Genomic DNA, 104,365 nt, shown 5'->3' on the forward strand with positions numbered 1-104,365 from the left:
AACAAGAGAGAGAGAGAGCAAGAGAGAGATGGAAATAGCACAGATTGCCCTTAAGGCATATATAAAAAGGCTCACCAGTGTGACAAGAACAAAAGACCACTTTTACATCTTTGCTGCTGACAGGATAAAACGAAAGTCACACTTCTGCTACAAACAAGCTGGTTGAATGGCTCCTCTACCAAGGACCACCGGAAACTGCAGCAACTGAGAACTCACCCTATAAAGAAATATAACTCACTGAGGTCAGGGCTCAATCTTAGCCCAATAACTGTGGGCTTATCCACATCTACCTTTCCTCCACTCTTTCCAGACATCACCTGCTCCCTGTCTGATCGCCCCTTTTTGGTTTTGCTCTAGACCGGGTTAGGCAACCTAAGGCCTGGGGGCCGGATGCGGCCCAAACACCTTCTCAATCCGGCCCTGGGAATCAGCGTGTTTTTACATGAGCAGAAGGTGTGCTTTTATTTAAAATGTATCTCTGGGTTATTTGTGGGGCATAGGAATTCGTTCATTATTTTTTTCAAAATATAGTCCGGCCCACCGCATGGTCTGAAGGATGGTGGACCAGCTCACAGCTGAAAAAGGTTGCTGACCTCTGCTCTAGACCTTTTCCGCTGAAAACCTGCTCTTTAAAGCTCGATCAGAGCAAACAGCCATCCACAGAAAACCCCAATTGATGTTTGTGCCCCGCCCCCGGCAAATGTTTGGGCATGGAGCTTTTAAGTGCAGACCTGTGCCTGGAAGGAACAGGGAGAAAGGTAAGTGTAGATAAGCCCTCTTTTTCATTGCCAGGGCGCAAAGGGAAGAATGTGGGTTGGACTACTTTAGGAGGCCTGCCTTTGGGAAGGGAATCAATGGGCTGAATGCTCTCTGACAGAAGAAGCTCCCCACTCTCCTCAGGAAAACAGCATGCTAGGGAGATGGCCTGCAGTCTAGCCTTGTTTCTGGCATGCTGCTTTTCCAAATGCAAGGCACTATTTTGCGTCCCTAGGGTGAACCAATCAAACATGTGGTTCCCACAGGTGGGGTCTATAGCTCCATGCTTTCCAAATGGATGGTTCCAGGTTCAGTCCCCAGCCTCTCCAGCTTAAAAAAAAAAAGTAAGAGGAGGAGGATCAGATGATATAAAGGACTCTCCACCACCTAAATCTTTACAATAATGGGCCAGGAGGACAATCAGGGGCAGCTTCCTTCGCTCACAACATGAGGTGGAAAAGCTACTTTCTCAGTTCACTCTGCAGATTATATAAACTGGCCTGAGGTCCCGGAATAATTGAAAAATTAACAAAAAGCACCTGAGCCTTCACAAACCACAGGTCCAGCCATCTCCAAGCACCAAATGCTGGAAACTAAGCCCCGACACCCTTTCTTCCCTCTCCGCCATTGTTGTTGTTTTCAGAAATTAAGCACTGTTGGGGGCAGCCATCTTAGTTTCCGGTCTGCGTTAACTGTGAGCCTAACCCAGGGCTGCGTCACCAAAGGACATTTCAGACACTGTGGGATTCCCAGTGCTCATCAGCCTCAGAGAGCATGGCCAATATTTCTCTATTTTTATTTAAGACATTTATATACCGCTTAATTTTTCACGTTTCTGAGGGGTGCTAAGGGTGATATGAGTTGTAGCCCAGCAATATCCGGGCTTGGGGCCTACAGATTCCTCACCTCTGGCCGAACCTTTTTTACAGGTGGTACAGAAAAATGTCAACGAAATCTCTCCACTTTTTTTTTTTTTAAGGGTTTTAAAAATCTGACTACACTACAAATGTAAACTAGTCTTAAACTCCCCACGTTTCTGGACAAGGAACCCTGAAGACTGTAGATCCATGGAGTCAAGGAAATACCCACAAGTTATAATTCCCCACCCCCACCCCCCAGGTTGTTTGGTAGAAATCACACAATACTCGAACTTGGTTTTGGACTGGTTTTAGGTTACGGTGCACGAGTCTCCCCAGAAACTGATGGGAGAAGTTCTGCTCTCATTTCAGTCCCATTCTGTGCTCGCCACGGACTATGTGGGAGGAGAACTCGTATTTGTCATGGCTCCGGTGGCCACACAAATTACACTCAAAAGGGTCACGGAAGCCGTGGCATCCCATGTGGATGGTGAACATCACATAATCCAGGAAGAGGACGCGGCAGTGGTCACATCGGTAGACCCCAATGGGTTCGCCTTCCTTGTTGAAGACTTTCAAGACGTCACGAGGACAAACGACGGGTGGCCTGAAGATCTCGTAGGACCTAGGGTGCTCCTTGTAGACCAGAAGCCCATTACGGGACTGCAGAGGAGGAGGAGCCGCTTGGTTCTGGTGGTAGGCAAGGCTCTGGTGCTCCTCTTGGTTGCTGTCTGAGTCTGTGGAATCTTGGCCGCTGTTGTTTGGAGAAAGGCCTCTGTCGGAAGACATAGCCTTGTCTCTCAGCTGGGCATGGCTCTTTTCCACCTCCTGAGGGTTGCCGTTGGGCACTTCAGAGCGGGTGAGCGCCAGGGGGTACAGGCTGCTGATCACAGGCACCATCTCCGAGGTCGGGGGTGCCGGGTTCTGCACGAGTGGGCGCAGGGATTCTGCGCCAAGGTAGCCCATGGAATTGTTGATGGCTTGTTGGTCCAGCAGGCATCCTTGCAACATGGCCTCCCTCTCCTTCTCGTACACAAAGCTGGGGTTGTAATTCACTTCAAAGCTGGAGCGTTTCTCACCTGTGGGACAGAAGGATGCATGAGGATGTTACAGGGTAAAGTTCTAAAACCGCCTTACATTTATACCGTGGCAGCATGAAAATACTTTTATAAATAAATACATTTTGCGCACAAAAGCATCTCTGTGCCACCATGTTCTAAAATATCAGGGCAGTGCACAACATCGCAATATAATATACTATTAAAAACAATACAGTGGTGCTCCGCAAGACAAATGCCTCGCAAGACGAAAAACTCGCTAGACGAAAGGGTTTTGCGTTTTTTGAGCTGCTTCGCAAGACGAATTTCCCTATGGGCTTGCTTTGCAAGATGAAAAACGAAAACGTCTTGCAAGTTTGTTCCCTTTTTCTTAACACCATTAATACAGCTGCGACTTGACTTCGAGGAGCAACTCATAGAACGTGGTGTGGTAGCCTTTTTTGAGGTTTTTGAAGACTTTGGTGATTTTTGAATCTTTTCCAAAACTTCTTTTGCAGCCATTTAGTAAGTTAAACTTTTAAAACTTTTTTTGGGGGGGTTGGATTTTGGGTTGGGGTGTTTGGAATTCAAGGACTTGGTGTTGGGGAGGGGTTTGCAAGAATCTGGAAGCTTGTGTGGTTTTTTTCTGCATTTTTATGATTTTCTGTGACCATTGGGCCACTCTGCTGTTTTTTTAAAAAAAATTCTTGATTTGAATTTCTGTGTGGTGGGTGGCTGGGGGAACAGTTGAGGAGGGGGTTCTTCAGCAAGAAGCAAAGAGTGGAAGAGGAACCTTCTTCAAGTTGTCCCCCAGAGTCTTAGAAAATGTACTGTACACTTTGTTAATTTTTAAATGTTTTTCTGTCATGTTTAGAAACTTAATTTATTCTTCCTTCAATTTTTGAAATGCTCTTTACAGTATGTGTGACTTTAAAGAGCACTTAATAAACTCTTGTTGTACCAAATTTGGCTTTGTTTGGACTTTTTTTGACCATAGGAACGCATTAATTGAATTTCAATGCATTCCTATGGGATTTCGTGCTTCGCAAGACGAAAAATTCGCTAGACGAAAAAACTCGCGGAACGAATTAATTTCGTCTTGCGAGGCACCACTGTACATGGGGTATTGAGGCCCCACCCCTGTTAGGAATTCTACTCTGCCTCGGCCTCTCCTGTTCCTCTCGCTAGCATTCCCTGAACACTTTCAGGTCTAGCTTAAGGATTATTATATTATTTATTTATTGAATTTATATACCGCCCTATACCTGGAGGTCTCAGGGCGGTTCACGAAAAAGATCACAATATATAAAATCAAAATAAGAACAATATCCCAATAACACCCCACCCCAAAAAAGAGCCGCATTTTAAAATGGTCTAGGATGCCCATCAGGTCAACCAAAGGCCTGGTTAAAAAGGAATGTTTTTGCTTGGCACCTAAAGGCGTATAATGGAGGCACCAGGCGAACTTCTCTGGGAAGAGCATTCCACAGACGGGGAGCCACTGCAGAGAAGGCCCTGTTCTCGTGTTGCCACCCTCCGGACCTCTCAAGGAGGAGGCACATGAAGAAGGGCCTCAGATGATGATCACAGGGTCTGCGTAGGTTCATGTGGAAAGAGGCAGTCCTTGAGGTATTGCGGTCCTGAAACCTGTCTTTTTTAAATAGGACAAAACAGAAGCTGACATTCTCCAGCAGCTGAATTCTGCAGCCAGTACTGATTTCTGCACAGCTCTGCTGCAGTTATAGTATCATGGGATCCATCCAGCCTTGGCCATAAGGCAATGGAATTCTGCTGCCACAAGCAACATTTTCACACATAGCAGGCAATGGCGTTTTTCATATTAAAGTCCTCTGTGCTAGAAGGATAGAAACTAGAATGTCAAACCCTTGAGATATTTATCTCTGGCAGTACTATGACTCAAGGACCACGAAACTTGGCAGGCTGTTTCAGTGGATGGGTTTGAAACCAACCACTCACGTTTCTTTAGTAATGTGCTTGAGAACCCGCTGACAAGATTCTCTGTCAATCTTGTGATCCATCTGATAGATAAAAGGAATTTTAAAAAGAAAAAAGGAAAAATCCCCCACAGAATGACATTTGTCTATGACTCAGATGCCAGTTCTAGAAAAGATGAATCAAAGAAAATTAGCCCCGTTTCTCAAGGGATGCTGAAACTTTTCAGTTTCTTGTTTTGAACTCATGAATACGATTAACTAAGAAAATATCCAGCGTTAGGGCGGGCTCTGTGCAGGCAATGGGAAGGCTTATGAATATTTGGTATATTGTATTGCAAGCCCCGGGAAGTTACTGTGTGTCTCTGTACATTCTGCAGAGATAAACATTTGGGATTTTTGACTACATGCTATCTGATGCAGCTTCCCACAAAGCAATTAAGAAGTTGGCCAAAGGCCAAGAAGACTGAGCAGAGGGAGTTATTCTTCCTAGAGATATGGGACCTTGGATACAACTCTGCTATTGGTCAAGGTCTCCACATAGGCATGATGACTCAGGGCATTCCTTGCTGGATAGTTGGTTGGTCAGTGTGTGTTCTGAGAGTCGTGTGGAGTTTGTTCAGTGAGAGAGTTGAGATCCGTGTCTGTATCCTGTATATAGTAACTTGTAAAGTCTGCTGTAAATAAGAAACACCTCTAAGTAACCAAGTTACTGGTAGCAGCGTCTTGTTCCTGCCTCATCCTACCTGCCTGCAACTGATTGCTTCTGAAAGTCTGTGTATGCTCTGCTATATTCAACTGGGTCTGGCTAAGATCCTGCAACAGGTTAAGGTTGCGAAACATCCATATAAACTGCATTCCTATATGAGAACTGCTAGTGCAGTCCTTGCAACTCAGTTTCAGGGATGGCGAGAAGATGCTGCCGTTACTACAATAGTGTTCTCATGGCTGTGCTTTACCTTTGGCACTTACAGAAGGTGCCACTGGGGTGGGGAGCTATCCTTGGATCCCTGCCTTTGGTCATTCCAGCCATTAAGATCCAAGCCTTCTCCAATTCGCATGGCTCCCTCTCTTCACCTGCACAGTCCTGTCTTGGCTATTGCTTTTCTTGGTACCATTTGAGGACAAGAGAATGTTGGGAATGCTGACTTTTTCTGTAAGATTGGACCCACAGTTCAAAACATCTTGATGCTTTTTAGCATTCTCTCTTAGAGGAAGCTTAAAACGTTCTGTTCACCACACAACGAAGGCAGTTTGTCCTATCTGTATGAAACTTTCATGGTGAAATTACATGGTGAATAGCTATTTCTGGCCACAGTTCGGTGAAGAATGGCTAAGTTGCAACAGTTCAACTATTTGGCAGAGGGGTGTGAGCAGTATTTTTGCCTTGAAAAATATATATGCTATGTTTCTCCTTCTGGCTGTGGAAAAATGTATGTTTTGAATTTTAAAATGGACCTTACAACACATGTTTAGAATGGAGAAATATTAGGATTACCAACCATAATGTATTTTATTTACCTAACCAGTAAATTTGCATTCTACTAGATAACCACTATTGTGTTTGAGGGGGGAAAGGAAAGTCTAGATTCTGCCATGCTTTGCATATGACTCACTAGCCCTATCCTGGTTTGCTGTATTCCTCCAAGCACTGCACTGGCTTTGATACCGCTCAGCAGAATCAGTAATTCTGAATTACAACTTTGTAGTGCTAAGGTGCTCTTGGATTCCTGCTTGATCCAAAATGCAGGGGTAGCTCCCCTCCCCCTTACATTTAGCTTCGCTCTCTGGATATTCCAACTGAGTACTCCTCCTCTCGTGAGTTAACACTAGGCCGGAGCCAAAGGGGGGAGAAGCATTCAAAAGCTCAAAAACGCCTCCTGTTTGGGGGTTAGCACTGTGAGAGAGAAAAAAGTGTTTGTGGAGTAGGGGTAGTCAGAAAAGGTTCACCTTTGGTATATAAGCAGAAACCTGGTAGGGAAAGAGATAGCAGAGGGTGACATATTTCCACCCTGTGGCAAACCCCAAACCGGAAATGTTTGAGTCACTAAGTAAAAAATAGGACATATAGGAATTATGGTTTCCACCTGCTCATTTGTACCCAATCTGATCCACTTAATCGCACAGCAGCAGCTGCAGACATTCAAGGGTATTAATCACAGGTGGCAAACCACAAAGTGACCCAGAAAACACTGGCGCAATTTCAACTGTGATCAAGAACATGGAATTAAAAGAAACAACAACCCACAATGCACACGCTTATGACATTGTTTTGGGCGGGTGTAGAGTTGTGGGTGTCATTTCAGTGATTACACCCTCTCAATTAATGTTTTTATTTGACCTGGCCTTGTTCTATGAAGCTCATTGCCCTTCCTTGTTTCCCAACCAGGGACTGTGGGGCTTGAACAGAGAACTGTGGCCTACTCTCCACATCCAGCAGGGTGAGGGGCAGGAGTGAGAAAATCTGACAACCTCGGTTCCTCACATTTGCTTATTTTCCCAACCTTAAGTTCAATTCTCCACACTTCCACATCTGTTTGCAATTCCTTAAAAAAAAAAGAAGTCCTGAAAACCCAACAGCTTTTTAGTGCAATTTTCTCCTAATATCCACATTTCTGCAAAGCGATTTCCCTTCCTTTACATAATGTGTTTGCATCCTATTTTCACTAATACAGGCATTTCTATGTACGCTTTGCTCTGGTACATGCATTTTTGCACATATTACTTGGCCGCAGAACTGCATTGCAAAATTCAGCACAGTGTACATTTTTGAAGGGAAGGCTGTGTTTCAGTTTGCACGTTTGTTTCAGAAATTGCAACTTAGACAGGCTCCCTTTAAATGCAAATTGGATTGTATTTCTCTCCCATCCTAAGGTGGTAGCATGGCCTGTACCTCTTCAGAACTGCAGGTAGGAATGGCATTTTCCCCCCAATATGTAACTCCATTTCCGTAAAGTAACACATCAAAGAGAAAGTTGTGAGATCAGCCCAGCCTGCTTCTTCCAGTCCTTGTTTCTACTTGCAGAAAGTGGTCCCCCATTTGAAAATATGGTCCCTTGCCTGTCTGGTGCTGTCTAAGATGGTACAGTCTTAGTACCTCGGGGCTTTACTATTTCAAAGATGACAGTAACACCATCACGCCACTTGCTGCTCTGTCGTTCCCTGGCTGCAAGGCAGGACAACACACAGAGTAATGATGTCATCTCTCTCCTCTCAATGTCTAGTTAAGCTCCGAGTCGGCAGATGGTGAAATGGACTGTACTTCTTGGGAGAGGTGCAAGTTAGTGGATGTGACCAGTGCCAGATTTATGTATAAGCTAAACAAGCTATAGCTTAGCCCCCCCCCCCAAAAAAATATACTTCTTCTTAATTGTATTTCACTATTAATATACTTCTTCTTAATTGTATTTCAGTTGAACAATTACTTTGATAATATACATATGTTGTTATGTGCAAATGGCTTTAGATACCTATTAGGTCCATAAATTACCGTATAGCATATATTCAACACGAAAAACAGTAAGAATTTGTTGTTGACAAAGGACAGCTGGACATGTAAAGGGCCTCATTACCTTCAGTAGCTTAGGGCCTCATCAAACCTAAATCCGTCCCTGGGTGCGACATTTTTAAATGCTTTTGTAAGGGAGGCAGAATCCTCCTAAGCAGAGGACTAGCAGAGCAGGAAATGAGTACTGCTAAAATGGTTCTCCGTATTTTAGCACGAGAAGATACTCTGCCATCTGAAGATGCACAGCCTACCACCTTTTTCATATCGATTCAAGACTCTTGACCACCTTATTCCCACCATGCTTTGCTGTGAGTGTAGACCAGGCCCAAGTTCTACACCAGATAATCACCTCAGTTTCCCCCAGAGAAAAAGCACAGGACCCAGAAACAGTTATCCATTAATATTATTGTCCAGATCCTGGTATCTAACCATCTGCTACTTGAGTTAATGCCTATGTCTGTGTTCCCCAACCTCGTGCCTTCTAGAAATTTCGACTACAGCTCCCACCAGCCACAGCCAGAGCATCTGGAGGGCAGCAGGTGGGGAAAGGATTTCCTAGGTAGGAAGAGATCCAAACATCTTCCTCCAAGCAATTTTTCGCTCTAGTACTTAATGAAAAGTCAGCATAAGGTCAGACAAGAGGCTTATGGGAGTGCGCCTTGGAGGATAAAAGAGAGTGAGTCACTTTTTAAAAGTCACACTATATGAAACCCCAACGCATGGAGTAATTTATTTATTTCTTAATTGACAACAACATCATAGCGTCAGAAAACAGCACTGTAGTGACACCCATGTTTCCTTCTTTCTTAACCAACTCTTCAAGAAACTGTTTGCCAACCTGTACCTTGCAGAAGCTGTATCTTACCCCAATAAGGCAGGTGCCATCGCAGTTCAGTTCACATTGTTGAATCCCCCCCCCCCCACAATCTTCCATGTGGGTACACATGCATGTGAAGAAAGGCTAGGCCTCACACGTCTCCCCTGACAGCCTCTGCCTTAAGATCTATGGGAGACGCCCTACTTACATTCCCACCAATGACAACAGTTTTTGGACAGCGGCATGGAACAAGGCCTTCTCTGTTACGGAACTTGATGTTTGCTTTATATTGTTAGCTTTATGAGGGGAGGGAGTTATACGGACCCTTTGAATCAGAGGGCGGAATAAAAATTCAGTAAAGGTACCCCTGCCCGTACGGGCCAGTCTTGACAGACTCTAGGGTTGTGCACTCATCTCACTCTAGAGGCCGGGAGCCAGCGCTGTCCGCAGACACTTCCGGGTCACGTGGCCAGCGTGACGAAGCTGCTCTGGCGAACCGGCACCAGAGCAGCACACGGAAACGGCGTTTACCTTCCCGCTATAAAGCGGTACCTATTTATCTACTTGCACTTAAGGGTGCTTTCAAACTGCTAGGTGGGCAGGAGCTGGGACTGAACGACAGGAGCTCACCCTGCCGCGGGGATTTGAACCGCCGACCATGTGATCGGCAAGTCCTAGGCGCTGAGGTTTTACCCACAGCGCCACCCGCATCCCTTTAAAAATTCAGTACTAATACCAATAATGCGACCAGGATTTTGCACACCTTGGTCCACGATCATGGCTGCTGGCAAAAGTGTACAAAGTCACATGGGGAAATTCATCTGTGTCAATTACTCCTTAGAGGCTGCATTGCCTGATACCTAAAGGAGGTAATGTGTGTGACAAGCACCGTATTTTTTGCACCATAACACTCACTTTTTTCCTCCTAAAAAGTAAGGGGAAATGTCTTGTGCGTGTTATGGAGGGAATGCCTACGGGTGGCATGCCTACGGACTTTCCTCCTCTAAAAACTACGTGCGTGTTATGGTCATGTGCGTGTTATAGAGCGAAAAATACGGTACATGTTTGTAAACACTTATTTCATCATACAGGTACATTGCATTAGCCATTGGCTTCATCCCCCTACTGAGTGTGCACTCGTTGGCTCAGGTTTGCTGGTGTTTTAATTGGTGAAAAGGACTTTGTTTTCTTAGTTGAAAACCTGTATTTGTGCCTCTTCTTAAACATGCTGCACATGTTACACAACGGCAAACCTGAATTTGCTATTTGCTGTACTCTTATTGGGGAAGCAAGCTATGTTTAGTTCCAGCTCCTAGGTGATATACTCGTCTAATAAATATGTTTTGCAAACTTGTGTTTGTCTTTTTAAAAGTTGAGAGGGGTAACTGTTTTACGGTAATCTGTTTCAGAAAATGCCACAAAAATTCTTGAGGCAATTTAAGGACTATCAGATTTTAGCAGATCCATCTCTATGCAAAAAAAATGAAATGGACAGCAAAAGTGGCAACGTTCAGAGCCCACTGCGAGAGCATTTCAGTTACCCAGAAGGCTGTTGTGAAAGTCACAATCCTTTAACAAAAGAGAGCATCTAGAGTAGGTATTAGAATTTATCAGGGAATATTTAAGGGTTATATAAGATCATATTGTACCAATCACACCATATTAGCAGAACTTGAGTGATACTTGTAAACACAACAAATACCGTTTGTGGAGTAGACTGGAACAATATTAAAGAATATAAAACTGTGCGGGGAAAACAACAACAGTATAAACAGTAGAATGAGAATGATTGGAAGACTCATTTTGTCAGAAGTCTTGTTTATTTAAGCGTTTAATTAGGTATTAATTAGGAAGATTAAGGTTTTTTAAATACGTAAATTTGCTTTTTCTTCTTTTTTCTGTATTTTTTCTTTTCTTTTTTCTTAATTCTTTTTTCTTTAATTTTTTTTGTAGTATGAGATTGTAAATTCTTTGTAAATTTTTGTATAAGTGTGTAATTTAAACTGATAACGATTATTTTTTTTAAAAAAAAGAATTTATCAGGGAATTAGATTTCATTCAGACTGAGGAGTTCATCTCCTCTTCAAATTTTTAATTCGTTTTAGTATTGCCAGGAAGACTGTGTTGTCACAAATTACTACTATAGATTAAGGTCGGTGTTCCTATCTTATACGCATTTGATCTTTGCACAGAAATATGGAAGAACTTCTGTGTCGATTTCATGGCCTTTTTAGCCTCTTTAAGCAAGAAACCAAGTCTTTAATGTCATCAGTGCAGTCCTGTGAAAGACTTCGCCAACGAAGATTCAGGAGGTGCCTTTTGTGCTAACTCTTAAACACCTGTTGAAAACTGTTCTATTCCACTAGTCCAGGCATATCCAATTCCCAAGAGACTATGATCTACTCCCAGTATATAAAAAAAACTGGCAGTGATCTACCCATTGTCATTGGATGGAGGAGGAGCGTGCGTGAGGTGGGTGGGTGGGTGGGTGGATTGCCCAGAATTGTTTAGCTTTTTTTAGGAGTGAAGTACCTAGAGTTGTTGAGCTTTTTGGGGGAGGATTGCACAGAGTTTTTTAGCATTTCCCCCATAACTTTTTGTACACAATAAGGATCCCATGATCTACCAGGATCAGCCAGGGATCTACCGGTAGATCACTAGTCCTATGGAGGCAGTTAAGAATACGTCCTCTCACCATGGTTAATATATGTTTTTAACTTTTTAATGGTTTTACTGCTGTAAACCACGTTGATATATTTTTTTTATGAAACAGGGCTATACAAATTTATATATAAAGAAGTAAAATGACATGAGTACTAGTCCATAAAAGTTTGTGATGCTTGATGTGTCAATTGTCATGATTAAAATGCATTTGTTGTATTATTTAGTAAGTTGGCAAGCTTAATAAAGCAGAAGAATATTTGGCAACCTTGTAAGTCAATGGTTGTTTGAGGTATTTATGCTTATGATATATATGCATTCTTTATTGCATATAATGCTTTAAAAACATGTATCATTGCGTTACCCGTTTTTTCTTACTAGTCCTTCGATTTTAAGTCTTTGACCCAGATAGACTAAAAAATTAGCATAATAAATGAAAGCTTTGAAGTTTCAACTAGCAGCTTGTTTCAACTTGAAGATAAGGAGCCTTAGCAACTGCATCGCAACCACAGAGCAGAATGGATATATTTATTTGGGCTTGTGTGTATATGAACGGTTTTTGCTTACAGAGGCTGGAAGCAGCAAAACAAAGTTGGGGCTGGTGGATTTGAAGTGTGAAAATCAAGCCGAAACTGTGATGCAAGCAATTTGGACTTTGCTAGCTAATATGGGGGAGACTTGTGGCCTCTGTATTGGATTGTGTTCCCCAGCAAGTGAAGAGGACAATATTGAGACATTTTTTGATACCTAGAACCTGTATTTTGGCAGTGTTGCTTTTGCAACCTTGTGGCGTTCTGGATCCTGTGGAACAGGACTTTGCTTTCCACCCCATGTCTCTATAAAAGCAGTTTTCTCGCAGTTTGAATTCGGAGAAGACTATCCAGCCAAACCCCAAGAGGCAACAGGTGTCTGCAGCATCTTCTAAACTTCTATTTTGTCGGGTGGTTTAGCCTTACATCTTTGCATTCCCTTGAAAATAAAGATGCCAGGCTGTGTGTCTCAGGCCTGATCACTTTAGCTCACACAGCAAGGCTGTTGTTTGGCTCGTAACATGTTACATTTTTATGTGCCTTAACAAAGTGAAGCACGCCTCTGTTAACAGGTCACAGAAGCTCAAAGGGTGTATCTACAAAATTAACATACGTTGTTTTTATGTCAGCTGTCATGGCTTCTTCCAAAGAATTCTGGTTTGTTGAGGGGGTCTGTGTCTCCTCAGTTAGACTTCTGTTCCTCCTCTCAGAGAACTACAGTCCCCAGAATTCCTTTGGGTGAGAGAATGTCTTATGCTCGTTTAAAATTTGTGCCACAGACATGTTCTCACATTATACCTTGCCTTAGAAAAGGTAAAGGGACCCCTGACCATTAGGTCCAGGGTTGCGGCGCTCATCTCACTTTATTGGCCGCGGGAGCCGGCGTACAGCTTCCAGGTCATGTGGCCAGCATGACTAAGCCACTTCTGGCGAACCCGAGCAGCGCATGGAAACGCCGTTTACCTTCCCGCCGGAGCGGTACCTATTTATCTACTTGCACTTTGACGTGCTTTTGAACTGCTAGGTGGGCAGGAGCAGGAACTGAGCAACGGGAGCTCACCCCGTCATGGGGATTCGAACTGCTGACCTTCTGATACCTTGCCTTACTTCTCTGCAACTCTTGCCACCGCTCCACCTTTTACTCCATGTACTGAGAATATTTATACTCTGGCTCTTCTGGGAGGGAAACCCCTGCTGTGGATGAGTCAAGAAGTGAAAAGAGCCATTCATCCACAATCTTCCTTAAATGGTTGATTCCCACTTGCAGCCTGCCGCAGTAATGTGCATTCCGACATTTCATTTTGACACAGTGCATTTTTATTCTGCCCTTCCTCCAAGGAGCTTAGGTTGACAGGCAGGGCTTCACCAATTTTATCCTCGGCAAAAGACAGCAAGGTAGATCAGGCTCAAAGCAAATAACGTACCAAGCTTTTATAGCAGTGAGCAGTGGTTAGAACCTGTTTTTTCTCTGCTCTATCACATTGTTCACAATACACATTGGCACCACTGAGCAGTTATTGCGTATAAACAATCTCCCAGCTGAACTCTGCGAACAAGCATGGATTGGTGGGTGAGTGAAGGGGCCCAAACTCTGTGAAACCCACCAATCCCAGTGACAAGTGAGCATCACCTGCTGCCTTCATAATCACAACCTGAGCTCGGGTAGTGCTGCTGGTTCGTAATGTACAGAAAGGATCTTGTCCATCAAAGGTGTGCAGGCTGTAGGTGCAAACAAACACCACACACCCTTTTTGCACAGGTGACTACTGACTCTTGTTTGTAAATGTCAGAGAGAGCCCGCTGTGGTTAAGGTGAACAAATCTTTCCCCTCTGCCTTTGCAGAGTCAGGGGTAGGGTGGGGAATTAAGGTCAACTTTATTTTTATTCAAGACATTAAAAGAGAGAGGATGGCAGTTAGTCTCAGGGCGTTTGCAGCAAGATCAGATAAAAAATACAGTACCAGAGAGATCTCGGCTTATAAAATTTGATTTTGAAGGAAGGCTCAAAAATGGTATTACGCTAAATATACAAACTGGTACAGAGCCAGGAATTAGAATGAAATTTCTATCTGAACTGTTGGAATCAAGATCCTGGACAAGAAATTCAGACAGATCCATGGAAGTGGATATGGCCAAAAGTCCCCCAATAACCTGTGCTATCTCTTAAATGAAGTTTTTAAAAGTTTATGCTCCACTGGTATTTAAAATCATTATGTCCCAAACATATATAATACTGCTAGTGATCGACACTGGAGATTCAGAGTGGAGAATGCAGGAATGCTGCATATTTTCTGGGCTCGTCTCAAAGTTTAAAAATTCTGGGAGGATGTAGCAACTGAAATCAAGGTAATAATAGGATACGTAAAGAGACCCCTGACTATTAGGTCCAGTCGCAGACGACTCTCACGTTGCGGTGCTCATCTCGCTTTATTGGCCGAGGGAGCCGGCGTACAGCTTCTGGGTCATGTGGCCAGCATGACTAAGCCGCTTCTGGCGAACCAGAGCAGCGCATGGAAACGCCATTTACCATTTAGGGTGGTACCTATTTATCTACTTGCACTTTGACGTGCTTTTGAACTGCTAGGTTGGCAGGAGCAGGAACTGAGCAACGGAAGCTCACCCTGTCGCGGGGATTCGAACCTGCAACCTTCTGATCGGCAAGTCCTAGGCTCTGTGGTTTAGACCACAGCGCCACCCGCGTCCCAATAATAGGATACACGTGACCTAATAATTGTTGCCGTGAAGCTCACTGGGTGACCTTGGCCTGTCACTGCCTCTCAGCCTAATATACCTCGCAGGGTTGTTGTGAGGATGAAATGAGGAGGGGGAGAACCATGTACACCACTTTGAGCTTCTTGGAGAAAAAAGGTGGGATATAAATCCAGTAAATATTTGGCTACGTTGAAGACATAGCATTAAAGGAAGATTGAACTGGTTCAGCATTTACTGACTTCCAGAGGAATAGTTATCTGTTATAACTGGAAGAAATCAAAGGCACCATCCCTGTACAATTGGGTAATCAAAATTTGGGATATTGTTTACAAATACCTGTAATAATATAATTAAATAACAACAACGGACAAACTCACAAATATGGTAAGTGCCAGAGAAGGCGGACAGTCAGGTGATTATATTTTTTTGGGGGGTGAAGAATTGAGTGTCTTTATAATTTACTGGATTGATAAGGTCCAAAATATTGTAAAACTGTGTATACTGCTTGGACGTTTATAATTTGATATTATATTATTATAGCAGCACTATCATAACAAAATGTTACTTTAAATTGTATTATTTAGATTCTCCTCTATTAAGCATAGCAGAGTTTTCCCCCGTACATCTTTTTTTTTATATTAAATTTTCAATAAAAATTCTAGAAAAAAACAAAAATAAAATTATAGTAGGTTCATGTTTAACTTGAGCTTGAGGTAAAGAAGTAGAAGGGGGGTGTTTGGCCTTGGACATTTTTGTACCTGAAACGAAAACACCCTGCTCTATTCTGAAATTCATTTAGAGAGAGAGAGAGAATGAATGATACACAAAGACAGGTTGGAGACAAGAAAACTGGGCCTCTTGAGTTCCAAAGGTACTGTATCGCGTAGTGTTAGGTACAACTGTAGGGGAGGTTGCAGCTGCCCTAGAATCACAGACTCATAGAGATTGAAGGGGACCTTCCAAGGGTCATCTAGTCCAACCCCCTCCAATGCAGGAATCTCTACTAAATCACCCATGACACATGGCCTTCCAAGCTCTTACTGTGCTGTGTGAGCTAAGTGTTCTTGTTTTTTAATAGCATGGAAACATGCAAGGTAACTTGCTAGCATCAGACAGCTGCTTAAGGCAGAGCTACAAGTGAATGGTTGAAAAGTTGGGGAACCAAACTTTAATTCAGTAAATCAACTAAACGTTTAGTGAATTACTCCATGAATAACACTATTTTAAGCAGTGAGCACAGGAGTTAAGTGCATGCTTGTTTATTAATTTATTTTGCATCCAGTATGATAGAAATCCAACACATCCTAATTATTAACCATGCCCTTTCCCCCTGCCCAGTAATGTGGTAGTTTTTGTTGATAAACTGTTTTATCCATTTCTTTCAAAGGCTCATAAACTGAGATTTTGATAATATGTGAATAGATGTAAATGCTAATGGACAAAATGAATCTGTTATTTGAAGATTTCCAGTTTTTCCACTTGTCTTTCAAATGTGTTTTCTTTGGCTCTTACAAATTGCAAACTGCATAAGCTCACTCTGCAAATTTTTGATAAGCATATCAAAAATATGACATTATAAAATATCTAATAGAATTAAGTAGAATTAAAATATCAGTATTTTAAAAACAACAACAGTATAAAGACTAGCAATACCAACAGTAGTTCCAATATTAAGCGTACTAATATTTTATTATAAATAATGGATGGTATTCAACTATGTTTTACTCAGAGAAGAACTACAGAAATTGAAATTAATGTTCAATGGGATTGCTCTGGGTAAAACGTAGTTAAATACTACCCAATAGTACTAAGTAATATTAATCTTTCATGGGATAACTTGGCAAAGTAATTACTGGAAGAAGTTTATCAGAACCGTTCTCTGTATTTCATATTCAAAATATGTCAAAAACAGTAAAGCTAAAAGTAAAAGGAAACGGCATCTATAAAGCCACCAAACATGTGTATGTCCTTTTTGGTTTTGTGCACCTATGTGCAAGTACAGGCAGAGAGGCACAAACATATTGGGTCCTCAACTGAAACACAAATGCCCCAATTAATAGTATCTGTGCAATCAAAGACACAAAATGGGTTCAATCATAAACTGGTTTAATTAGCAGAGTAATCTAATCAGCAGGAGCCATCTTTAATTGGCAAGCATAAATTTTAATTAGAGGGGCTGTGAATTAAGGGCACAATTGTTTATTATGCTTAACCCTATTTGATCCTTAGGTGTGGTTTCGATATGGATGGAAAAGAAAATATTAAGACTGCAGTTCCCTTCTAGCAATTGTAAGCTGCTACCCTCTTATTGAAATTTTGGAAATATGCAACGCAGTTGAAGTCAATCAATTAATCAGTTCACAGGCCATCAGGCAGCTAAAATATCTTTCCGCAAAGAATATCTGCTGTAACAAAGGCTGCATCCTGCCTTAGGGTAAGAATTATGTCTATTGCTTCATAGGTACTCATAAACAAACCGGTAGCACAGCCCCAAGCTGTTTACGTGCCTTCTGAATCACAGCTCTCTGGGTTTGGGCTATATGTTGGACCAGTGCTGATCTCACTGGAAATCAATCCAATGCTCTCTTGAAGTCTCCAGAGTTCGAATCAGCAGCCTTAATAGCTTTCCTAGTCTTTTCAGGGAGAACCCTGCAAATGCACATAAAGCTGCCCACTTCATTGAAATGAAAGCGGAGAGAAGAGGAACAAACAGGCACCAACGAGCACTTCATCAGGGATCTGGTTGTGAACGCAACTTCCTGTACAAGGTACGCTACTAATTCCTGCACCAACATAAGCTTTCAAATCATCCCAGGCAGGACAAACATGTGAGTTCCTCACCAACACAATTCCAGTGCGATTTCATGATAAAAGCATGTTTTCTCTTACCAATGAATTTCTGAGGCATGGAACTTTTCCGTTTGGCCACGTTGCTTGCTAAGCGGTCCAGCACAAGGGCCCGTTCAGTCCCCATCTCGGATTTGATGTGCCTTCCCTCCACGCTTTCTAGATGAGGGAAAACGAAGAGAAAAATCAGGCTGAAAAGAGGGGAGAACGAAAAGAAAGGGAGGGAGAGAGGGAGAGAGAGAGAGATGTAGCAAAGAAGGGGAAAAGAGATAGTTGCCCTCAACACTTCAGCCAGGAAAGCTGAGTGGAACTTGTGGTAGAGTAGCTGTTTTCTTCTTGTTGTTCTCAAACCTCTGTTTCACCCCTGTGGTCAGCAGAGCTAAGGGGCAAAAACACCACACACACTGAAACCCTGCAATTTCTCAGACTCACAAAAGGGGAGCAAACAACCTAACGGAATTAACATCTTGATTGTACACTTCCTCTTGCTAATGAACAGTCTGGACCTTGTAGTTTGTGAAACGCAGAGGGAGACTTTGTCCCGCCCATCTTTCCATTTGATTTTGAGTAAGACTTGCAAGACACCTGCAGGCAGGCCCAGAACACATGAAAAGGCAAATGCGAAAGGGGAGCGTTCAGCCCTTTGATGGATGGGCTAAGAAAAAAAGCGCTTTGATGGAACCACAACATCTTCACCCTTTGAAACATGCTTGGTTTATCATTAATATTAGCACTGTTTGAAACAGAATGCTTTATTGTGGAATGCTACTGTTCAGTGCTCCAGCCACTCATAACCTCTCCGCAAGACAACATTCAATTCTCCCTCCCCATCACTTTTCACTCCCCAGCCCACCCAAACAGATACTTAGCATTCTGTGATCACTGAGCATGCTCACTGGGGGGGGGAGTTGGGGGGGGTTAGGGATGCTGGTGTTATTTTAGCCTTCAAAGTCCTCCCCCCCCCCCAATATTCTTTGTACTTCTGCAAACTCTGGGATTCCTCTAAGCATGCAAAGTCCTCTCTCTTATTTCTCAGTGGCCCTATTTTGGTTACTATCCTGTTCAGAAGCAACTCGCCAGCTGGGGCAGAACCATTATGTTAGCTTCCTAGCAGGCTGGTTGCTATTGCTTTCCAGGAGGCAGGGAGTAGAGGGAGGCCAGTGCGGTGAAAACTTTCTGGCAGGAGTGCCAGATTGGCTTTGCCAGTGCGTTTTTACTGCACCGACTTCCCTGCTGTTTCCACACTCCCTATCTCTCTCTGGGATGCAACAGCAACCCATTTGCTGGGAAACTGACATAGAAGCTCCACCCTACCCAGCTAACTGCCTCTGACCCTGTTGGCACTCAGCAACTGAGTTTGCTATTAGTGGGAGTGATCATTATTTATTAAATTATACAGAGCAACTGAGGTACATGACACATACTATTACATAAGGTGTGGGGGGGGGGGAGTCTCTGCCTTGAGGAGTTTATAATCTAAAGAGGTGACAGCAAAGCAGAAGGGAGGGATGACAAGGAAAGAGTTCGTATGCAAAACGGTCCATGCAGTGAGCCCCCTTTTCAATGTGGCTGCATCATTCGCACACAGCCTCCCACTTTGCCTGGGGCGTCACTATGGAAAAGAGGCTCCTATGCAGCTGCAACTGAAGAGCGGCCTAGGCTGTTTTCAGGATGATATAAGGTGCAAAGGGGGTGAAGAAAAGCTTCAGGACAAAAGGCTTAATGGAAGAATTGTGTTTTACAGAAGAAGGGCAAGACAGAGGCAGCACCTTCTGAGGGGAAGCAGGAGAGAATGGAGAGTCTGCAGAAATATCACACCTGCAGAAATATCACAACAACAATGAGTTCTGGTGGCCGAGGGCGGCAATGGTGGAAGAGTGAAAGTCATGGGCATCAATATATACAGTGGTACCTTGGGTGAAGTACTTAATTCGTTCCGGAGGTCTGTACTTAACCTGAAACTGTTCTTAACCTGAAGCACCACTTTAGCTAATGGGGCCTCCTGCTGCCGCCGCACCGCCGGAGCCCGATTTCTGTTCTCATCCTGAAGCAAAGTTCTTAACCTGAAGCACTATTTCTGGGTTAGCGGAGTGTGTAACCTGAAGCGTATGTAACCTGAAGTGTATGTAACCCGAGGTACCACTGTATAAGAAATAAAGAGAACAAAGCCAAGGAAGGCTTGGAAGACAAAGACTTAAACTGAAAGCAAGGAAGCAGTGATTCCAACGGATCTGTGATTTCTTTCTTTTAAAAAACAAAAGCACACAAAACAACGCTTACTGATTTACAAGGATCACAAACTCTGAAGAATGCTATAAAGAGAAAACAGCAAGGGAAGTTTCAATGCAGAAAAATCCCCTTTGTCACTATGTTAATAAAGCAAGGCAGAACAACAACAATGAGTTAAATCTCTCCATCCCAATGGGAAGTAAAGGGTCCAGTTAGAGGACTGCTAATATTCTTTACGTTCTGTCTATAGATCTGGCCTTGTATCCAACAGGAATAAGAGGCTCACCAGGTGGGGCCAAGCCGCTACGCGAACTTCCTGGCAGGCGGGTCACCGTTGCTTACCAGGAGAGAGACGAGGCGTTGGGGTGTCAGCACAGTGCAAACACACTGGCAGAGTCAATCTGGCACTCCTGCCAGAAGATTTGCACTGCGCCACCCTCCCCACCGCCCTTCGCCTCTCCCTCCCACCTGCTAGCTTTGTGGCTCCACCCCACGGCAGTCTGGAGCAGAGATTTTCCAACTGTGTACTCTTCAGTCTGGAGCCATGTCACTATTTCTTGGAAGCTTGTTGCTAGCTCTTTAATGAGATTGCTGGGATTAACAGGCAACTTTTTCTGAGAGGCGGCTTGTTCTCAACGCATTTCTCCGCACAATATGTAGAAAGGAGAAAGTGCTGGGTGTGTTCTAGGTCACACAGACTTCATAGGGTAACAGTGGGTGGCTCTGATAGTACTGGCCACAACCTCTCACAAACCTAGAAGATTTCTCAGAATTTTAATTTTTATTTTAAAAAGAGGAAGGACAAATTTGTGGCATCCTAAATACTCAAAAATACATTGTAGCTGTATAAACCCACTGCATCTGATATTTTGGTGGTCCCTGAAAGCTTATGTCACATTGAATGCAGGCCTTTTTTACAAGTGCATTTTTTAAAATTTATTTCCACTTAATTTTTTGCAAAACAAATGAAGTAATAATAAAAATTCACAGTACCAAAAAATAAAATGAAATAAAATTCAGGTAATCCCTAACAACATTTTAAATTGACCTGAAAGATGATTCACCTTCATGAATTCAGTGTCTCTATGAACCCATTTAGGGTGTTAAGGCTGAAAACATAAGGGTCCCAAGGTCTACAGGCCACCATCTTGCTGGAGCGCCACAGGTCTGTATCTGGGCAGGGCCTACATGGCTGATGGCCTGGGAACCACAAATACACTGCCTTGAATTCCATGATGCCAGGTGATTGACAGATGGGTGGCTCCCGCCCACCTGTTAAAGCCAGCCTGTGGAGTGGGGGGGGGGATAAAGATCTCGTCTGCCAAGCTGGAAAGGTTCCCCACCCCCGGGGATAATGTATGAAAATAAATACAGTGGTAACTTGGGTTAAGAACTTAATTCATTCTGGAGGTCCGTTCTTAACCTGAAACTGTTCTTAACCGGAGGTACAGTGGTGCCTCGCAAGACGAAATTAATCCGTTCCGCGAGTCTCTTCGTCTTGCGGTTTTTTCGTCTTGCGAAGCACGGCTATTAGCGGCTTAGCGGCTATTAACGGCTTAGCGGCTTAGCGGCTATTAACGGCTTAGCGGCTTTAAGAAAAAGGAAACAAACTCGCAAGAACTCGCAAGACGTTTCGTCTTGCGAAGCAAGCCCATAGGGAAATTCGTCTTGCGGAACGACTCAAAAAGCGGAAAACTCTTTCGTCTTGCACGTTTTTCGTCTTGCGAGGCATTCATCTTGTGAGGTACCACTGTACCACTTTAGCTAATGGGGCCTCCCGCTGCCGCCGCACGATTTCTGTTCTCATCCTGAAGCAAAGTTCTTAACCCGAGGTACTATTTCTGGGTTAGCGGAGTCTGTAACCAGAAGCGTCTGTATCCCGAGGTACCACTGTAAATAAGGAATAAGAGCGCCTCTGAATAATATCGAAGGTTCCCCCTAATCCAGCATCCTTCTTTTAACAGCAGATGGCCACAAGGTCTCTCTGTGGCTTTTCCAGAGAGCATAAAATGATGACCTCTTTGAAATTTGTCCCAGAGGAAGGTTCCCATAATGAATAAAATGTGTGCTTAAATAAAATAACACAGCATTAACCACAAAGGCGTGATAGATGAAACTTGCAGCACTGTAAGTTAACCCTTTTGACAACTTGTTTTGACAACTTAGCTTCAAACTCACCTCAGGCATATTTGAATCGGCACTGAAATTAGTCACATACACACAAAAAGGGCCATAGGCAGATTACTTAATTTGCTTGCTTGCACTTTACACAGCATTTTGAAACTGAAGGCAGAGGGCCTTCAAAGCACTCCTGTCCCAAAACCGCAGTACAGAAATTAGTCAACATGGATGAGGGGGAGGGGGCCTGGTTAATCACTGCTGGGACTGTAGCACGTTGAGGACTGTTGTCCTGATTGAAAAAAAGACTGGCCTCAATAGGCAAGGTGTCGCACGTGCCACAATTCTGTGGAAGCACAGAAAGTGCACATTATATGATTGCGGGTGCAAAATTCAGTTTCCTAAGAAACTCATGTTTCTGTCTTTCCTTTTTCGTTTGCTTTTTTGGAAAAAAAGAAAGAAAGAACAGGTTTATAAACCTTATGGCTGGGGTGACTTAATGCAGCTTTTCTCAAGAAAGAATGTGGATTGCCTGGTGCAGAATTTTAGCATAGGGTACAGCCTGGTCCAACCATTAGGTAGTGCAAGGCAGTTGCTTGAGGCAACAGATTCTGGGTGTCATGAAAGGGCAGCAAATTGTTTCATGCATTCTTATTGCATTTTTACTCTGAGGGAGAGGCACTTGGTGGATTTTCTGTCTCAGGTGCCAAAATGACATGCTTAGTCTTAGATACCATGCCCCTCATTTTTTGAGGGGGAAGGGATCATGTGCTGTTCTGTCTTAGGCAGCAAAAAGTCTTGGGCCGGCCCTGGCTGCAGGTGCTGTGCATGTCAATACCCAGTGCCTCGCCTGTGAGCCTGGAGACCGATATAGCACAAGGTGTAGAGTTATGCATAGGAGATTGGGTCATGGGGTGTGTGAGGATGCTCCCAGATGAAGGCTTATTATTGCAAATGGGTGTTGGCAACAGAGCTTTCTGGATTTCCCCCAGAAAGAGGAAATCTGAATCAAGCAGGGACGGGTAATATGGGCTTGCATTTTGACTCCTCTTCCATACATACAGCTCACAATAAACACCTGTCTGGAAGCACCCTGAGGTTTTTTGTATACACATAAGAGTACGCTTCCGTACACATGTATAAGCTTGTTAGTGCAAATGGATTTCACTCTCTGGACTAGAGGGATAGTAAAGGGAGACTCAGGCTTCCCTAAAGGGTAAAGGTAAAGGGACCCCTGACCATTAGGTCCAGCCCGGCCGACTCTGGGGTTGTGGTGCTCATCTCGCTGTATTGGCCGAGGGAGCCGGCGTACAGCTTCCGGGTCATGTGGCCAGCATGACTAAGCCGCTTCTGGCGAACCAGAGCAGCGCACAGAAATGCCGTTTACCTTCCCGCCGGAGCGGTACCTATTTCATAGAATCATAGAGTTGGAAGAGACCACAATGGCCATCGAGTCCAACCCCCTGCCAAGCAGGAAACACCATCAGAGCACTCCTGACATATGGTTGTCAAGCCTCTGCTTAAAGAAGGACCTCCAAAGAAGGAGACTCCACCACACTCCTTGGCAGCAAATTCCGCTGTCGAACAGCTCTTACTGTCAGGAAGTTCTTCCTAATGTTTAGGTGGAATCTTCTTTCTTGTAGTTTGGATCCATTGCTCCGTGTCCGCTTCTCTGGAGCAGCAGAAAACAACCTTTCTCCCTCCTCTATGTGACATCCTTTTATATATTTGAACATGTTATCTACTTGCACTTCATGCTTTCGAACTGCTAGGTTGGCAGGAGCAGGGACCGAGCAACGGGAGCTCACCCCATCACAGGGATTCAAACCACCAACCTTCTTATCAGCAAGCCCAAGGCTCTGTGATTTAATCCACAGCGCCACCCACGTCCCTCTGTCCCAGGCTTCCCTACAGATACATAAAAGAGGGAAATAGGAAAGCAGAAAGAGAGAGAGAATTTAAAGAACTTCTTGTGCACAACAGGAATGCTACTTAAAAACAGAACTTTCAGTGTCTATTTCTACATTCTAAGTGCATTTTCAGCCTTTGCTAATGCACAGGAGAAAGTGGGAGAGAAGAAGCATTTGTAATGCAAATGGTCATTCTGCCAATTGTAGATTTCACACATTGCAGAGCTGATGGCAGCAGCAACTGCCTTAAGCCTCAGTGTGAAAACACCTCAGCAGCCTGAGCTCTAGGATAAGCGAGGCTAGGGCGTGCCTCTCCCTTCCTCCCTAAAACAACAGGGCTGTAAAAGTGCTATGCAACACCTTTCTCTTTTCAGTTTAAGGAGGCGGGAGGCAGGAGGGCAAAAACATAACTTCGAGCATGGCGGGAGAAATGGAGAAGGAAACACATGAGCCGACATCCAAGTCTGGTTGTGTTTCGGGGATGGTGAGAAATAAAGACAAGATAGTACTGGGCTGTGTCACATGAAGAGACTATTCTGGGCTTTGAATAGTAGTTTGCTAGTTGAAAGAACTTGCTAACAGTGCAATCCAGAAGTAAAAACTAGTGAAGTCAGTGGGGCTTACTCCCAGGTAAATGGGGTTAGGATCTTCGCTGAAATGGTCAACCCGAGACTGGGCTGTACCAATCTGAACTACAGCTGGCGGGGAGGGGGCAAGATAAACAAACAAACAAACAAAAACCCAAATAAACAAAACCAAAATCCCTGAGTGTACTGTGAACTAGCAGAAGGCAAAACTAGAATCCTTCCCTCGGACACAGTAGCTTTATGTGTGTAGAGTTGTGCTTTTCTTTGTACGGATGCCACATCCACCTGCAACCTGCCTGGTGGAGATCATCACCTGAGTTGCAGCCAAACTTACATGCACAATCTGCAGCGCAGTAACACAACAGCTCTCTAACCATGAAATAATTTTAGCTGATTAAACTGTACTAAATGGCAGGCAATTAGTAAACTGATTGATGGATTGGTTACATTTAATTATATGTGAATATTAGCCCCCAAAAATTGATTTGTGACCACTATTCTCAGATCCACCAATTAAATGGGACCCAGTGACTAATCAAAGAAAAATCACACTACTAAGCAAGTCAATTAAAGTTTGTAGCCCAAACCTTTTTTAGTCTCAGTTTCATCATGGAAAATCTTCCAGGGGCAGCATGCCAGTGTGGGGGGGGGGAGAGAATCAAAGGCCAAAGTGGGGGGAACAGCAGGTGTAACTCTTACGTTTACACAGCTATTTTTCAGCCATCTTTTTTTAAAAAAAGTGGTTTTTTTCCTATGCACCCCCACTCCCCCAACATCTCCACACGGACAAGCAATAGGCATTATCAGAGCTCAAGGACACATTTCAGCCCGGCAGAGGTGCTCGAGGAAGGCATGGGTGAGGGGGTGTGGCTTGGGGAAAGCCCCCAGGGCCAGACAGAAAGACCTGGAGGGGCACCATTCACACCTAGGAACAAGGCTCCCCACCCCAGATCTTATCACCTGTGACATTAGCTTCCCCAGCCATTTATTTACTGAAGTGCTGCTGTGATGCCAAAGGATGTACAATCTAAATGTGGAGTGGGGAAGGGACTGTCACAAAATGTTAATAATTAGTACAGATACTGTGAGGGAAGTAAAAGATCGGTTTTGATGGTGGTAAGGAGACTTCTCGTGCGGCCTAGGGACAGAAGGATCCCTGTACTGCAAGTGAGCATAGAAGGGGAGGGTAAAGGGGAAGCAGAAAGCAGAAAGCACCAACTTTTTGGGTGCTCTTATCCCCTCCCCAAAGGGACGCAGGTGGCGCTGTGGGTTAAACCACAGAGCCTAGGGCTTGCCGATCAGAAGGTCGGCAGTTCGCATCACTGCGACGGGGTGAGCTCCCGTTGCTCAGTCCCTGCTCCTGCCAACCTAGCAGCTCGAAAGCACATCAAAGTGCAAGTAGATAAATAGGTACCGCTCTGGCGGGAAGGTAAACGGCATTTCCATGCACTGCTCTGGTTCGCCAGAAGCGGGTTAGTCATGCTGGCCACATGACCCGGAAGCAGTACGCCGGCTCCCTCCGCCAATAAAGCAAGATGAGCGCCGCAACCCCAGAGTCAGCCACAACTGGACCTAATGGTTAGGGTCCCTTTACCTTTACCTATCCCCTCCCCAACCCCTCTCTCTGTCTGTCTCTCTTTCTCCTTTGGTCCTCTATTCTAGCAACGTAGCAACGGCATGCCTTTTCAGGGTGCAATTCAGGCTGTTCCCAACATGAGACTTCTGTCAGCCCAGGCCTTAGCAGTTTCACATTTCTCACAGCGAGAGGGTTTGGTTAACATAACCTCAGAAGTGCTAAATGAGACCTGAATGAGCGGCCTTGCTTCCTGTCACACCAAATGATGTGGTCATTAGGGGAATGGAGCACGGAACGAGACAACTGATTAGGGGCCCGATAAGGATCTCTGATCAGGCATAGGAGTCACGTTTGAATTACAACGCTGCATGCAGGGTTTGGGGTATGAACTTTTTTTTTCTTCCTTCCCAGCCATGTGGTCGCAAATGCTAACCTTTTCAATCAATGGCAAATTCCAGAGGAGCAGTCGAAACGCAGATGAGACGCCTCAGAGAAGACAAACACGGAGCAAAATCCCCCACACTCACTCCTCCGAGTAGTTCAAGCTAGATTTGGTACGCCCACAGATCCTCCCTGCTTGCAACAGCCACAATCGTTTCCCTTCCACGCTTTAGTAACAAAAGGAGTACATATACACACACACACACCTATATCTATATCTATATCTATATCTATATCTATATCTATATCTATATCTATATCTATATCTATATCTATATCTATATCTATATCTATATCTATATCTATATCTATATCTATCTATCTATCTATCTATCTATCTATCTATACATATATATTCCTATACTGACATCAGTTGATCACACCAATAAATCATCCATTATGCCACCATCATGTGGCTGGCAAGTTTTTGAAATTAACCCAACATTTACGAATTGCGCCATAGTTCAAGTGAAATCTAAAATGTTGAATGCGAGTTCATAAACATGTTGTTCTTTATTTGGGGCGGGGTGTTATTTATTATAAGCCGCAGCCTAATCAACCAATAAGATCTACAGTAAAAACAACAAGAGCAGCAGGAAATTCCATTACGAAAATTCAACGCATTAAAAAGCTTGGTAAATAAGCAAGCTTTAAACCGGCATTGAAAAGATAATCTAGAAGGTTCCAGCTGCGCTTCTGAGCAGAGTTGCATTCCACCTTTAAGGTGCCACCACAGAAAAGGCCCTGAGCCTAAATGCCTATTTATCTTCAGACTACAATCCGCTATATTTCCAACTGCAACTTCTCTGCCACATCCATGCCGTATTAGCTCCTTAGCCACATCCACGCCGTTTGTTGGAAGCAAATTTATACCACTTTAACAGCAAAGAATCCTGGGAACTGTTGTTTGTAACCCATCACAGAACTACAATTCCCAGGATTCTTTGGGGAGAGCCATGTGACCCATATGTGCTTTGAATGCTGTACTGTTTTTTTTTAACACTGATTGGGAGCCACCCAGAGTGGCTGGGGAAACTCAGCCAGATAGGCGGGGTATAAATAATAATAATAATAATAATTATATATATATATATATATATATGCTTTCGTAGATTTTCACGGGTACAGGAATGCAGGTTTTGGTGTCTTCGGGTGTCTTCCCGTGTAAGAGTTGGGGTGTCTAGGCGACGTTTCGACGAGGTCTCACTCGTCATCTTCAGGCTGGTGCTTTCGGCTTCTTGTTACTGGAACAGAGCAGGATCTCAGTGTTTGAGTTCCTATAAATACTGTGGAGGGGGTGTGGTGTATAGCCTCCGACGTTCTGGGCAGAGAGGAAGTTCCCAGGTTAGTGTGACTTTTCTTCTTTTGTTCCTTAATTACTTGAGGGAAATCTTGAGTGATTTCTTGAGTGATATGCTGAGTACCACTTAGGAGGGTCATTAACTAATCCACACTTAATGACCCTCCTAAGTGGTACTCAGCATATCACTCAAGAAATCACTCAAGATTTCCCTCAAGTAATTAAGGAACAAAAGAAGAAAAGTCACACTAACCTGGGAACTTCCTCTCTGCCCAGAACGTCGGAGGCTATACACCACACCCCCTCCACAGTATTTATAGGAACTCAAACACTGAGATCCTGCTCTGTTCCAGTAACAAGAAGCCGAAAGCACCAGCCTGAAGATGACGAGTGAGACCTCGTCGAAACGTCGCCTAGACACCCCAACTCTTACACGGGAAGACACCCGAAGACACCAAAACCTGCATATATATATATATATATATATATATATATATATATATATATATATATATAATATTTGGTGTGGCCCTATAAATTGGGGTGGATGTTGCCAGGAACTTCCCATCTACCTTGTGCTGCAGAAGCAACAAACCAGAACGGCACAAGTTCCCTGTAATCGAAGTCTTCTGAAACCGTTTGCCAAAATGCGCAAAGACCCCAGGCAGACCTTTAAAATGCCTCGAGACAACTGCTTTGCTTTCCACCCCATCCCTCCACCACTATCCTTGGCCTTCCAAGGGGATTATGGGGTAAAACCAGAGGCCGGAGTTGTACAACAGGCAGAGTGGATTAGAACTGGCTGAGGCTACTGGTGGAATGGCAGCTGTATCCTCTCCCACTGCCTTGGGGCATTTAAATAGACTTTTTTTTTGGTATAAAAGCATGTCTGAATATGTTATTTGAGATTGAATTAATTCCTGGTAATAGGATCTGTTTATAGCAACTATGCACAAAATTCGCCATGATGGAGGAAGGTCTACATGCCTGAAATTATTTGATTCCTCAGAGCCACATGGATTTCCCTCGCGAAGGGAGGGAAACAATTGTTCATGCAACTCTGTTCCAGGATCTTCCCCCTCCTCAATACTCCAACTTAATTCAGAATTCTCTGCATCTAATTAATTTTGAGGGGCTCACCAGCTTCACCAAGGGTAGCGTTCTGCAGGTAAGTCCGGCATCTCTCTTTGTGTTCTTCCAATGAGCTTCTTTGTTTGTAACTCCGCCCACAGAATTCGCACTTGAATGGTTTCTCCACTAGGAGGAATAAGCAAGCAAACAAAAGGACTGTTATCTTTCTGTGCATGTACTGTGTTTCTGACACATCAATTTTAATATGTAAACCAGTGGCTTAAAATCACTGCCTTGTTCATCCCTTGAATTCTCCTGCATGAGCGATCAGATTGCATCAGGGACTGGAATAATTCCAGATACCCAATTGCCCAGTGGACTTAAATATTTGACAGTGACGTTGAATATTTCCCCTCCAATCCCAACTGTACCCATTTTGCAGCTGAAGGAAAATGCAGAAGAGCAAAGTGTGGGTCCATGGTCACCAACAAGATTTCTCTGCATGGCCCGTAGACGCCAGTCTCCCAAACCTCCCTTATCTGTCCACTTTCTTCTTGCCTATGGTACATAGTTCCTAATGTTCCAGGGCTCTATGGGAGATTTTACCCCAGTCCTGCTTTCTCCATGTCTCTGGCACCCATTCTGTCCTATTTTCTCCAGCCTCTCTGCCTAGCCCTTCTCACGCTTCATGTACACAGCTCCTGCTGTCCTTACGCACTTTGAAATTTCCTCAGAGCCCCCTTTCTCATTAGCCTCCTTTTGTCTCCCATCTTCTTTCTCAAATTTTATCAAGTTCCCTTCTCCTTTTAGCCTGCTCTGCACAGGTCCTTCAGCTATCTTGCTTGTATGGCTTTAAAAGAGGAGTAGTCAAATTCACAAAGGATAATAACAATGGCTGTTAGACATGAAGGCTATGTATGTTCTACTTCTACTGTTGGAGGAAATTGAGATTGCTGCCCTGCAGAGGGTTAGACTAAATGACCCTCAGGATCCCTTCCAAGTCTACAGTTCTCTGATTCTATGATTCCAGGTCCCCTTGCTCCTTTGCTCCCCCCCCCCAACCTTCAACATGCATCAGAAAGCTACTCCTGTCCCTACAGGCTGTGTGAGATGTTATTCCCAGCCGGACTGACCTTCTCTCATAAGACTAAAATGCTAATCAATGGCACTAAATGATTTGTGAACATTTTGTGACATCACAGCAGCTCTGCCAATCAGCATCCAGTGCTTCCACATGCATGATGCAAAGACTAGACATCAATTCTCTTTGTAAAGTTGATTGCTTATAACACACACACACACACACACACACACACACACACACACAAACAAACGGTGTGACTTCATCACAGTTTCCTAGATAAGTGCGACACATCAGCATCAATGGCTTTGATCAATCTTGTGTGGTTAGTTGACTCTCACACACTATTTGGATGCAAAAGTAATTACTCATGGCAAAGCGGGTGGTAAAGAGTTTGAAAGACTGAAAGTGAAGAGGAAAAGGAGCTGGAGCTGTTCAATGAGGGCAGGTGGGGGAGGGGGCAAGAACTACCGTTTTTTACCGTATACGAGACGCCCCCATGTATAAGACGCCCCCTACTTTTGGGGACCCAAAATTTAAAAAATGGGGAGAGATGGCCCAAAGTTATTGAACTTTTTTTCGGGAAGGATTGCCCAGATTTGTTGAGCTTCTTTTGGAGGGGAATGCCCCAAAAACCGCACACACAATTGCCACATCAACAGCCAATCTTAAACAGCCCTTGGAGCAGCAACCAATCACCCACCCAATCGCTGCTGACAAGCTCCTGCTCACAGCTGCAACAAATCGCCTGTCCCGCATATGCACTATCCATGTATAAGACGCCCCCGATTTTAAACCTTATTTTAGAGTAAAAAAAAACTTGTTCTCTACACGGAAAAGTACGGTATTTTTTTAAAGTCACTTACCAGAATGTGTCCTTAAGTGACCAGTGAGCGCATCTCTCCTTTGACAGGCATAGCTGCAAAGGTGGCATTTGAATGGCTTTTCCCCGGTGTGAAGTTTAACATGGCGGAGAAGGTTGCCCTTCTGAGTAAACGAGGCCCCGCACTGGTTACACTGGAAAGGGCGCTCACCTTAAAAACACCATGGAAGGAGGAGAAAAAGGTATCACTTAAGTGCTATCATGCAGGTGTATAGCCTCTATACTAAAAACACAAATTATACATAATTCTGCCTGAGGGCTGCCAGGCAGGGCTTCAGATGCCACACCACCCAGCACTGGCCGAAAGAGGGAAAGCAAGGGCCACCTCACAGACCTAAAGTGTGTGTGTGTGTGTGTGTGTGTGTGTGTTGGTGGTGGTGGTAAGGTAACAGCCAACTGAGAGTGGCAATACCCATTTTTTTTTTTTTTTGAAAGCCGCAGCACACTCCTTTCCTGAATTAAACTTAGTGGCATTCTTCACCAGGAATAGCAAGAGTCTTGTGGCAGCTTAAAGACTAGGTGTTGTGTGCAACATAATTCTTGCTTGAAGCAGATCCACTGAAATTGATGGACAGGACAACTAACTCAGAGGCATTCATTTCAGTGGGACCACTCTTTTTGTAATCACTATTTTGGGTTGGAAAACCACATTGCAAAATTCAGATAAGCGCAAATTTTGAAGGATAGCTGTGTTTTGGTTCTCATGTGTTTTTTCAGGAAGTGGCAACGTGATAAATTTGGCTTTAAATGCAAACTGAATCAAATTTCTCCCCCCCCCACCTCTACTCCCCACTCAACTTAACACAGGGGTGATAAACTTAGTGGGCCCAGATCAAATGTATTTAACACTGGCCTTGCCTTAGAAAGGACTAAAAGTAATTACCAGTGTGGCTGCGCTTGTGAACCATTCAAGACATTGAGGCTGACACAGCGCAACCCACAAATGTGGCAAATCAGCTTTCCACTAGTAGAAAGTAGAAACTGAAGGTACATTCTTTCACCTTTGGTGGACATGCCCAAAGATTAAGGCATTCTGGGAGATGATCTATAATGAAATGAAAAAGATATTTAAATATACCTTCTTGAAGAAACCAGAGGCATTTCTCCTGGGCATGGTCGGCCAATTGGTGCCAAAGAAGGATAGAACTTTCTTTATGTATGCTATAACAGCAGCAAGAATACTCATTGCAAAGTACTGGAAGACACAAGATCTACCCACAAGGGAAGAATGGCAGATGAAGCTGATGGACTACATGGAACTGGCGGAAATGACTGGCAGAATCCGAGACCAGGGAGAAGAGTTGGTGGAAGAAGATTGGAAAAAATTTAAAGTACCGTATTTTTCGCTCTATAACACGCACCCGACCATAACACGCACGTAGTTTTTAGAGGAGGAAAATCCGTAGGCATGCCACCCGTAGGCATTCCCTCCATAACACGCACAGACATTTCCCCTTACTTTTTAGGAGGAAAAAAGTGAGTGTTATGGTGCAAAAAATACGGTATATTTACAAAAACATTGTAAAATCAATGAATGTTAGAAGGATGTTGGAATGAAGTTATATGGTTTTAGCAGAAATGTCATAAAGAATTAAGTAAAAGCTGATTGATAGTGGGTCAAAATGAAAAAATTAAAGGTTAGACCGTTAAGATATATTACAGGAAAAAATTGAGAAAGATGGAAAGAATTTGCTGAGATAGTTAATTGAACTAGAATACGAAAAGGGAGGTGTGAGGAGGTCGATGAAACAAGTAAATGAAAGGTAGTTATGAAACATTGGATGTGTTTTAATTTTTTTTTCTTTTTTGCTGCTTTGTTGTTTATGCTTTTTCTTTATTTTAGATGTATTGTAATGTATGTGTGAGGGTTTGATTAGCTGCTTGTGCGTGAAAACGTGCTCCCTCAGAGTTTGTGCGACCCCACAAACCTCCGTGTGTGACGGAGCTCCTCAGACATGTCTGCTCTAGTCACTAGTAGAGTCCGACAGTGGCTGTCTGCGGAAGCGTTTCCAGCAAAGAAGTTCCTTAACGGAAACGCGTCTCCTGGACTCACGGCGTGACAGTTTCCTGCGAGGTGTGGGTCTGCCTATGGGAGACTCCGATACCTCCCCACTGTTCTCGCTGGAAGCCTCCCTGAGCCCTCCCTCCTGCTCGCATTCCCTCAGAGACCCACTCCTCCCCCTGCTGGTCCCTGCTTCAGCAGTTGAGTCTCTTTCATCCTGCCTGAGTCCCTCCACCACCTGATGCTCTGATGGCAGTTCCCTGACATCCACCTCCCCTCCAGGGCCCCCCTCACCCCCTCCCAATTCCTCCCCCCTGGGAGGTGAAGGGCTAAAACCCCGAAACGAATCTTCCTCATCTTCTGACGTCTCGAACAATTCTCTCCATCGATCGTCGTCCTGGCCAGCTGAATCCTCTTCCTCTTCAGAATCTGGGAACCCCTCCAACTCCTCTTCCTCGTCGGTGGTGGCAAAGTATTCCCTTCGGAACCTCGCTACCGGCTGAGGTTTACGTGGGAACCTCTGATGAAAAGTCTCTATTAAAACCTCGTCATTGACATCCTCTGCCCTAACCCAGGTGTTTTCCGACTCCGGTTCCCCTTCCCACATTACCAAATACTCTACTTGATCTCCCTTCCACCTGGAATCGAGGATCTCCGCTACATGGTAGCTGTGTTCCTTCTCCTCCATTGCTGGTCCCCTAGTGACCCTCCCCTCACTGTCTCCTCTATACGGTGACAGCAACGACCTGTGAAAAACTGGGTGCAGCTTCATGTGGTTCGGTAACCGGAGCCTGAAAGCCACTGGATTGACCTGCTGTATGACTTCAAACGGACCCAGCCTTTTGGGTCTTAATTTCTTACAACCTCCTTTGAATGGCAACCCTTGGGTTGACAGCCACACCTGGTCCCCCACCCTGATGCTTTCACCTTCCCTTCTGTTTTTGTCTGCCTGCCTCTTATATTCCTCCTTAGCCCTGTTTAAATTGAGTTGGAGCTGGCGATGGATCGCTTCCATTTCTTCCACGAACTGTTCTGCAGCTGGAACGCTCCAGTTCTCCCCCTCCCCCCCTGGGAAGGCTCTGGGATGGCACCCGTGATTAGCCAAAAAGGGGCTCATCCCCGTGGACACGTTCTCTGCATTGTTGTAGGCAAATTCTGCCAACGCCAACTTCTCCACCCAATCATTCTCTCTGTCATTAACATAACACCTCAAATATTGTTGGAGAACCCCATTTGCTCTTTCCGCCTGCCCGTTGGTTTCAGGATGACGGGCCGTCGAGAAATTAACCTCTACATGCAGTAAGCTCATGAGCTTCCTCCAGAACCTGGAAGTAAATTGTTTCCCTCGGTCTGAAACCACCCTCAAGGGGGCGCCATGCAACCTAAACACATTCTCTACAAACAATTTGGCGGTTTCTTCTGCTGTAACCGCATGTGAGCAGGCTATGAAGTGGGCCATTTTAGTTAACAGGTCTACTACAACCATGATGGCTGTTTTCCCTCTAGACCTTGGCAGATCAGTCATGAAATCTATTGCCACTGCTTCCCACGGTCTCTCAGGTGTGGGCAGTGGTTCTAATAAACCAGCCGGCGCCCGCCTCTCCCCCTTGGCTCTTTGGCATTGTTCACACCCTCTCACATACTCCCGCACATCTTCCCTGACCTTGGGCCACCAAAATTCCCTGGTAACCAGCCACATGGTTTTGTGTTGCCCAAAGTGCCCTGCTGTGGGGCTATCGTGCAGCTGCTTGAGTACCTTCTCCCTCAATTCCCCTTCAGGTATATATAACGCTCCCTTATAATACAATGCCCCATTTCTCTCCTCAAAACCACCGGATTTGTCTTCCTCCCCTCTGAGATCCCTGAGTTTCCCCTGGGCGTATGCATCCTGCACCGTACCCTCTATCAATTCCCTTTGCCCCACCAAAGTCGCCCCACACACCCAGCGGTCCTCTGGAATGATATGGGTTTCTTCGGGTGCTCCCTCCCCCTCCAAATATTCAGGTTTGCGTGAGAGAGCGTCCGCCCTAACATTCTCTGGGCCTGGCACATAACAAATCTCAAAGTTAAATTTGGAGAACTCTTGGGCCCATCTCAACTGCCTTTGGTTGAGCACTCGCGCCGTTCTCCAGTACTCTAGATTTTTATGGTCCGTGCACACTTGCACTTTATGTTGTGCACCAACTAGCAGATGCCTCCATCTCCGGAACGCCTCATGAATAGCAAGCAGTTCTCGGTCGTACACCGTGTAGTTCCTCTCGGATTTGTTCAGCTTCCGCGAGAAGAAGGCACACGGACGCCACTCTGACTCCTCCTTCCCCGGCTGCAGAAGAAGCACCGCCCCTATGGCTCTGTCAGATGCGTCTGTTTCAACCCTTAGCTTCTTTCGTAAATCCACATGCAGAAGTTGTTCTTCAGAGGCGAAGGCCCTTTTCAGTTCCTCAAACGCTCGCTCCGCCTCCGCCGTCCATACAAACTTCTTTTTACTGCTGAGACAGTCAGTGATGGGCGCCGTCAGATGGGCGAAGTTGCGGATGAACTTACGATAAAAGTTTCCAAACCCTAGGAACCTCTGCACATCCTTCTTGGTTTTGGGTGTTTTCCATTCCAGCACTGCCTGTACCTTGCCGGGATCCATGGCCAATCCCTTGTCTGACAGGCGGTACCCCAGGAATTCCACCTCCTTGGTATGGAACCGACACTTCTCCAGTTTGACCCACAGCCTGTTGGCTTGCAGTCTGCTCAACACTTCTCTGACGTCTCTCACATGTTGCTCCTCATTCTCAGAATACACCAACACATCATCTAGAAAGGCAACGCAATTCTTGTAGAGCAAAGGGCCCAGCACGTGGTTCATAAAAGATTGAAAACACGCGGAGCCTGCTTGTAATCCAAATGGCATAACGAGGTATTCAAACGCCCCCAAAGGGGTAAACATGGTGGTTTTCCATTCATCCCCTTTCCTTATGCGTATCAGGTTGTACGCCCCCCTTAGATCCAGCTTTGTGAAAATCTTTCCCTTCCTCACCCTGGTCAAAATATCATCAATTCTGGGCATAGGGAACGCCACCGGTTCAGTCACTGCATTCAGCCGCCTAAAATCACATACAAGTCTCGGCTTGTCCGCATTTTTTTTGTCCACAAAGAACACTGGGCTCCCCCCTGCTGCTTTGGACTCTCTGATGAAGCCTCTCTTCAGGTTCTTGTCAATGAACCCTCGCAACTCCTGCATTTCCCTGTCTGACATGGCATACAACTTGCCCACGGGAAGCTGTGCTCCTGGGAGTAAATTGATCTGACAATCAAAGGGTCTATGAGGTGGTAGTTGGTCAGCTTCCTTCTCGCTGAACACGTCGCTGAGATCTGCATACTGTGGTGGTACCTTCACCTTCCCCATTACTTCAGTCCCTGCTAGGGTGGCTTGGGCCCCTGCTGAACCCTTCTCCCCTTTGCAGTGTTCTAGGCAATGTGCTGAACCAAAGGACACCACTCTTTGATGCCAGCCAACCAGCGGATCATGTAGAGCTAGCCAGCTCATTCCCAAAATAATGGGAGCGCCTCCCAGGGTGGCCACATTAAACGCTATCAGTTCTGTGTGCCTTGCCACCCTCATTATCATTGGGACAGTCTGCAAGCGGACTCCTCCTCCCAACAACTCCCTGCCATCAATCGTGGTCACCTGCAGGGGGTTGCTTAAAGGGATGGTCTGTATCTGGTGTTCAGCAGCAAACTCCTTGCTCATAAAATTGCAGGAGCTGCCTGAGTCCAATAGCGCCTTTATTTTTAGGGGGTGCCCATTCTGCAGCTCTAGCGACACTTCAATCACTAGAGCAGGTCGAGGAGCTTCTGGCACGGGCACTTTCACTGCTCTTTGGCCTGGCTGCAGTGCCCCAATTGTGGCAACCAGGCGTTGGCTTTTACCTGCTCCGCTCCCCCTTCTTCTCCCCCCTCAACAGCTCCCACCATCCCTTGCCATTCCTTCCTCTGGGGGCAGACTCTGGCAAAGTGGCCTGGCTGTTGGCAGAGATAGCATTTCCGGGGGCCCTTTCCCTCCTTCTTAGCTCCCTCGCTGGTTTTTGAAAATGTGCGCGCGCGCGCTGTTCCGATTTCCATCGGCTCTGCCGGCGGGAAAGCTGGCTCAGGAATGTCTGGAATGCGGAACTCCTTCCAACGTTCCCCTCTCCCTTCCCGCCTCTCCAAGGCTCTTGCCTCCTGCCGCGCTCCTATGGTCAGCGCAGATTTGGTCAGCTGATCCATAGACTCCGCCCTGGGGCTCCGTGCCAGCTCGTCTTTCACCCCCGAAGAAAGACCTTCTTCAAATAGCATTTGAACGGGTGCCGCCGATAAATCCCAACTCAGTCTGTGAATCAGCATGGTAAACTCAGTCCAATATTCACGGACAGATCGACTTCCCTGCTTACAAGCCATTAGCTGTCTGCGCACCACCCCTTCCTCAATATCGCTGGAAAACATGATATCCATTGCACGAAAGAACTTCATTGTGTCCTTTAGTATGTCATTGTGCGTTGCCATTAGGGGTCGAACCCAGTCTCTAGCCCCTTTCTCAAGATGCCCAATTACAAAAGCAACTCGCGATTCCTCATCAGGGAACTCATCGAACTGCACATTAAGGGCATATTGCATCTCTGTCCTAAAAGCATGGTAGTCCTTGGGGTCCCCCCCAAATTTTTGCACCAATCCTGGTACCTTTCTGGGGAATTGCGTGGCTCTCCCCTTCTTGTCTGCATCCTGAGCCCTTCTCTCCTCCAACCTCGCCGTCTGCAGGGCCAGTTGAACCTCCAACGCTCGGTATCTATCTTCCAAGCTTGGACCAGCTCCAGCCCCTGCTCCTCCGGTTCCGGTTGGTTCGCTCATGATGCCTTCTCTTGCACAGGCAGCGTACAAAGACTGTCGGACTGCTGTGAGGGTTTGATTAGCTGCTTGTGCGTGAAAACGTGCTCCCTCAGAGTTTGTGCGACCCCACAAACCTCCGTGTGTGACGGAGCTCCTCAGACATGTCTGCTCTAGTCACTAGTAGAGTCCGACAGTGGCTGTCTGCGGAAGCGTTTCCAGCAAAGAAGTTCCTTAACGGAAACGCGTCTCCTGGACTCACGGCGTGACAGTTTCCTGCGAGGTGTGGGTCTGCCTATGGGAGACTCCGATACCTCCCCACTGTTCTCGCTGGAAGCCTCCCTGAGCCCTCCCTCCTGCTCGCATTCCCTCAGAGACCCACTCCTCCCCCTGCTGGTCCCTGCTTCAGCAGTTGAGTCTCTTTCATCCTGCCTGAGTCCCTCCACCACCTGATGCTCTGATGGCAGTTCCCTGACAGTATGTTTGTTAATTCTTTATTGTTTCCTTTTTATGTTTTTTTTGCAATTTTTAAATTCTTAATAAATATTTTTTTTAAAATAAAATAAAATAGAAAGGACTAAAAGTAATTACCAGTGTGGCTGCGCTTGTGAACCATCAAGACATTGAGGCTGACACAGCGCAACCCACAAATGTGGCAAATCAGCTTTCCACTAGATGGCCTGATGAGGTCGTACGGCCCAGAATGCCTCTCTAGCTCGATGCTCTCATAGTCTCCATACTCCTGCTGACAGTTATAAAGGCTCCCAGGCTCTCCTCGGTTTTCCATTGGTTCAGAATTCAAGACGCCATCTTCTTTTTCAGTGTATTCACGTTTGCCTTTAAGCAAGCCATCTTCTGGAGGGGTAGGTGCAGGGAAATGGAAGACAGGTCCCAAATAAATGGATAAAAATTGAGAATCCATAGAAAGAAGTTAGCCATGCTTTTTTTTCCCCATTACAGACAAAAATAATGCAAAATGGTTTTTCCCTTAGTTTTTTTGTTTGCCTTTTCCAGATCTTAAAACTTCTTTTGGGGGGCGGAGGGCAGATTGAATTCAAACTATAATAGGTTATAAGCCATTTAGACCAGGGGTGGAAATTTTGTTGGCCTCCAGTTCTCATCAGCCCCAGGCAGCACATTCAACAGTCTGTGATGATGGGAACTGGAGTCTGATAATCTGGAAAAGCAGTTTTCCCATCCCTGATTTAGGCCAGCAAAAACCATTTTTAAATGCCCACCCTCTTTCAATTCCCCACTGCCCACCCCATTCATGACTGCTCACAGTATGAAGAAAATAGAGAAACCAGAAAAAGAGAAGGAAAAATAGGAGAGAAAGAGAGATGAAGGGAGGGCAGAGAAAAGAAACAACAACATGAAGACAAGATGGATCCATTCAAGATCCAGCAACTCAAGAAATGGCTCCCAGGTAAGATCAGAGGTGTCAGGAGTATTTCATTTTTAGCATCACTGTTTCCTTGACACTTAATTCTAATATTTCTTCCGCCCACTGATCAATCCATATCTCTGTCTTATAAGCTGTCATTCTGGAGCCACTTCTGTGCTCACCTGAGGCCAGGAAGTGTTCTGGATTTCTGAGCAGCAGCAGGAGCAAGAAAACACTCAGCTCAATGAACTGCTAGAAACTCCAAAGGCAGCTGCTTGTGGCATTAGAGTCACCTCTGATTGAAAGTCTTTAAGCAGCAACCCATTGTACACAACCTTGCAATTCCACCTGGGTCGAAGGGATGGAGGCAACTTCCGTGTGCTGGGTTTTCATCACATGGCCCTAAAAATACTGGGGGAAGGCTCCATCGAGCACTTCAGAATTAGGCCTATTTGAGTCTTGTTTGTTTTAACTAGAGGACATCCAGAACCAAAATGATCCAGGCACCAGGAATGGAATTTGCTATTTATCACAGGGACGAGGGCCAGATTTAGGTTTGATGCTACTGAAGGTAATGGGGTCCTTTATATGTCCAGCTGTCCTTTGTCAACAACAAATTGCCACTGTTTTTTGTGTTGAATATATGCTATATGGTAATTTATGGACCTAATAGGAGCCTACACAAAACAAAACACTGGTGTAGGTTTTATTTTATTTGTTTTTTTATCTTATATTTTGGAAATGTACATCCAGTTTTTTCCCTTTAATTTTTTTGAGGCCCTAAGATATACAGTGGTGCCCCGCAAGACGAATGCCTCACAAGATGGAAAACTCGCTAGACAAAAGAGTTTTCCGTTTTGGAGGTGCTTCGCAAAACGAATCTCCTATGGGCTTGCTTCGCAAGACGAAAATGTCTTGCGAGTTACTGCAGGTTTTTTCCCCTTCCCCCCCCCTTTTCTAAGCCGCTAAGCCGCTTATCAGCTGATCCGATAAGCCGCTAAGCCGCTAAAAGCCGCTAATAGCGCTAATCCGCTAATCCGTCAATGGGCTTGCTTCGCAAGACGAAAAAACCGCTAGACGAAGAGAATCACAGAACGGATTCTTTTCGTCTTGCGAGGCACCACTGTAGCCTGTTTAGCTTATACATAAATCTGGCACTGACAGGCATAGACCAATAGGAGTGTTAGTGGGAGTATGTGTATGGTGCTTAACTCTTCCTCTGCCAGCTATTGTTCTGCTCCCAAATCACCTCAAGGTGCCTGCTTCCCCTCTCAGGGCTGATGCATGTGAACCCTGAAGAAGGAAAATCAACTTGTGGGCAGGATCTAAACCAGAAAATTGTCAACAGGGAAAGCCCACGCTCCCACCTTCTCCTGAGACTGCTTGTCGTTTTTTCTTTTTTTAAAGCCTCAACATCAAGACTTCATTAAACACATTTGTTTATAATGGATGAGTTGCCCTGAAACGCCTCACGCTTCATTTAAAAATAGCATCATGCTGTAGCTGTAAAGGTAATATTTCTGTAGGTAGGGGAAAGCCCGTTTCTCGCTCTATGGCCAGCAGAATGAATTAAGCAAAAAATTGTAAATGATGCAGAATTACACGAAATAAGCCGTGCAAATTCAATTTACATAATATATACATGAGCACAGTTCAACTTCTCAGTGAAATGAAATTTAATTTGCCCCCCCCCCCAGCGAAGAGTTACACGTAGCCCTTCCCATTGCATGCAAGTCTTTGAAAAGCTATGGGGAGTCTATGCAACTGGAACCTGGAAAAAATAAAAATAAATAAAAAATGCTGCCGTGTAAAGTCTGTCTCTTCAGGTTCCCAATCATTGCATTTCTTTCCTTCCCAGTTTTCCATTCCCCTCCCTCTCGTTCTGTGACCACTGAACACGTTCGGTCCTCATTGGACTGCTTTGGATTTTTGAGAACCCGGCCTAGAACACAAATCACGGTGAAAGCTCCATAAATATGTCGTCTGGAGAAGCCCGTAGAATCTATTGGCTCATAGCATCATTTCCACATAAGGCAGGTATGGAGAAGCAGTGGACCTCTAGATGTTGCTGAACCATAGTTCCTATCAGGCCCACCAAGGCTTACCAATGGCCAGGGATGATGGGAATTGTAGTTCTGTAGCATCTGGAGGGCCAAAGAATCCCTGCTTAAGAGTTGACCATGGCCACTACCAGAGAACTGACTACTTTGGAAGCAGCTGGGAATATGACGCAGTGTATCCATCACCACAACTGTCTTGAAACAAACAAACATGCAAAATCCTATGCATATTTACTTGCTGGTAAGTTCCACTGTGTTCATTCAATAGGGCACACTCCCATGTAAGTGGAAATAGGATCACAGTCTTAGTAACAATTGTGGAGTTTACCATTCATTGCCTTTCTGTAGCAAATGAAATTTGAGGGACTCCATAATAAATGCACATGCAGGGCAGCGGGTATGTTGAGCTTGTTGAAGAAATCTTTGGTGGCCAGGAGTGGACTTCTGCATTAAATGATCGTTTAATACAAAGGCCCAGTCCTGGCCACCCAAGCTTTCTTCATGTCAGCAGCCCAGTTTAGATGGAAACGTTTTCTTCTTCTTATCGTTGAGCAACTAGGAGTCAGAACAGGGGGCGGCAACCAAAGGCCGTTTAACCGGCCCATGGACCCCCAGCGCGGAGCAGAGCCGGGACCGCCTTCTGCGATGCTGGCTGGCTTCCCATTGGCTGCAGGAAGCTCCTGCAGCCAATGGGAAGCTGCGCACGCCTCCTCCACACCAGAAGGAGCACCGGAAATAGTGTTTGTGTGTGCACGCGCCTACTCCAGCCCACCAGTCTGCAGGACTGTGAACTGGCCCAAGCCACAAAAACTTTGCCGACCCCTGAGTCAGAAAGTCTTTGCCAGTGTACTGCAAACCACACAGAGATCTACCAGTATATCACAAACTATCTTCTGTCTGCCCCCAGCTCTATGGTTTGAGAAAAGTAGTGTGGGGAGTGAATGTATCAACTTCTGAAGATATGCTTTGATTGCAGAATATGGTTTCAGACATCCTCACTGGATATGCACAGTGACTACCTCTTGAGGTTTTTGTATGGGTAGAGTTTACTAATCGTATGTGTTTGCTTGAGGAGCATCTGCATGTGTGGGGCCGAAGGAGAAGGATCTTGGCAGTTGGACGTAACCAGTGAAGGAGAAACAAGTTTTTGCAGCTGGCTGATAAGAAGGAGCCTTGGGGAGAAAAGGGCTAAGCTGTTGGTTTTTGGAAACCATACAGACCAGCACTGGGCACCTGGGTGCTTGCCTTCCTCCCAGTTTATACAATGCAAATAAGTAGATGTCATAAATAAGGGTGGGGAAATCTGCCAGTTTCTGTTTCTCTGGTTTCTGGTTTCTCCAATGTTAAGTTCCATTCTCCACATTTCCACATCAGTCCTCAGGAAAAGTCATCGGCATTTTGCTGTGAATTTATCCGAGCGCACACACATTTGTATACATATTTTTGCAAAGCAATTTTCCCAAAAGTAACACATTTCTGTATGTTATTTTCACTAACATATACGTTTTAATGATGCTTTATCCTCAGCATATGCATTTTTGCACACATTTCTTGGCTGAAGAACTTCATATGCAAAAACATCAGAGAAGTGCAAATTTCAAAGAGTGGCTCTGTTTGGATTGTACTGTTTTGGAAACGGCAAATTACCATATTTTTTGCTGTATAAGACTCACTTTTTCCCTCCTAAAAAGTAAGGGGAAATGTGTGTGCATCTTATGGAGCGAATGCAGGCTGCGCAGCTATCCCAGAAGCCAGAATAGCAAGAGGGATTGTTGCTTTCACTGCGCAGCGATCCCTCTTGCTGTTCTGGCTTCTGAGATTCAGAATATTTTTTTTCTTGTTTTCCTCCTCCAAAAACTAGGTGCGTCTTGTGGTCTGGTGCGTCTTATAGAGCGAAAAATACGGCAGGTAGGTTTGCCTTTAAATGCAAACTGAATTCTCTGGCATCCCTAGTTACAAAATCACACTACACAAGTCCACAGGACTCTCCACTCCCAAGGAAACTGACTGTGCGAAAGGCTGGCCCTGGTTGGGGAAGTGGAGACATGAACAAGACAGCTCACCTACTTTGGGATTCTGCCTGTGGGAACCTCTTTGCAAGATTCTTACTGAAACTCCTCCTAAGGAAAAATACCCGCCTTTTGCCATCTGCCTCCGCCTAGTGCATCTCTCTGCCCCTGATTCACTTTTGATAAGGAACTGAAAGGATGCACCTGAGCCCTCCTGACTGAAGCCCCCGCCATGCTCTAGTGCTCGAAGGTTCCCCCAAGCAAAGGCTTGAGCGATTTTTCAGTTTGCATGTAGGTGCTTTCTAAAAAAGCACGACGGGAAACATGCGGACCAATATGCAGAAGGGGCAGAAAGCAGAAACTGTGAGAAAAGAGCAGTTCGGTGACAAACCCTGTCTTCACTGGCAGGAGGTAAAGGGAAGAGAGAATAGCCCAGCCTTGCTCAGCGAGGCTTATATTTGTCTTGAAAAAGCAATACTTGATTTGAAAGCCTTTCACTTATGCCTGGCTATGGGTTAAGGCTGGCACGTCCAAAGTCCATTTCAGGGGCCTAATCTGCCAGTTGGTTTAATCTGGCCCCTGTGGCAGTTTATTACCTGGGCGTAAAATCCCTGAAAAAAAGCTCAACAACTTCAACCCTAAAAAAAGGCATGTTCACTTCATCAAATCTAACCCTCTTTGAAAAAAGTTTGGGCACCCCTGTTAAACTCACCAGGAGAGCTCTGCCTATTGAGAATCCCAAATATTCCCTCCCCAACAGGCCAACGAAGCTGGAGGGGACAGAAACCACACCCTTACCTATATATTAATTTACTCGGTAAGAAGTGTCACACAATTCAAGAGGATTTACTTCTGTGTAGACAAAGGGACACTGGAAGCTGCTTTATTCTATGTCAAACAACTGGTCCTTCTAGCTCAGTATTGTCTAAACCAGGGGTAGCAAAGCGGTGCCCTCCAGGCGTTACTGGACTCTGCATCCCATCCTTCTCAGCAAACACAGCCAGAGATTATAGGAGTTGAACAACATCTTCAATGCACCATGTTAGCTACTCCAGTCTACACTGACTGGCAGCAGGCAAGGGATTCTCCCGACTCTACCTGCAGATGCTGGGGACTGAAGCTGGGATATTCTGGATGCAAAGCAGATACTTTACTGCTGAGCTACAGCCCGTCCCAGTGCAGACGTTTGCATTGTGAGGCTGCAATTCTGAGCACACTTAAATGGTGGTGAGTCCTATTGGAATCAGAGAGCCTTGCTGCCAAATAGATGTGTTTAAAATTGCACCGACAAATACAGAGGAACTGCTGCCTGCCTTTCTCTTTCTCTCACCATCTCTCTTCTTAACAGCTACTTGCATCTGCTCCTCACCTTTCCAACTTCCATTTTTTAACAAAAGTCACTACGATGGTTCTGTCTCATTCCGTTTATATCTGGACAACACACCCATCATTCCTAACCAGCATGGCCAGGGATGATGGGAGTCAGTGCCGTAGCTACTGGGGGGGAGGGCTATCCAATATTTTGCCTCAGGTGAAACCTCCAGGGGGCGCCCTTGAGGCTCCCAGCCTGTGTACAAAGATGTGTGGGGTGGGTCTTTGACCCGGGTGAAATAAAGCCTTGTTTTACCCCTGCTGGGAACTGTGATTCAGCATCAGCTAGGGATTTGTGGTTGGTCGAAGGCTTCAAAGGCATCACAGCATTTACACACTGAGACCACAATCTAGAAAACTGAATTTCCTTCCTCAGCCCACTCCATCCACAGGAGACAGGCTGAGAAAACTGGAGGGGAATGTGGCACCACTGGCCACCTTTCTACAGCTGGTTAAGAATCTCTGTTTGACTCATCACTCCTTAGCATGAATCGTTCAAGCTGTTCCCATTCCCAACTCCTGGGTAAAACCAGTCACTGAAAAGGAGGGAAGATGAACAATGGAGGAAGGCCGCCAATGGTTCTGGGACCCCATCCAATCATCCCTGCCTGCTTGTGTGTACATGTGGCTGTGGAGGGGAGACTTAAAGTTAGGATTTGCAACCATCAGAGCCTTTCACACGAGGAAGGCAACACACTGCCACACGCTCAGGGCTGATTCATACATTGGTAGAGCAAGGCAGAAGCCGCTTCTCCGGGGTCCCTTCCCACTCCACTCCACACTAATGTCAGCGTTTGAAAAACCGTGTCATTCCTTCCACTCATGGAGCTCTGACACATAACTGTTACGGGTGGAGCAGTGTAGGAAGAAAAAAAACAGGGGAAAACGTTACCTATGCTGTTGTGACAAGAGTGTGACTCAGTCTTGTTCATGCCTCCTCAAGCTTTCCCCAAGGCAAAGGGTACATCCACACTAGGTGTGGGTGGTTGATGTGTAATTCCCACTCTTTGTCCCGTGAGAGGAAATTGACATGATGGAAGATGGGGCACATGTTGAAGGGTGGGAAGCTATAAGGCTTACGGTGAGAGAGAACAATGAGTGGGCAGTACTAACAGTGAGTGGGCAATTGCCAATTCATTTCCGAGCACAATTCAAGGTATTTAAAACCCTAAACGGCGTAAGACCCAAATACCTGAAAGATCGCTTCCTTCCCTACAGACTTTCTTGGGTGTTAAGATCAGCAGATTAGTCATTCTGTCACCCTCAGAAATTTAGCCAGGGTAGTCTGGGAGAGGGAATCCTTTATGTCAGTTCCTAGGTCAGAGTTTTGGATTTGATATCCTGCTTTATCACTACCCTAAGGAGTCTCAAAGCGGCTAACATTCTCCTCTCCCTTCCTCCCCCACAACAAACACTCTGTGGGGTGAGTGGGGCTGAGAGATTTCAGAGAAGTGTGACTGGCCCAAGGTCACCCAGCAGCTGCATGTGGAGAAGCGGAGACGCGAACCCAGTTCACCAGATTACGAGTCTACCACTCTTAACCACTACACCACACTGGCTCTTTTCCATGTTGGCGACACACTTTTTAGACATGCGACATTTAACGACACGGTAATTCAGTTTTACTAGCAAACCAGAGGTTAAATGAACCTATTTCCAGCCCCGAGAGGAACACAACACACCTAAACACTGCAGCTGACACACTAATGTGTCGCAACACACAGTTTGGAAAGCTCTGTCCTAGGTTGCAGAATTCCCTCTGTATTATGCAGTTTCCATCATATGCTGAAGACAGACCTCTTTACCCTGGCTTTTGACACCTGATATATGTATTTTCAGAACTTACCTGATTCCTGTAATATAATTTGTTTTGACTGTTTTTAATTCTGTTGTAACCTATCCTTGGACCTCCTGGTAAAGTGTGGGTGATAAACTGATTAATAACAACAACAAAAACTGAAACATGGGTGCAGAGGGAGATGACTTTGGATCTTGTCTTGTTTTTCATTTAAATAACTAATTTCTAGGGTGATGCCTCAATGAACCCAGACAGACGGTGAACACCTGGTGGAAATTTCACTTACTAAAAATACCAACCAAACTTTCCGAATTCCTTGACAAGGACGAAGACTTATTGCCAAAAAGCTGGCCTCTCTTAAAAGAAAATAAAAAACAGGGGAGGGACAAAATAAAAAATAAGCAAACTAGATAGGGGGGGTAAAGAAAAGCTATTCAAATATCGAGAACTCATGCTTCCATTGTGGAAGGTCTGAAGTAGGGATGGGGAAGAAACCCAGTTCAATTTGCTCTGAAAAGGCAAATCTACCCAATTCGCACTTCCTGAAGCAATACGTGAACTGAAACAAAGTCATTCTTCGAAATGGGCACTTTTACAGTGTGCACAGAATGCATATATAACATTTAAAGAACGTTAAAAATTGCACTGTATTAGGCAAAGCTTCATACATCAATGTGTGTATGAGCAGAATCCCACACTAAAATGCTGATAAATCTTCACAAGAATCTTTTTTTTTTTTAATCAACCTGCAAGTGATGGGGGAACGTGAAGAACTCAGCTTAATGTTTGAAAAATGAAAAACTGAGAAGAACAGCCTTGTTTGAAGGCGCCGGAAGTGATTTTGTCTCAGAAAATGTGACCTATACTAGCAATGGTTTTCAAATTCTGCACCTTCAGAGAATCCATTCCAGATGAAGTTGTCTGCTAACGAATCCTTGAACGCTGTGGAGGGTTCTGGGTCACGTTCTCAGTGCAGGTGGGGTTCAGGCATCCCAGGCCCACTGGGACTAATTGCTGCCGCACGAGAACCCCAAATGTACTCCAGAATATCCCCAGACACTTTGAAATACAAATGGTGCTGATAGTGCCAGCAGCAGCAGCAGCAGCTGGTAAGCTACCTTCCATAGAAATTTGTCTCCCATTACTAGATCTGTTGGTGAGGTTAAATTATTATTATTATTATTATTATTATTATTATTATTATTATTATTACCCCGCCCATCTGGCTGGGCCTCCCCAGCCACTCTGGGCGGCTTCCAAAAGAATATTAAAATACTATAATACATCAAACATTAAAACATCAGGTTCTCTGATAAGCCTATGAGGAACCCTAGGAGTCTCAGAAATGTAGCTTGAAAAACACAGCACAAGCCTATTAAGACCATCAGCACTTCCATCCAAAGAACCCTGGGAATTATTCTAGGTGGAAAGGTTAGGGAACTCTAATAAAGAGTGCATGGAGAGCGCCTGGAGCTCTGCATCTACCTTGTTCCATCTCCAGCTTCTCTTTATACAATACATTAATCCCAGGTAACAGAGCTGGGAAGGACTTCTGCATGAGACTTTGGAAAGCTGCTGCTCATTGTAATAGACAATATGGGCTGGACTGGGCTAGCATAATGCAGCTTCCCAAATTCTGATGTCTCGCCTTCTTTAACGGCCACACTTCAGCGTTCACAAAGCAACAAAAACTGGGCAAAATTCATTCAACAAATCTCTCGCTCCCGCCCCAATACCCCACTGTGAAAGGAGGGACTTTAAAGTGCTTGGAGACAGGTAGTTGCCTTTTTGGGGAGCTCATATTATTCCATAAACAGCCCATATAAATGGGCAAAGAGTTAATGCGCTGCATATTTCACCCATGTCATCACAACTCCTAGGCACGTTAGTTAATAAAACAAAGGAAGAAAACACAGAGAATTCACAGAGCCCTGCCTGACTTGTGAGTTTCAAATCAGAAACCACAATCAAAGGAAGACGGTGCCAATACAGTGAGTTTCAAGTTCCACAGCCGTGTGTGTTTTTGAAATCCTTTATGAAATCCCCTGTTAAATGAGCCTCTGCAGAAAAGGACTTGCTGAAGTTGCTAGATACGCTTCTCCCCCTCCCAATTTTGTCCCACTAGCAGGACGAGGCAAGAGATGCGATATTCTGATAATAATAAAAAACACAGCACTTCCTTTTCTAGCACAGCCACACGCCTAAGGCGACGGCAGCTGGAACCTCAACCAAGAGAACTTTGGGCAGATGCTCCCATTTTGCTCCTGTCTTTTCTCTTGCTCTTTTCACAGACACCCATAAAACAAAACCGCAGCACGCCTCCCGGCTTAAAGGTCCAAGGTATCTTGCCCACGGACCTTGCCCTATTTTGTACAAACACGAACAAACTAACTTACAGCGCTGACAAACCTCTAATTCAGGAGTTCATAACTTCACTAGCTGGGAATCCAAATTTGAAAATGGGACATACCTATACATGCAAATATATATAGGAGGTAAGGAGTTCCTGAACCCTGCGGCTTAAAAGCTCTCAGAGAGTAAAATTTCCAGTGGCAGCTTTGATGGAAAAGAGGACAAGGACTCCTGTACCTTTAATAGTTGTACAGAAGAGCGGATTTTAGCTGGTATAGAAAAACTTGTCCTTGCTGGTACAAGGAAAGCACAAGACCAGTAACTATCCTGTGATAAAAGTTCATAAGTGTCCAGAAGATCAGGGTTCATCCCATAACAGAGTTCAGAAGCGGCAGATCTTTTTCAGAAAAGGACCATTTGGGCCCTTGTGAAAGTACCCGCCTAATGTTTGCCCTGCTCCTGTGAGCAGGCCATGGACGCAGCAGTTGATTGTAGACTCTGTGCTGCTCCTGTGGCACCCACACAACTTTGCCCTTGTCAAAATGCCTTCACGTATTTCCCTCCCCCCATTTAATCCAGAATCGCTGTTCCTGAATGTGTGAACATCACTGGGCACGGTTAACTGTCGTGGGAATGCACTCCCAATTCTGTGCACTGCTAAATGCCCAAGAGCACATTTATATAAAATATGAATTGGCCTTTTGTTCCTGATAGTATATTCTATTAAACAAAACAGAACTTTTATTCCCTTTTTAGCTCAAACCCTATTTCTGGTAAGGCAGGTGATGTCACTCAGAGCCACTGCCATGGAGGGACTTAAAGGGGAAGTTCACGATCTTCCTGATTATCTCCTTAGCCGCTTATCTCTGCACTTGGTGCAGACAGTTGCAGTCCTGCTAACTCCACAGATACAAGAGAGATAAAGGCAACATTTCCGGACTAACTTCTGTTAGTGCAAAAGAAAAAAAGAAAAATAAAGGTTTGTCTGGTATTGGGGATTGCTAATAGGCTGCACTGAGAAGGTGGGGGACAATGGCAGGTCATATATGTCCCCCCCCCCGTCAAGTTAAGGTAAAGGTAAAGGACCCCTAGATGGTTAAGTCCAGTCAAAGATGACTATGGGGTTGCAGTGCTCATCTCGCTTTCAGGCGAAGTGAGCCAGCGTTTGTCCACAGACAGCTTTCTGGGTCGTGTGGCCAGCATGACTAAACTGCTTCTGGCACAACAGAACACCGTGACGGAAACCAGCACACACCAAAACACCGTTTACCTTCCCGCCATAGCGGTATCTATTTATCTACTTGCACTGGCGTGCTTTCAAACTGCTAGGTTGTCTGTCAAGACAGAAAGAAGGACAGACCTCTTGCAGTCCATGTGGCTGTAAGAGGCATGCAGAAGCAGGATTTCAGCGGCTGCAGCTTACTATATGCAATAGTGAGAAAAGCAACATTTGTTGAAATCCCTTTTTTATATAGAGCTACAGAAACCCTGGGCTAGTTTTCACTCTACTGGTGCCTAGGATCTAACACTTCCACGGGGAAAAGGCTAGGCTAGAATTCTGCTCCTCAAAGGGCAACTTTTCTGTCATGTTAGCGCTCTGCTACCACTCACAGCCAAAAGTGGTACAGTCCAGGCAGACAGAATTAGGCTTATGTCTCAGAGGCAGCCCAATACATTTTGGTGCACCCCCTCCCACTTGGTTAGTAGCTCAATGGCAGAGTTTCCACTTTGCACGCAGAAAGTCCCAGGTTCAGTCCTCAGCGTCTCTAGGTCAGGATGGGAAAAGCTCCTGTCTGAAAGACTGAGGGCCACTGCCAGTCAGACAATACCAAGTAGACAATATCAAGCGAGATGAACCAATGGTCCAACTTAGTACACAGCCATTTCCTGTGATGTTCTCTTCCTCTGAAGCCATACTGAAGTTAATGGGAACTCTGCAAGGACACACTGGATTGACCGCCATGAATCCGAATTCTGTCTCATTTTGCCACCCCGTTTCTTCATCTTACGTGGTGACAAAGCTCCCTCTCCCTTGTTTTCCTGTCTCTGTGTTGTTGTACCCATAATGCCTTCTTGATTCTCCCCACTTGCTCCTTCCCCCACTTTTTTTTTGCTGTGGGGGAGAAATCTTAACCCACCACCCAAACCCTAGAATGAAACTTTTTCTAGAATGCCTTTGTGTGTGAAGACTCGGCAATACATATCCCATAAACTTCAGCGCCAGGGTGGAGCTCTTGGTTTTGAAGTCTGATCTAGATGTAAGAGAATTCTGTGTCTGTGCCTGTGCCCACCTCCTTCTCTCTCTCTCTCCCCCCCCCCCCCACCATCACCCAAGTGGCAGAGAGGAGAGAAGACAGCAGATCCCAGCAGATACAGAAGGGAAAGAGAGAAAGGAGCTGCCACTTTCAAAATGGTTCCCAATTATGTTAGGGAATTTTGAAGGTTAGTTGGTTCCATTTTTTTAGTTGGCTCAATACTCAGGGATAGATGTTCGGCTACCATTCCCATCATCTGTGAACCAATGGCCATGCCTGACAGGGCTGGTGGGAGTTGGAATCTAAGAAAACATCTGCTTCTTCCTGAATTACCTATATTAATAGTGGCAATTCTAGGTGGCACATGTTGTTTTAGTAGCTTTAATTCCAGTTTCCACTTTACCTTCTCTCCCTTCTCCATTAGTCAACTGATATTCCTTTGAGTCTTCACTGTTGTCCATGTTTTCAATTTCATGGGATGTGTTAGAATTGCCATCAGTCAAAACATCTGGAACATCTAGAAGGGGTTTTTAAAATATATTTATATATACGTGACTGAATTATAATGATGGTGAATCATTTAGACAGCAATTCAAATGTGCTTTAATACATTTTAGCTCACTGCGTAACAATGAAAGTTGCTCTCAATGCTTGCATTTTACAAATTAGGGAAACTGAGACTGAGCAAGAAGAAGGCCACCTTCTTGTAAAGATGAGTTGAAATTTGAACTCTGGTTACAAACCCAACATGCAAGCGTTAGTAATATAGTTCAAATGCACTAGCATCAAATCATTAAAAACCTTCAAATTTTCAGGCATCAGTCTTGTGGGCTAAGGCCACATTACAGACACGTAAGTATCCAACTTAATGTTAGACATCCTGGATCAAATCTCTCGTTACGTACTGTATTGGCCTGAATATAAGCCTCACTTTCCCCCCAAATTCTGATCGTGAAAAGTTAAAGTGCAGCTTATATTCGCGACCTTACAGTATGCAGCCAGGGGCGGGAGGCAAACAACGCCAGGAGAGCAGCAAAGCAGCGGCCGCCCCGTGCATAGTCCCCCATCCTCTCCCTCAAGTCCGGGGAGAGAGCGAGGAAGGGGAAAGGCCGCCGGCAACACACCACAGCCCCCCCCCCCCCGCTGCCCAGTATGCTGCCAGGAGCAGCAAGGAATAGAGTAGCTTATATTCGGGTATTTTTTCTTTCTCTCCCCCCCCTCTCCAATTTTAAAGGTGAGGCTTATATTTGGGTTTGGCTTATATTTGGGTGAGGCTTATATTCAGGACAATACGGTACTTATATGGTCATATGTGGGAAGTAAGAATCATCTTCAGTTTCCCAGGCTGGGAACTCTTTTAAGGATGGAGGAATTGGGGGGGGGGGGCATCACAGCACAGTACCTGTTGGCTCTGTTTGCTCCCGAGAGTGGCTGAGGTCCATGCCAGCTGGTGAATCTGAAAAGAGGCCAAGAAAGAATTTAAATCTCTAAAGATTGTATAACGCTAAGTGACAATTCTACAATGAGACTGGAAAAAAATTGTGTTGTCCAAAACATACTCTTCCCGTGTGTGTGTGTGTGTGTGTGTGTGTGTGTGTGTGTGTTCAATAAACAGAACAATCCATTAAATAGCCAAGAGGTGCATATAAAGAATGGAGAGAAAACCCTCTCATTCCTTAGAACATGGGTTATGTAGTCCAAGCATTCTTACACCTTTGCTTCACCCCTTATTAAACCACAACCAAACTACAAAATTAGACCATGGCAAATGGCCTTGGTCAGAAAAGAATATAAAAAAACCCTGAAGTGTTTTATGCATTATATCACTTTTTTTAAAAAAAATATCCTCTCAGGCTTGCCTCCAGTCTATCTTTCTGCTTCTCTCCTTTCAAACTTCCCTTAAAATCCTATGTTTCTGTAAATCTTTTGGCTTAAACAACAAATTTCTGAAGAACAGACATGGGCATCTCATAACATTCCTATTAATGAGCTTTATAACAATTAATCAATAGTACCTTAATATTTTCTCTTGAATTTTTGAAGACAATGCTTTAATTTTCTGTTAATTATGTTGCTTTGAAAGTTATACTTTTATATTTGACTTCCTTCAATAAAGTTTTATTCTGGATTATTTTATTCGATGTTTTAATGCAGGTCGAAAACTGCTTTGAGATTCTTTTTCCTTAATAATATAAAGCAGTATAGAAATGAAACGAATAAAAACAATGGTATCCAAATAATATCAATAAATGTTTGTTGGAGATGAAAGGCATTCAGATACAGACATCGTGCAAGATTTCGGTCCTGTTTATACATACGGACCTGTGGAGAGAAGTCCTAGATTCAGGATGGGGAATCTGTGGCCTTCCAGATGTTTTTGGTTCCAGTTCCCATTCTATATTCACTATGCAGATGGGTCTTGAGAGGCCAACAGCAACTCGAAGGCCACAGTTTCTCCATGCCTGACTGAGACAAAATCCAAGGGATGATTGTATATGACATTGCTCTCAATCCCAGAAATATTTTATTGGGGTGTTTAAAAGGAGCGGCGAAACCAGCAGAATTAAAACAACAATTCCATTCATTTGCTACTGCACTGATCGCTGCAAAACCTCGCAATTCCTCTTAATTTCAAAGTAGTTAAAAACTGGATGTAAACGCATTGCTAATTAACTTGTTTTTCAAGAAGCTACTCACCATCTCTTGAGTGATACTAATGCCTATTTTAAAAAGTTGCTGTGTTACCTTGACGACAAGGAGTATCAGAAACAGAGAGAGCTAGATAAAATTGCTTCGCAAGAGAAACAAAGATTAAGGTTGTGATCCTATACCAGCTGCTGGGATTAAGGCCCATTTAGCACAAGTAGAGGGTCGCCCTGTTAATTTGTATTGAAGACGGAGGTTTTCTGCACCCCTGGAATCTATGCAAATAGGGTCTGGAATGTGAACTTTCCATTATTGGGTTGATTTGTTGCTGTGGCATATATAGTTGTCATGGCCTCTGGCATGAACAATTAAAACCTCACCTTGAAGAAGCTACTATTGAAATCAAGTTAATAGGTTTATTGAAGGTCTTTAAAGATAAATCTATGGAATAATACTTTTGTAGATGAGGCACAACCTTTTTTCTCTGTTGTAGATGTGCCAATCCATTTATTCTGTGCCAGGGCAATTTAAAATTAGTCTCAATTAGATTATTTTTGGAATTGTAAATGTGTTAATTATGGGTGGCGTTCAAGTAGGGTTTTTTTCAGAGCTGACCTCATATGGTATATAGAAACATGCAGTGCTTTTTTTTGTAAAAAAAAAAAAATTAATTAGTTAATGAGATGTTGTGTGACTCATATCTTGATAAAAGTGTCATGGGTGCCAGCACAAAATGGCTGCCATGGGCAGCAAAAAATAAATAAATTAAAAGGAGATGCCAGCACTCCATGTTGGTGAGTACTGCCACAGAAACAACACCAGACACATGTAAACAGTGAAGCCTGGTGTAAGTGAAATGCAAAAAAACCCACCTATTTATGGCAATTAAAATGAAAGCTCATAGCAGGATTAGGTGCCCTCCAGATTTTGTGGACTACAACTCCCATCATCTCCAGCAATTGGCCCTGCTGGCTAGGGCTGATGGGAATTATATTCCAAATCATCTGAGGGGCACCAGGTCTGCCAGTCCTGGCTTATACTTATTTGGCATACATTTACAGCACAATCCTCTACCTGTCCAGGTACGTGTATCTAGGATTCCAACAGGTACGTGTGTACAGGATTGCTGTCTTCAGCTGTAATAAAATAGTCATAGGCTCTATGCTTGGCATTTTCTTACCCTCGGATCACACTGTATTTCTCTCTCAACACTTCTCAATACCTGCCAACTGCGGGTGAAGACTTCACACATCTGGAAGGAGACTGCAGTCCCCAAAATCCCCTACCATAATAAATGTGTCAAGTCTTTGAGGTGCCACAAGACTCCTCCTTGTTCGCACTAAATATAAACTTGCTCACGTTGAAGGCCTTTATCCCCTTCACCTGCCTTCCTGTTCTGTCCCACAGAAACCCATTTCCTGTCAGCCCCTTTGTTCACACTCCTGTCTCCTCGGCACTGCCTGCCACATGATTTCCAACCTCTAGAGCAGCTCCCCGCCCCAGCTCAAAGCCAAAACCACCTTCTGCAAAAACCCTCCTGAATTCCTCCTTTAGCGTCTCCTCGCCACCATCTGTCAAGGCCAGACCACATGGTTCATGAAAGTAACACATTTAACAGGGCAGCTTTAAAAAAAAAAAGCCATTGCAAAAAAAAGGAGGTGGCCCCAAAACAGCCGTCATTTTCCTGGTAGGCAGGGGGTGATGTATTAGCTGCCTTCCTCCTGGGGAAAAAGTGGCTGGTGAGGTTGGGGGGATATGCTGACCATAGAGGAAGGGGAAGGCTTAAATTCCCTCCTCGCACCCCATATCCTAGGCCCTATAATAACCCTGCCGCTGCAACTGCTTTTGATTTGAATGGCATTCATGCCAGTAGTGGCCACATTGCCAATATGGCTTCCCAACACTGCCAGTTACCAAGAGGGACTACTGTGCATTGCAAAGGATTCTGGGGCATGTTTCAGGATACACAGAGTGCTAAGCCTGCCCTTTGGGGCGCCACCAACGCTCTGCACTGATCCTGCACACCTTGAACGTTACCGAGAGGCCTGCTGGGCCTCACTGTCACCCTCTGCCAACAGGGAATGCACAAATTTGGAATAAACCAAACTTATTCCTGCTTTGAAGACAGGAGTGCCTGGTGTGCTCTGGTCCATGGGGTCACAAAGAGTCAGACACGACTAAGCGACTAAACAACAATTCCTGCTTTTCCACTGTGAGCTGCTGGCTTTGGATTTTATTTTTTTAAAATTGGACAACTGGTTAGGGCCTAGGGGCATAGCTGTCAACTTTCAGATTTGAAAATAAGGGATCAGCAGCCTCACCTGTCCTGGGGACAGTCTACGGGATATCTAACAATCCGGGATAGCAGTGGGAAGCAGCGGGAAACAGCGCTGGAATAAGGGAATTTCCCGCCAAAAAAGGGAAGGTTGACAGCTATGGCTAGGGGGAACATGTCCAAGTATGGAGTCCAGCAGTCTGACGTGGGGGGCTTGGGATGGATGTGGGGGCGGAATATATATACTGCCACCACTGCAAGCAAGGCCTCTCATTTACTGGTTGGTTGGCAACCCTAGCTGAAAACTGCAGGGAAAGTTTATCAATGGTGCAGAGCCACCCTGCAAGCCGTTTGTCTGCCATGACATATCGCAAAACCCCTGATAAGCTGGCTGAGGAATACTGACTGAAAACCACTTTTTGAGGGAGAGTAATCAAGCGTGCATCTCTTCTAATGGTCTCTCTGCTTCTCTCTTTCTCCCTCCTTTGATCTCCTTATCTGAGAATCTGGTGTCTGTTTAAAAAGAGAAAGAAACTTGGTCCTGGCTGTTACATAACTGCAAAACTTAGCTCACATGAAGCGGCAGGAAAGTGTTAACCGCTTCCCTTGCTTCACCACCAAGGTTTATGGAACATATATGGGGCCTCTGCAACATCCGAGTAGAAGAACTTTGATAGCAGAAGGCCTTTCCAAACCACTGCCATGCACCACTCCTTAATTTTTTTTCCTCTTCCTGAAGATTAAAGTATTGCTTCTCGGATCTGACACCACACTATCTGGTGGTGAGGGGACAGAGCAGTTCTGTTACCCAGTCTCTGTGTGTTTTCCTTTTTGTTTTTTGTTTTGTTTTGTTTTTGCTTTCTGACCAGTTGCTAGAAAATCAGATTAAAACTGCCCCTTGATGTTCAACAACAGGAATAGAGAACCGGACGCCATCCAAATTGTGTTGGAATACAGTTCCCATCAGTCCCAGCCAACATGACCAATGGCCGGTGTGTGTGTGTGTGTGTGTGTGTGTGTGTGTGTGTGTGTGTTGTAGTCCAGCAACATCTAGATGACACAAGCTTCCCTGCCCACTTTTAGAAACAGCCTGCTCTGACCCAGGGCCAGGCCCACCCATAAGCCAAGGTGAGGCAACTATCTCAGGCATTGGGGACAGGCTCGTGCCTTGCAGCATCCTGCAGTTAAGCTGCCAAAATATAAATAGACATGTAATCCACCAATGCTATTCTTTGGGGGCAGTCATGCAGGCAGGAGTGGAACCACTGCAAAACAGTGCCCCCAACTCCTAACCCGCAGGATACCATGGTCAATAGTATAAAAACTGGATGAGGAATCTAACAGCAGCAGTAGGGTTGCACTCCACTGCCTCTCCTTCAAGGGAGGTCATCTGTCAGGGTAACCAGGGCTGATTCTGTACCAAATGCAGACCTGAATCCAGAGTGGAAAGGGTCCAGATAATCGTTTCCTCCAATAGCACCTGCAGCTGAATCACCACCAACCTTGCAAGAACCTTACCCCAAGAATGGATATTAGAAATGGACGGGGGTGGTAGCTGTGGAACATCTCAGAATCCAGTGAAGGCTTTTTCATCAGCAGGAATACCACCACCTTCTTCAAGGCAGGTGGGACAACCCTTTGGTGCAAATATGTGCTAACCACCCTCTGGACTCACCCCTACCCTGGAGTCAGCCCTCACTCTGACTTACATGAACAAGTGAGGAGGGGCAAGGGTGAGAGGGCAAGTGGTTGGATAGCCGGAAGCACCTTGCCCACATCCTCAGACCTCAGTAGCTGGAACTGAACCCAGAGAATTGGCTATGACAGTGTTCTGGATTTCTCACCGGAGAATATATTAGCATCCAACAGCATCCAGGTCTGTATAAAAGTGAACCATTTTGCCCTATTTAACTCTTCACAGCAGGCCTTGAATGGTTACAGTGCCCCCACGGACAGTTGTCCAACATTAGAGAACCAAAATGCACAGGCTTGATTGAGTTTTGTTCTTTAAAAAAAAAACCTATTAGTGAAATAGTGGGAGATCTACAAGCCTGCAGGAAAGAGGATTCATCTTGTCAAAATTTTAAAGATAAGTGTTTAACACAACACCCCTGAGCTGGCAGGTGTCAAGGAGGGGGGGAGGGGCTAGATGTCACCCATGGATCACTAGTTGCTAATCTCTGCCTTAAATAATCAATTGTGGCTCTGTCACTTGCACTTCATTGACAGATTGCAAGGAAATGGAGCTTAATTTGACTCGGAGCCCACCACAGATGCCCACCATCTATTACACAATGGTCTAAAGAACTTAATGTATTTGCTACGTTTGCGCATACTTTTCATAAACACCAATCTCACTTGGATACCGATTTGGACATTTGGGTAGCATCTATTGAGCTATATGAGTAAACTAAAATGGACATATTGATAGTTATTGTATTGTTAATATGAGATGATTGGCGGGGGCCTTCCTCTGCTCCTTTTTGTTTTGTTTTCTTGAATTAATTTTTGCAGTTAAAAAAGAAATCGAAAAAGGAAAAAGGACTCACCAAAGTTTAGCCCCAAAAAAGGTACTGAGTGCAAGCAATTGGTTCTGAAAAGTAGGATGTAGCAATAAATATAAAACAAATGTCCCTGAACATACGCAGAGTTCATTGCTCTTAACAGTGCATGACTATACCCAGGCCTCCGTGAGTCTGGCCATATATCTGGGATTGAAGGCGATGAGCTTCTAGGCCAGAGGATGTGGGTTCAAAGAAGACTTGAACAGTGGTCAACAGTGGTCAACCATCTCCAACCTGGAATCCTCCAGATGTTTTGGACTGGCAGGCTGGAGGTGATGGGAGTTGTAGTCCAACATAATCAGGAGGGCACTAAATTGGAGAAGGCTGCTTTAGAAATTGAGTAAAACAACCTTGGAAGAATTAACACCATCTCAATAATAACAGAGAGCTTTTGAAGATAAACCAGAAAGAAAATGACTAGAAGCATTGAGATTTTAGAAAAAATGATTCACCTGCTATCTACTTATCCAGGTTGGAAATCATATATATCTTCCAACAATTCATAGATTAAAACTGAGCCTTTCATGTAAATACAACAACAACCCATTCTCACACCCAAGAGTGATGCTCATGGAAACCCCCTCCCAAAATTGCACACTACTGAAGTCTCATCTGTTCTTGCTATTTATATATTTACTCTGCAAGCAGTGTGGTTTGCACTGCAGTGCCTTCTCAAGCAGGGAATATTAGTAAACTGACCAGAGAATCCTACAGCTCCTCAACTTTAGAAAGTTCAATCTCACAATAGATCTGGCTGCCCTTATTACAAATAGCAGCAACTCAAAACACATTAAAACTGTTTATCTGGATAGAGAGTTTTCCAGATTTTGTCAGACTACAAATCCCATCAGCCCCAGATAGCGCCAGTCAATGGTCAGGTGATGGGAGTTGAAGTCGAGCAACACCTGAAGGGCTACAGGTTTCTATCCTTGAAGCAAATGTATTTCCATTCATGGGCACTAAAATCATGACGCATTCCCCGTTCCAAGAGTTAAGTTCTGGAGAGAGAGGCTGAATCCTAAAGAATTACAGCTCTAGCAATGCACACTTAATACAGTGGTGCCCCGCAAGACGAAATTAATTCGTTCCGCAATTTTTGTTGTTTAGCGAATTTTTCGTCTTGCGAAGCACGAAATCCCATAGGAATGCATTGAAAATCAATTAATGCGTTCCTATGGTCAAAAAAAGTCCAAACAAAGCCAAATTTGGTACAACAACAGTTTATTAACTGCTCTTTAAAGTCACACATACTGTAAAGAGCAGTTCAAAAATTTAAGGGAAAATAAATTAACTTTATAAACAAAACATGTCTTTGTTTTTAGTCAAAGAAAAAAAAGTCGCGAGACGTTTTCGTCTTGCGAAGCAAGCCCATAGGGGAAATTCGTCTTGCGAGGCAAATCGCGAACGGAAAAACCTTTCGTCTAGCGAGTTTTTTGTCTTGCGAGGCAGTCGTCTTGCGGGGCACCACTGTATGTGTAATCACTCCCAAAATCTCTCCAAATAACAAAATGGGGATGATACACAGGGACAGACAACAGACAACAGGGACTGTCCCTGGTAAAGAGAAATAGTTGGAGGTGTATATAAGTTCACTTCAATCTTGCACAAAAATCAAGCAAGCTTGTTTCAGGGGTACGAGATGACGGGACATCGCTAAAACATACATTTATTCCACTGTCTGCTAATATTTGATACTAAGATTGTGATTTCATACTTTCGTAAACTGACACACTCATAGGCAATGCAAATAAAGAGGTCACATCTTATGCAGAACTCAGCATTCACGAAATGAAAATATTGCCAATGCAGGATCCAGTGAAAACCAAAATCTGATTCCTGCGACCTATTCCCGGGTTTTTCATTTTTATTTTTGTGAAGCTCCTGTGCCCTCACCAGCTACGTTGGCAGGCAGAACTTCACAAAATTCAGCTTTTCCTAGAATTGGAAATGGGGGAAATGGTCAAACCTCCCCCCCCCACGTTAACGTATTGACTGTTACAGAACTGTTTAAGTCACAACAGACCTCTCAGAAATTTTGTGTTCAAATGAAATGTCCTTCTGCAGCTGTACAGAGGAGACCAAACTATGCAGCATGAAAAGTTCATACAGAAAATTCACTTTATCCACTAAGGTAAGGAGGAAAAGAACGAAGAGGAACAGTATCGGAAACAATGGCAAAACCAAGCAATACCCACCCACGTGCCCTAGCTTAAAAGCCTGTTTGATAGCTATATATTATAAAGGTCAAACCATAGATCTGGCAAGAGAACTGGGTACAGAAACCCAGGTCATCTAAAAAGCAGTGAGGAGAGGACATAATTTTCAAAGAAGGATTGGCTGCGGTGAATGGTCACTTTCCCAGCCTGCAAAGGCCAACTGGGGGAAGCAAATCTCGAGTGCCAGTAGGTTGAAAAATAGTTGGAGGGGGGACAACTCTGAGTGGGAAAGCAACCAGTGGGGAAAGGATTCAGCGTTCTTCCTCCATTCTTCCCTGCCTCTTAGAATCTTCCCAACGTTGCTTTTCAATAAAGCAAAAAAGGAAACAGTTGAGGCTTCGCTTCTGCACGATACAAGGAGGGCATTTTGCTTCTCTCAATCTCTGAAGCCTTGCTAAAGCTCTTCCCAAAGAACAGGAGCCGGGGAGCAAACTGCCATTTCAGCATTCAGCTTTGGGAGGGGGCCATTAAGAGATGGGGAATGAGATTCACAGAAGGATTTAAAATCCTGCAAAGGTGGGGATTTGGAGGGGGGTGGAGTTCTGGGGAGAAGCAGTCCATTTTAAAACAGTATGTTCCAGTGAACAAAGTTAGAACTGCTGTTGCCTGTTTTAAGCCTCCCCACTTTTTTGCAGGGTGGGTGGGTGCGACAACAAAGGAATTTGACCCTATGGCATTCATAGCCACAGGCCTATGTACAGTTGCTTATGGTAATAGTCGCTTGGCATTTAGAACTAGTGAGGTGCTCCTGAGGAAGATTGCCAAGTAGCCTGAAACTCAGTAGAACCCAAGGATTCCTTTCTCTGCCTTCCCTAAATGGAAACCAAGGGAAATTGGGCAAAGTTTAAAAAGTTGGGAGCAACTTTTTGAGGAGCAAACCTCATGTTGAGACTTTCAGAGGGAGAGGGAGTGAGAAATTGCATGCTAGACCAATCATCCTCAGAGCTAAATTAGGGTTGCCGTATTTTGAAGAGCAAAAAAAAAAAGAGGATGACTCTCATTTTAAATACCCCCTACTATATGTAGGTTATAGAAACTGTGATATATTGCTAAGGGGGACAGGAGAAGAGAATAGAAAAGCAAGTCTTTGGCTACCAGTTATGTCTATGTCTCATCCAGAAAGTATGGCAAATTTTAAAAATCCACTCGGATAGAAATTTTACCCCTGAAAAAGAGGATGTGTCCTGGAAAAAGAGAACACATGGCAACCCTATAAATATCAATGGTGGAATGCAGCTTAAAGAAATCTTCTTGCTTTTGACATTTAAAAACAAAGAATGAAAGAACGTGCTGGTGCTTTTTTCTGCTTGGCACTAGATTTCAGAGAGAAGAAATCTGGGTGTACAGAGAAAACATTATATCCTTTGAGCTGCGTATCCTTCATCCAAATGGAATCCCCACACAAAAAACACATCTACTTTTATAGTGTAATACCCCCTTTGCCAGAGAGGAACCTTATCACTGGATAAAGCACCTGGTAGGACCACCACATTTTAGCACTAAGCAAACATCTGCAGCTCAATCCTTATTTGTATTGACTCACAGGAACACCCTCTGACTTCAAAGGGGCTTTCTTCTAAGTAAACATAGCTAGCATTGACGCCCCCTAAGAAGTAAATATTTATTGAAGATCATACTTGGGCAGCTACAAATTCACTTGCCAATTTTTTAAAAATAAATAAATGAATAAATAATGAAATCTGCTTAGGAAGTGGCAGTTATCAAATAAAAATATCTGATACAAAAGCCATCCCTTTACAGGTTACAACCAGTATCCCAACCTCTTATTTGCTGGATGAAGAGTTCTTTGGAATTCAAAACGCAGAACGTTAACAGAGGTCAGTCTGATGACAGATCGATCATACCGATTTTATATCTCCTGGCAAAGTGCTTTGAATGCCAAGCAAAATTAACAATTAAACCCGTTTAAATTGTTAACAACTGCCAGATTAACATCTGAGACAAAACAACAAGCAACACTTGCAATGTCACATCCAAAGGAAGAGACACTCCTTACAATCCACAAATGAGTGACCCTAGCAATTGTTATTTTACAAACAACCTGATCCTATTGATGTTCACTTGTAAATCTTCCTTACCCTGAAGCAAGTGTGCACAAGATTGCAACCTCACTTTACTTTGTAAACCAATTTGGCTGAAATTTTGAAGTTTTGACCTATGAAATATGTATTGTACTGGTGTATATTTTATACCTCTCGGTATGTATGTATTCTGAGCATGTATTCTGCGCATGAACTAAAGAGAAACATAACATGTTTCTCTTTAAACAAATGGGAACAGGAGAAAGCATTTCCTAAAATATAGCCAGCGATCAACCTGCGCTGCAACCATCCTACCAGAAGACTTCAGCTTTATATTGTATCCTTAAGGTACTTTTAAGGTTGTGATTCCAGAAATCCACATCTTAGTAGCCAATTAAAAAAAACAACTGGGGTCTAGGAAAGAAAGTAGCACTTCATAAATCTTGCCATTCTAGAGCGTGTATTTTAAGGCGGTTCAGCACTTTAAAAAAATATATTTCTTGTTGCAAAATTCTAATGGAAGTAGAGAGGAAAACAAAGTAGAAAAGTCCAAGAAAACAATAGATTTCACCATCATTTTCACATAACAAGTGGTGTTTGGGTAATACTATTATCACAGAATTCCTTTGTGTGTATGGGGTTCAGTAAAGAATTATACAAAAGCTGTGAAACAGGAGAGACTGCATTGTTTGGTCTGCTGTTCTAAGTTCTCATCACGGCAAAGCGGTATTTGAAAAAAAGAAGCAGCAATAATTCCTAAGGGCAGAATCCTTTCCCTGCCCTAGTGTTTATTTCGTTGTCCCACTTTGCACAGAAGCAGGACACCAGGACCCCACAGAGAGTGAGAGGTCAGTGTACCTCCTACATCCCTGGCATCCCTTTTGAAATCCTGTCTCGTGGTTCCCAGGAGCTTCTGTGGATGTGGATGTGTGTGGAAGAGGAGGAGGAGGAGAAGAAGAAGAAGAAGAAGAAGAAGAAGAAGAAGAAGAAGAAGAAGAAGAAGAAGAAGAAGAAGAAGATGACGGAAGGCAATCAGCTATGAAACTGTGCACTACCTGCGCGTGAAAATAAAATAAAAGGAAAGGAAAGGAAAGGAAACCAGGGTTTTGCTGAAACAGAACTCGTCAGAATTGTATCATCTCTCACCTTCCATTTTGTTCTGCAGCAACCGCTCCAGATGCTTCTCTTCTGAGTCCTGGGATTCCTCTGGACTTTCAGAAAGAAAATAAGATTCCCAACCTGGCAGGCTTCTGCTTCAAAAGGGAGCTGTCTTGCATCGCAGCAATGAGACTCAGGGCTTGTCAGGGAAGGACAGGAAATACTTGCATGTTGTGTAGGAACAGAGCGCCCCCAGGTGGTGGGGGGAGGTGGCAGATGTGGTGCAAAAACATAATAACGAGGCACAATTTTTTTAGTTGCTGTTACTCATTTGTTGGGGGGGGGGGCAGGAATCCAGCCGTCCTTCTCCTAGTTAAGGAAGCATCGCTTCTCCAGTACTCAGACCACAGTGTATTGATCTGGGAGGTCTTCTCCCCTAACTGTGCGTCTGTTGGCTGCTTCTCCCTGTTTGATTCAGATTACTTAAAACCATTGTAAACATTAGCAGTGCACTTCTGTGCACATTTATGCAGAAGTAAGCCACACTCTCTTCAATGGGACTTACTCCCAGGTCAGTTTGTATAGGACTGTGGCCTAAAGGTTACAAAGACAATTTAGCCTAACCTTCCTCACAGGGGTTGTTGTGAAGATGAAATGGGGAGGAGGAGGAACATGGTTATGTACACAACCTTGAGATCCTTAGAAGATAAAGTATATTTCTATGGTGTATATAAATGAAATAAATAAATAAAATGATTAAATAAAGCTATTGAGACCACTACTGACTGAGGCCTGAATGTTGATGGGCAACTTCAAGGCCCCTCTTGCTCTCCTTTCATAGGATTCTTTACCTTTTAGGGACAGATTTTTCCAACTACTGTCCTCATCTCTTCAAAGATAATAATAATAATAATAATAATAATAATAATAATAATAATAATAATTTATTATTTATACCCCAACCATCTGGCCAGGTTTCCCCAGCCATTCGGGGAGGCTCCCAACAGAATATTAAAAACACAATAAAACATCAAACGTTTAAAACTTCCCTAAACAGGGCTGCCTTCAGAGGTCTTCTAAAAGTCAGGTAGTTGTTTATTTCCTTGACATCTGATGGGAGGGTGTTCCACAGGGTGGGCGCCACTACCGAGAAGGCCCTCTGCCTGTAGCCTCACTTCTCGCAGTGAGGGAACTGCCAGAAGGCCCTCGGAGCTGGACCTCAGTGTCTGGGCAGAACAATGGGGGTGGAGACGCTCCTTCAGGTATACTGGGCCGAGCCCGTTTAGGGCTTTAAAGGTCAGCACCAACACTTTGAATTGTGCTCAGAAACATACTGAATAATCTCCTCTTTGAAGTAGGGCACAAGACCAACCTATTCCTTTTTAAAAAAATAATAATAATTTATTTAACATAATTATTACAAAATATAAGCAAAATATTGCAAATACATACATAAATACATACATATTTCAGATAAACACACATATATAAAAAAGAACAAAAGAGAAAAGAAGAAGAAAAGTTGGAAGAATTTCTTCCAAATTTATTCTACAAATATCTCAATATTAAAATATTAATAAAATTTCATTGACTTCCATCGCTTACACTGCACTTCTATATACATTTTAAGCAAGATTGTATCTGTTATTCTGTATTATTCCCATACAACCTCACACAAATATTCTAATCAATAAGTTTTCTAAATCTTTCATAAACCTATTCTAAACAAAACCAATACTTTACATTCAATCTTTGTCTACATAAATAATCATTTAAACATTTCCATTGTTTCTGGATTATATTTTTTGGTTTTTGTCTTATCAAATCAGTCAACTTTTCCTAATTCCAAGTATTCGCATACTTTATTCTGCCATTCTTCTTTAGTTGGAACATAATTTCCTTTCCAAAGGCCAACCTATTCCTTAGCCCACTCTGAGTGGGCCAGAGGGACCTCAGTCACTCTCTGGGAAGTGGGCAGGAGACTTGAGAACCCACCCAATGCCTCCCCTACAACAGCATCTTGCAGGGCAAGATGGGCTGCGGAAGGCCAGGCTATCTTCCAGAGATGCACATTTGCCATGATGGACTCTCATAAACCTCCAGAGAATCCCGAGGTTCTCCGGAACAACCGAGGCAGAACAGTAGCCATGGTTACTAGAAAGACAAGTTGACAAGTCTGTTGGCTTGACAGTTGGAACGCTGACTGGACGCAGGAGGGTTATCTTCCTTTGTTTCCCCTTCTCCTCCCCTTATGGACAGAAGGCTGAGAGGGCCAGAGTAGCAGAAAAGGATGGACTCTCCATTGCACCATGCAGGGCGGCAGCGGTTGGTCGCCCCTTCCCCTGTACATCGCCCCCCACCTTCTCCTCACGATGGGGGTCATGCTGAATGCTCTCATGGCCTTGACCCAAGGTAACTCACATCCATTTTACAATGGATTGGCCAATGGTATGCAGGTCTGGGTGCCGGGATTCCCCAGGGGGCAGGACCAACCGGCCAATGAGTATTGCTTGGGTCCGCCCCTTGGTGGTTCTCAGGCCTAGCCTTCTCGCAGAGGGTACAGAAACTGGGTGGGATGGGGGGAACCATTACATATACAGTGGTACCTCTGGTTACGTACTTAATTCGTTCCGGAGGTCCGTTCTTAACCTGAAACTGTTCTTAACCTGAAGCACCACTTTAGCTAATGGGGTCTCCTGCTGCCGCCGCGCCGCTGGAGCACAATTTCTGTTCTTATCCTGAAGCAAAGTTCTTAACCCGAGGTACTATTTCTGGGTTAGCGGAGTCTGTAACCTGAAGCGTATGTAACCTGAGGAACCACTGTAATTAAGTCTATTGCAAAAAGCAACCAAAATGGGTCTGGTTGCGGCACCTTAAAGATGGACACATTTATTGTGGCAGGTTTCGCAGGCAAAAAATTCTCCAAGGTGCTGGCTTCTTCTATGCCCTTCATTCTGACTCATTCTCATTCTGCTGGAGCCAACTTGTGTGCCACATCAAGTATTTTGGGTAGAAAGTTAGGGTGGCTTACCATGTAAACACAATCGGATGAAATTCCCTGTTCCTACGCCATTCTGAGAGGTGTGGGAAGCCTGTCCTGTGTTTGCAGCTGGCCACATTCGCAGGGCTGGTGCAAGAGGTCCTGCTGCTTGCAGCAAATGCAGAGCCACTGCCCGCCCACCCCCACAGCACCACACAAGGACTTCCATCTGCTTCCTGCTCCTATTCCTACAGATTGTGTGGTCCTTCCAGAGTAAGGTAAGGTGGGTCATGTGGCCCCAAAGAGCACCAGATCCAGACCCTCTTCCGTCAGACAAACCACCTACCAACATCTTCATTTTATTGGGATTGAACCTCACTTCATATTCAGACCCTACTATTCCTCCAGTTAGCTCAGGGCAGCTTGCATTGCATTGTAATGCTTGTTATCTTCACAACAACTCTGTGAGGAAGGGTAGGCTGAGCACTGACTGGTCCAAGGTCATGGAGCAAGCTTCGTGTGAGTTGAGATTTAACCTCAGGTCTCTGTGGTTCAATCCCATGTGCCCTAATCATTAAATAATTTTATTTTCCCCACAGTCGAAAATGAAGTGGGCAAAGAACAGTATTCTGTTACGTCAGTTAAAAAGAATTACATTTATGGCAATACCCACCATAAAGGTAACATTTTATTTTTCCATTTATAAAATTAAGATGGTGCATGGAATACAGTGTGTGTGTGTGTGTGTGTGTGTGTGTGTGTGTGTGGTGTTGTTGTTGTTTACCAATGAAAGGAGCAGAGATAATTCTTAGAAGTTCAAAAGGAGCATCGTATCCTGTTTGTGTTACTTTATTGAAAGAGATCTAAACTACTGAGCCTCTTGGGCTTGCCGATCGGAAGGTTGGCAGTTTGAATCCCCACGATGGGATGAGCAGTTCGAAATCACACCAGTGCAAATAGATAAATAGGTACTGCCTTGGCAGTAAGGTAAACAGTGTTTCCGTGCACTCTGGCTTCCATCACAGTGTTCCATTGCACCAGAAGTGGTTTAGTCATGCTGGCCACATGACCCAGAAAGCTGTCTGTGGACAAACGTCAGCTCCCTCAACCTGAAAGCGAGATGAGCGCCACAACCCCATAGTCGCCTTTGACTGGACTTAACTGTCCAGGGCAGTGCCGGATTTATGTATAGGCTAAGTAGGCTGAAGCCTAGGGCCTCTAAATCTAGGGGGCCTCGCCAGCCTGCCCTCTCCCCAGTGCCTCAGGCTTCCCTCTCCCAAAATTGCAAACCCAAGATTTCATGCAAGGGCAGGGCAACTCAGGCCCAGCAACTATTAGACTCAGGGCTAGCCAGTGGGGCCCAATTTGAAGCAGTGGGGCGCAACTTGAATTATTATTTTTTGTAGGGCCCCACTTCACAGCCAAAGTCTGCAAAATTTTATAGATAAAAATAAAATCCATCTAAATTGCCCTGGTGCGGGGGGTCCCTTAGGAGCGGCCCGCAGGGTCCAATTTGGCCCACTTGCTCCAATTGCCTTAAGGTCAGCCCTGATGAGACTGTGCAGGGGTTGGACTCACAAGCTCTGCACCTTCTAGGTCCCTGGTGTCACCATTCAGAGTATAGACTCAAGGACTTGTTATGGAAATAAAGGGGGGGCACTTACTGGAAATCAGTTTTGTCACCTCTTCCCCCACAAACCCCGAGACAATGAGCCCAGCCACCTTTTATTCACAGTCGCATAAGCACTACACTACAGCATGGCCATAAACTTGTACGTTCAACCACTGAAATATACACCCAATATGTAGCAATGGAGATTTATGTTACTGCTTTATGAAAGAACACTGTGTTTTATGAACGGATTCTGTATTTTTTTGAATTACTTAAGAGCCACCAATAGGGAGCTCTAGAATCTGACAGCTAACCAATTGGGTACAGCGACCCCTATTGCTGAAAGCAGGTAACCAGCAGGGAATGCTTCAGCTCAGCCTTTGCACTGTTGACTGAACACCCCTTGCTGTGCAGATAATAAGAAAGCTCATCAATTATATCCCTTCTGGCATCCTGGCCGACTCTATTACGCTAGTGTAAACCCTGGTGCACCAGAAGCACAGAATAGCAACAAATAAAATCTGCTCATATGTCAACAACTGATAAGACTTGCCAACCAGTTCTTCATGGTCTTCCTAAATTATAAAGCTCCAAAATACAGGCCAAAAGAGAGCAGGTCTGGGAAGAGTGAGACATACAATGGGCACCACCAGTGAAGAGGCCCTGCTCCATGTAGCTCCTGCCCTGTCATTTGATAGTGTGCCCCCTTGCCCTCCTTCTTGACATGGAATGCTCTCTATTGGAGTCTCCAGGTCCAGTACAAAGAACATAGGAAGGGAGATCAGGGACCTTAAAGTTCCCAACAGCTGTTAAGCAAGCAAGCAAGCAAGCAAGCACAGAGGTCACCTTTGTCACAGTCAGGACGCCTATGTCCTGGCCAGGCCTGCACCCAATCTTGTTTTTGTAAAACCTTGTTTGTCCTCAGTAACCAAAATTATATTATCAACATATACAAGCAGAAAAGTTCTTTTCCTTCATTTGCAAGGAATCGTACAAAACAAAGTGGCACTAATAAAGAAAAGTTCCAGAGTGGCAACAGAAAGCAAACTAAAAATGCTTTTGCTGGTCATCAAAACTATCCAGCAATATCAAGTCATAGGAAAACCGGTGCTATTAAGAGTAATCCTTCTAGTTGGTTAATTAGTTTGGCAACTTCCATGCACATGCTAATTATCTCCACCAAGAGTTAAATGAACTAATCAGAGGCAGCTACAGGAGAGCTATGAGATTCAGGTGAGGGTCAGATGCCTTGTCAATCCCAGCAGGTATATAAGAGGATGACCCGGCCTGCGGCCTGCCCAGACCGCAAAAGGTTTGCAAAAAGTTCAGTTATTACAGAAGTTTTTCAGGATTAATTTTATGCATTTTTGTTTATAACACTTTTCCATTTTCTTCTAGTTGTAGGGGTGGGGTGGGGAAGGGCCTCACAAGTGGATTAGCCTAGGGCCTCTCTTCATCTAAATCCGGCCCTGGTCCAGGGTCCTTTACCTTTATCTTTACTTATGCTCAGGATATGACCATTTGTCAACATCTTCTTCTTCTGCAGTGAATGTCTATGTCAAAGTGCACAGAGACAGCCCCTTTCTAGTGTGCATGGACTTGTCACTTTCACAAAGTGAAGTCATAGACCCCAACTACCTATGGATTGGGCCAGATGGACTGAACCTGAGACGTGAGTTACCTTTTTGGCAGAATCAGAAATTGTAGAGTTGGAAGGGATCACGTGGGTAATTTAGTCCAACCCCCTGCAATAGAAAGGATCAATAGGCTTTCTAGCTCAACTCCCTCCTGAAGACATAGAGAGATGGATTCACCCATACACCATAATGTGCCACAACCAGAGTGCCAGAGTAGCACAGAAATTAGGTGCTTGTCTGCTGGGATCCAAATAACTGTGTAACTACTTCCATTTGCCCAAGAGGTTATTGGGCTTGTGTTTCCTGACTTTCAGTTGCCCTGGCGCATGGCAAATCACTTTTGAAATTGACAGCTGGGAAATTATATGGTTTCCTATTATATGGTTAAACAGGGTCATTTATTTGGGTATCTGCGCTAATAGTGACTTCTAATGGTGGCAGCTGCCCCAGCACAGAAAGCAAAATTAGGATGCCATTTGCATGTATTGCAGGACTCCTCCCACCAGATCCTTTGCATGCCTGCAGCTGCCTTAGAGCACAGATTCTCTAGGCTCACGTATGTTGCATGTCTGTTGACCTGGCTTTACCTTTCTTTCTTTCTTTCTTTCTTTCTTTCTTTCTTTCTTTCTTTCTTTCTTTTAGGGAAAAGTTATGTGAATCTCACAGCTACTGGAAAGTTGATGGTGCACGGTTTTACAGAGCACCTGTCTGGATCTTACACTTGCACCCTTTCTTACAGAGTTTTACAGCCCGACATGAAAGGAGAACGAGAGATATTCAAGACATATAGGTTTATGGTGTATGGTAAGAGAAGCAAGTCCTGTCTTGCCTGTGCCCTCCTAACTCTTGCTCTAGGCCTTGCCTGGAGCTGAATCAGGCTACTCTGAGCCTCCAAAAAGCCCCAACATACCAGAGAAGTTTGGATACTCGGAAATGCACCGTCCTCTAATTGAGGACTCAACTAGGGTTGCCAGCTTTTCAGTTAGCTCCTACTCCTGTGCCTTTAACAGCAGCTAAATCTGCAGACACCGGTAGGTACTTTATCTCCATTATCTGGAAGGTGTTCCCTGGGCATCTTTTGACAGATCAACCCGCTATAAAAGGCACAAGAGCTGGCCAAGCCAACACCTCTCTCTCTCCCCCTTCCCCTCCCTCTTTCTCTCTCTCTCTCTCTCTCTCTCTTACACACACACAAACAGAGAGAGAGAGAGAGGTACAGGTACAGATTTTCTTCTGCTTCTCTTTCTCTGCAATTAAACCAGGATTCTGTACTAACTGCTTATATGTAAGTGCCCCAGAGCACCCGTTTACTACTAATATGCAGAAACTGAGCTGGTTCACATGTCATACTAATCCACAGTTTTAATTATTTGTTATTATTTATTAAATTTGTATACTGCCCTATACCTGCAGGTCTCAGGGTGCTTCGCAGTTTTAATGCAAGGCGCATGAGTTGGAACAAACCTGAGCAAGCCTTGAGCTTGCATGCTTCTCTAATGTCTCTCCCCATCCAGCTTCCCAGACGATCCAGTCCTGGAGCCATGGTTCTGAGTAACTATAGTGAACTTAAACAAGCCAACCACCCAAGCCATGGTTTGAAGCTGGCTTGTTAATGCTAACCACAGTGCGTCAGTCGAGAAAAGGCCATGGTTAACTTAAACCTGAAGCTTTAAACTCCTCCTGGCTGTGCAAGAGAAGAGGAAAGGGTTAGCACATGAATGCTCATTCTAGCTCATGCACATTATACTAAACTACAGTTGTGCTAACATGACCGTTGTTCGTGGATTTTGTCCCAGGTGCCCTGCTTCTTCCCTGACTTTTAGTGGCCAAGGAAAGAAACTTTAAGTGAGAAAGAGAAACAGCAGCAGCACTACTGGTGTGGCTTACCTGGTGTCAGATTGTAGCCAATTCATAGATCACAACCCAAATACATTGACCGAGGCCTGAAAACAAGAGATCAATTTACACCATAAGCCTGAGAGAAAAGAGCCTGGGTCTTTTATTTTATGTACAAATCGTAGTTGCGGTAGGTGCTTTATAAATAGATAAATATGGTTAGCAACAACAGCAGATGATAGTGCATACCATTTAGAGTCACACACATTTCTCCTCTCACCCCCATCTTTTAAAGCATATCGGGAACCAGATTACACGTATCGAATGGCTGTTCACTTTACGACCAAAGAGTGCCGTCTAACAACAAATCATCAATTCTTTCAAGAGCTAAATAAGATCTTGAACAATCTGATTTCCCACCTGACGTGTCGTATCAGCGAGACGTCCTACAGATGCTTTTCTGTCAAGCGACCAAAACATGGGCTAGAAGATGAGCTGTTCATTGTTTTCCAAGGTAACAGAAGAGGGGTGGTTCTGTTTTGTCACCATGGCCTTTGGCCAACGGGAAACAGTGGTGGGATGATCCACATAGAGCTAGATACTTAGAGAGGATCTCTAAAGATCCGTCAGAGGGATATTCTATCTCCAATCTTAGCACCAAACACCACAGCATTGAAATAGGCCCTCTGCCTGTTCTTTAGGAATAAAAGGGGGAAATGCTGCCTTTTACTCTTAAACAGCAGGCAGAGGATTTATTTCCAATTTTAGTGTTATGTTGTTTGGTGCTAAGATCAGAGATAAAAGATCCCCCTGACTGGCCTTTAGAGAGGTTCCCTAAAGGGCATTTTATCTCTTATCAGAAGAGAAAGTGCCCTGTCTTTCTGACAGTACACAAGCTTCTTGAATGGTCTCTTGCACACCTCCACTGAACTTCCTTGCAATATGCAGCCACCAGAGAGGGTTGGGTCTTGGTTCACATGGGCTCACACGGGGCAAAGTGAAGGCCCAAACGACATCATGAGAGCTGCCTGCAGCACAGAACATGCCCCAGAATTTGCTGCAAGGCCCTGGGGTTTAATGGCAGAGAAATCAATGGCAAAAGTCTTCTCACAAGATAGAAAGTTTGAAAGCCACTGCCATAGGCCAGGCCTTCTGTCGCTGTCCATGGTACTTGGTTATAGTATAACTGAAGCCACATTCCTTCTTCCTCTGTTGCTTGCTTCACCCATCACTTTAAGAGCTTAGGGTTTGGGGTTTATTCCCTCCCCCCGCTTCCTGGCCCAAAGATGGAACTATAAGACAGGTTATGTTTCTCCTGGATTGTCCGTCCTTTTCTAATGACACTCCTGAACAAGGCAGAGCTAGTATAGCTTTAAAGAAGGCAGCCTTTGCAGCTGCAGTCCTAAGCAACCTTTCCTGGAAGCAAATTCCATTCCAATCGCCCAGGTTTAATTGTGAGTAAATAAGGCTTGGGAATGAGTGTAAAAATCCTGTCTTTGGTGATTCTTTAGGCACAATTAACAGAGAAATGGATTTTCATCAGCAGGCAGTTGTATTTCTTTGCCTTTTAGTGAGTCCATTTGCCCCTGGCTGGGAACTTATCTGTCACAAGATGGCCTCTGACTGTGAAGATGTGACCAACAACCGTGTTCAAAAGGTCAGAGTTCTTTTCAAAAAAAATTCTGAACAGGAATATTGAACAGTTATACATTCCAAAATGCTAACGAGATAAGTGAGTTGGGAGAGAGGGAATAGAGGCTCAGAGCAGCCTACAAAACGTAAAATACCTTTCCCTACTGCACATCTGCTGCTGCAGTTGTCCTTTTTTTTTTTTTTTTTTTTTGCTAACTGCTTTGAACGCACCCCCCCCCCTTGTGGTTAGTCCATTAGGGTAAATGGGGCACTACCCTCCTTTCCATGGAGGCGTAAGTTATAGCAACAGCCAAGGTGACATTTTTCCACCTTCGCCGCATCAAGCAGTTGGTCCCTTACCTTTCCCGCCCCGACCTGGCCACAGTGATCCATGCGACGGTCATCTCCAGGCTTGACTACTGTAATTCGCTCTACGCAGGGCTGCCCTTGAAGCTGTCCCAGAAACTCCAGCGGGTACAGAATGCTGCAGTGAGGCTCCTCACGAGGTCTCTGCCATGGGAGCATATTCACCCAGTGCTTTTCAAGCTGCACTGGCTCCCGGTGGAGTACAGGGTCAGATTTAAGGTGCTGCTTTTGACCTTTAAAGCCCTTCACGGCCTAGGACCCTCGTACCTACGGGACCGCCTCTCCCGGTATGCCCCACGGAGAGCCTCAAGGTCCATAAATAACAACACCCTAGTGGTCCCAGGCCCTAAGGAAGTTAGATTGGCTTCAACCAGAGCCAGGGCCTTTTCAACTCTGGCTCCGGCCTGGTGGAACGCTCTGCCTCATGAGACCAGGGCCCTGCAGGATCTGATTTCTTTCCGCAGGGCCTGTAAGACAGAGTTGTTCCGCCTGGCCTTTGGCTTGGAGCCAATTTGAGTCCCTCCCTCCCTCTCTTTTTTCTTTTCCTTCTCCTCCTGCGATGAGGCTACATTTTAATATTTTAATGTTCCATTATTTCAATGTTGTATTTTATTTTTGTTTTTAAGTTGTAATCATTCATCTTGTTTTTATTATTGCTTGTAAGCCGCTCTGAGCCCAGCCTTGGCTGGGGAGGGCGGGGTATAAATAAATATTATTATTATTATTATTATTATTATTATTATTATTACCCCTTTAACCTCAATCTGCCCTCTGCCAGCGCCTACCTGTCTGTCTCTTTACATGCATCCAGTTGAGGGGATGGCCCTGGCTGTTGGTTTCAGCACTGCCCTGGCAGAACTCAGCAAGGAGCAGGGTGGGAACCAAACTAGAATTACTTGGCTCTCCCTATCTTTGGCTCTGGTTCCACCTCCCCCTGGTCTCCCTGGCCTGCCCTACCAGTATCAAGGGACACCCTCTACCATTAGCACATGCACAGTATTACCAAGAAGCATGGCTGCCATGACAGCCTACTGAACAATGAGGCTGGCAGTGCCAACAGGAAAAGGACGGGATAAACACTGGCTGGAGAAATTAAAGGGAGCAGCCATAACCCTAAAGTCAGCGGCCAGGGTTCCTGCACCTTCGGTTTTTATCCTGAAGTGGGAGGGTGATTTCAGCGGATGCCGCTCCTCATGACATGCACTGCAGTGGTGTGAAAACCTTCATATAGCCCATTGCTATCCTTTAAAAGTGCAGGGAGCAAGCAACTTCAAACAGCATAGACGTTTGAACACTAGAGGGGTCTTCCGCAGGCATTTTCAAATGTTAGTGCACAATTTATGGGGACTAAAAATTTGCTCCTTTATGTAATGAAGTGGGGAGAGAATGGTTGCTATACAATGCACTGGCAAGGGCAAGGAAGTGAGAAGGAATAAGCCCCTCTTGTTATGCGTTGGGAAATCTATAACATGGATGCATCCAGTCAACATGCACGTTGTTGTGTTTTTCTGACTTAATTGTATGTTTTAGGCCCAATCGCTCGTGGAAGAGTTCTTCCGTAGGCAGCAGTACATCATGAAACATGAGTTTCAGAATGCCCCTGCAATCCATTACGTAGACCACAGTTTACAAGTCACTCGGCTGGACAGCTGCCGGCCAGGATTTGGGAAAAACGACATCGCCCACAGCGACTGTGCAAATTGCTGCGGTATTTGTTTTATTATCTATCTATTCCCACCACCCTCACCACCCTCCTCCAAAGTGTTTGGGACGGCACACATGGCTTTGGGAAGGTGTCTCCCCATTTATTATCACAGCTCTGCAAGGTAGCGACTGAGGCTGAGAGAGGTCGGGCTCAGATCACCCAGCAATGAATGCCCACTTGATTTCTCCTATTAAATCAAGTGATATAAGGGCTCTTCGAGCACAGCTTTTTGAGGTTGAGAGAACACCTCCTCCGCAACCTCAAAAGCACAGAGGTGCAATTGCTCCTTTTAGAAACAGGGATGGGTGAATCTGTCTATTTTAGGTCAGTGCCACTTTGGCAAAAAAAAAAACAACAACCCCAATTCGTTTCTGTAGCACATTGCCCAACCAAAAACCTCTCAAAATACTATTGAAATATTTATCCTGAAAGTATTTTTATTCCTTCTGCACACATGTAAATACAAATAGTGTAGCGACACTATTTGGAGAAGGGTGAAAGCAGAGGTGCCAGCTTCTGAAGGGGGGGCACATCATGTGGTGCATGACGTCATGGGTGTGCCATCCTGATGTTGTGCTCGTGACGTCAGGATGTTGGAGGAGCCGGGGGTGGAGCCAAACACAGTGGCTGCATGGCTTCAATGACTGAAGCTCCTCCTCTACCTGCCACTGTGACCGGCTAGGGCAGGCATAGGCAAACTTGGCCCTCCAGATGTTTGGGGACTACAACTCCCATCATCCCTAGCGAACAGGACCAGTGGTCAGGGATGGTGGGAATTGTAGTCTCAAAACATCTGGAGGGCCGAGTTTGCCTATGCCTGGGCTAGGGGCTGCTTCCTTGCTCCTTCCCCTCTGTGGCAGCAACAGGAGGAGAAGGAAGCAGCTGCTAAAGCCATGCTGCACTTGACTCCACACCTGACCTCCTCCTCTACTGCTTTTGAACATAGTGGGGGCCTGGCCGCCCCCAAAAAATATCGGGGGGTGTGTCCAAGAGGGCCTGGCCCCCAGGAGATGGCACCCCTGAGTGAAAGCAGCCTTAGCTGTTATGTGTGCCTACCATTGGACTGAGTTCTTAATTGTACAGTGGTACATTGGTTGTCAAATGACTTGGCTCCTGAACAAATCAGCTCCTGAACGCTGCAAACCCAGAAGTAAGTGTTCTGGTTTGCAAACGTTTTTTGGAAGCCAAACTTCCGACGCGGCTTCCGGTTGAGTGTAGGAAGCTCCTGCAGCCAATTGGAAGCTGCGCTTTGGTTTTCGAACAGTCTTGGAAGTCGAATGGACTCCCAGAACAGATTAAGTTCAACAACCAAGGTACCCCTGCTATTTGTAATTCCCACCCTGTGAAAATTGCTTTGCTTCCCACTGTCACTGTTACAACAAGGATTTGATGTTAAAGATAACAAATTAGCACTGGAAGTTTGGCAGCAAAAATAGTAACAAGAAAAACAAACAAACCTGATGAATTTGTGGAATATATGCAGTGTTGCAAGATGTGGGAGTGGCCATTCAACAAATAACTTGGAATTGTAAATAAATGTTTCCCTTAATTGCAAAGGTTAGATAAATGCTTGCAATGCTGTTGCACTTGGTCCTTTGTGTATATGTTTTGTATGTGTGTGCATGGAGAGGTAGATATATAATCTTGATTGTTGCAAGAATATAATGACTGATAACCCTATTAGATGGCTTCATTTCCCCAATATGACGTTTGCCCATTTGGTTCGCAGTGGCCTGTGACCCCGGGAGCTACAGCCCAAACAATGCAGTGGTCTGCCAGCCGTGTACAAATATACGGATTAAAAACTATGGAGCAAAATCCTGCTAAATAAAAACAAAATGAGAAAAATGGAGAGTGGATCCTAAGACTTGTTATTTCATCGTTTTCCACTCCAATCATGGGTTCAAACGAGAGTCAAAGAAAGACATGGAAACGGTAGCACTGTATTTACCTCCACCGTGGAATGTCTAGTAAATATACAATAAAATTAAGCACATAATTCATAATAAGATCTAACAATAAATAGCTAACAATAAATATGTGGAAACATAATACCAATAAAGCAAAACTAAGGCATCTCCAAAATTAAGTATTGATCCCAACAAAAACACCTGAACGATACTAGTCTCTAGGCATCCTGAGTGTCTTAATAGTCACAATTTGTGACCCTCGTTTCAAGGGAATTTATTCCTAATTTTGAACTCAGCAGCTGAGAATTTGGCTCCTCCCACTTCCAACAGTGTATTGCCATACAGAAGCTGGACCACTGAGGCCGTATAACACTCTTCTGAAAAGTCTTAGGATAATCATAGTTTAGGGTTACACTCTAGTTGTCGAGTAGCTGCAGTTTCCTGTGAAACAGGAAGCCTCCACATTTGCATTAATGTTACATGTGGCCTTTGGACCAAATACCCCTCCTAATAATGATTGTGATGATGATGATGATGATGATGATGATGATGATGATGATGATGATGATATTTATATGCTGCCCACATGACTGGGTTGCCAAGTGGAAGAACCTTGTCAACACATATTTCCAAGGTTCCTGCGAGAATCATGCATTTGATGATTTGAGGACCTCATGTGCAATCTTTGTCTGGCATCTGGGCCATGTGGCTGGATTTCACAAAGACACATCAGAAGATGGAAAACCATAAAGGCTAGGATGGTAACTGGGATGGCAAACCACTCCCAAGCAGCCTTCTATCTTTCACCTAGTGCAAACCATTTGCTACTTCTTGTGGCCTTCCAATCACTCCATTCCACAAGCGGAGAAGCAGGAAGCACCAGCCAATTCGGAACTGGACGGGCTCAAAAGGGTGGAAGCACTGAGTGCTGTACAGGGCTTTACACATTAAGACCTCAGCCCAGCTGACCCCCCTTGCAACAGGGGGAAAGATTTGCCTTCTTAGGATCTGTTTTACTTCCTGCTTCACCCACTTAGGATCTGCAGGGCGTACAAGCTGGAGTAGAGAGCAGCCAGTTCTGAACGGGCTTCGTTGCTCCACAGACAGACGGTGGAGTCTTTCCCAGCTTCCAAATCCAGCCCACAAGTTTGCAGCATCTCAATGGCCAGGTGAATTTCTTCGTTCTTCAAGGAATGGTGTGGAATCTCGAAATCGCTGCCTTCGTCGCCAAAAAGAATCCACTCCAAAATGCCATCCATCTTTTGGTGTAAAAGAGAGAGAGAGAATGGGACAAAATGAGTGAAAGGGCCAATTGACACCTGCCCCTTCCTCTGGCATATGAGCAGTAATCGCCTTCCTTGGGCGCGCAAGTGCTCACAGATACAGCAGGGTACAATTCCCGGGATGAATTGTGGGAGAGGGCAGTAACTGAAGAAGACGTGAGAAAAGCCCTGCTGGACAAAAATCCTGTCTAGTCTTGTTTTCACAGTGGCCAACCAGATGCCTGTGGAAAGCCCCAAAGCAGAATTTGAGCACAAAAACACACTCCCATTTTGGATTCTTAGTAACTGACATACTGCCTCAGCTACTGAGGTAATATACAGTGGTACCTCAGGTTAAGTACTTAATTCATTCCAGAGGTCCATTCTTAACCTGAAACTGTTCTTAATCTGAAGCACCACTTTAGCTATTGGGGCCTCCTGCTGCCGCCGCGCCACCAGAGCACGATTTCTGTTCTCATCCTGAAGCAAAGTTCTTAACCTGAAGCACTATTTCTGGGTTAGCGGAGTCTGTAACCTGAAGCGTATGTAACCTGAGGTACCACTGTAAAGGTAAAAGGTAAAGGACCCCTGGACGGTTAAGTCCAGTCAAAGGCGACTATGAGGTTGTGGCACTCATCTCGCTTTCAGGCTGAGGGAGCCGGCGTTTGTCCACAGACAGCTTTCAGGGTCGTGTGGCCAGCATGACTAAACCGCTTCTGGCACAACGGAACACCATGATGGAAGCCAGAGCACACGGAAACGCCGTTTCCCTTCCTGCCGCAAGGGTACCTGTAATATATGAGGTAACATACAACCATAGGAACTAGTAGCCACTGATAGACTTCTCTTTAGTCTGTTCCCAGCCTGCTTTCTTGTTTCTTCACACATACACACACATTCACCTCACCGTAGCTAGGGAGAAGTCAGCTCCCCCAAACTCTGATTCAAAATACTCCAGAAAGATCTTTTACGTTCTTCCTAACTGTCCCTTCCCCAATGAGGAAAGATCAACCATCTTGGGCAGAGTGGATGACCAAGAAAGAGACAGCCAGTGGCCATAACAAAATGTTAAAACGCTTAAGGGAAAATCGTCCTGATGTAAAGGGTGAGGGAAGAGCAAATGAATACCTCCCAGGCATGAATGTTGATCTTTTCCTTAAAATTATTATTATTATTATTATTATTATTATTATTATTATTATTATTATTATTTAAAAAAAACTACATGGAAGGAGTTAAGCCGGAAGGGCCTCACCATCTCCAGCTGCTGGGCCATTTTCTTCTTCTCCAGGATGGTATCCAGCAGTGGTAGCATCTCATAGTCCAAGTCTGTGAACACAAATCCCAAGACATGATAAATGGAGCAATAATGTCACATCTGGATGGTAGCATCTTTTACACAGACATGCGCAAAGTTATCCAGAACAGACAGGTCTGGATGGATGGCTTAGAGCAGGCATAGGCAAACTCGGCCCTCCCGATGTTTTGGGACTACAGTTCCCATCATTCCTGACCACTGGTCCTGTTAGCTAGGGATCATGGGAGTTGTAGTCCCAAAACATCTGGAGGGCCGAGTTTGCTTATGTATATGTCTGGTTTAAAGGCTTGCAATGAAGGTGCAAAAACTATCCACCAACCCCTCTTGCCTTGGGGAAGCCAAGCAGACACACCCAACCAATAAGTGTTTTCCATACCATCTAGAGAAGAACAAAGGAAGTTGACTGGTCCCCAGAGATCTTGGTTTTTCGCACTCTCCGTGTCTTGAGAAATCCCTAAATAGGAAAGCAGCTTTTCCACAGAAGGTCGGTGTTCCTCATTCAGGGACTCCAGCATGGAGTGATCGACACTGTTTCCTGCCATAGAAAGCTCCAGCTGATGGGAAATTATAGCAACTGGTCAGTCAACAGGGGTGAAAATGGACAGCTGCCGCATATAGCAGAGCCCTTAGCTACCAATGCCTTTCTTTTCTTTTCCCCCCAGAGCTGAGATGCATATTTGCTGCTAAGTTCCAATTAAGGACTTCTGGGAAGATAAGCAATGTGATTAGGTGCAGAGACTGAGTGGATAAGTTTGGGTAAAGCCAGGATCTTGGAACAGACAGGCTGGAAGCTCGAGGAAGAAGATACTTTGGTAGCAGCTTCCCGGAACAAGCGCTGAGACTGAAATAGACACGTGAAGGGTACATACCTGCTGTGAAGAAGAACCTGCAGGTGTTGCTTGACTCCAGCTCCCATCTGCCCCAGCTAGCATGGCTAATAGTTAGGAATGATAGGAGTTGTAGTCCAACAACATCTAGAGGCAGAGCTGGCCCAGCCAGTAGGCAGGGTGAGTGAGGCTGCTGCTTCAGGTGGCAGATGCCTCTAGGTGGCATGCCAATGAGTGTCCCACCTGCCCTGCCAACACCAGTGGTGGAGAAGCACCGCCCCCAGCAGCACCGATTTTGGGCAAGATTGCATCCATCTGGGGCAAAATCCTTACCCGAAATTTGCAAACCCTTCCCCCAAATTTGCACAGATGGTGCTGCTTCTAAGCCAGCAGTGGTATGAGCAGGTCAGTGGTGGCAGCAGGGCAAAGCGGCAGTTCCCATTTTGTCTATATCCCCCCCAGCCCCTGTCTGGTGGGTCACAGGTTCTCCATCCCTGGCATTTACAGATTTAGTCTGTGTCCACACTAGGGTTGGACTACAACTCCCATCATCCTTAGCTAGCAGGACCAGCAGTCAGGGACGATGGGAACTGTAGTCCACAAACAGCTGGAGACCCAAGCTTGGGAAACCCTGGTCTACACCTACGTGCAGCAGAATAGCACAGTATATGAGCAGCTAAGAAAAGTGACGAACCATTGACTGGACAGTGGAAGCGACTTCTCCGTCCTGCAGCAAAACTTCAAAGGATTCCAGAAGCTGCTTCTTCAAAGGCTGGCTCAAGAGTGCCAGCGGCTCATATGCCTCTTTGACGGCGTCTTTCACTTGCTGGACAGCTAAAGGTTGCAGTCAAGACGGTTAGCATGATTTGCACTATGGCGCTTTTGATAACACACAGGTTCGACAGCTCCGCCACCCCTGATCTAAGAGAGGAGGTGGCTTTGCCTTTGAGGACTGAGGCTGGTTTACGATGGGCTACTTACCATAACCAGCCTCTCTGTTAAAAGTGCTTGTTAGGGCACATTGCTTAGATATTCCAGCGATATATAAATAGCTTAAATGAATAGTATGGCGCTGAGTTTCAGAGGCAGCGGGAGCTAATTTCAGCTGGGTTCAGCTTTGAGAGGAGCAAGAGGAACATAGACCACACCTGGAGAACTGTGTCCAGTTCTGGGCACCGCAATTAAAGAAGGATATTGATGTGCCGGAACGTGTGCATTTGAGGGTGACCAAGATGACCAAGGGTCTGGCAACCAAGCCTTAGGAGGAATGGTTGAGGGAGGTGGGTATGTTTAGCACAGAGAAGAGGAGACTGAGAGGAGATGTAATAGACACCTTCAAATATCTAAGGAGCTGTCACTTGGAGGATGGAGCAAAGCTTGTTTTCTCCTGCTCCAGATGTTAGGACCTGAACCAGTGGCTTCAAGATACGGGAAAGGAGATTCTGAGGAAGCATCAGGAAGAACTTTCTGACATTAAGAGCTGTTTGACAGTGGAGCATCCTCCCCTGAGCAGTGGTGGACTCTCCTCCCTTGGAGGATTTTAAACAGCAGTTGGATGGCCACTTGTCATGTATGATCTAGTTGAGATCCTTGCATTTCAGGGGGCTGGACTAGATGACCCCCGGGATCCCTTCCAACCCTACGATTCTGTGATTCTACAATTTTTATTATACTGAGCCAGACCTACTGCCTCCTACTGACTGGCAGTAGATCACTTATTTCCCATTCCTACCAGGAGATGCTAGGGACTGAACGTGGAACCTCCCGCATGGAAAACAGATGTTCTGCCATGGAGCTATGGAAGGAATTTGCTGGTCTCTGGTGGGAAAGATCTGCAGGATGGGGACAGGCAGAATCCAGGCGCGAAATCAGAAAGCAACAGAAGGTCACTTGCCTGTTAGTGAGGAGCCCAGCTCATCCTGGAATGCTAAAGGGAGAAGGAGAGAGAAATTTAAAAATACTGGCTTAAAAATACCCACTTGGAATTCATTTTAGCTAAAGCTGTGTTCACTGTGCACTCACTGCATTTCCAAGTGCTGGGTTCACGCATCATCCAAAACTCATTATGCACCCTGGACCTTTTCAATAGAACACTACGGGCTGAGTCCCTGTTTCTCAAATCAGCTTCACACCAACTAGAGTCCGTAAGCTGTTCCTAATTCATCTCTAGCCAAGGTGTGAACACCTGGCACAGGGCAAAGACATCCCGGCCCTGTTAAACGCCCCCCCCCCTTCATGTGTGCATGAGCAGAAATGAATCTGACACTAACGAAGCCGTGTTGATGTGAAGAGCTGGAGCAGAAAACACTGTGAAACCCATCAGGTGGGGGAAATTTAATAGTGCTGTGCGGTGCTAATTTAGCCACTCTAGTAATCTTTGCACACCTTTTCCTCTGTTCCCTCACCTCCTTCTTATTCTGCCTACTTTGGACATTCATACTGGAACATTATCAAGACAGAGTCCTCTCTGTCTCTTTTTGTTTCGCTTACATAATTCCTCAAAGTGCCATACATTTTGAGTGCATTATTATTATGTGTAAATATAAGTAACAACAGTCTCACACATACCATCATACGTGAGCGAGGAAACCAACTTTGTTTGAAGCCGCTGGCAGAGCAAAACTGGAAAGAAAACGAAGCAATGATCAGGAGAGGATACAGAATTGAGTTCTTCATGTCTTCCATGGTCTCAGAGTGACCCTGGGGCAACCTGCGGTGCTGAACTGTTTAACTACAGGTAGCGGCCTCACACACCAGCTGTTATCACACCACCCAGCAAGCTCTCCAATTCCTGTGGTTCTGCACACCAAGAACATCACTGTCAGGGACTGGTCCGAAGAGGAGGGATGGTGAAGTCTGCCCTGCCCCCCCGCCCCCACTTCCCGGAGAAGAGGGAGACAGTATAGATTTAGAACAGTGGTTTGCAGAAGGTCAGAGGCTGCAGAGTGGAGAAGCTGGGAAATATTAGGAGGGGAGCAGGAAGAAGAAGAAGCACCAGGGAGAGACAGCTGACAGACTCAGTGTTTCTAGAAAGCATTCCAGACCCTCCCCCCCCCCCCTTCTAGGACCTGGCGTTCCTTGAGAGTAGTAGAACAGAAAGCTCAAAGTTAGAAAGCACAGATCAGTAGGTGCAGGAGTGGTGTAGAATTGGAGGGACTGAGGGGATGTGACTTTACTTGGAGCAACGCCATCATCTAAGAGAGACTGCATTCCTTTCTCTCTCTCTGTGAAAACTGAATAAATTACTTGGTAAGAACGCTTCTTACCTGCTTCTTGGCATCCCACTGACAATCATTTTCTCACTCCGTTGCAGGGTGAATTGACTCATGGGCAACCTGCTGGAAGCTTCATGCTACTAGTGGAAGGGGCGCTGATAGTCCTGACCATTTAAAAATGAGAGAGCTGCTCTCTAGATCATCAAGAGGGCAGAGACTGTGGAACCTCCAGGTGCTGGACTATAAGTCCCATCATGCTGTCTGGGGCTGAAAGGAGTTGGAATCCAACAACTGGAGGGCCGTAGGTTCGCCATCCTGGCTCAAGATGCTTTCACATTCTGTGTGGAAGCTACCCCTGTCTCAATCTGTACAGACAACTCTTTTCACTCACCCAGTTCTTCGTCGTAAGTTTGGAGCTTCTCAACCACGTAGGCCAGCACTGTGCCCCGGGGGATCAGCATTGCATTCTTCTTCACTGTTGTGCTCAGGCCCTGTGCGCAGACAGTTGTTGTTCTTGTGCTTATTATTATTATTATTATTATTATTATTATTATTATTATTATTTCAATTTGTATACTGCCCTTCATTTGAAGATCAAAGGGCAATAAAAATACGAAATGAGAACACAAAAGACATAGCAACAACCCCCCTCTCACAAGCACTTATAAAAGGCCATAGTTTGATTGTTTAATCAGCCAATTACCTGGTAACAACAACATTTTGTTTGTTTGTTTGTTTCCCACCCATCTGACTGGGTTACCCCAGTCTCTCTGGGCAGCTTCCAACTAAAAATAAAGGGACACAACAACACATCAAACATTAAAAGTTTCCCCAAACAGGTCTGCCTTCAGATGTCTACGAAAAAGCATCTGAGAGGAGGGCATTTGACAGAACAGGTGCAACTACCTAGAGACACTTTGTTGCCTGGCGCCTAAAGACCTGTAATGAAGGCACCTGGCAAGCCTCCCTGGGGAGAGCATTCCACAAATGGGGAATTGTGGGAGACAGAGAGAGAGAGGAGGGAGAAACCACAAAGCTAAAGGCCACAAACCTGTATCGTCAATATTTCCGCTGCTGTCACCGTTCCCTTGCCGCCTGCTTGGACAGTCTCCTCAATCAGAAGCGGCTCCATTATCTCGAAAGCCTCCGTCACAACATAGAAATGCAGCTTGGGGTAGAGTTGCTGGAGAAGACTGAGGGATGGCACCATTTTCCTGAAAGCAACAGGGAGGTACATTGCAATGGCTCCTAAGCATTCAGGGTTCTTGCTGAGTGAGGAAAGAACCGGGGGGCTTCTGCGCCCCTCATGAGGGCCACTCTGGGAAGGGCTACAGAGCAAAAGTTTCCCAGCGATGTGGCACTTTCCCAGACCCCACACCCGGATCCTGCCCAAGACAATTTGCTTGCTGAGGCAAAGGACAACATGGTGTGTCTCCCTGTCCGCTTTCCATGTGACCTTCCTGGCAGTTTCACTTCAAGACTAAAAGCATCATCTTAATGCGCATGCCTCCCCCACAACTGCCCAGTCCACAACTGCACAGTATTTGTTCCACCCCAGGCACCGGCAACCCCCGCTACACCACTGCTACCCGGATGCTCAGAAAGTTGAGGTCATTGTAATATGTTTTAGTATTTTAATTTTTGCATGCTTTAAAGGAGGGTTGTAATTTTTTTCCTTGGTTTTATTGTTTTCCCTTTTTGTATACTGTTTTGATGGTTGGTTGGTGTGTGTGTGTGTGTGTGTTTTACAATCAAGCAATGTATACATTTTATGAAATGAATAAATCCTTGAAAGTGAGGAGAGTGAGCATTCCAGAGACAAGGCAAGGATTGTAGCAGATTCTGCAAGGAGTGCATAACTCAAGTCCCAACTCAAGGAATCCTAACTCAAGGCTGCTTTCTTTCTTCTATCCTTGACTGTCCTCTAGTGGACACTGTTGGGGCTGCAGTTAAGTCTTAAGCCCTCTTAGCAAAAACAGATTCTATTTGTACTGAGCTGCTGTTGCAGCTTTTGCTTGTTCCCTTCCACGTGGGAACTTTCATCTTTTTTGCTTTCACCTTGCTTTGTCATTTAATGTTGGGTATGCCAGGTTGCAGGGACGCAGGTGGCGCTGTGGATTAAACTACAGAGCCTAGGGCTTGCCGATCAGAAGGTCTGCGGTTCGAATCCCTGCGATAGGGTGAGCTCCCGTTGTCAATCCCTGCTCCTGCCAACCTAGCAGTTCAAAAGCACGCCAAAAAGTGCAAGTAGATAAATAGGTACCGCTCTGGCGGGAAGGTAAACGGTTTCCGTGTGCTGCTCTGGTTTGCTGGAAGTGGCTTAGTCATGCTGGCCACATGACCCGGAAGCTGTACGCCAGCTCCCTCGGCCAATAAAGCGAGATGAGCGCCACAACCCCAGAGTCGGCTAAGACTGGACCTAATGGTCAGGGGTCCCTTTACCTTTACCTTTATGCCAGGTTGCAGTGAGAAATGGGGCTTCAGATGAGCTCCATAGTGCTAGCAGCCCTCATAAGGACTGCCAGGCTATTCCTATTCTGTGGTCCTTCCTGTTCAGAGGGAGCCTGGCACAGTCATGGTGTGAAAAGTTTCACTGAAAGACAGTTTAGAAGACAGGGTGCCCAACACCCACTGCCTATTTGGTGCGCATTTAAAGCACATGGCAATCCCCCAAACAAATCCTGGGAATTGTAGTTTGCTAAGGGTGCTGGGAACTGTAGCTCTATGAACTACAGTTCCCAAGGGTTCTTTGCGGGGGTGATGTGCAGTGTGGATGTGAGAATGGATGTGGATGGATGTGGGCCTGATCCATTTCTCTGTCCTACTCTGCAGCTCTTGGTGACACCCAAAGTCAGCTTCCTGGAGCAGCTCCAGCCTCCTTTTGCGGTGCAAGAGAAGGCTCTCCATTTGCATAAACCAAAAAAGGCAATGGCCAACAAGCCTGGTCAACTTCTCCCCTTCCCAAGCACCCTGCAAAGCCATGCTCACCACAGCTCCCTGGTGTCCACATAGGTTTTCCTCACAGCTACCAGAGAGGAAGACAAGCAGGCCGAGCCCAAGCCGCTGATATCCACTGCGGCAGTCTGTATCTTGAGGTTCAGTTTTGCTCCAGATTTGTGGCAGATGTTTGCAGAAAACAGAAGTGGTTCGGAGTGTTTCAGTTCTGGGGAAAGCACAACAAAACCCCACATTCAAAACACTTCGGTCAGATTTATTTCTTTAACCACCACATTCCACATTCCTGATGATTCTCAAAGAGGTTCACAATAATCAAATCATATGTACAGGCAGATGCTATCACCCTTCTTCTAATTACAGAGCCAGAACAGCAGGTTCTCTCGACGGCATTAAACTGTTATACTATGTGGCTCCTACCTCTGCTTCCTTGAAAGGGATCTGTATGTAACGACCAAACCCATTGGGTTTATGCAATCCATCCTCCCATTCTGTCCCCTCCTAGTCCACTTTGTTTCCTTCTTCCTTACTGGAAGAAGTTGCTTGGCAGGAGGGTGGAGCAGCTAGAAGTGCTACCTTCTTAGCAGGTGTGTCTTTGTTGCTTACCGGAATACATATGGGGAGGAGTGATCTGCCAGGGGCAAGGTTAACATAGATCCTTTCTGCTCCCTGATGCCAAATACCTATGGTTTGCCATTATGTCTGAATTGGACAAACTATCCGTTGTGCATTCAGTGGTCTGTGTTTGCCTGAGCCTGGACTAAGGATTCTGAGCCCCTGTGTTCTGATTCGATAAGTGATATCCAATCCCAGAACATTTCAGGTTTTGGGCCTCTGCCATTGGCCCTTAAACTCTGAGTTATGATTCGCAGCTTGGAAGTTTAGACAGCCAATCGCGTTGAGAATGGGAGTGGCCCAGGCCTTCAGAAATTTATATAAGCAGTTGCTTTGCCCCTGTTGTCCAGTTCTGTTAATTCAGTAAATGTTATCACTTGTGTCTTGCCTCGTGGGAACCGACCTACACTTCACTATTGTTACTACAAACCACTTTCCATGCAAACCAGAACCGGGATCCATAGTTCATATTGGGTATGCGAGTTTGAAGCATGGCCCGCTGAATAGCTAAACCACAAATCCAAACACCTTAAATCTCTTTTGTCGCCTCCCAGACACCCCAGCCATGAAATTCCAATGTCCATGGAGGGCTACTTCAAATGTGTGTGCATGGAAGTGTGAACACCTTCAGACGAGGCATGCACAACTTTCCGGTCTAAACCCCAAACGGAGCCTACATAAGCCATGCATAAGCAAATAGCAAATCTTCATTGTCTGTCTGGGACAAGAGCCTCTCCAGCTCTATGAGCCAGTGTGGTGTAGTGGTTAAGAGCGGTAGTCTTGTAATCTGGTGAACCGGGTTCGCTTCCCCACTCCTCCACATGCAGCTGCTGGGTGACCTTGGGCTAGTCACACTCCTCTGAAGTCTCTCAGCCCCACTCTCCTCACACAGTGTTGGTTGTGGGGGAGGAAGGGAAAGGAGAATGTTAGCCGCTTTGACAGTGGCGTAGCGTGGGGGGTGCCAGGGGGGCCGGCCGCACCGGGCGCAACATCTGGGGGGGTGCGCTCGCTGCCTCCGGAGTCGCCGAAGAGCCTCGGGCGCAGGCTGTAGCGGAGCCGCATGTCTCGCGGAACCGACGAGCTGTGCGCGCATCCGGGCTGAAGGCGCCCGGCAGGCAGCGGCTCTCAGCGCTCGCCGCGGAGGACGCGCCAGGCAGCCTCTCCTCACAGCCCCGCCTCCGCCGGTGCTGCTGCAGCTGCCGGGCCGTTGCATTTTCCTCGCCTCTCTGCCCCCCTCCTCCTCCGGGCAAGCGGCATCGTTTGGGCGGCAGCGCCAGCGGCAACTCACAGGTTAGGGGTTAGGGGGGGCGCAAATTACTTGCCTTGCCCCGGGTTAGGGGGCACAAATTACTTGCATTGCCCCGGGTGCTGACAACTCACGCTACGCCGCTGCGCTTTGAGACTCCTTCGGGTAGTGATAAAGCGGGATATCAAATCCAAACTACTACTCTTCTTCTTCTTCTTCTTCTTCTTCTTCTTCTTCTTCTTCTTCTTCTTCTTCTTCTTCTTCTTCTTCTTCTATAATGCTCTGATTTGGCTTGAATTCTAGATCTCATTCCTGGCTTGCTTGTCGCAGTTGTTAAACAGGAAAAAAGTCTCCCCTAAGCTTTGGTATGCACCCTGGTCTGGACATGGTTTCTAGTAAGCCACTGTATTGCTCCTGGCCCCACGGACCCTAACAAATGCCTACTAAATGATACGAAAAACAACATACCTATTTCCACCTCTGCTCCTTTCTCGAGCACATCCGCCAGCTTGAAAGGGCTTGGAGAATACTTCCGCGTATTCCAAGGAAACCTGGATTGCTCTTTAGTCACCAGAGAGAGAGGCTGGAAGCTATCGGTGAGTACCTGGCTAGTCACAGGTATCAGCCTCCTGTCTGAGCCCAGCTCTTTTATAAGCTGCTTGGTCAGCCGCTTAAACATTTTTTATCCCCACAGATTGGAGGACGCTGAGACACAACCGCAGGAAGACAGGAAGGCAGCTCACAACCTGTAAGGAAGGAACCAAATTATTTTATTTTTATTAAAACAGGATAGCCAGTGTGGTAAAGTAGTTCGAGTGTTGTATTACGACCTGGGAGGCTAAGGTGCAGGTCGGTGACTATGGTCCAATCAATGTCTCTCCCTTGAGCCTACCTCACAGGATAGTTGTGAGGGTTAGAATTGTGAGGGTAATATCTGCAGCATACATTTTAAACCCATGGCTCCCCCCCTCAAAGAATCCCAGGAACTGTAGTTTACCCCTCACAGAGCTACAATTCCCAGTCCCCTTAGCAAACTATAGTTCCCAGGATTCTTTGAGGAAAACCAAATGCACAGTGTGAATATGACTGCTGTCCCATCCCCACAGTTGAAGTAAGCGTCAACTGCCATGGGGGGCACCATTTTGGTTTTTTGCTTCACGCAGCAAAATATTTTAGGCTGGCCCTGGTGCTGTAATACCTGCAACTTTTCAATTCTCAGGGCACATCTGGTTCTTGGGCGCTCCTCAAATTGCAGCCCCAAACTAGTATTTGAAGTTGACTGTGGAACTGGGCAGTGTGTTAGGCCTTAGGCTTTCAGAAAAAGAGTGAGAGAACGCTCTCCCAAACAACATTTACAAACCATTTTGAAGGCTGTATTCTGAGGCCCAGGTTGCATGCAAAGTGGTTTTCCTCCCAGTATTGTTTTTTTCCTGCTAACTTTGAAGGAGTTTTAGGTGAAGAAAACCACTTCCCTAAGCGTGTGGTGATCACCTCACTTGCACATGCTGCCAGTGGTGAAATCTAAGGCTGGCAAAGTACTGAAGTGTCGCTGTTGTTTTATAGGCTGCCGTCCTGCTTGTAATTAAGTGATCGCTCAACTGGTCTTTATTTATTTACAATATGTATATACTGCCTTTCATTATCAAACTCCAGGGCAGGTTACAGAACACATTAAAGCAGCAATAAATTTAAACCGTAAATACAGCAAGCCACAACAGAAAAAAATAGAAAGCATAGTGCTAACAGCTGAGTATGAAGATCAGCAAATGCTAAATAACTAAGGGCTTATCCATACTTACTGTGCTTTAACGTTCTGTGTGCAAACAGTTGCCCCTCCCCAAAAAAGCTTTCCTTGCAAAAACCTGCTCTTTAAAACTGAATTGGAGCAAACATCAATTTGGGTTTTCTGCGGACTGACATTTGTTCCGATTGAGCTTTAAAGGGTGGGTTTTCAGGGGGGAAAGCTCTGGAGCAAAAAGAAAGGGGGGGCTTAACAACCCAGTTAGAAATTACTTTACACAGTGAGAGGAGGTGGAGGAAACACAGAATGGAGGTCAAAAGAAGAAGAATGAAGAACAAGAAGGAGGAGGAGGATGAAGAGAAGGAGAAGAAAAAGAAGAGAGGAGGAGAGGGAGGAGGAAAAGGAGGCAATTAAAAAATGAAAGGGAGTTCTATATTCCTCATTGTGATTGAAAGCAGATTTTGTGTCTGTAAACGTTGAAGGTGGAAGAGAGAAGGAAATCCCTAAAAGGACAGTCAGCAGAAAAAAGTGAAAAGAGCCAGCCCTACTATTAGGTAGAGGGAAGCAGTGGTGCCTCACATCCTGTCCTGTTCCCCACTGAGCTCTCCTGCTGCCTTGAGGTGCAGTGAAGGATGCTGCCCCATCATCCCCAGTGTTGAATTACACTTCACCTTCTGTCAGGTTGGCTACACTACATGGAAAGGAGCAGGCGCCATCTTGGCCTGTGCTTCAGGCAGCCAAATATGGGGCCAGCCCTGACCACCAGGTCACTGAGCGCAGAGAAGCATTTCTCAATTAAGAAAGGGTGTGGTTTTTCTTTCAAGCTGTCTATGCGCTACAAAATGCATACAGGCAACAGCGTTACACAAATCTGCCTGGGCTGGTCCTGTTTATAGGCTGATGTAAACACTAATACAGGGACGCGGGTGGCGCTGTGGGTTAACCACAGAGTCTAGGACTTGCTGATCAGAAGGTTGGCGGTTTGAATCCCTGTGATGGGGTGAGCTCCCATTGCTCGGTCCCTGCTCCTGCCAACCTAGCAGTTCAAAAGCACAGCAAAGTGCAAGTAGATAAATAGGTATCACTCTGGCAGGAAGGTAAACGGCGTTTCCGTGCGCTGCTCTGGTTTGCCAGAAGCGGCTTAGTCATGCTGGCCACATGACCCGGAAGCTGTACGCCGGCTCCCTCGGCCAGTAAAGCGAAATGAGTGCCGCAACCCCAGAGTCTGCCACGACTGGACCTAATGGTCAGGGCTCCCTATACGTTTACCTTTAAACACTAATTGATTGATCATCGGGGGTTTCAGCAACCTGAAAACAAACTGCAGTTCCCAGCATTCTGTGACAGTTCACAGTGCTATAGTACAGTTTTAAAGGTACAGTGGTACCTTGGGTTACAGATGCTTCAGGTTACAGACTCCACTAACCCAGATATAGTACCTCGGGTTAAGAACTTTACCTCAGGATGAGAACAGAAATCGTGCGCCAGCGGTAGGCAGCAGCAGGAGGCCCCATTAGCTAAAGTGGTACCTCAGGTTAAGAACAGTTTCAGGTTAAGAACAGACCTCCAGAACGAATTAAGTTCTTAACCCGAGATACCACTGTAAGATAAAGGCTGATTTGGAAGAAAGAACATGAAATTCACAAGGAAGGTAGTCAGCTTGCCCACCCTGCTCACTTGCCTTTAACAGTCCCATCAGTCAGAGAAATTCAACAGGTGTAGCTTTCCTTGTTAAATTTCTGCCCGTCAGGTAACTCCGGCAGATGCACGAGTGCCGTCAGTGAGAGAAAAGAGGAGTCTTGGCCCCAAGAGACACCATGAATTTGTTCAATCCAGCTGCCTTTTGAGTTTTTTTCTTTCTTACTTACTTTTTTAATGCTTTAAAAATGACAGGCTAAAATGACATGCCTGCCAGCTTCACATTAAAAGCGAAAATGTGTGACTTGGCATGGGGGAATAAGGTTGGAAGTTAAAGAAGAGAGAGGGACCAGAATGAAAATACACAATTACTGACATTTTTAAAAGTTCTTTGAAACCGAGAGCGGTGAGGTAAGCTGGGAACGAGGATCGGATTGTTCTTGTTAAAAGTTTCATTTATTCAATGCACAGAGAAGCAAAAGGGAAAGGGGGAGGGAAACACCGAGTTATTTGCTAAAGATTTCCTGAGTTGCTGGATTATATCACATCAATAACTTTGTAATTAGTAATGATTTGTCTTCAACATTTTTAGAGGTGCAAAGAACCTATCTTAGTTTCGCTCCCAGCTACCTGTGCTCCTTCCGGGTGTAAAAGTGAGGTGGGAGATTCTGGGATGTCATGAAGACATTGAAACAGGATTTCTTGGTTTATTTCAGAAAATAGTTTTTGACTTACCTGAATCCTGAAGCCTTCAGGTTTCTTCTTTAAAAGGGGGGGGGGGCTTCCTTGGTTGACAAGAATAACTCCGGATTCAGCAAGGTCAACTGCAAGTTTCCTGCTCATGAGCTTGCCAACAACACTCTTAAAGGAATTGTGAAGTGAACTGCTGGACGCTTCATTTTCTGCTAATAAAGGGAAGTTAGACATCCTTTTTTTAACCCTCCTTATGAGTCACACAAACCGCTAGGCATTGGCATGTTCAACTGGCTAGAGAGCAGATGAGTGATCAGTTGAGGTGAGAGGGTTCACATGTGCCACGACCTGCCTTGAAGTCGTGCCCTTTTACCTGTAGACAGAAATCCCAAACAAGTGAGGTAGAACTTATGGGTCTTCTGTAGTGACAGGAAAAACACTCTGCACATTCTCGGTAAAACTTAATTTCTTTATCATTGATTCGGTTGCCCTAGGGCTTAGCGCAGGCAATAAGCAGAGTGGGTTCGAATTAAAATATCAAGAACCAGCGTGGGGAAATGGGTAACAGAAAGAACCCTACACAATTATTCATGATTATTACAACCACTACTGGTTGTGGCAGAGGGGATATGCTCTGTTCCAGACCCTCCAAGTGTCCCTATTTTCCAGGGACTGTCCCGGATTTACAGAAGCTGTCCCCATGTCTGATTTGATCCCGGAAAGTCCCACTTTTTCTTAGAACGTCCCTATTTTCATCAGAGAAATGTTGGAGGGTATGGAGTTATGTAACCCCCCAAACAAGGAGATAACCATACCACCTTTAGAAGACAACTGAAGGCAGCCCTGTACAGGGAAGTTGTTTAATCTTTAATTCTTTATTATGTTATTAAATATGTTGGAAGCCATCCAGAGTGGCTGGGGCAACCCAGGAGGGCAGGGTATTATTATTATTATTATTATTATTATTATTATTATTATTATTAAATAGGGCACCCCTATTTTCAGGAGAGAAATGTTGGAGGGTATGCTATTTCGTTCCACTGTGATTCCTCCCAGTGGTCAGTCAGCATTGTGAACCATAAAATTTTATTTTATTTTTGTATATTTTTTATTAAAATTTTGTTTTGCATTTTTGAATATCCATTTAAACAACCTTAAAATATCAGTGACTTCCCTTCTCTTTCCATGCTTCATTTTGCATAGCATAAACCCATGCATATCTTATAGAAACTAAACCATTCAGTATTCCATTATTACATCCATCAAAACTTATTTACACTGTTGAATTTATCTTAATGCTGCCCACATTTTCAAATGTACACAGTTTCCCCCCATATATTCAATAAACGTTTTCCAATCTTTTTTAAACGTTATGTTCTTCTCATTCTCTTATTCTATATGTTAGGTCCACAAGCTGTGCATATTCCATCAGTTTAAGTTGCCATTCTTCTTTGGTTGGGACTGAACCATAGAATTTTAGAGCTGGAAGGGACCACAGGGGTCAGCTGGCCCAACCTCCTGCAATGCAGAATTCTTTTTGCCCAACATGGGACTTGAACCCACAACCTCTCTTTAGGTTTTTTGTAATTTATAGCAGTTTAAAGAAAGTTGGCATTTGAAATTTAACAAAAATGTCCAAACTCCTTTTTTTTTTTTTAACACAATCCCACACAGGATAAATAGGTGGACATTGTCTCCCATCTTTGGTTTAAGGAAAGTTGACAATACCAGGCCAAGGATCAGAATAGACTACACCAATCTCATTCACATCTCTGGTCCGCCATGCACCAACTGTCTTTGTTGTCATACTTGTTCATGCGTCATCCATTAAGGGATGCGGGTGGCACTGTGGTCTAAACCACTGAGCCTCTTGGGCTTGCCGATCAGAAGGTCGGAGGTTCGAATCCCCGCAATGGGGTGAGCTCCCGTAGCTCTGTCCCAGCTCCTGCCAACCTAGCAGTTCAAACGCACGCCAGTGCAAGTAGATAAATAGGTACTGCTGCAGTGGGAAGGGAAATGGTGTTTCTGTGCACTCTGGTTTCCGTCATGGTCCTCCATGCACCAGAAGCAGTTTAGTCTTGCTAGCCACATGACTCGGAAAGCTGTCTGTTGACAAACACTGGGTCCCTCGGCCTGAAAGCAAGATGAGCGCCACAACCCCATAGTTGCTTTTCACTGGACGTAACTGTCTGGGGGTCCTTTACCTTTACCATCCATTATAAGATTATGCAGGAGCGCAGTTCTTTGAGTTTGCACCGAGTGAGGTGAGAGAGTTGGGAATGCTGCCCAAAGCTTTTGCACCAATCCAGAAGCTATGGGCAACAGCTGGCAAAGATGCACATACACTGAACATCCTAAATCACTCCCCTGGAGCAGATGGAGCACAACAGAAATGACCTGCCGCTCTTCACATGCTTCAAGCGCGCCATTTCCCCCTGGGAAGACACAGTATCAATCCTGTCTTCACAAAATGAGCGACTGTGTTGATAGTAGATCTTGATTAGCAGGCCGTGCCCTGCATGAGGTTTCCAGCCTGAACTTCTCCTGCCACTGGCAGCAGGTGAACTGGGGGCTGAGGTAGAGCCAGCCTACCCATCTGGCAAGATGAGGCAGTCGCCTCGGGCGGAAAATCTAGCCTCTTCCATGCTCACCAACTTCCACCATGGCCGCCTCTGTCATGAGGGGCAGCGTCGGGGTGTGTGTGTGGAAGAGAAGAAGGCATATGGCAGCCCATGTTGGAAGTATAGATTTTGGCGAATTTCCTCTAAAATATCTCAAAAATATCTTCTCTCTCTCTCTCGATTTTGCAAAAAACAAAACAAAACCTCAACTTTTGTGTCCAGATTTTCACTTCCTAAAATATGGCAACCCTAGTCTTGCCTGAAGTGGCCAAATGTTCTGGGCCAGCCTTGGGTTGAGGGGAAGATTTAATGTTGATTTTTTAAATGAAAAGCTTTTCTTCCGATCTATCTGCAAGAGAGTCTCTGATCAGATGCAAACTGTACAGTACATACTAAAACATGGGACCAGGGGTGAACGAAGGCATCGCAACACCTGGGGCAGGGCGTCGCTACCCTTTTATCTAATTTGATTCTGTCAACTTAAGCTGCCACTCTTCTTTGGTTGGGACCTCGCTCGTTTTCCATTTTGGGGCTAACAAAACATGGGCCACAGTGGTGGCATACATAAATAACCTTTTTTAGACACCTGGGAATTTCAATCTGAATTATCTCCAGCAGAAAGGACTCTGGATTTTTTTTTGGAAAGTACTTTTAAACATTTTTTTTCAATTCATTATGGAAGATTTCCCAATACTCTTTGACCCTTTTACAGACTTAACATATAGAATAAGAGAACAAGAAGAACATGCGTTTAGAGAAGATTGGAAAACGTTTATTGAATATATGGGAAATAACTGTGTACAGCTGAAAACACTGGTAGCATTAAGATAAAATCGACAGTGTAAGTAAGTTATGATGGATGTAATAATGGAATACTGAATGGTATAGTTTCTTCTGTAAAATTTGCAGGGGTTTGTGATATGTAAAATGAACCATGGAAAGAGAAGAAGGGACGTTGTTGATATTTCAAGGATGTAAAAATGAGTATTTTAAATTGTAAAACAGAAATTTAATAAAAATATATATACCAAAAAAAAAAAAACAACTCGACTGCCCTCAACTCCACACCTGCAGCTCTTGAACAAAAGCCCTGGAAGCTACACGTTGTAACCATTCCCAAATGACCTCAAAACATAGTCAAACAACCAGTGTAGATGGGGCCCCTAAACACACTGGCGGAGGAAGGGGGTGGGTGGGGGTGGTCCACCCCGGGTGCCATCCCCGAGGGGTGGAGACACCCCTGAGGGGGGGACTCAAGGGGGCTAGCCCCGCCCCCGGGTGCAGAACATGTGCGCCGTTCCGGGTGCCAGAGCAGCTAGCTCCGCCTCTGCCTGAACACGAGATCTTGAAAGTCTTGAATCCCCTTTAAGTACATGGGGGTAACCAAGGGAGGGTGCAGTGGGGGCAGCTGCCCCAGATCAAGTAAAACAATAGAAATATTTAACTAACTGACCAATGACGTCGGTTCTGCCCTCCCCCCTAACAAAAATCCTGGCTATGCCCATGTTTAAGAAACAGAATATAGCCATATGGATTATATAGGCGCAGGTTTTGCTTAAGACAGGATGGCAAATCCTAAATCACAGGCTAGAGGGGAACAGACTCAAAAGGGCACTTCAGGCAAGGATTTTGAGTTCACTTTGGGTGGAATTTCCTCAGCACTTTACATGTGTTTTTTTTAAATGCCCTGGAACTTGTATAACTCAGTCATGTTTACGCAAACTCCTGAGTGTAACCAGGAGCAGCACTATGTTCGGCTCTCCTATTTCCTAGAAACAAAAGTCTTTCCCTTTCCATCGCTCCCTCTCCATGATGCCTGCCAATATATGGCGGGGCAGGGTGTTTGTGGATAACTTTTCTTGTTCCTGTGGATATTTCTATGCTTATTGATTCTTCACGGGTGCTTTTTTTACATACCTTAAAGGAGAATTGATTCTATCCTTTTGTTTTTAAGAACATGCTGCTGCTATTGGTTCTCTGGCTCCATTCCTGGTTTTTGCACAAGTTTTCTTTTAGACCTCACGAACCTGAAAGATTTATGTTCTTTGAACATTGCCACTGCCTCCTGTGAGGGGCAGGAGTGGAGAAAAGCTGGTTGTTGCCTTATCCCTAGTAATGTGTGTGTCAGCTTAGGCAGCAGTCCTGTATCTAGTTGGCCATTATGCCCACGCGTCCAAAGGACCATAAAGAGGGTTGTTGATCTGCTTTTCCACTCCCTTTTCATACACAACAGCTCCCTGCCTGCTATTGCTGCTGTCTTCCAGAGAAAAGTTTTGTTTTCACTGGAACTGTCTGTGCACTGGAAAATGTCCTCCGCTTTGACTGTTTTAAACAACTTCTGAATCTAGCAACAGGTGGTTTTAAACAGAAACTGCTGTTATTTCCAAAGTCACATTTCAGGTTATATTACAAGTAGATTCAGCGCTATTTTTCTAGAAAAAGAGGTGCCAGAACTCACCATGAACACCTTCCTTGTTCTCTTATACAGTGATACCTCGTGTTAAGTACTTAATTCGTTCCGGAGGTCCGTTCTTAACCTGAAACTGTTCTTAACCTGAAGCACCACTTTAGCTAATGGGGCCTCCTGCTGCCGCCGCACCACCGGAGCACGATTTCTGTTCTCATCCTGAAGCAAAATTCTTAACCCGAGATAATATTTCTGGGTTAGCGGAGTCTATAACCTGAAGCGTATGTAACCCAAGGTACCACTGTATTTCATCTCTGTATTCATTTTTGCACAGTCATAGTTTTGCAGTCTGAAAACTGTATATGAGCTTTACTAAACCTTTCTGGATAGAACAGACTCTCTTTAAGTATTGCATTCAGGGAGGTTTTCCATGTGGGACATTTTAATGTATTTTTAATCTTTGTTGAAAGCCGCCCAGAGTGGCTGGGGAAGCCCAGCCAGATGGGCAGGGTACAAATAACAAATTATTATTATTATTATTATTATTATTATTATTATTATTATGCACAAACCTATGTTCTCTTACTTTCCCCTAGCGCAACTGAACAGAATGCCAGGAGATAAGATATGACGATGCAGAACGAAACACTAGGAGATCAGCCAAGCATCGTAAATACATTATATCCTGGGTCAGGAACATAACAAAAATATCAACATAGAGAATTGAAAGCAGACATGGGCAAGACCGCTAATAACACAGAGCAATGAGTCAGAAGACAATGAAGACAGTGAAATACAGTTAGGTGTATGCACATATTATTAGAATGAAAGGATTAGAGTGGGCCAAAGGATCTCTGAGTAGCTTAAGAATGACAAGGCAGCATGTTGGAATGGCTTAGCGGTTCATTATACAAAACATCAACAACAAACAACCTGCTCAGGATGGTAGAAGGATAGTCAAATTTGTAACTGAAGCCATGAAAAGGTTGAGGGGAGAGTTGCTGACTCAACAGGGCTACCGCATAGGAAGGAATTGTGCAATAAAATGGAGAACAGTCATTCTTTTTCCATGATGCAAAGGCTCTCGCAATTTTCTCAGCATTGCAAGTTGGCACCCTGAATAACCCTCAAAACTCAAGAACCCGGAAACACCCTGAGAATGTGATGAACCTTGGGGCAGTGATAAAGTTAGAGAATGGTCAGGAACAGGGAACACAACCCTCTGAACCCCCAGCTCACCCCCAAACCCACTTGTCAGATGCAATTTCTAGTTTGGGGAGGGGAAAATCATTTTAACCTGATTTTGGTGCTATGCATCCTGAAAGACATAATTCTTGGCTACTTTCCAACACAATTGTAGTTTTACTTCATTGAACAGAAAACTTATATTATGAAAAAAGTCGCCCTCTACCGGATCATGTGAATGAACTAATATTAACCGAAGCCCTCAAATTACCAGATGCATGAGAAGCAGTTGGGAATGACTTTCACTATACTGGTTTTTGATGCTCAAGGTTAAGCCAGCATGGGAGGAGTCGCCATCGCAGGATCTCCAGGGATAGGACTGAAGTTTCTGCTTCAGGTAGCAGAATCATGGAGGCAGGTATGATTTATGATCAGGTGTTTCAGCCTCCATCTGCAAGGATCCCGCCACATTAGAGTTTTCACCTAAATAGGCATCTGGGGTTGTACCTTTTGAGTGGCTTCTGCCCAGATTGGCTTTGTTTTGAACCCCATGCCTGGGACAAATGATAAATTTAGCCAACAGAAACTAAGGCTGTCGTTCCAACTCCAGTACTCTCATTTTAAGGTTTATACATGTCAAAATAATTCATACTTTGGTTATTGTTTACATGTGTAGCACACAATCAGTAGCCCAGAACTCGAGGCAATTCTGTGGTTTTATTTCTTATTCGTAATATACATTTCCCCCCGCCTTTATTTTTAAACTCTCCAAGCTCTCCCTGTTAAGTCTAAGAATATGAGCCGAACTAATCATCCCCTTTACATCCTTCATTTGTTAACAGATAATGATAACCACTATTTCTGTTCCGGGCACAGTAAGGATATTTCTGATAAATTCTGCATCTAAGATTTCTTCTGCTCCCCACTACCTCTAGTATTTTCCAAAATGGCTTAATTCTAGGGCAACAGGATTCCCAGGACCACACATGGCCCTGAATAACTTTTAAGCAGTTTTGTCCAGTATACTTGAGCTTTACCAAACTAGAGGTGCTGGCTGTGTTATATGCTCATATTGCAACACCGCTTTTCTTCTCATGCTACCTCAGCACACTCCTTCCTCCTCCCCCCGACATTACTCATTGCTGAAGATCCTTCCCCTTCTGCAGGGTTCTGCATTTGTTTACTCTTCCACAGGGACAGGTGGGTTTGTCAAATTCCATTTCACTCTGTTTTCTAACCACGACTAAACAACTAAACAACAACAACAAAGTTCCATTCGTCACATGCCCACATCGATTTGCAAATTCTTCATTTAAAGCATTGTCGTGAAAATTCATCAGCATTTTAGTGTGAAATTCTCCTAAAATACAATTTTTGTATGTAATTTTGCCTAACGTACACTTTAACTAGCAAATTTCCCCGATATAATGTATTTTTGTCTGTGGTTCTCACTAATATATGTGCTCCCATTTATTGATTATTATCTCATCTTTTTTTCATTATCCCTATCACTTCCCTATTCACAAAAAAATCCATTTTGCTTTCTTATGGAGGATTCGGCATGCCAGAGTACCAAAAGGCTTTAATCAGCTTTAATTGTGCAAAGAAAAATTTATGATTTGTGACTGAATCCATTCTGCAAAATATTGAAATTCTGGAGGTTATTAGAGATCAGCTTCTTGAGATCCGGGAAAGTGACTGAAGACTGATACACATGAGTCCCCACTGAAAAGATTGTCAAAAGGCATTTCAGAAGTTGAAATAGGGTCAATGACTTACCACGCAGGTCTTGTAATCCAAACACAATGCATTCTCAGGAAATCATTTGTTAGGCAAACGTTCACATAACAAGTTGATGATTTCAATTGATTCCTATGGGGAAATTTCCACATCGTTCCTGACCACAGAATTTTGGTCCCAAAGTGATGAAAAACCCCAGACATAGGGTCTGAAACCTTGCAAACCCTCTGACACCTTGCCAAAAGCAAACAAGGAAGGAAAAAAATGCTCTCTTATTTGTTGAATCTCCCACCCTTCCTGCCCCCCCCATGGTTTCTGGTGAAACAGCTGACCAGCAAACCAGCAAAACAAAGTAAGACTTGTTTAAGGTTGCTTATTTGTTTACAGTAATACGCTGAGATCTGTCTGCTTGGATATCTGCGGTGTGTATAGTGAAGTTTGGGTACTGATTTGTCGTGTTTGGATAAGTGAATTTTTGTATAATGAGCATTTGGGTAGTGGGAGCTGCGTGCATTTGAAAACTGGCAGTGCTGCTGGTCATTAGGGTCAGTTTTGGGCATGTGCATCTATGGATAATACAAACTGCTCCCACACCACAGCTGCAACCTCCTTGATTGAAAAGAGAACCCTCAGGTATTCCAGCCGTGTCTAGTCCACCATATTTACTTGATTTCAAGAGGGTAACATGATATATAGGTGACTCTGAACATGACCTCGTTCACAAAAGACCAACAAGCTTGTTGTTGTTTTATTCATTCGGGGATACGGTTGGATTACATGCTGGCACCCGAAAGTGGGATTATGGCGTCTCATTTCTAAAAACCTCTGTCCTCCAAACTCAGCAGAAGTGGGATGCAAGGAATGGCTGTAGCTAAACAGAAGCTTTCAAAATGGTGTGGCTTCCAGGACCCACCAGGCCCCAATGAGAGCTCCTCTGAAGAGGAGGAGAAGCTCGGTCCTTCCTGTGGTGTCCTCTAGAAAAAAAGGTGGCCCTGGGGACTCCATAGCCCTGGAGGCACAACAGTTCAGTGGTACCTTGGGTTACAGACGCTTCAGGTTACAGACTCCACCAACCCAGAAATAGTACCTCAGGTTAAGAACTTTACCTCAGGATGAGAACAAAAATCGCGCAACGGCGGTAGGCCCCATTAGCTAAAGTGGTACCTCATGTTAAGAACAGTTTCAGGTTAAGAATGGACCTCCAGAACGAATTAAGTTCTTAACCCGAGGTACCACTGTATACTGGATACTGGAACTGCAGTGCTGAGGACACCTTTGCCTTCTGCTGCGGCCTTCATCCCAGCTCTGAAAACACACACACACACACCCCTATCACTTCTGCCCTGTGTTCTCTAAGTTAGTCTTCTGCCCTCAAGTGTAGTAGCCAGTCAGGCTAGCTTCTGCACTTAGAACGGGAAAGGGGAGCACCATTTTGGCAGCAAACGAGCCAGCCATGCATGCACATCAGACATGACATGAGAACTCTAAATGGCCTGAAGAATGCCACCATGGGAGTTTCCAGACATCCTGTTTATGGAGCATCCCTATTTGCTGGCAAGAAGCTTAGATGACATTGGCTATTAAGCATTCCTTCCAATTTCTCTGTGAGGCAGGTTAGATTTACGTTACATCAAAGCAAGTGTGATCCCACATTCTCCTGTACATTTTCCTCTCGCTATCCTTAGGTGAAGGTAAAGGTAAAGAGACCCCTGACCATTAGGGCCAGTCGCGGACGACTCTGGGGTTGCAGCGCTCATCTCGCTTTATTGGCTGAAGGAGCCAGCGTAAAGCTTCTGGGTCATGTGGCCAGCATGACTAAGCTGCTTCAGGTGAACCAGAGCAGCGCACGGAAACGCCGTTCACCTTCCTGCCGGAGCGGTACCTATTTATCTACTTGCACTTTGGTGTGCTTTTGAACTGCTAGGTTGGCAGGAGCAGGGACTGAGCAATGGGACCATAGGGGTCGCCTAGTCCAAGCTCCTGCAACGCAGGCTCAAATCCCCAACTCTTGAGATGGGAGAGTCTCTACCGACTGAGCTATCTCCCGCTTGAAATCTATTACATTAGCATGAAATATCCACAAATAGACACGAGATTGCCAGCGCAATCTTCTGACCTGAAGTGTGCTTGTGGTGTGCTTGTGAATCACTGTGTGAGGAAGTGGGGTAGGCTGAGAGTTGCACTGAACCTCTGCAGAGATGACTGGAGATTTCTGTCAGGAGCAACCCAAGCCGCTCTTCTGCTGAAATATCACCTCCATCAGATGACTCCTGTCCCCGAGGTGCTTCCATTCCGGCTGGTCAGGAGAAGGACTAACATTTAACTTTTAAGAATTGGTTCCCAAGTTTGCTTTCTTCCACTTCCCAACCTCTTCCTTTTCCCTTGTGTGTCACATATCTTTTTGAAGTGTCAGCTTGCAGGCAAGGACTGTCCTGTTTTAAATTGATTGTATATTAAGTCGCACAGGGAGCCTTTTCTGCTGAAGGGAGAGGTGTGTGAAGGCTCTAAATCAGGCCTGGAGTTCAAACCTCAGGCCTGGAGTTGAAATGCATTAAAAAAGCAGTGCTCCTCAAACTATCTGATGTGGCGGACCAGCAGTTATTTCCCCCAATGTGCCAGGGACTGGAACCATATTTGGTTCCTGACACGTTCCCCCCAACCTGGGCTGCAGTGGAGTTGCTGTGTACCAGCAGCCATTGGTACTACCCTTCCCCTAACACCCCATTGCAGAAAACTCCCATAATAAAATGCCAATCTGGAAGGACCCTAGGTAAAACCTTCAGCCTATCCAGCTCAGCATTTATCCCAGGATGGCTTACTTGTGACCCTCCAAATGTTGGAGGACTCCAACTCCCAACAGCCCCAGCCAGCATGCCCAATGGTCAGGGAGAAAAGGAGGTGGGCTTCAGCACCGTCTGAGAGCCAGTGTGGTGTAGTGGTTAAGAGCAGTAGACTCGTAATCTGGTGAACCAGGTTCGCTTCCCCACTCCTCCACATGGAGCTGCTGGGTGACCTTGGGCTAGTCACACTTCTCTGAAGTCTCTCAGCCTCACTCACCTCACAGAGTGTTTGTTGTGGGGGAGGGAGGAAAAGGAGATCGTTAGCCACTTCGAGACTCCTTAGGGTAGTGATAAAGCGGGATATCAAATCCAAACTACTACTCCTCCTCCTCTTCTTCTTCTTCTCTGGAGGGAGACAAGTTCCCTTTCCCTGAGCTACACACTGACAGAGGCAGCTCTTCAGGGTTTTGGACATTGTTATGGGCTGCCTGGATGCAGGAGAGAGGCACCAGCTGAGGAACTCCCTAGAGAACCCCCAGGGGAAGAAGGCTGAGAGCCGGGGGATTGGTGGTGGGATGACGATGAGTGGTCCAAGGGAAAAGACTGGGGAGAGGTGTTTTGGAAGCTAGAAGGGCAACAGGGTTTAGTG

General features: G+C 45.0%; 3 protein-coding genes across 10 annotated transcripts; 1 reads left to right on the forward strand and 2 right to left on the reverse strand.

Annotated features, from left to right (window-relative positions):
• Positions 1–1,907: 1,907 nt before the first annotated feature.
• Positions 1,908–65,905, reverse strand: IKZF3 (IKAROS family zinc finger 3). Of its 8 annotated transcripts, XM_083469943.1 has the most exons (9): positions 65,711–65,905; positions 63,844–63,908; positions 52,357–52,410; positions 51,358–51,471; positions 38,317–38,580; positions 30,856–31,023; positions 28,978–29,094; positions 17,719–17,835; positions 1,908–2,692 (listed from the first exon to the last, which is right to left on the reverse strand). In XM_083469943.1, the coding sequence occupies exons 2-9, from the start codon at positions 63,848–63,850 to the stop codon at positions 1,977–1,979; spliced, it is 1,557 nt and encodes a 518-aa protein (XP_083326069.1). In that variant the 5' UTR covers positions 63,851–63,908; positions 65,711–65,905; the 3' UTR covers positions 1,908–1,976. The 8 variants fall into 8 exon arrangements, with proteins under 8 accessions (XP_083326069.1, XP_083326068.1, XP_083326070.1 ...); XM_083469942.1 differs by lacking the exon at positions 65,711–65,905 and having other exon boundaries at positions 63,844–64,010; XM_083469944.1 differs by lacking the exon at positions 65,711–65,905 and having other exon boundaries at positions 38,317–38,577; positions 63,844–63,974.
• Positions 65,906–65,964: 59 nt separating this feature from the next.
• ZPBP2 (zona pellucida binding protein 2) lies at positions 65,965–77,415 on the forward strand. The gene is made up of 8 exons (XM_083470177.1): positions 65,965–66,207; positions 67,375–67,455; positions 69,934–70,059; positions 70,667–70,828; positions 72,156–72,374; positions 73,432–73,517; positions 75,389–75,566; positions 77,293–77,415. The coding sequence occupies exons 1-8, from the start codon at positions 66,105–66,107 to the stop codon at positions 77,388–77,390; spliced, it is 1,053 nt and encodes a 350-aa protein (XP_083326303.1). The 5' UTR covers positions 65,965–66,104; the 3' UTR covers positions 77,391–77,415.
• LOC310690638 (gasdermin-A3-like) lies at positions 77,414–93,400 on the reverse strand. Its single transcript, XM_083470016.1, has 11 exons — positions 93,026–93,400; positions 89,380–89,657; positions 87,084–87,258; positions 85,147–85,309; positions 84,487–84,586; positions 83,449–83,502; positions 82,775–82,807; positions 81,575–81,714; positions 80,430–80,607; positions 79,991–80,064; positions 77,414–78,732 (listed from the first exon to the last, which is right to left on the reverse strand). Exons 2-11 carry the CDS (start codon positions 89,588–89,590, stop codon positions 78,499–78,501), a joined length of 1,362 nt encoding a protein of 453 aa, XP_083326142.1. The 5' UTR covers positions 89,591–89,657; positions 93,026–93,400; the 3' UTR covers positions 77,414–78,498.
• Between the last annotated feature and the right edge of the window lie 10,965 nt (positions 93,401–104,365).

This window comes from Podarcis liolepis (assembly GCF_965112155.1).
Source record: "Podarcis liolepis genome assembly, chromosome: 13".
Taxonomy (NCBI): domain Eukaryota; kingdom Metazoa; phylum Chordata; class Lepidosauria; order Squamata; family Lacertidae; genus Podarcis; species Podarcis liolepis.

What these genes read in the sequence shown, in the direction of transcription:
- IKZF3 (XM_083469943.1), bottom strand. An exon ending in TAATGGAGAAGGGAGAGAAG is followed by an intron (nt 38,581 to 51,357) that starts GTAAAGTGGAAA and finishes CTACCCCTCCAG; the next exon opens with AAGATGGCTTGCTTAAAGGC. An exon ending in CGCTACCCTTGGTGAAGCTG is followed by an intron (nt 17,836 to 28,977) that starts GTGAGCCCCTCA and finishes TCCCTCATCTAG; the next exon opens with AAAGCGTGGAGGGAAGGCAC.
- LOC310690638 (XM_083470016.1), bottom strand. Translation starts at nt 89,590, where the DNA reads ATGTTTAAGCGGCTGACCAAGCAGCTTATAAAAGAGCTGGGCTCAGAC. An exon ending in AGGAGCAGAGGTGGAAATAG is followed by an intron (nt 87,259 to 89,379) that starts GTATGTTGTTTT and finishes TGCTTTCCCCAG; the next exon opens with AACTGAAACACTCCGAACCA. An exon ending in CGGAAATATTGACGATACAG is followed by an intron (nt 84,587 to 85,146) that starts GTTTGTGGCCTT and finishes GTCTGCGCACAG; the next exon opens with GGCCTGAGCACAACAGTGAA.
- ZPBP2 (XM_083470177.1), top strand. Translation starts at nt 66,105, where the DNA reads ATGCAGGGCGGCAGCGGTTGGTCGCCCCTTCCCCTGTACATCGCCCCC. An exon ending in TCTCATGGCCTTGACCCAAG is followed by an intron (nt 66,208 to 67,374) that starts GTAACTCACATC and finishes TTTTCCCCACAG; the next exon opens with TCGAAAATGAAGTGGGCAAA. An exon ending in CCAACAACCGTGTTCAAAAG is followed by an intron (nt 73,518 to 75,388) that starts GTCAGAGTTCTT and finishes TGTATGTTTTAG; the next exon opens with GCCCAATCGCTCGTGGAAGA.